Source organism: Phocoena phocoena, chromosome 2, assembly GCF_963924675.1.
Source record: "Phocoena phocoena chromosome 2, mPhoPho1.1, whole genome shotgun sequence".
Lineage (NCBI taxonomy): Eukaryota > Metazoa > Chordata > Mammalia > Artiodactyla > Phocoenidae > Phocoena > Phocoena phocoena.
The window spans coordinates 172591087-172735265 of NC_089220.1; the positions used below are offsets into that span (position 1 = coordinate 172591087).

Consider the following 144179-nt stretch of genomic DNA (forward strand, 5'->3'; position numbering starts at 1 on the left):
CATCCATTTGGCCCATAACCGCTTCCAGTATATCCCGGGAGACAGGTGCAGACAGGTAAGGAACCTGTTTAGAAATACAAATGGACGCGTAAATACAGGTCCCCTCCATTCTGACCCAGTAACAAAGCTCAGGCTCTGTCGTCTAAAGAAGGAGTCGTCAAAGTCTACACATCCCCAGGGGCAGACAAGGCGAGGTGTGAAGAGAAAATATGAGAATCTTTTTTTTCCTAGTTTTTATCTTAAGAATAAGAAAGACACGACACATTTTCAAGATTTATTTGCAGGTTGACACTGGTGCTGTCAGCCTGTATGTCATGGTCCTGAGTTGTGTACCAATGGGAGGCACGCCAAGGAAAAGGGGAGTTTCTTACCATGGCAGGCTTGACAGCAGGAAAGAGCATTCCTCTGAGGACAGTATCTGTTGCAAGCACTGTACACATACTGACTAACTTAATCCTCTCAAGAGCCCTATAAATAGGTACTATTATAATTTCCATTTACAGATGAAGACAAAGCACAGAGAGGTTAAGTGCCTTTCATCAGGGACACACAGCTAGAACATGGTGGAGCCACGGGAAAAGTAAAATCCAGTCTTCTTCTAGAATTCATGCTCCTAACCACTTCAGTGGGCTGTTAGTCATTTAATAAACACTTAAAGAGTTATACACATATATACATGCATATATACACACATATATTCTTTCATATATGTGGTATGACAAGTTAGCAAAAGTAAAAGTGGTATTTTGAAATAACGAGAGATATGATACGTTATCAATAAATGGAGTGGGGGTCACCTATTTGGACAAAAATATCAAATTAGACCTCTATTTGACACTATAGATAAAAACAAATCTTCAAAAGATCAAAGATTTTAATATTAAAAATAAATGAGAGTACATGTACTTGACTATTTTTAAAGAGTTTGGTAGGGAAGACCAAATTCTCAGAGGAAAGACCCCAAAAGAAAACATCTACCTTTTTGACTACATAAAAATTTTAAACTTCTAAATAGAAAATACAACCAAAAAATTAAAATAAAAACAACATCCAGGAAAAGTACATGTAAAACATAAGATAGATAATGAGATAATATCCTCATAGTACCTAATGAAATTTTACAAATCAGTAAGAAAGCAGATGAACAAAGGACATGAAAGAAAAGTTTTAAAGGGCCAGTAAATATCTAAAAAGTATTCATTATGAATTATTAGTAATCAGAAAGTTTTTTGATTTAATCAAAATTAAAATAACGAGAAGGCAATTTTTGCCTATAAAATGGACCAAAACGAAAACTAGCAATAGTACCCATTATTGTCAAGGGTGGGGTAAATGTATATTTTCACACACTGTTAATGAGTGTATAAACTGATACATTTTCTGGGAGAAAATTTAGTAATATGTATGTATTTTTTTAAATTGTAGGAGGTGAAGCTTCTTTTATGCAGCACAGGAGACCCTGTTGGTTTTCACCCTAGATCCATTTGCCCCTCCTTAGTAGTGAACTCCTTATTTTAACTGGGGGCATGGGCACCTGAAATAAAGATCACATTTCCCAGCTTCCCTTGCAGCCAGGCTCAGTGGAGCCAAAGGCCCAGAAAGGGGAGTCCTTAAAGAGAGCTGACAGGTCCTCCTTCCTCCTTTTCTCCTTCCTGCTGGAATACAGTCATGCATGTATCAGCTGGCTTAATTATCTTGGGAAATAATTGCAAAAATTAGAGCAGATAATAAAAGAGCATAGCCTATTGCATTTTTAAAAATCCAAATGTGTAGTTTTAGAACATGGATTAATTTTTGGTTTGAAGACCAAAGTAAGAATTTTGAAAACAGAGGATTTTGATTTTAAAATGTTGATTTGCTTTAGAAGGTCATATTAAAATACCCCAAACCAGAGGGAGAGATGAGTCATTACCCAGAACCAAGGAGCATGACGCGAGTGGGTGGCAGCCTCCGTTATTGACCGAGCAGAGGTCTATGAGGGTGCAGACTCTTCCGTCGCCCTGGTACCCTGATCACAGCAAGAGCAGGGGCATGAAAAGCAACGTCAGGAATATGCAAGAAGAATCCCAATCTGAGAATCAAATATCACAGGAACCAGACCAACCACAGATCTTCCACCATCAAAACAGATGTAAATGTAATATGTCATAAATAAAATTCCATAGTTAAGAAAATGGACAGGGACTTCCCTGGTGGCGCAATGGATAAGACTCCAGACTACCAATACAAGGGGCCTGGGTTCAATCCTTGGTCAGGGAACTAGATGCCACATACATGTCTCAACTAAGAGTTCGCATGCCATGACTAAGAAGCTGGAGAGCCGCAACTGAGGAGCCCACCTGCCACAAATAAGGAGCTCACGTGCCGCAACTCAGGAGGCCTGAAGCCACAACTAAGGAGCCCACGAGCCACAACTAAGACCCAGTGCAACCAAATAAATAAATAAAATAATAAATAAATATTAAAAAAATAAAATGGACAACAAGAATTAGGAACCTGATTTCAGAAACAACATTCAGGGTTGTTTCTAATGACACAAATAAAACTAAAAAGACAAATGAAACTACTGGGAGACTTAGAAAGTGCTGACACTAAGGAAGTTGACATTTTTTAATTACAGTGACTTTGAAGATCTTGGAGCTGAATTATTCTATAAGTCCAAAGTACTGTTATTTCATGTTAATAAAACATACAGGGTTTCAGTTTACCCCTTAGAACTCCCTGAACTTCTTGGATAGTAACTCAGTTTAGATTAGAGAATAGGAGTCATGACTTCTTTCCAGAAGAGAAGGGAAATTCACATGTATGATATGCCTACTATTATGTCTGTTATTAAGTAAACTTTATATGGAAAACATCTCATGAGTTCATTATATTAATAAATTATTTGTGGTAACAATACGTCTGTGATCCATAGAGAAAATCTGTCAAGTTCCGCATTATCTCAAGAGGCTATTTCACAGTTTGTAAAGGCTTATTGTTTTCCATTGATATTCAAAATATGTTTTATTTCTTTCTTATAACATAGCTGAACTAATGTGCCCTGGATCCATAAGTTAAGTAAAACTTTTTGCACTATTCAGTTTGTCTCCTTAGACATAAGTCATATTTACAACGGAACACAAGAGACTGTTTCCAAATGCATGTTTTGCCTGTAAGGGTATCAGGAAATTTGGTGTAGCACCTGGTGGACAGGGATGACAGTGGTAAGATCCAGGTGTGTTTATACACTCAACAGGTGGAGCCACAGAACAACCGCCATTGCTTATCTCACATTCATTGATATCTTCACAAATGTATCCATTTCCTTGCCAGCCTAGAAAAACAGGTTTGAAAAGTTAGCTCTTCAATAGTTAAAAACACACGAAAACCTGCTTAACTGTGTAAGGAACCACTGATTAAAATGAGATATACTCTACCTATCAGACTGGCAAAAATTGTTTTAAATACTTACGATCAAATTCCGGCAAAGAGGTGGGCACATGGGGTAGTCTTACGTGCTGTCAGAAGTTAAATTAATAAATCCTATTGGGAAAGAGATCTAGGAGTATTCATTTAAAATTTTTAAATACGTACCTTTTGACTAACAATTCCACTTCTTAAAACTTATTCTGCAATGATAAAACTATCAGTACATAAAGATGTAGGTAAGCTGGTATCTACTGCAGCATTGTTTAATGGGAAAAAAAACTCTCAATGGTCTATAGGAGCATAGCTGAAAATATTATGACTCATCTATACCACTGGATGCTAAAAGCTATTTTAATAATATGTGCACACACATTGAAAGAATTTTCCCTTATGTATTTTAATTGAAAATACCAAATTTTAGAAATATATGCAGAGCTGTGATCCCAGTTTGGGGAAAGAATTGTTTTTAAACCTACATATAGGTCTGTGTGTTTGTATGAGTGAAGGAAAAGGCAGAAGAGGAGAGAAACAGTTGCTAAGAGTGGTCTCATCAGGAGAAGGGGCTTGAAGAAGGAAGGGATTATTATCATGTTACTTGAGACACAGCTGTTTTATTCAACTGTTGAGTTTTATTACTCAATTGAAATGATTTAAAATTATAAGAATTTTTAAAACATTTTAAATCCTTTAAAATATTTATTTTCTTTGATCTAAGTAGGGACCCCTTCTAAAAATCTACCTAAGAAAATTATCATATTTGTGGGTGAATAATTGAATGCATAGAAAAAAGCTGGAAGGAAACACGTTCAAACATTAGTGGTGGTTCTGAGTGATGACTATTTTTTTTTCTGTTGTTTTTTTTTCGTAATTTTATAGTTTCTTCATATTTTTTAAGAGCATACATTGCTTTGATATTCAGGGAAAACTAAGGTGACTGACAGGAAAACAAAAAGTTTGTGTTTCTCTTTTTCCTCTCCAACAATGAAAAGAAAAATGTAAGAACACCTTTGCCCAGGTTATACTTTAAATGATTTACTTCTCTGATTTCTAGTTTTTAAAGACTGTCATTGGCAAATTACCTTCAAGAATATGATTATTTGCACAGTTTGCTTGCCCCTGAGAACTAAGAAGGAAAAGGTCTTGACGTGTTTTCTTCGGTGTCTTTCTAGTTGTACAAGATCTAAACGTGTAAGATGAAGCAAGTCACTAAACCAGACATTGCTAAGTGAACCAACAGGCATGTGAGATTCCCTGGCAAGGGAGGATAAGGGAGAACCCAGCAGCTCAGCTCTCACCAAGGGCCAAGCAGACCTGGGTTTGGATCCTGACTGAGGCTAAGCTCTTACATCTTGGGCAAGTTATTTACCTTCTCTGAGGTCCAAGTTCTTACATTTCGAAATGGGAATAATACTAATTCCTACCGTTTCTTGTTTCTGTTGTAGCTGCATGAATTAGAAATTGCCTAGCACAGTGCCTTAATGACATTCTCACAAGGAATAGCTGCAGTTATTATATTCTTCTTGGGTTCCGCTTTCTAAGAACACCCAAGGAGTGCAGACGGGCCTTGTAAACTCTCTGGGGTCTGGTCGATCGCTTACCAGTGCACCCAGATCAGTGCTCAGCTCACAGTAGGTGCTCTGCAAGCATGCCTTGAAGGGAGGATGGTGATCTCACAGTAAGAAATGAAGCTTTGACTCAAACCCAGGCAGTCTCTGAGCCCTGAGTCCACATTCTCAGGGACCTCCCCTGGAGCTTCGGTCTCTCTGGGTCTGTGATGGAGCTGGACGACCCTATTTACAGCCAGGCCCCAGGGTCTTCTAACGACACACCCAGTTGAGGACTACTGGACTCCAGTGAACAGTCAGAGTTCAGTTTGCCCAAGTCTACAATCATCTGGTTCATATGAAACGTGGGACCAGAGCACGTGTCTTTTGATCTCAAGTCTAATCAGTTCACAGTCATAGCAACCAAATGTTTGACCTCCCGAACTCTATGGCTAACGCTGGCCCCGAGATCTGACTCCGGCACACTTTGGGACAAACCCCCCATTTCTTCTGTTGAATTGCCGCAGCAGTAAGATGGCCTGGAGCGGGCTTTAGTGCATCAGGACATGAAACTGGATTGGAAGCCGTCCTGAAGACGGCTTTCTTATCCCTCGGCAGTGGAAGGAACTTGGTTCTGGCGTTCTGCCTGGCTGCCAGGCATCTCTGGCCGGGTGGGGACACGTCCACATACCTGCGGGACAGGCGCCACAATAGAAGGAGCCCGGCGTGTTGAAACACTGCACAAGCGCTGAGCAGGGCGGCGGCCAGAGGCTGCACTCGTCTCTGTCCAGCGTGCAGGCCATGCTGTTCGACGGGGCCGTCCACCCGGCATCGCAGAGGCAGCTGTACTTGGGCTGGCAGGACGACAAGGGTGTGAAGAAAAGCGATCAAGATAAATGAGCATGAAAAGCCTTTGAAAATCTCACCGAGCGCACAGCTGATTTTTCCTCTAACGTTCATTTCCATGAGGCCAATCGAGTGGCTTCTCTTTTTCTTCCCATATGATTAAGCATTTAGACCAGACCATGAAAAAAAGAGAAACGGCTTTATTTTAGAATAAGGGAAACCTGTCATTTGCCCCAGAGATGCCTGGGAAAGAGTAACAACAATCAAGAGCTGTAAGTCAATATAATTAAAGTCAATCAACTCAGCCTGCCCTGCTTTTAGAGGGGAAAACACCCATGTAGGCACAGACCTTGGAAAGTCGATTCTGTTTGTTTCCTTTTTGAAGGTTCCACCCACCACCACCCCTCCCACCACGGCTGGAAGGGAACCATTTTCCATCACATGGGCAGAAAAAAATAGAACTAAAAATAAAGACCGGAAGGTCTCCAGCAAGGCCAAGTGGGCCAGGGCTGGGCGACCTTGAAGGCCAGGAGTCAAGGTCGCCAGGACCCAGAGCACAGGGGATGCTCAGGGAAGTGGAGTCTGCAGCAGTTACAGGGGCTCAGGGGCCAGAAAAATCCAGACTCCTTCAAATGGTTGCAAACAAGGGCAGGCCTTTTGCGTTGCCATGTCTTGTCAACGTTAAAACTCACAAGGCCAAGAGAAGGTCATGCCTCACAGGGAGATTCACGGACGAATCATAAAAAAAAAAGCGCTCGGATTTATATAATGAAATCAACCTCTGGGTCCCGTTTTCTGTTTATTTATAGACAACGGTCACAACCTTCCTCATCTGAGGCCGGCTTAAGGGCAGGGCGTGGCTCCCCTCTGCAGCCCCACAGGGTCCAGCTTGTACACAGCTACGCAGAGCGAGGAACTAATACCCAGGCCTCTCCCGAGGGGTCCCACTCTGGAAGACACCCACCTCTCCAGCCTGCACTCGGACCAGATCCTCGCAGATGCCGTGGACACAGCGCACCTGGGAACCCCCCTCACAGTCATCGTATTTGGATGCACACTGGGGGCCGTGGGTCTCAGGCGAGCAGAGACAACTGTTGGTCACACAGAGCACAACGTCAGGACCTGTTTCTTAGCATCAATAAAAAAAATAGCAGTAATTCCGATTGCAGGTCAGTGATCTTCACGTGGAATCATAAACCAGCAAACCAGACTTACTGGCTGGCGTCTTGGGAGAAAATCACCGTGCGCTTCTTTAAGTGGCAGATTGAGTAAACGTGTTATCATCTCAAATATGGGGTGAGAGGGCACGACTACCACTATAAATTCTTCTGCTATTAGGTCATCAAACAGTGCTTTCAAAGGTCAGCCATCTATAAACTAAGGGGGACGGAGTTCATCAGGACGGTAAAGGGAGAGATCATCGCAGCCGTTCACAGGCCATCCAGCTGGGCACGCCAGTAAGCACAGGTGACCTTGACTGAATGGATAAATTCTCGAATATTCTCTAGGCTTGCATAACCTCACGGACAGTGGTATATCCACATCTCAGAGTCTATGATGACGATGATTATGCTACAAGGGCAACACTTGTATCCATAAGACAGGAGTTAACATAGTAACATTTCTTTCATTGTCACATTGTAACTCACAAGATGTAATTATCACATATTACCTAAACTAGCCGTGGCTGTTTTGTCATGAGATTTCAGTTCAGTAAGAATCAAATAAGCAAAGTCGTTTTAAGCTATCGTAATCTTGAAGTTGCTGAGTTAGTTTTATATCTGTCCTGCAGCTTCAGAGGGAATGTGGACGGTGTGAGATGGCTGGGGGAAGTGGGTGGGGGAGGTAGAGGAATCACTGAGCTACACTTCTTTACACACGTCTGAGCACAGCTGATGGAGCGAGAGCCAGGCCCGCAGGGCACTGTTTGCCTGACTTGAGCCATGCTGGCCATTGGGGCCGAGGGCAGAGTCAAGGTACGAGGAGGACCTGTGTGGCCATGGACCGTGAACTAGTTTCTGAGTGTTCTGGAAAAGGGGCCGCTCTACCTGGTAAAGAAGCTCTTTTTTTTTTTTTTTTTTTTTGCGGTACGCGGGCCTCTCACCATTGTGGAGCACAGGCTCCAGACGCACAGGCTCAGTGGCCATGGCTCACGGGCCCAGCCACTCCGCGGCATGTGGCATCTTCCCGGACCAGGGCACGAACCCGCGTTCCCTGCATCGGCAGGCGGACTCTCAACCACTGCGCCACCAGGGAAGCCCTAAAGAAGCTCTTTTAACGATACGTGCTGAGGCACAAAGAGCTCAGCTGATGTCCATGGATAAAAACAAATGTGTGATTGGCAGTGAGGGAAAGGGGAGCTTGGTTGTTGGAGAAGCTCTAGGAGCTACACTCTGGGCACAGAACTCTGGGTAGCCGTGGAGGCCCCAGAAACAATTGCTGTGGTGGCACCTTCGAGTGGGTTCTAAGGAAGAAAGAGACCAACGAATGTGGCCGGAGATGGAAAGTAATAAGAGTATGGTGAATACCATTCAGGCACTCACATGTGGGGTTGCCAGACCTAGCAAATAAAGATACAGGATGCCTGGTTTAAAATTTGAATTTCAGATAAATACTTTTTTGGTATAAGTATGTCCCATGCAATTTGCAACATCAATATACAATTCTGTAAAACCTGTTCCATTAATAAATTACATTTCTGAGCATTCCAAGGTTGCCTTTCTCATTAAGGTCATAGCTTGATAGCAATACATGATTAAACTTCAAAAGAAATTCAATTATTCATTCCTTACCCATAGCTATTTATCTTCTTCTCATCTCTCTTTTTCCACACTCCCCCTCTCATATTCTCTTCCCTTTCCTCTTCACTCTCCCAGCCTTACACAGAATATTCTTTCAGACAATTTAATTAGACTCTTGGAGACGGCAGGACTTTGGACCATCTCTTGCACACATTTGAGGATCTGATCCAGGTGGCTTCCTGGCTAAAAGTTTATCTTACCAGCACCTCCACCCACCAAAAGAAAATTTTTTTAATCTTTAAACCAACTATTACTAGCTTTCTGAGTCTGTGATGTATGAGAAGCCTGAGTATTCAGGAACCCATGGGACAAGACTGCCTAGGTCCTGACCCTTCCTGTTAACTCTTCAACTTAGACCATGTAATAATAACTCCGTCTCCCTCTGTTTCTTGTAAAATATAAGTGCCAATCTATGAACACTATTTTCACCTTGGGGTCTAAAGGCATTTTCCTGTAGGAAGTGCTCAGGAAACTGTGCATTTATCTTATCACTAAGTGCTTTACTATTGGAAAAGGACTTGAAATTTGAGAAAAGATGCAGTTAAATCCTCTCTCTTCCTTCTCCCTTGCTACTGTCATTTGGAGAAGAGTATATTTTCATCCTACAGCACTTCCCTAATGAGCTACAAAGTACACTTCTTTCATTAAGTTTAGATAACAGGAGGAGAAGAAGAAAGCCTAAGGGGAGGAAGGAAGCCAAATACAAGAGCAATTTCCTTACTATGATCCTCAAAGACAAATATTTTTAATCCCATTTTATTGGCAAGGTTCAAGTTGCCCAAGGCACAGAATTAGCAATTGGCAGAAGATGAATTAAAACGTAGGTCAGTGTTATCCCTGTACTATTGTTTTTCCACATCGCATTCCCATGTTCTGAAAGGGACAGTTAGTTGAAGACTTTCCATTTTTACATGTCTTTCTAACATAACAGTGTTTGCATGTAAAATGTATATTCTCAAGGTGTCTGGATACACCCTTAAGGTAAAAGAGTGGTGAATTATATGCCTCCCTGAAGAAGTCACTTTTGTAATGACGACCTATTGCTGATTTGGTCCCAGCAGAAAAAAAACTAGGCTTTTCCATCTTCAAAAACGCTGCAAGTGCATTTGGCAGGTGAGACGAGGTCACATATATTTTCATGGTCATAGTTTAACTTGTGCTAGATTCCGTGGTTCAATATTAATATAACTGACTAACTAAAAGAGGTAATACGTTTAATACTTAACTATAATCTGAGCTAAAACCAGATGATCCTCCATCATAAGCTCTGCCTGTTTTAAAATCTACCAGTGTTAAGAATGGAAATAAGTAAAATAAAATATGATAAATACCATTGTGTTCTTGGAGAAAAAACAAAAAACTCAACTTTTTTTTTTTTTTTTTCGCCCTAGAAAGCCTTCTAGATCTGAGCCTGAAGTATATAACATGCACCATCCAGGCATGGCAAATGTGGATCCCACGGACTGTCTTAAACCCATAGTCAGCAGGGAACAACAGGAATCACTTCTTCAGAATAAAGAGGCAATAACAGTATTGAGAACTGGCAAAATATTACCTGTTAGCTGTCTGAGCGCTTGGGACAAGACCACGAGCCACAGGAGTCGGGGAAACAGATGATGGTTTTTCCTGCTCTACTTTCATTACTCCAAGAAAGAATTTTTACCAGAAATTTTTCTGTGAAATGGGGCTTCCAATGAATTAGTATTTGCATAGTGCTTTGTCTTTCAAAGGTCTTTATAATTAAAAGTTATTAATCCCCGTAAATAAAGACTCCTTTGTCTCCCTCAAGTGAGTGGGCTCTAAGAGTCAGAGACTGGAGAAGCCTGCAAATCCAGAGCAAACCCTGCTCACCACAGACACATGTCTGCACACCCAGATTATCCAACAGGGTCTCAAGCTTGCCTTCATCCACTGCCCACAGAAGTTTCCAGAAGGGGCTTCTAGTCTCAGGGAAGCTACTGATTAACAAGGATTTCACCTCACGTAATCAGTAGAACTCGAGAAAATATCTAAAGGATCTTTGTTTCATTCCACATAGATTCCACAGAGCAAGCGTTTAATCTTATGCTCATGTGTATTTCTCGATATATGCTCTTTTATTCCTTCAGAAAGACTTCATCATATGCCTGAATGAGAGTATTTAGGTCACAGATAATCAACTGGAAATTATGAGGCTTCATAAAGCATCCCCACAGCAAGAAGAAACCAGATGGAAGTGCTGTGCTCCCTAGCGTACTCCAGCAACGCTATGAAGGGCAGAAACTAGAAACCAAAACCATTCCCAGGGTCAGCACAATCAGGCCCTGGGCTTTCTTTGATAGGGCGGTGCAAGAGAAAATAATTCAGTGCTGTCCTATCAAGCTGGATCTGCCAGTTAGGCAGCTCTCAACAAATACAATGGCCCGCCCTCCCTCCCTCCCTCTCTCTCTCTCTCTCTCTCTCTCTCTCTCTCTCTCTCTCTCCTCTCTCTGTCTCTCTCCCCCTCCCTCCCTCCCTCCCTCCTTCTCGTTTGTATCTGGAAAAATTAACCTCTGACATGCAGCAAATATTTGTGTTAAAATTTTTCTTTTCTTTTCCATTTTGCAGGGGTAGAAATACAAGTTTGTCCTGGGGGGGGAAACGATTTTGGCTTCGTCTACGGGGCTCCCCTCCCTGCTGCACGCACTTGTTACTGTGTTGACTTGCAAGACTCCAGGAGACAGTGATGATAACACAAGACCAAGAGTGAGAACTAAGCTCCAGGACATTCCTCAATAACCGGAAGGCGGGACGATCCGATCCGTGCTAGGAGTCATTTGCCACTGATATCTGCAAGCAGCAATTCTCCTTGATAAATGCCCATAAACAGAAATGAGGAGATAATGCTTTCAAGGCAATGAAAGATTAGACCTGCATTCTGGATCTGGCCCAAGCTTGAATGTTTATAAAAGCAGGGATCAGGGGGTTCCTTTAAATGAGAAACAAAATCCAGAGAGCAAAAGGCTCTTTAATGATGTCATAGTTCATTTACATCACAGGCGGTACAATGTGCGTGACATTTAAACGCACAGACACATCCACCAGGAGCCTGAATGAGTTAAGTCTGTAACTTGCAATGAGCAAAAATTTTTAACATCAGGTCAAAAGAACAAAAGGATCAACTAAATGAAAAAGAGGAAGATTGTGGTTGCTCTTTGAGAAAATCGTGTGTTTACAGATGACAAGGCCAAAACCAAAATTACTGTGCTCATTTTTGCTGGAAAGGTCAGAATGGATTGTTACAAGGGAATTGAAGAACAAGACATCAGGGACACTAGCGAGAGAGTAAATAATTGCTCTTTACTCCAGTGAGGTCACACCCAGAGATTCTGTCATAACAGAACCAGTTTCTTTATCTTTCAATAATCACAGAATATAGGAGATCCACCAAACTATAGGGAAAGATAATGTCTAGAGGTTTGAGGTTTTTTTAAAGTGATTTTTAAGAAACTACAGAAACCGTGTGGCATTGATCTGCCGTACATGTTTGGACTTGATTATTTAACAAGACCCTGCATCAGCCAGTGTAGCTTTAAAGACCAATATTCCTAGAGTTTGATGGGAACACGGACGCATCGGCATGCCTAAGTCGGCTTCGTAAGGGAAGGGAAGTTTTCCTGCAGAGGGCGGTGCCCGAGTGGAGCACAATGCTGCAGACGAGCCATGTGACAGAGGCGATCAGAAGAGGAGATGGGGGAGGCCTGACGATTGTGCTGAGGGCCTGATGGCCAACTGAAGAAAGACAGTGAGCGCTAACCGTGTGAAGAAAACCTCGGTTCAATCTCTGCTCTGGTTACGGCTAACACTGCACTTAGCGCTTGAATGGAGATGTCCTGATGTGATCTGTCAGCTCTCCGCTCTGTGGAATGAGGGCAGCATGGGCTCGCTGGTATGCGGGGGCTTGGGGGGGGGGGGTCCCTCCCTCCCTCTTCTACGTAAGGCTCCTCAGTGGCTGCCGCTTTGATGCTGTGACTCCTACTAACCCTTCAGCCTCATCTTGCCCCGGGCCATCCTCACTCTACCCCAGCCATGGTGGCCTCCTTCCCGTTCCTCAGAGATTCCAGAGAAAGAATTTCTCCATGGGGTGAGAGCTGAGGTCACACAAGCTTTCTTCCATCTAAGTAAATAGCTATGTGTATGTTCAATGAGCACCACATGACTTCCCCAGGGAGCACCTAATTTTGCTGGTAATACAGATACTTAATCTTGGACACTTTTAACCAGGGGATGTCTTAGTCCTTAAAAAACACACCCTAATATTTTTTTTAAAAAACAGAAAAACAGGCAAAAGTGACAGTTTTGAGCTAAAGCTTTAAGAGACTCTACATATTTCTGTTTAACTCTCTGGGGGCTTTTGACCTTGGCCATGAGAAGGACATTTCTCAGGCAGCTGGGACACCTCCAGCCCACACCTAAGAATGAGACCTGCAGACCAAACCGAAATGAGGTAGAGCCACCGTGGCTGATATGCAGACCTGTGAGTATGAAAAATAAATACTTATTTGTTTTAAAAAAAAAAAAAAAAAGGAAAGAAAAAAAGGTACCTGTAACTTCCTGCTGTATTTATACACGTGGCTCCATTCTGGCAGCCCAAGGGTGTTCCTGAGTAAATCTCACATTCGTTAACGTCAACGGAGCACAGAGGACCCTGCGTTCAGACAAAGAACAAAGTCAGGTGTCGCAGGTCACAGAGGCATCCGGGGCCAGTCTTCACAGGACACGATGAAGGATTTAAACACGGACAGGAAAGAAATCCTCGGTCGAGCCAAATACATTAAAATTGAGCCTGATCTCCAGTCATCCTTCCCCTGGAACTCAGGTATGGCCCACCAGAGACAAAGAGCCCTTCGCGGATCACACCAGTCACACGAGAAGCATCCTTATACAGGCTAACCCTCATTTCACTATGGAGCTCTGCCTGGGAATAGTCAACGCACATGTCAGGAACATTTTCATCATTAATAGAAAAGGGCAGGAAAATGTACAGGCTATATCAAGATTTGTTCGGTACTTTCAAGGCTGAACAATTTCAATTCATGCTAGCCAGAATAACATGTAGTATCCAACCCAGTGAACCCTCCTTGAGATGGCTTAGTATTCAGTGGGTGACAGAATCACGCCCGCCGCTGTTTGGATGTTGGCGTACATGGTGTCATTCATTCTGATTCAGGAGACCACAGAATCCTAGAAACCTTGGATGGAGAATTAAACATGTCTGAAGGACTCCAAGGAAACAACTGATGCTGACTCACCATCATTTTTAACCAAAGACCGAGTGACTCACCTTCCACTGTGAGGGGCAGATACAGAAAAAGGAATCCTGGAGATTGAGACAGGTTCCGCCGTGCTGGCACGGATTGCTGCTGCAGACCTTTCTGTCGTGTGTCTGAAACAAAGACAGGGTGGTCAGCGAGACAATCGTGCTTTCCGTGTTTCAGAGCGGGTATGTATATAAAACGACACTTTACTCCTGATCAGTGGAGGGTCTTCCTCCAGACTTTCAATCCATTCCTTAAATTCTTCTTCATATCAACTCTCTTATGAAAAACCAAAGCATTTGATATCATCAGTCCTATTCACATTCCTTCACTATTAACATGCATTTAACCAGGGATGGGATGAGGCATGAGTGGCAGGCGAGGGTTCTCACTCTACTCCTTGGAAAAGCATTGTTCACCTGACAAACGTATGTTGGTGGACACGGGTCCAGATTTCAGCCGTGGGAGTCACATGGACGTTTCTCTTGTTCCGGTTCTGTTGCTGTTGTTCTTATCTCTGGTGCCTCCAGATAAGCATTTGAAATACGATCATCTTTTGCTGCCGCCCCTCCTCCCCTGGGTTAAGATAACTGAACTCTTTTCACTCCAGGACCCTTTATTGGAAATGTGGCCTGTGGTTTAGATACACCCTCCAGTCTCGTGCTCACATGACTGCTTTCAGACCAGAGTCACAGACAGACCTGCCTTTGTCTATAGAACCTGGGGAATCTTAGCCTATGTCAGCTACCAGTTCCAGTCTTGTAAGATTTGTAATGCCTTTGGGGGCAGAGGAAACTTCTTTAGAGAGGACAAGTGATTATGCAAGGAAAGCTATCCTGTTAATTTCACCTAATCTTTGTCTAATTCTGTTTTAAAAATTAAAATAGGGGCAAATTATTCTTCACATTAAAAAAAAATATTTGGTGACTCAGAGAAAATGAAGTCTGTTCCCTCCGTTTGCAGATGAAACTCAGAGCAGAGGATGGCAGGCTGACTCAGTACCATTTAGTGCAAAGCCCATTCTCTGTCCACCTTTGTAATAAGTCAGGTGCCCATACATTTGGGGGTCTCTTTCTGGGCTCTGTTTTCTTCCATTATTCTGTCTATCTTTGTGCCAGTACCACAATTAGCTCTGTTCATCACAGGATACTATTAAAAATTAACCACAAACTCACTTAGAGTTTTTTTTCTGGCATACAAGACAACGCTGAGGATTAAAAACTCAAAAGCCCACGGGGGCCCAGCAGGAAGTGGAATCCGCAAGCAGTCAGGAGGAAGACAATAGGGAACTCGGGGGACTGTGGTGCCCAGAGCGCACTTGCCCCATCCAAAGGCATGCAGGCACTTCCATTCCTAAATCATTAAAAGCTCTTCCCGGGGGGATGGGCAGAGGGAGGACAGTCTGAGCTAATTGGACCATGGCCTCCAGTTCTTGACCTTTGGTGGGAATGAAGAAGCACTCTAGGAGACTGAAAACTCTCGTGCTGTGCCGTGCTCATTTCTAATTCCTCAGCTACTCCATAAAAAGATAAAGGCTGAAAGGGCAATTTATTACCAAAGCCAGCAAAAAGAATACATGAACTTGTTCACCAAATGTAAAACACCAAAATAGAGGACAACATTTGAAGCATAATCAAAAACAGACCAACAATATTAGAGCAGGGATTCTTAACCTGGAATTCCCTTGCTTCTTTTCAAAATTTAAAATATGGAGACCTTCTATGCATTTCTCTGTGTGGAAGCTTACAGCTCCCATGAAAGTCTCAAAAATGTCAGCTCCCTACAAAAGGGATAAGAAGTCTAAAATCACAAGGACTAGTTTACAAGCATGTAGTAAAGTTATGGAAGGTTTATTCTAATCAATTGTTCAGATTTAATTACCAGCAAATATACTTTGAAGAAGATTTGGAATATTTTGAGATACATCCTAGACTTCTAAGTTTAACGTTAGAGAAAATGTAAGGCCTTGGAAAACCGAGGCCTGGATGCCTGAATCGGCAAGTTGGGTGGTCGCTAGCTGACCAGCTTCAGCCTAAAGTTGCACGGTTAAAAAGCACCCGCAGAAGAGGCAGAGCACATGGACGGCTAAACTTGGAGTCAGAGGACTTCACATGCCCAGCGACCTTCATCTCTCTGAGGCTCACTTTGCTTCATCTGTGTCCTGGGAAGCATGACTTGTGATGAGAATTAAATGAACTGATTTACAAAACAGAGAGTCACAGATGTAGAAAACAATCTTACGGATACCAGGAGGAAAAGGTGGGGGGAGAGATAAATTGGGAGATTGGGATTGGCATAGACACACTACTATATAGAAGACAGATAACTAATAAGGACCTACCGTAGAGCACAAGGAACTCTACTCAATACTCTGTAATGACCTATATGGGAAAAGAATCTGAAAAAGAGTGGATATATGTAGATGCATAACTGAGTCACGTTGCTGTACAGCAGAGACTAACAGAGCATTGTACATCAACTACACTCCCAAACAAATTTTTTAAATTGTGATGAGAATTAAATCATGGGAAAAGCAAAGTCCTTGATATTGATTCTCCATCCACCTTAAGAATACCAGCTCCATCAATGATTCTAGTGTATTTTCAATGAAAGATGTTGGCTATCTAGTAGTTACGGGACTTACCTGCTGTAACCTTTGAAATTTTCTCTCAAGATCCACGAGCTAGCAGTGGGGAGGAGAAAACATCCGTTAGCTGGTTCAAAGGCACGTCACATATAATGTTAGCCTGTGACATATTTTCCTAATACCTTCTGCTGCGGACTTACTTTATCTGTTTGTTCCTTTTCTTATTGCCTTTTCCCTACTCTTTTCTCTCCCCTCCAGGCTTCCCTTCCTTCCTACTCTCTTCCATGGCATGCATTTTTTTTTTTTTTTTTTTTAAGAAGTACAACCCAATGATAAGTTGTTTCGTTGATTTTCTGTGCATGGTGACTCTGGGAATTTTCCTAAGTGACAGTGATCCATCCACCTTGTGCTATCAGCACGTGAGCAAAGCCGACTTATACCACAAGCTCTGGTCACAGAATTTCCAACCGCGGTCTATCACCACCTCTACACCCTCTACTAGAGCTGCGTCATTTAACCAAAAAGCCCACGATCACAACACTACATTTCTAAAGAGGATACACATTTGGTATATCTTCTGAAAAAGAATTATTTACAAAGTTGAATTAAGGAGAACCCATTTGCTCTGAGGGTGGGGAGGTCAGACTCACCTTGGAATCGAGCTGGTGGATTTGACTGGAAATATTCTGAGGCAGACCAACTGCACCTCTTTTTAAGTTCGTAATATCATCTTTGTTTTCCTGGATCTAATTTTAAAAAGGAGGAGAAGTAAAAGGAGGAGGAAGAGAACGCTAGTGAAAGAATCATGTATATAAGAATAACATTTTTAAAATTTGAGTAGTATATTCTATTTTAAGCCCCGAGGTCTTGCCCATTATTAGAAAAACCAGAACAATGCCACGTATAATAAACATTGGACTAAAATGGCCGTGGCGTAATTCCATTTACCCTTTCAGTGACAATATATCAAGGAATTTTCCATCTGCATATTTTCCCTTTAGAATGCATGTAAAGAGGCCTGGCTTGGAATGAGACTGTTCAGGTTTTAAATCTTGGCTCAGCCATTTAATGTATGTCCTTGGACGTGTGGCCGCAGAGTTCCTCTACCTCCCTTACTGAAGGGGTAATCGTAACGCCAACCTCACGGGGCAGCTGTGAGGGTTAGATGAGACAACGCACATAAAGTGCCGAGCACAGTGGATAACCCATAATAAGCTCTAAATACCAACTTCTAACATTATGACGGATAGGCCTGCGTGATGTAGAAAATAATGAGCACTGAAAGCATTCAATAAGACAGGAGGATAACTGGCCAATTCTGTTGTGTGGCAAAAGTAAACTGGTCACATCTACCACTTTCTATGGTCCCCCTCCATCCTCGGTCCCCTTGTAAAGAGGCCCCACTAACACCCTCTGCACCTTCTGTGGACTACAGTAAATAAGCCTACACAGTGAGCCATTTCCTGCTACAAGTACTACCTGTACCCCTCATTAACCCTAGGGCATTGTTCTTTCCAAGGACTTGTTTCACCTCCGATTATGTTCCCTGTGCTAAAGATTCAAAGTACAGATTCACATAGGCCTCTTTCTCACACCAGTTAGAATGGGCATCATCAGAAAATCTACAAACAATTAATGCTGGAGAGGGTGTGGAGAAAAGGGAACCCTCTTGCACTGTTGGTGGGAATGTAAATTGATACAGCTCTATGGAGAACAGTATGGAGGTTCCTCAAAAAACTAAAAATAGAATTACCATATCACCCAGCAATCCCACTACTGGGCATATACCCTGAGAAAACCATAATTCAAAAAGACACATGCACCCCAGTGTTCATTGCAGCACTATTTACAATAGCCAGGTCATGGAAGCAACCTAGATGCCCATTGACAGACGAATGGATAAAGAAGATGTGGTACATATCTACAATGGAATATTACTCAGCCATAAGAAGGAACGAAATTGGGTCATTTGTAGAGACGTGGATGGAGCTAGAGACTGTCATACAGAGTGAAGTATGTCAGAAAGAGAAAAACAAATATATATTAACGCATGTATGTGGAACCTAGAAAAATGGTACAGATGAACTGGTTTGCAAGGCAGATATAGAGACACAGATGTAGAGAACAAACGTATGGACACCAAGGGGGGAAAGTGGCAGGGGGTGGTGGTGGTGGTGGTGTGATGAATTGGGAGATTGGGATTGACATGTACACACTGATGTGTATAAAATAGATAACTAATAAGAACCTGCTGCATAAAAAATAGTAATAAAATAAATTTTAAAAAATCCCATAGGCCTGTTCAATCAAGTAACCATATACAAATATACAAAACTACTTCAATGCATTTCCAGTGTATTACCTGACGTAAACATTCGCCAAGGTCTTCATCATTTAATTTAATTTTTCCCAGGGATCCAGTTCTAAATTCAATGTTTTGAGCTGATCCAGTAAGAAACACTAAATTTCCTCTCTCTGCAGTCATTCGAGGTCTGCATAATCCAAGCCAGAGAAAGTATCGGTAATTATGGCATATAGTTTTTAAGTCTAAAGAACAAAGTTTCTCAGCGACTAACTACAGACTGCATACACCTTTGCTTTGTGGTCAACTCAACCAAATTCTCCCAGCCCATCTGCCATTTCTTTCTCAAAATGATAAATGGAAAGTTTGTGTATAAAAAGATACTTCCATACATCCATACAACTGTTTTCCCCTACCTGTTTTTAACATCATTGTTTTCCTCAAGAAAAATTACACCTTTGCTTACCTGGTTATTTGTGAAAACTGATGAGGAACCACCCTAGTCCATCAGCAGAAATAATCCATGTGTCTACTTACTGTTGGAGGTCAGTATTTCTTTTTTGTCTCTGCGGCACAAGTCCTCCAGCTTCACCATATGATTCAGCAAATGTCAATAAAATAACCAAACTCCAAAGAAAAAGTGAGGACATCTTCCTCACCAACCTCCAAGGTTGTCAGGTAGGAGGGAGGCCGCTCTACCCAACTGAGTGTGGCAGTTTGGAAAAAGCAAACCAGGCAGACGTACTTTGACCAGTGGGATGTCCTGCAGTTTTCATATCTTCCTTCTTTGCCCTAGAAGGCTACATTATTTCTTCTTCCTGAGGGATGTAAATGATCTTAGATCTTCAGGACTCTTCAACTCGTGAGAGGTCAAAATCTACTTCTAAGCGATGCACAACTTAATCATTATCTGTTTGACCTTTGAAATGGTAAGAAATTGCTTTGGAAACATCCACTAAAACAATTCTTGCTTAAGAAGTAGCCACCTTTCAGCAAATGCTTCTGGGAAAATTGGATATCCACATGCAAAAGGATAAATTTGGACCCTGACTTTATATTATATAGAAAAATTAACTCAAAATGAACCAAATACCTAAATATAGGAGATAAAACCATAACATTCTTAGGATAAAACACAGGGGGAAGCTTCATCACACTGGATTCTGCAATGATTCCTTTGATGTGACTCCAAGAGCACAGCAACAAAAGAGAAAAAGAATAGATAAATTGGACTGCTTCAAAAGGAAAAACTTTTGTCTATTAAAGGACACTATCCACAGAGTGAAGAGGCAACTCAAAGAATGGGAAAAAATTTGCAAATCATATATATGAGAAGAGGTTAAATATGCAGAATATGTAAAGAACTCCTACAACTCAACAGCAAAAAAACAAACAAAGCAAATAAGAAATGGGCAAAGAAAATCGACATTTCTTCAGAGGAGATATTCAAATAGCCAAACAACACACGAAAAGATACTCAACGTCACTAATCACCAGGGAAATACAAATCAGAACCACAATGAGACACCACTTCACACTCATAGGATGGCTACTATCAAACAAAAGCAGAACATAGTAAGTACTGGGTGAGGATGTGAAAAAATCGGAACCCTTGTACACTGTTGGTGAGCATGTAAAATGGTACAGTTACTGTAAAACAGTGGCAGTTGCTCAAAAAAATTCAACATAGAATTGCCATATGATCCAGGAATTCTACTTCTGGGTATATACACGAAAGAATGGAAAACAGGAACTCAAAGAGATATTTGTACAACTATGTTCATAGCAGGATTACGTGGAAGCAAGCCAAGTGTTCACTGACCGAGATGAATGGAAAAACAAAATATGTTGCATGCATATCATGGAATGTTATTCAGCCTTAAGAAGGAAGGAAACTCTGACATATGCTACAACGTGGAGGAACCTTGAAGACATTACGCTAAGTGAAATAAGCCAATCACAAAAGGGCATATACTGCATGATTCCACTCATATGAAGACCCTAAAGACAGAAAGTAGAATGGTGGTCTCCAGAGATGCAGGGTAGGGAGAATGGTAAGTTATTGTTTAATGGGTACAGAGTTTCACTTTGGAAAGATGAAAGAAAGTTCTAGAGATAGATAGTGGTGATGGCTGCACAACAATGTGAGGGTATGTAATACCGCTGAACTTAAAAATTACTCCCTTAAACAGGCTCTGCAACTTGATATTATGGAGAGATGTAACCCTGTTTTACACCTGTTCTATTCAACCACAAGAACAAAACTAGCAAAACTAGCGGGCAAGCTGCTATTTTCTTGAGGTGATACTGAAGTCAACTGATGAGTTTTTTGTTATTCTGTTGTTCGTTTTAAGAAACAGGTGTCATACCACAACACATTTCAAGTTGAATACATTTTTTTAAAGTTTCATTAGTTCAAGCTTTGTTTAAAAGCTTAACAGTTTGGTACGGGGGGGCGGGGTGGAGGGAGATCTTGTCTTCGTGAAATATTTGTCAACTTTAAGAATACGATAAAATAGGATGGGTTAGAATCCTCCAACACAAAGGACAATTCTAACTCTGAGCTTTGAACATAACTATTTTCATGATTCTATTTTCTTAAAGGTTACTTGCACTCAGCAAATTTGTTAAGTGCAATAACGGATGTCTCCAGCATGATTTCAGTAAGAACTTACTTTTTTTTAAACAGAATTTTCCTGTGTTACTAATGTGTTTATTATTAAACAAAGTAAAGATAATTTCTCTGCTCCCAATCTAGCCATCCAATTCCTAATTGTCCCTCATGCTAGAAGGAAAAGAAAGAAATATGCTTTCAAGGTCTGACTGACTTTGGAATGACGAGTTAGGGAATTTTACATCCAGCCCACCTGCTCAACTCTAGCTGAGATCAATAGACAAGTCAGACAGTCTGCATGTGATTCGGTGGAAGCAATATAAAAACCAGTCGCTGTTTCCACACCATTATCACTCATCCTGTTTCGGAATTTCTTCAGCAAAGACAAATTAAGATAGTTTTAGAATCCGTGACCTCAGACTTAGAAGGTGAATATTCTCCTCTCTCCTTTTCCCAGAGTAAATGTTCTATTAACCTGAAACCCTGTCTTTCATTGGCTGGCAAATCTCCCATTTCCTCCCTAATTCAGAATGCATTCCACAAAGATTCTTCATGTGCCCTTTACATATGAGCCATTCTACAAAATGGTAGGAATACGAAGTGAAATACGTTGCAGATTTTCCCCTCCAAAGTCAGGTCTAGGGAAGATCATTCATGTGGGTTCAAAATCCAGCTCCATCACTTTCTGACCATGTGGCCCTGTTTCTTCATCAGCAGAAAGATAATAATAACAGCACTGAAAGTATACAAAATGTTTAACACATCCGGTCTTTGGCATTTGATAAGTGTCCACTAAATGTAAACTGTGGTTATCATGTAAATAAGTATAACCCTCCTTCTTCTTCTACACTTGAACTTGGGTTTCTTAAAGTAAGAAATGATAGAAGAATCCACAGTTGACTTAAAAACCATGGGCACCAGGAATATCAGGGGTGTCTAATCTCCCCTTTTATGGAAGAGGATTCCAGAACAGAGACATGCATTGAGGACTTTGAGTGAGCAAGGGGACATCTGACCTGCAGCTGGGGATGCGAGGCAAAAGTAAACTGATGTCTGAGAACCAGGCAAGGTGGTGCCAGGAAGCAGGAAGAACTCCCCACGGATGGGTGGAAAGCAAGATTAGATTTAAATCCTAGAGTCTCCAAGAGCAGGCAAGCCAAAAGGAACAAACTCTTCCTCGAGATAGAGCTGAGAAAACAGAGAAAGGGAGGGTTTGCTCTAGGAGCTGCTCCATGGGAGGGGACCGAGTGTGACAGTACACCTAAGAAAGCCGTAATATGTGGGTTTTTTTGCATTCATTAAAATAAAGTTATTAATTCAGAACACTAATAATATCCATGATATTTACACACCTTAAGTTTGTCAAGAGGTCTGTTGCACTCTTGGTTTCCAGTCTTTGGCATCTACAACAGGGTGCATGCCAATGTGCTTTGCTTTGTTGCAGATGTTACACGTGGTACGTGGAGTTGGGGTTTTTTCTGCTTCTCCGTCTGCATGGGCAGTGTGTTACTAATCAATAATGCACGGCCTGCTGACCTGCGCTCCCAACCCTGCCCCCTGGTGTCACCTTCCTCCCTCCTCTTCCTCCCAGTTTCTTAGCTCTGCTTACAGAAGTATCAGCTCCCTTCTCTTCCTCCTTCCCTCCTTCCAGAAAAGAATCAGAATTATCTTCTCCTTTCTTCTTCCTTTAACTTTTCTGAGACACCTTTGTACACCCCTTGCTTCTTCTGTACCATTCACTTCACCTCCTTTCTCCACTTGAATCCTCAGCCCCCACCATTTCTAATAATCCCCAACACGGTGCACAAATGAAATTCATGAGTGGCTCAGTTCGCAAAGGAAAATTTTGTGGTCATCAAAAGTACATAAGAAAGTAAATTCCAGTATACTAGAGTTCACAGGAGGGGAGCTGCTGGGTAAGAAGGCACCACTGTAATCAGAACGTTGATAAGGACCAAAACAAAAACACAACAACGAAAGCCATAGAGAACAGAAGTACCTCTGCCTGGGAAGGGCAATGCAGGCTTCCCAAGAGCCAGCTGAGTCTTACAGAATGTATAGGAGTTCTCCAGGCAAAGTAGGGGAATTGGGAGTCTCAGACAGAGAAAATGGTACATCCAAAGCTTTCCAATTACAAAAGAGCTAAACGTGGCCGCAACAGTGTGTGTCTGTGGGAGATGAAATTTTTTAAAGGGAAAGGAAGTCAGGTCCAGAAGGACCAGGAAATGTTATTTTAATGAGTTTAGATCTTATTTTATTTTTAAATAATGGAGAATTATGAGGGTATTTTACATAGGAGGTCATGTTTGCATTTTACAAGCATCCCTGCAGAGCCAAGTCTCAGACCCAGAGGTAGTGAGGAAGTTGTGGTACAGCTAAGGTGTGACCTGGGGAGGCCTTGTTTGAAGGCAGTGGCAGAGAGAGCAGGAGACAGTGAGAGAGGTATTTAGGAAACAGGATCTACAGAAAAATAGATTGGGGCAGTTAAGAGAGAGGAGGGAAGTGATGCACAGGTTCCCTGCTTGAGAAATTGGAAGGATAGAGGTGTCAATAATTGAATAAGACATAATAATTAAGGGAAGGAGGTTCTGGAGAAAAGGTAAGAGTTCAGATTTGGGTGCACAGAGATCTGAGGAATATTCACCTCCTCCCCGCCCCACCCCGCCCCTGTCCTGCCCCGCTGCCTCAAGGCCCCACTCTGCAAATGGTTTAGATATCAGTGGTGGGTGTAGGGAAGATCCAGAGATGGCCTAGACCACAGCCTTGCTACTCAAAGTGTGGTCCATGGACCCAGCACAGACTTTACCCAGGAGCTTGTCAGAAATGCAAAAATCTCAGGTTCAACCTCAGACCTACAGAATCCACATCTACATTTTACGAAGACCCTCTCTTTCTGACCCACGGGGTGAAGGCACCTTCACTCCAGAAGAGTCACATGATCTCCACAAGTGCATCTGTATTTCTATTTTTTCTTAGATTGGTCTTCTAATTTTCCATAACTTCCTTTTCTATTTCCTATTTCTTTATCTTCTTTTGTTCTACTGAGAAATCTTTGTTATTTATCTTTTAAAATGTATACTGATTTTTTAAATTTTTGGCATATTTTTAATTTCAAAAACTCATTCTTATTTTGCATTGTAACATCTCCTCCTATTACTCTAAAAATATTATAGCTGCTTTTTGAAGTTTACTGCATGGTCTCTGATTTCTCTAAGTTCTTCTTCTTCTGTTTGCTTGTTTAGATCTTTCTATTTCATATCAGGGGCTCTCCTCAGATACCTATTTAACCTTATGTGTTCATTTAAATTTAAGAATAAAACACTAAAGAGTGGATGATAAGCTCTGTGTGATAGACGGTGATGGACGGTGTTCGTAACTAGCAAACTTTATCATGGGTGGTTGAATGGCAAGCTGACAGTTCCATTGGGGGAACACCAACTGTCAATTCTTGAAGATATTTTTCCCCTGGGGACATATAATTTCTTCAGAAAAAAAAATACACCAGTTTTCTACCTGGATAAGGAAAGTTTGCTGGAAATTTTAATGCTAGGTGTGTAGACTTTATTTAGCCCCTTGTTTTCCATCTATTTTTCCAAATTCTTGGAGAGTACCTCAATTCTGTATTCATATAATCCCTATAACTTATTTCATATACCAAGGTTTACTTTTCATTCCTACTAGTTTCATCTAAATCCCATGGTTTTACAGTCTTAATAAGCATTTACTGCAGACATATGACATCCTCAACAATGAGGGAAACGCAAAGAAGTAAACGTCATGACTTTCTCTGGCTTGCAATAAAAGGCATATGTACAAATCTAGAGCACTGTGATAAGGAAACATTATAAAGATGGGTAAGACACAGGAGACAAAGTGCATACTAACACGCTTTTAGGAAAACAGCACGAACCAAACTGAAAAAGAGGTCCTAAACCCAGTCTGGGCATACTGTAGTGGTTCTGCAAATCCAGGAGGGTCATTTTGGAGAGAGGTGGTTGGGGAAAGGTGGCAGCATCGATGAAGGGCCTTAAGTGGCCGGTTGAAGAATTCTGATTTAATTTTTTTATTTAATGGGGAGCTGCTCTTGTATTTTGAGTTCAATAATCCTTACGTGAAATTTCCAGAAGGCCAGCTGAACTTATCTGGAGGGCTGGATCAGTGGAGGAGTCATGAGAATAGGGAGAGAGGGTTGACATGAAGAGGTGCCTTGGAGGAAGAATGGCAAGGTTCTCACACCCCATATTCTAGCTCCCCTCTCATTTTATAGCTTCAATGTGGCTCTGGTGCTTTCTTTGGTCCCTTTTCATTTTCACATCAGTTTAAAACAGAAGACTGTAGAATTAATCTGTGTTTTAGTCATTAACGGAAACATCTGTAAATATAATGATCTCTCTCAACCTTTATGACACTTAACTCATCCTCTTTTTCAGGGAACTCACATTGCTTGAAAGGTACATTTACATACGCCAATTTTTGTGATTTTCTACAAAATGTCTGAACAATACAATATCGTTCCAATTGTCTATTCATTTTCCATGAAGGATCACATAAAATAATTATGGAAATTGATGTAAGTTTAAAACTATTCACTTGCTCATTTCATGGAAAATGCATTACCTCCTAGTAAATTACCAAATCCACTACTGCGATAAACTGACCTTTTTGAATGCAGTGTGGTCTTGACTCAGGGAACACAATCCAGACGTTTGTTCTCCATGCTCATTACTACAATGATTGCAATTATCCTTGAGCAGAATGAAAAAGCATTATGGGTTAATCATTACCATTTGAATAATTCAGGTTTGGCAGAGACTTTCCTGAGGAGGTAGATCTTGTTATTCATTATTGAGAGTCTGGAGGACTTTTTTGCTTTTCTTTTTCAGATTTTTTTTAAGTACAATAATCCTTACATAAACAAAGAGGATATAATCAGAAAATTCATATCCAGAGGGAGGAATGTAATAGAGGAACAAAGCTTCACATAAGGAACAGAGGTTGCTAATGGCATATATACAAACACACACACAGCGTCTGTGTACTGGGGAGTCTTGTGTCATTGTGAGACAGGGACTGGTTAAGGACAGAGCACACAGCAGAGGGCATACATTGCTAGAATTCATGGCTCCAAAAGCCAGGGGGGACACAATACAGCTTTCCCCACCTCCCACAGCTCAAGACCCCAGGACTCCAGCACTTCTGCTGGATGAATTCAAGCTTGATTTCCATGAAGGTGTGAAGCCATAAAGCGGAGGTTATCTTTGATGAGGACCACGGGTAAACGCACCTGACATCCCTTTCCAAGGTAACCTAAAAAGAATAAAATAAGTTTTCTACTCTGTGACTCCTAAAATTCCCTGAACAAGGCAATGAAGTGAAAGATTTAGACACCTTTCATACTATAATCAAAGAAAATGCCAGGTTGTATTAACACAATCATGAAAGTGATTGTAGCCATGTAGGGGCAAATAGTTGCTACTCTAACCTTTTGAAAAGGGGGAAATGCATTTTTGTAACAGTATTTTGTATTTGATGAGACGAAGAGAGCAACTGAAAATTCACCACTGCGGGGATGCAGGGGAGGGAAGGAAGACGAGTTTAGGGATAACCTGAGAAAACCATAATTCAAAAAGGGACATGCACCCCAATGTTCACTGCAGCTCTATTCACAACAGCCAGGACACGGAACCAACCCAAGTGTCCATCAACAGACGAATGGCTAAAGAAGATGGGGCACATATATACAATGGAATATTATTCAGCCATACAAAGAAACAAAACTGAGTTATTTGCAGTGAGGTGGATGGACCCAGAGACTGTCATACAGAGTGAAGTAAGTCAGAAAAACAAATACTGTATGCTAACACATATATATGGAATCTAAAAAAAAAAAAATGGTACTGATGAAGCTAGTTGCAGGGCAGGAATAGAGACGCAGACATAGAGAATGGACTTGAGGATACTGGGAGGGGGAAGGGTAAGCTGGGACGAAGTGAGAGAGTAGCATGGACATATATACACTACCAAATGTAAAATAGATAGCTAGTGGGAAGCAGCCGCATAGCACAGGGAGATCAGCTCGGTGCTTTGTGACCACCTAGAGGGGTGTGATAGGGAGGGTGGGAGGGAGGCTCAAGAGGGAAGGGATACGGGGATATATGTATGCATATGGCTGATTCACTTTGGTATACAACAGAAACCAACACGGTACTGTAAAGCAATTACACTCCAATAAAGATCTATTAAAAAAAATAAAGAGAATGGTAAAATGAGGGGAAACAAAAGAGTCTAGGGATACTTGGCAGCTACAGAACTGCCTCTTGTGGTGAACTTCTAATTGGAGAGATACAAACAGAAGCAGTTCACAGAGGCATCTTTATCTGGTGATGGGAGGCTTTGCTTCACTGATGTGATTGATGACAGGAGGAGTGTTTTAACAAGGCTGATGCCTTACAAAGGGCCATCATTCCCAGGGGATGCATTAATTGAAGTGCCACGCAGATCTGTGGGAACATATAAGGTGTTGTCATCAAGGGCGGGAAGAAGGCTGAAATGACCCCACTTCTCACTCTTACTCAGTGCCATTACTCTAAGATCTGTAAAGACCAAAGCCTTTGTCCCTTTGTATTTTTCTTTTTTAAAATAGCGGCTTGGGCTATATTTATTATAGAAGTACTACTAAATCAGGCTTTGCCAACAATTCCTAAACTGCGTTTAGAGAAGGCATAAACAATCCCCTAGGAGTTACACACAATTGTGGTATTAAATACTTTTCTTATAACATCTAATGTGCTATTCTTGTTTAGGTTGACAGATAGAAATATTCCAGCAATTCCCCAAGTCATGAAAGACATAATGATTCTGCGACAATACTCAGCATATTCATATTCGAGTCAGATTAATTGGACAATTATTTATTAGGTACCCCCTGATTGTCAGCATCTGAGAGAGGCACTGAGGAGACAGAACTGGGTAAGATACAGCCTTTGTCCTGGAGGAAAAAAGTCTGGGGAGGAGACGGTATTATATGCCATCGGGATGCAAATGAAGTAGTGACTTGAAAGCTAGATTACCTATGGTAGAGGTGGAATAGAGTACTGGTTTTGATAGAAAGAATAATTATAAAAGTAATATAACTATATTACATTGAATGGAATATTCAAAGACTGGCTTCTTTCACTTAGCGTAATGTTTTCAAGGTTCATCTATGTTGTAGCATGTATCAGTACTGCATCCTTTTTTATGACTGAATCTATTGTACGGACATACACATTTTGTTTATTCATACATCAACTGATGAACACAATAGTCATTTCCCTTTTTCGCTATTATGAATAACGTTGCTGTGAACACTCACGTACAAGTTTGTGTGTGGACATGTTTTCAGTTCTCTCTGGAATATGCCTACGAGCACTCTTGTTGGGTCACACAGTAACACAATGTTTTGAGGAACTACCAAACTGTTTGTCAAAGGAGCTGCTCGTTGCATGTTTTATTGATTGGTTTCACAATCTTGTATTTCAGCATTGTCTTATTGTAACACATTTAATCGGCTTCCAGTTTCACTATGTTTAATATCTTCATTCCTATAAACTGCCGTCCTTTCGAATTATATTATTAAGGCAGATTCCCACGGTGGGTCTTGTTTTTACCATCGTTTACTTTCAACCTACTTAAATCATTTCATTTGAAGCACGTTGTTTCTTATCAAAGTATATAATTAAATGATGTTTTTCAACCCACTCTACCAATCTCTGTATTTTAAATACTGTATTTTGACCAACTATATTTAAGACATTTATCGATCTGGTAGAGCTTGTGTGCCATTTAATCATTTTTGTTTGTTTCGTCTGCTTCACATTCCTCTCTCTTTTCTTGCCTTCCTGTGGGTTACTTAAATATTTCTTAGGATTCCATCCTGATTTATCTGTAGTGGTTTTGAGTGCATTTCTTTGCACAGTTTCTGCAGTGGCTGCTGCTCTGGGCATAACAAGATACTGTACGGACATGACATCACAGTTGATTGCTAGCAGCAATTCACCACTTTAAGTGAAATGAAATCTCAGTTCCATTTAGGTCCCTTGAATTTCTCCACTTGTAAATATTGTCTTGAGCATTAGATGGTATTATAATTTTTGTTTCAATCATCAAATGTGATTTATAAAATTCATGAGGAGAAGCAGAGTCTATTGTAAGTATCCATACTTCTGCTCCTTCCATTACTCTTTCTTCCTTCCTGATGCTCCAAGATGTCTTTTTTTTATCATTTCATTTCTGTTTGAAGAACGTCCAATAGCCATTGTTTATGGGTAGGTTTCCTAGCAACAAACACTTTTAGTTTTGCTTCGTTTGAGAACATCATTGTCTCCCCTTCATTCCTGTGGGACAGTCTGGACACAGAACCTTCACAGAAAGTTAACAGTTTCTTTCTTTCAGCACTGCTGTGCCACCTCTTTCTAGCCCCCGTGGTTTCTGATGAGAAACATTCAAGCTGTGTTCTGCTGTAGTAATATGTCCCTTCTCGCTGGCTGCTTTAATTTTTTTCTTTGTTTTTAGTTTTCACATGTTTAATTGTGAAGTGTCTTCGCATGGATTTCTTTCAGCCTATCCTGTTTGGGGTACACTCAGCTTCCTGAACCTGCGTATTTATTCTTTGCTAAATTTGAGATGTTTTCATCCATTATTTCTTTGCACATTCATCCAGCTCTATTCTTTTTTCTCCTCTACTTCTTGGACTCCAAATATATGAATGTTGGCTCTTTATTACTGTCTCAGAGGTCACTGAGTCTCATTTTTCCCGTCTTCTCTTTGTTATTCAGATTTATTAATTCTATTGCTTATTTTCAAGTTCACTGATTCTATCACCTGTCATTTTCATTCTATTATAGAACCCATCTAATGAGTTTTCCATTTTGGCTATTGTATTTTTCAGTTATATAATTGCCTTTATTTCTCTTTTAAAAAAAACTGGGACAAAAATGCACATCATAGTGGTTTTTTTGTCAACGTTAAAAAAAAAAATCTTTGTTAACTATTTCCTTGGGGAGCCTTTCTATTTTTTGCTTCAAAAGAATTTGTAACTACTTGTTAAGGCATTTTTATGATGGCTGCTTTAAAATCTTTGTCAGATAAATCCAACACCTGGTTCATCCTGGAGGTGCCATCAGTTGGCTGTCTTTTCTTATTTGTTGTGATTTGCTTGGTTCTTGGTATGACAGGTGATTTTAGATTATATCCTGGATATTTCGTCTATTATGTTAGAAGACTCTGGGTTCTATTTTAATCTTTTATTTTAGCAGGCAGTCACTATGTTTATGTTTAGCATGCAGGCCCTGGCCTACCTTTTGGTCTATGATTCCAGTGGCAGTTTAAATTTCAGAGCCTTTGCAGTGTTAACTTGGTCTATCCGGTGCTGCTGGAGCTCAAAGTGGTCCTTGATGGTGTTACTTTAAGGGAAAGAAGTTTTCCCCAAGACGAGTCACCTGGTACCTCTAGGTTGGGGGAAGACAGCCCCCTGCCCATGGTGATGAAAACTTCTAGGTCAGACACTCCTGTGGCAGGATGCCCCTTGTCAGGGCTCCATGGTTGCTCAGTGTCTCTCAAAACAAGTGAGAGGAGCCTGGACCTGCCAGGGGAGTAATGCTTCCCCTGGACACTTGCCAGTGGGGATCCCTATAAAATGCCCTTGAGGGTTGTATCAGACTCACCTGGTGTTGTCAGCAGGACCCCTGTTCCATCCTGGGCTCCATTATGTTGCTAGCTTGGTGGTCAGGAAACACCAAGCCTGGGCTACCTTCTTCTGTTGGGTGGGAGGTGATAAGACATCCTGTAACTATGGCCCCACTCCAGTTGTGGGAGTACTTAGCTGGTTTGCTTTCTTCCTTACACCTTTCAGAGTTTTCTTTCTGATGTCTCTTGCATTATTTTATAATCATACTTATCCAGAATTGGTAATTGTACTTATCAGGAAGGAGCAGGAAAAATGAGTCTTCCCTCTTGTCTGGACAAGTCAGAATACAGCATTTTAAAAAATTTATATCTGCACAGCTTCCCCCAAAGCCAAAACCCCAAGTTCTATCCTAGAATTCTTTTTTAAATCATATATTCCAAACTTGAGTAAATTTGGCTATTCCTCTGTTAATAGAGGAAGTAGCAATAACACCAATTAAAGTGACTAAAGACACTTTAAATTCCACAGTAGGACAGCCTTTGGAATTTTCTATATCGATCCAGTATGGTGACTATATTCACTCATTTAACAAATATTTATTGAGTGCTCACTGTGCACCAGGTACTGTTGCAGTCACTAGGAAGGTAGCAGTAAAAAAAAAAAAAAAAAAAATTAAATCCCTGCCCTCCTGGAAGTTTACATTCTCTAAACCATGGAATATTTTTCATTTTAAACCAATTCAAAGTATAGCAACTATCAAGCTTATTGTCTATTCATCCATAGGATGAGTTCTCAAATAGCAAACTCAACCTGTATCTACTATACAAGGAGTATCACATTCCAGTAGGTATTTTCAATCTTTTTTTGTGTGTAAAATTTAACTGTACTTGTGTAAGGAACTAGCTAAGTTCCTAAGTAGCTAAGTAAGCAAAATAACAACTATTTGAGTCAAAATTATATTTTCTGGGTGCCGTGGGCAAAAAAGTAGTTACAGAAAAGGGTGAGATCTCTGAGAAAAATGGCTTGGACAGTGAAGGATAGAGAGATCTGAGGACTGCATCTTCAGGAACGGATAAAGTTCAGCTCCAAACCACTCTCTGTTCTCTCTTTAGACTCTTCTTTAGGTGATCTCATCTGATTATAGAGCCAGCTTGGCTAAATAAACATGTTCCATATTTACACTCATAATTTAAATCTGCCCTGATATGAATAAAGATACAAACAAAATAAAATGCAGAGCAAATACTTGAAGTAAACAGTGAAACCATAGTATGTATAAGAAAATAAATGAGAACATCCTAGGGCTATAAAGAAGAGTTCTATCAGAAAAGTAACTTCCTATCTTCTAGTTTTTGTGAAAATTTCTATCTAAATTCAGATTTGTAGAAAAAACAAGATTTTGGAAGCTTTAGGAATCAAGTATGGTGTACTTGAGGGAGAGTTATAAGTGTTGGATGTAATTGAAAATAACACTCAGAACCTACGGTAAATATATAACAAATTTATTTGAGAACTTGGGGAATAAGAAGCCAAAAAAGTTCCTTGCACATGCTCGTATTTGTTGAACAAATACATTTTAAAAGGAATAAACTCAAAAATCAAGACAAAAATAGTAATGTAGTTTGGGGTCGTGGTTGTGTAAGATTTTGAAGAGCATGAGTATTTTAGTGTAAAATATTCTTAGAAGTCAAGGAGAGAGGTCAGGAAAATGGATTTAAAGAAAAAAAACAACGAAGTTTAAAATTTTAGCAGCAAAGTGAACGAATGACAGGAGAGGAAAAATGGTAAAGAAAGACTGACCAGTATGATCTGAAGTTGAAGAACATATGTGGGATTCTTACTGCTCTTTAATAAAATAGGCAAAGGAACTTTGCCAAGTGAAGTATTATAGGCATAACTAGACATCCTGGTGAGTATGATGAATGGAGAAAGAATAGGTTGGATTGGAGGTGGGTCAAAAAAGATGCATGTTAAGAAGGTGATATGACAGCTGTACGTAGCACATTTTGACAGTAGAACCTGAGAAGAAAAGAATTCCAGTACAGGGAAGTTCCAAGGCTGTCTTGAAAAATTATATAACCAGGTCAATCACAGTCTACAAGAAACTGCTGAAACCTACAACACTCACTCAATTTCAAAGCCCAAAGCTATTAGCAAGTCAGTTTACAACTGGTGGCCTCAAACAGTCATAGTTCCAAGCCAAAAACCAAATTATGAAAAGTTAACCTTTTCAACAACATAACCAACTCAGAAAAACATCCTTTAACTACTTTACCTATATGGGCTTATTGTGTTATCTTGGCTTATTTGGGAAGTTGTTGATTCTAACTTTTGATTTTAAATCATAAAGTTATCAAAACAAAACGAGCAGGGCTTCCCTGGTGGCGCAGTGGTTGAGAGTCCGCCTGCCGATGCAGGGGACACGGGTTTGTGCTCCAGTCCGGGAGGATCCCACATGCCGCGGAGCGGCTGGGCCCGGGAGCCATGGCCGCTGAGCCTGAGTGTCCGGAGCCTGTGCTCCGCAACCGGAGAGGCCACAACAGTGAGAGGCCCGCGTACCGCAAAAAAAAAAAAAAAAGCAAAACAACGAGCAACCAGAGCCACTTTAGTTTGGGTGCAGACACGGCAGCTGGCCCACAGAACGCATCCTTCAGTACGTGCTTGAGGCTGGCTCATACGGCGGATGCTTCTTTATTGTGTACTGCTAGAGCTAGAATCAAACCAGTTTCACTTGTGCTTAGCTTCACTCATCTACCCTCAAAAGCCTCCTACAATTTAATAACTTCTGACCCAAATTAGGTTGAGGTTAGAACAAAAGACAAACTGTGATTTTTGTTAAAGAATCTTGCCCAATACCTCAAAAAAATAATTTTAGTGCTAGGTGGCCCATCAACTTTCACAATCTCAACTACTGGTTTTGTCTCCTTAAAAGGCTCTGTCTTGTGAGGGGGAGCAAGTTGGCTGATAGTCAGTGGTATTTTCTCACTTTTCCAGGCACAGGGCAGTGCCTACTGTGCAGGTCTGATTTACTAGCCAGAACACAATGTTCAGGGGACTCTGAGCTTGCAGAGGGTCAGCTGATCCCTCAGCAACAGGGCGACTCACCGCCCTCATCATTTGGCTCTACTGCCTGCCACTAAGGGTTAAGATGATCGAGCACTGGCTCTTTCTCCTATGACTACATAACTCCTCTTCAAAATCATTTTCCAATATGATTCATTTGGTTTAAATTGATTTCTCTCATGCATTATATTTCGGTATGGAAAACTTACTAAAAATATGAAGCAGGGTAATAAATCATTTATGATTATTTGGCAAACCATTTAAAAGAGCACAAGTGGGAGCTTCCCTGGTGGCGCAGGGGTTAAGAATCCACCTGCCAATGCAGGGGACACGGGTTCGAGCCCTGGTCCGGGAGGATCCCACATGCTGTGGAGCAACAAGCCTGTGCGCCACAACTACTGAGCCTGCGCTCTAGACCCCGCGAGCCACAACTACTGAGCCCGCGTGCCACAACTACTGAAGCCCGCGCGCCTAGAGCCCACGCTCCGCAACAAGAGAAGCCACGGCAGTGAGAAGCCCGCGCACCGCAACGAAGAGCAGCCCCTGCTCGATGCAACTAGACAAAGCCCAAGTGCAAAATAAATAAATACATTTTTAAAAAAAAATTTAAAAAAGAAATAAAAGAGCACAAGCGATGCAAAGGGGAGAACAAAAAATCAGTTTCCTGTTAGAAATGGCAAAGATTTAATTATCGTTTTTTTAAAAGGAGAGCCTATATTTTCCAAAATGTTGAATAAGCGTACAGTAAGTCCAAATATCAGAATTTCCAAGATGTGTATATATGCGAATTAAGTGATACTCTGGTAAATATATCTTCATTAATGTATGAATTTTGTGCTTGCTATTATATATAATTAATTAAGGGCAAGAATCACAATCCGCCCATGGATGTACTTCAATAATTTAAAATTTTTCACAAAGCTATATTTTAGCTCCTAGCTGGTATGCACGTGGCGCCACAGAGCCTTCATATGTTTCTGCCTGGTGCGCTGTAACTCAACACATGTTGCTGTAGCATTGCACAGCGGGGCACAGGACACTATAATTACAGCATAATCATAGTAAAACTCTGAACCTTCTTATTGGTAAGAATCTCTTCATCAGTGAGGAAAACAGAGAAAGTGTGCCAAAGTGATTTCAGATAGCTGTATACTATCATTTACGAGACTTGTACTAAGGTTCATCTTTAAACACATACACAAAATGTAGACAGTGATAGTGGATACATATATGCATTGGTCTACAGCTTCCCTATTCCCATATTTATCTATGAGTTCTTCTGAAAAAATGGTGGTGGGGAATGTTTGTTTTTTTTAATTGTGATAAAATGCACATAACATAAAATGTGCCATTTAAGCAGTTTTCAAGCATGCAATTCAGTGCCATTAACTACGCTCACAGTGTTGTGTAACCATCACCATTACCCACCTCCAGAACTCTGGCACCTCCCCCAGACACTCTACACCCATTAAACGTGAACTCCCATTTCCCTGGTCTCCTGAGCCCTGGTAACCAGTAGTCTACTTTCTATCTCTATGAATTTGACTCTTGTACATACCTCATATAAATGGAATTATTATACAGACTTTGTCCTTTTGTGTCTGGTTTATTTCACTGAATATAATGTCTTCAAGGTTCATCCATGTTGTAACGTGTCAGAATTTCCTTCCTTTTTACGGCTGAATATCGTCAATAACGCTGCAATGAACATTGGTATACAAATATCTTAGTCCCTCTTTTCAATTCTTTTGGGTATATACCTAGAAGTGGAATTGCTTTATCACATGGTAATTCTGTGTTTAATTTTTTTAAAGGGATTATCATCTATCTTCTACAGAGGCTGCACTATTTTACATTCCCATCAGTAATGCATAGGGTTCCAATTTTTCCATATCAGGATGATTGTTTTTTAAGAATAAAAATATGAATTAAAATTTTGTGACAAAATTTCTCATCTTATTTCTTTTCATTTCTCTTCTATTTGTCACTTGGTTTTATCACCAAAATCAAAACCACAGGATTTATGATGCAAGATTTAGTCTGATTAGAGTCCTAATTCCAAGAAGTCTATGGAGAGGGAGAGTCAGAGAAAGTTAAAGTTATAAAAGTTAATTCACAGAATAGGTATGTGGAATGGGGTCAGAGGGCAGAGTTCCCTCCCTAAAATCTTAATGCTGTGCTACATTCCTTAGATCATGATGGCAAATTCAACTTACAACAAGAAGCTGAAAAGGAAGACAAAAGCAAGCTCTGAAGATAGCAAACTACAGGTAGGTATGTACAAATGAAAAAGGGACAGTGAGTTTTGTCTTTCAGAAGGAAGTAGAATTAAAGATAATTAAATAATGTGCACCTACACTTTCTATGGCATACCGATGGAGAGGTAATCAAGAATTAGGATTACTATTTCTGAGATTTTCTTCGGACTGTTGTAGAAGGTAAATGATGATAATTTGGTCTAAAATATTATACACATTTGTTTAGATAAAATAAAGGAATGTTTAAAAAATTGAAATTAAGTAAAACATTCAATATTTTAAACAGGGCAGAATTAGAATCATCATTTTAGAAATAGGAAGAATTATTTTAAAAAAGTAAAATGATAGATTCATAAAGCAACTTCTTTAATTAACATACACAACATACAGTTTCTCAAGTTCATATAGTACACCTGTTATGACACTTTACAAAATATTCATGTAGACATTAAAATTCTAATGTTCCTAAATTTGTCTATACCATAATATTATAAAGGGGATATTTTACATATATATTTAACAATTTCATATAAAAAGATATTCCCCTAAAGGATAACAATAATTTTCACCTTACAAAACACAGTAATATAAACTTAAGGAAACAAAACGGCATTTTCCTGATAAATCCAAATTCTTATTAACGAGAGAATAAGATAATTTAGTTGAATTTTGTCAAAATTAATTCAAAAAAGAATTTCAGAATTATTATTTGGATATAATGGAACACTGCCACCATCTTTCAGAGTTACTTAAAAATTATTCACATAGGATTTTGATTAGTTGAGCTACTACATGCACATTGAGACTATTTCCAAGTAGACGATAACGCTGTTTGACTGTTGTCTTCTCAGGAAATCCTAGAAAAAGAAAGGTAACAATTTATAATACAGTCACTTGCAATATTAACTTCCAGAGATAAAAGGATGTATTCTTTAGTAAAAGCAGCGTGGTTATTTACATAAATAAGTCCCTAAGGTCTCCATGAAGTTCAATTAACAAGTGAGAATTTGGAGCCAAAAATATTATATAACATTTCATTGCTTACACAATGTGATATTATCATATCACTTATCATATTTGCTCAGTACACACATGTACACACATAACATCCACAGAACTAATAGAAATCTGAGCACTAGTACATTTTAGGAAAAGCAGTGGCTACCATTATTTCAGTTATTTAATAACAGCCTTCAGGAGACAGAATTCACATACTATAAAATGCAGTTTTTCTTTTAAAGGGAGACTTATTTATTTATTTATCCATTCATTCATTTATGACTATGCCGCATGGCTTGTGGGATCTTAGTTCCCCAATCAGGGATTGAACCTGGGCCCTCGGCAATGAGACGAGGAGTCCTAACTGCTGGACCACTGGGGAATTCCCTAAAATGCACCTTTTTAAAGGGTACAATTCAGTGGTTTTTAGTATAGTTGCAGAGTTTTGCATACATCCCCACTATTTAATGTTAGAACAGCTTCATCACCTCAGAAAGAAAGCTGGCCCACAGCTAACATCATACTCAATAATGAAAGCTAAAAATTTTCCTCAAGATCAGGAACGAGAAAAAGATACCCACTCTTGTCACTTTTATTCAGCATGGTATTAGAGGTCCTAGCCAGAACAATTAGGCAAAAAAAGGAATCTAAATTGGAAAGGAAGAAGTAGAACTATCACCATCTGCAAATTACATGATATTATGCATAGAAAACTCTAAAGACTTCATCAAAACATGGTTAGAATGAATGAATGAAATTGCAGTATACAAAATCAATATATAGAAATCTGCTGATTTCTGTACATTAACAACAAACTATCAGAAGGAGAAAATAAGACAACAATCCCATTTACAGTCACATCAAAAAGAATAAAATACTGAGGAATAAATTTAACCACTGATGAAAAAAATTGAAGACACAAATAAAGGTACTCCATGCTCATGAACTGGAAGAATTAATATTGTTAAAATGTCTATATTATCCAAAGCAACCTACAGATTTAATGCAATCCCTATCAAAATTCCAATGGCATTTATCACAGAAATAGAAACCACATCCTAAAATTCCTATGGCATCACAAAAGATCCCAAGTAGCCAAAGCAACCTTGAGGGAGAACCAATCACGATGCTCCCTGACTTCAGACTACATTACAAAGCTAAAGTAATCAAAACAGTATGACATTAGCATAAAAAGACACAGAAATCAAAGGAACAGAATAGACAGCCTAGAAATAAACCCACACATATGTGGTTAATTAATTTATGACAGGGAGCTGAGAATATACAATGGGGAAAGGAAAGTCTCTTAAATAAATGGTGTTGGGAAAATTGGACAGATACGGGCAAAAGAATGAAACTGTACCACTATTTTACACCATACACAAAAATTAACTCCAAATGAATTAAACACCTGAATGTAAGACCTCAAACCATAAAACTCCTAGAAGAAAACGTAGGTGGTAAATTCCTTGACATCAGTCTTGTCCATGGTTTTTTGGATCTGACTGTAAAAGCAAAGGCAACAAAAGCAAAAATAAACAACTGAGACTACATCAAACTAAAAAACTTCTGCACAGCAAAGGAAATAATGAGCAAAATGAAAAGGCAATCTACTGAACAGGAGAAAATATTTGCAAATCATATATCTGATAAGGGTTTAGTACCCAAATTATATAATGAAGTCATAAAATTCAACAGCAAAACGATAAATAATCAGATTAAAAAATGGGCAGAGGACTTGAATAAAAATTTTTCCAAAGAAGACATACAGATGGCCAATAGGCACATGAAAAGATATTCAACATCACTAATCATCAGGGAAATGCAAATCAAAACCACAATGAGATATTACTTCACATCTGTTATAATGGCTATTATCCAAAAGACAAGAAATAACAAGAGCTGGAAGGAACATGGAGAAAAGGGAACTCTTATGCACTGATGGTGAGAATTTAAATTGGTGCAGCCACTATGGAAAACAGTATGGAGGTTCCTTAAAAAATTAAAAATAGAACAATCATATAATCCACCAATTCCACCCTGGGTATTTAGCCAATGAAAACAAAAATACTAATTAGAAAAGAGACGTGCACCCCCATGTTCATTGCAGCATCATTTACAACAGACAAGATACGGGAACAACCTACGTGTCCATCGATGGGTAAATGAAAAAAGAAAATGCACACACACATACACACACCATGGAATACTACCCAGCCATAAAAAAGAATGAAATGGACCTTGAGGGCATTATACCAAGCGAAGTCAGAGAGACAAATACTGTATGATCTCACTTATATGTGGAATCTAAAAACCAAAGCAAGCAAACAAACAAATTTAAAAAACCAAGGTCATAGATACAGAAAACAGATTGGTGGTTGCACAGGTGGGGGAAAAATGGGTGAAAGGGGTCAAAAGGTACAAACTACCAGTTATAAAAATAAATAAGTCCTGGGGATATATAATGTAGAGCATGGTGACTATAGTTAGCAATACTGTATTGCATATGTGAAAATTGCTAGGAGAGATCTTAACAGTCCTCATCACAAGAAAAAAGAATTTTGTAACGATGTATGGTAATGGATATTAACTAGATTTATTATGGTGGGTGATCATTTTGCAATGTATACAAATGTTGAATCATTATGTTGTAATGTTGTACATCTGAAACTAATACAATGTTATATGCTAATTATATACTTCAATACAAATTTTTTTTAAAAAGAATGCTGGCACCCATTAGCAGTCACTCTCCATGTCCCCTCCCTGCCCCTCAACTACTGATCTACTTTCTGTTCCAGAGATTGCCTATTCTGAACACTTCATACAAACGGAACCATACAATATGCTGTCTTTTGTCTCCGGCTGCTTTCGCGTAGTGCTTTCAAGGTTCATTCATGTTGACTCTGGAATATTTTTTAAAAGCCAAGTATTCTATGTTTAATATCTTAGTCCTTATAATAACATTATGTATTCACAATATTATGTATGTTGTATAATACGACTATAAAATATAGTGTAACTCAAACATCAAGCACATCAGTAAAAATTATCTGATCCGAGGGAAAAAATGGCTCATTCATGTTATAACAGGTACCAATAGTTCATTCTTCTCTCTGTCTGAATAATATTCTATCTTATAGATATACCACATTTTATTTATTCATTCATTCATTAATAGACATCTGGGCTTTTTCCCTACTTCTTGATTATTATAAACATTGATGTTATGAACATGTACGTATGTATGTATGTGTTAAGCTTTTTTCAGTTCTCTTGGATATACACCTAGGGGTGAAATTGTGGGGTCATACAGTAACTCTGTGTCTAACATTTGAGGAACTGCCAGAATGCTTTCTAAGGCAGCGGCACCATTTTATTCCCACCAACAGTGTACAAGGGACCTGATTTCTCCACAATTCGTTAACACTGTTATTGTCTGTCTTTTTGTGAAGTGGTATCTTACTGTGGTTTTGATTTACCTTTCCCTAATATCTAATAATGTTTAACATCTTTTCATGTGCTTATTGGTCATTTATCTATTTTCTTTGGAGAAGTGTCTATTGAAATCCTTTGCCCACTTTTAAATTGGATTATTTTTCTTTTTATTGTTGAGTCATAAGAGTTCTTTATGTATTCTGGATACAAGTCCCTCAGAGTTGCTTTTTTACATTCTGCTTCCAGAAACTGACATTCTCATACTGAAGTTCAATTTGCTTCATTCTTTTGCAAAACAAAATGGCCCACAGATACTACATTTGCTGGAACAAAACCTTGCACATACCACCGTAAAAGACTGTCCATGCGTAAGAGTGGATGCCAGAATCTTAATTACAATTCCAGAATTTCACATTCAGAATCATTTGGCATAGCAATTAAATATAGGAAAAGCAAATCAGGTAATAAAGGAAATAATTGAAGAGCATTAAAAATAGCAAAATTTCAAAACCTGATAAAGTTGCTTCATCAACACTAGACATTATACTTACTGCAATAAAATAACAGTGATTACCATAATAAAATGATATTTGCAATTGAGCATGATCATAAAATTGCTATTATAAAGATAATATGTCTTAGGCAAGCACATTAGTCATCTCAAATTATTTACTTCAAAGTAGCCAGAGGCAGAAATACCTACAAACTTTTAGACTACCCCTAGGACGATGCCTTGAGATACCAAGATTATATCAGAGGGGAAGAGATGTCTGAAAACAAGTCAGATTTGTAAAAATTATATATATATACACATACATATATACACATATATACATATGCATGTGTGTATTTTATACATAGATATTAAAATCTAAACTCACTTGTGCAAAGAATTACATAATTTTGTAAAGTTAAAAGGTGACTTTTTAAAAACTTAGGTACATTAAAAATAATAATCCTCAAAAGCAAAGAAACCTAGAATTAACAAGGTCAAGAGAACAGCTTTTATTCAGTAAGTGTCGGTTAGTGTCTGTCTCTTCCAAAGCCTGCTGTCTCATGAATGCGTGCCACTGGCCACAGAGAGAACCAGGGCAAAATGTGTGGGAGAATCAATGCAAATCCATCATGGCCGGTGGACAAGCAACGCAAAGAATGCCCATTTTGGACCCAGGGTCCGTGACGTCAGAGGCACACGTGCAGGACAGTTATGTCACAGGGCTGCTCAGTGGTGACAGGAGGGCACTGACTATACACATATGTCACATATTAAAATACGGTAAAGCAATGAAAAAGGCTTTCTCGCATGTATTATATATATGTTTTCAGAGAACTTCGAAAAATCCTATTTTACCCCTTAGATATTTTTAAATACTGAGAAAAAATATTTATAAAGTAAAGGCTAAAACACCTATCATTTAAAATATAAAAGCACGAATTTTATATTATGTGTCAGATAGGTTGCAAGCATGTGACATACGTTAACTCACTTAACTGTTACAACAGCCCTATAAAGTCGGTGCTATAATTATCCCCATTTTACAGATGCATAAACTACGGCAGAGAGCGGCTTCAGTAGGGCTAGGGTTCACACTCGGTCAGTCTGACTCTGGGGTATGTGCTAAATTTCACTATTACCAAAGTGATTGCTACTGCTTGAAAAAATAAGCACTCAAATAAAACTTAGAAATTAGTTGCTGTTCGACAGTAAATCTCTTTTCTCTCTGTAGTAGTACAGAAAATACCTTCGATTGCTCATCCTAAAATATGAAAAAAAAAAAAAAAGTAACCACGACAGTAGACTGGGAATTAAATTCCTGAGTCCAATTCTCAGTTCTTTGTTTTACTGATGTTCTCACTCACTTTGTGACATAAACTAAGACACGGAAAGTCTGTGTTTTCTTAAAAAACACTCCCCGGGATGTTTCAAACTGAATGAGATCACCAAAAAAAGTCAGAGTACAAAATAAACCTGTTTGCTTTGACTATGCTTGGAGAATCAATTACCAAGAGGGTAGTCAAATCCTGTTGGCAGTTTGTTCCCAGTGTACAAAAAGATGCTTTCCAAACCTCAACTGTAAATCCATTATTTAGATTTTAAAACATGGTCTATTTAACCCATGATGTTCTTCAAGAATAGGACTGTATTAATATTACAACATTAGATTTAGCAAAGTTTGGCTTTTCTGCATTCAAGCTCCCAATCAGTTATCAAAAGCACGTTTCCTCCTTGTGCAGCCCTGGAAGCATGTGAGGGAGGTCTGTGTCTCTCCCTTCCCAGGAGCCAGGTACTAGGAACACACCCACCGCAGCCCAGGAAACCGATGGCATCCACACAGCAAGAGCAGCAGCGCCAAGGAAGGGGGACCAGGGAGGGGCGGGGTGCTCTAAGAGGCAAAGGCGCTGTGTCCAGTCTCTTAATAGCAACAATCCCTGGCTTTCCTCACTACTTGTCTTTCTCCCTTGGCAGCGGTATCTTCATTTTCCTTCCTGAGAGTCCGTCTTCAGATTCCCTAACTTCGTGTCAGTTCTGGCATCTGTGCTCCTGAGTCACCCTTACTTTCCATTAGGAAAGTTCCTTTCTAGACCACCTCTCCGCTTTTTCTTTTCTCCACTGAAACCTTGTAGGGAAGGAATCAATTCTATCAATTATATAATTGATAAGAGTGCTATCTCCAAGGAGTAGGAGTACAAATGCATACCACCCCACCACACAAAAATAAACTCCTCAATTGCCTGTTAATTTCTTCATTAAAACAAAGACAATTCTACGCATTCTTTCATAAGATCTAGTGTGAGGTTATTCGAATAGTACTCCTAGAAGCAAAAAAATAAATTCGAGAAAGAGATGCTATGGACAACCATCTGTGGGGAGAAGTGAGGAATTGCTGATTTGGCCCTTCTGTTCCTGCAAAGCACCTGGAACCACTACTGGAGTGAAGGAGAAGGGGAACTGAGTCTGAAGGGAATGGACTAGGGCAGGTTATGAAGAAAGCAGACACAGGAGGGAAGGAAGATGTCAAAGATGGCACAATCAGGAAAGGAAGCGCTCTCACATCCGTCTGGGCAAGGGTTTATTCATAAACTATGCACGAGTCCCTAATGAATTTTGAGACCTTTAATCAGTGAAAGCTGGGGTCTGCATGTATCCCACATACCGAACTCTGGAGGAAATCCAAGGAGATTTGCTATTTCTTTAGGAGTGAAAAATCGAAGTTGAAGCATTAACAATCTTGTTATCTTTTCTTCTTGTGACAAATTGGTAAGGGATCTGTAGATATTCTCAACCTGTAGGAAAACATCCAAAATAACTAATAGAGTGCAATTAGACTTGTTAAGATAATATCGTCTATTGTGAGACAGTTTCAAAACGACGGACGCATAGTCTTCTGTAACACATGGCACCACCGGGTAAAAACATCTCTGTGCAATGAACTGTGTAACTGGCTCATCAGGGGCCAGGTAAACTCAGAAAACAAACGAAACCTTAATGCCGAATAGATCAGGATACTCTCAGGGTATCTGTCATTTTTGGCCCCTCAAAAATAAACAACAACAAAAAAAGAATAGAAATAATAAATGACAATATAACATAAAAGAAATGTAGTGAAAGATACAAAAAAGAAACTTGGTCAACCAATAAGTCGATTTTACAAAGCAAATAAGCAGCCATTAAAATGTTTACTGTTTATGACCAATTTTATCAAATTAAGGTATTTTCTTAAAATGATAAAATATATTTAATAAATATGACTTCTCAAATCCAGACATCCGTTTGTCTCTGATAGGGTTTTTAGCAAGGGTCAATTTTATTAACAGTAAGAGTTTAAATCAGCATAAAAGAAGACAATGTGATTTCACTTCAAAATTATTCAGAAGTATATAAAACTTGCAATATATCAAGCTTGTATTCAACCATGATACCGTAAAGAATTAGCAATAGAAGTATTAATAAAAAGCCTTCCTAAAATATAGATTTTTTTCCCTAACAGGCATTTTTATAGTATGTGCTCCAAAGGAAGGCTCCGATACTAAGATATTTGCGCATAATTTTAGAGAACATTAGGTGCCGTCCTCTGCACTTCAAATTACTCTTTATGGAACAGAAAGAAAAACAAAAGGTAAGAAGAAAAACAAGAAAGTAAAAACATAAAACACTTTTTGTACATATACTCATATCTAGCAACAAGAAGATTTATTCTATAGTAAATAATTATTATATACACATATTCATTCCAGTTGAACATGTAAACTTATTTTAACATTCTCAAATTTTAAGTATTAAAGATAATTTCATTTAAAATAATTTTCAAATATTTTAGTTCTGCAGCATGCGTACTACCTGCACATCCTCTGTAGTCTGCAACACAGATCCTGTCCCTTCGAGGTAGCGTCCGTAACTAAAAAATTAACACAAATAGTTTGTAGCATCTAATATATTTGCTAATGCTAAATTTCTTAAATCTTTCTTGAATGAATCAATCTTACATAGTTGTTAATACATCCTTCTGAAATATTCTAAATAGTATCACATAAATATGCTTTGTAATTAAAAAACTTACCAGGTGAAAGACATAAGATCAGTCTGTTGAAAATTCTCAGACACTAAACTTGGCATAGTGTTTGTTGCATAAAGACTAGTCTGCATGTACATTATTGTCATTTTTTAAATGTTCATCACATTTAAATGCACAGGAAGTATGCATCTGTTAGGACTTTATATCTAACTGCTATTCAATACTGACATCCCTGCCACATTAGACCAAACGTTATGTAGGTGAATATAAATTGCTGCTCTTTTCTTAGAATGCCTGAACCGTCATTTCTTCTCATGAACCCAAAACCGTACTCTCCAGTCTCATGACAAACTCAGGCCCACCACACGTGCCTCTGCCTCTGACTGTAACACTGTATGTTTTTACTCTTTATCACAAAACAGACTATTGTTAAAAATGTATTAAAAATACCACACACTACAGACATGCAAGGTATTAGTAATATTTCTTTCCCTAAGATCATTGCCAAGCTGGCTGTTTGACATTTTTGTCCTAATAGATGAATTTAAAATAGAAATTAGAGAAAGTCACCATCAAAGAAAAGCTGTTTTCTTATATATCACGTGTGTGTGTGTGTGTGTTTATATTATCTACACTAAAATAGACTTCTACAATAAGGCTTCTTTTATACCATTTTTATAATTATAAAAGAATTTCAAAGTTGTTTTTTATTACAAAATTGATAACTCCTGTTTTATGAGAGTCCTAAACAGAACCTAGCAGACTTGGAAATATACAACAGCTGAGTGAAGTCTTTTAAGGTAATGGAAAGCAATAAACCCATTGCCCTGAAAGTACAAGGGCAGGGTATGATAAAGTCAGGGTGAGCCTGGTACGATTATGTCGGGGGCATAGTGTCTTGTACAAGACAACTAGCTAGTAGGTAAAGAGAGAAGGCTTGAATTCTTTTTAAAGAAGATGTTGGGGGTAGGAGTTTATTAATTAATTTATTTTTGCTGTGTTGGGTCTTCGTTTCTGTGCGAGGGCTTTCTCTAGTTGTGGCAAGCAGGGCCCACTCTTCATCGCGGTGCACGGGCCTCTCACTATCGCGGCCTCTCTTGCTGCGGAGCACAAGCTCCAGACGCGCAGGCTTAGTAGTTGTGGCTCACGGGCCTAGTTGCTCCGCGGCATATGGGATCCTCCCAGACCAGGGCTCGAACTCGTGTCCCCTGCATTAGCAGGCAGATTCTCAACCACTGAGCCACCAGGGAAGCCCGAAGGCTTGAATTTTTAAATCACACAACTACCTATCAAAAGAGCCTCCGTGAAATTAACAAACAGGGGTAGGGATGGATCTTTTACAAATTTTTCTTGAAGGGTCTAATTTCCACCCTTCTTCCTAGGTTTAAAAAAAAAAAGTTGAAAAACACTATTTCTTGAGAAATAATCCAAAGGATGTCCCCTAAATGCCCATCAACAGGTAACCAGTAAGAGAAATTATGATATTCCTATACTATGAACATACGAAAGTTCTTTAAGCACCCATAGGTAATAGTATCCAAATTATACTGCTCAATGAAAAAAAGTACACATAATAATGAATATGGTATGCTACCATTTACTCACAGGAGGGGGTAAAAATATACATGTATATTTAAACACACCTCACATGCAATACCTCTGGAAGACTAGAGAGTAACCTGAAATCATCGGTTGCACGTAGGGAGGGAAACTGGATGAACAAGAGGCAGAATTGGAAGGAAATCTTACAATCTTAGTTCCTTTTGGATTTTGAACTATAAGAATATACTATTAATTCAAAAAACTAAATAAAAGTTAAACATGCTATAATGTGCTCCAGGATATTCAATGTTATTTCTTGATATTAAAATTTAATTTCTTCTTGTACATTGATCATGAAAGTAGACAGAAATTTTTGAGGTACCATAAAAAGAAAGGTGCTAAAAAATTAGCAATTCACCATCTATAGAAACCATGTCTCCACTGTGGGTAATTAAGCTCCTACGAAGGTCACCAAACGATGGCATTGTCTTCTATGAGCACTTTTGTGGGTTCTGCCAGAAGGAATCTTCACTTGTGCATTCTACTGGAACACGCAAGCAGGCGATTAAGGGTGAAAAAAGTCATTCTAGCAGAAACATTTTATAAAATGCTCCTTGTTTTGAGAAGAACTAAGAGAAACAATAGTTACGAAAACCTGGTTATTTTGGATATGCCACGAACAGAGACTCTTTAAAACCTACCCTTTCGTAAAGCACGTGGACCTTCTGGATGTGGGCTTAACAATGTCTAACAGAAGAGCATATCGCAGCAATGACTTTGGCGGTAAAAAGTATGAATTCATGTCAATGTCATCTTCAAGAAAATCTCTTAGCATTGGCACAGAGAGATCACTGTCCTGTTGACGTTTCCTGTCAATTTCTCCTGCAGTTTCAAGCTTAAAAAGAATGGCTTCTTTTCCAGAACATTGTGTGCTGCTATCAGAGCAAATATTTGGCTCAATTTTCTTTTCTTCAATTTTCTTTTCTGAATCTATCGCATGTTTTTGTGGATGTTCAGATTCAGTTTGGGGGAACTCCATCAGTACCTGGCATTAAGTAAAAATACACAAACTCTCAAAAGCTTTCTTAAAAATAAAAGACATATTAATAACATCCACTCAACATTATGTAAAAAAATTCTTTAGCTTTTACTGAGTTGCCATTAAAAAGATAGAAATTGAGGTTTACTAGTATTTATACAAGTCATTACAAGTTTTTCATCATACAGTGACAGGTATCAGGCTATAGATGATTTATTTCCTGAAATTACTGCTTTCTGAATTAATAACACCATTCAACAAAGTAATAGGAAGTATGCTGAATACAGAGACAGCATTATATTTGGAAAAGAAGTTGAAAAAGCAACAGGAACATTTCCAGAAAATGTGTTTTTGATCAAAGTTTGCCATTCCCCTTCAATTAAAAAAAAAAAAACTAGGACATACCTATGATCTAAAGGAAAATTAGTAATTAAAAATGAAAAGCACTCTTCACCCTGAAAGGTTATTTCTATCCCTGAGTCCCACAGGAAAAACTGGTTCCTGAAAAACAGGTAACCATTTATCAAGTCCTATTTTGGGAAAGAAAAAACAGTTCCAGGAATTTTTAATGATGAAGTCTTTGTTCACATACTTTACATACCGTTTTTGGAACTGCCCACTATTAAAGGGAGATATATTGCTATTTTATTATATAACATAGTATTGTATAATACTGGTATTGTATTACGGGGATTTCAAATGATACTACTGAAGCCCTGTTAGTAGGACACAACTTTTGAGTTCTTACCTGTGAGGGTTATAGAGAGCTTCACTGGACCACTGAAACTCTGTTATCCACACCAATTTTCAGCAGAAGCATATAAAATTGCTAGCATGATGAGAGATCCTATAGATAGCAATTGAGCATTCTATTCTAGCTTGTGCTAATCATTACCATTTTTTAATCAATTAAGGCTAAATAGCATAGATTTCAAATAAAATGCAACTGATGTGTGAAAATACTCAAGCCATTTTTAAGGGAGTATACTATTTTATCAAAAGTAGTCAATGGCTTCTATGGAGGGAGAAAAATAAAAGATGCAAAAGAGTCAATGGTCAGAAGAGAAATTATAGGGGGAAAAGAAGGATAACAACACTAATGGTAATTTTTTTTTACTTTTAACTTATTTTCTTTTCTAATGATGAAAGAAAAGTTTCTGGTTTTGTTTCAAGCAATTAAAGTGGCATCAGGAGGGTGAAAAGGCCTACAAGACAGACCTCAGGCACAGTCTATATTACAGGCACGAGAGGACACACATAAACCTCTGTAAACATACTCCAATAAAGATGTTAAAAAAAAAAAAAAAAACCTCCGCAAAGTAGTTCCTGAAAATAAATTAGCAGACTGAGATATATTTACAACAGATAAATAATAATGATGATGATGATAACAACAATACCTGACCAGGGGCTTGAAAAGGGAACGGCACTGACTGAAGCTTTGCAATAAGGAAATACCGTAGCCTTGAATTTGGAATGCCAAGCTGCAAGCACAACAGGGCAGTTAGCTGCTATAGGATATTAAAGAGATCTGTGTCAACTTTTAGCACCTAGTAAAAAAACTCATACAGTTATACATTAGTTTCTGCCAGACAAAATTCTATTAGCGATTTGTGGAAGACTTTTCTGTGGCAAATTCTTAAACCTTTTAAACTGTCACTCTGTACCTTGATTTGAATGAAATAAAGATGGAATCAGATGAATCATATGTCTATGAGTCACTTTCATTTTATATTTCCCAGGTAAAAAGTCAAACAGACATTCTTACATTCATTATGAATAGTATAGTAATCATAAAAAAACAAAATTCACATATAGCTATAAAATTCAGATAGAGAAAGTAATAACCATGTCAGAACTAACTGCAAGATTTACCTATAATATTATCCAAAATGGAGCCATTCTTTTTACTGAATCAAATTCCCTTTGGGAAAATTTATATAAGAATTTACAATTGCAGTACTTACAGAGGTTGGAGACAACAGAAATTCTTGGTACTGAAAGCCACAATTTCCTATTGTTTGTATTAACAGGTCTCTGAAAGGCAAAGGAAAAGAAAAAAGTTCTCACTCTATAGTTCAAAATAGGGTTCTTATATAAAATATTATACATAAAACGTCATTTTACATGAAAACTGTACCTCCACTTAACTTGTTTAGAAAAAGGATAATCCTAGGTCTTTTTTAAGTCCAGTACTTGAGAAATTACATTTCTCAAAAAAGAGATAATCCCTATTATAAATAAATAAAGCTACCAGATAATTTATAAAACTGGTGAGTTAGAATCACCAATCCACTCATGATAAGCTTACTATAGGAATGGAACTATATCTGTAGCCAATCAGATGAGGGAACACTGTCATAGACAGCAGGTCAGTCAAGGACTTGGATGCATTCTCTCCAGCTGGGCTACTGTCTGAAAGGGGCCTGACACAGGGCTTGCTTCTTCAACCCAACTGTAGGACAGAAAACGCCTGTCAATAGGACAAATTCTTACCGAAAACATTCCTACTTCTAAAGAAACAGGCACCAATGTAAGCAGCTAAAATTGAGAAATCATTCCGGAAAAATTCAAACATATCAAAATGGGAAAGAATCAGTTGAACCTAACTTTGTGATACTTCACGTTACTAACTATTCAAAATCAATATTAATGAGTAAACTTCATAACATATATAGAATGTCGGAATATACACATTTATTTTTAAGATCTTCATTTCATAACAGCGCCTATTATAAAATATACCAAGTCTAAGATGAACACAGGACAAATACATTTTTTTACCTTGTAGAAGATACTTCAAAACCTTTAACATTTTCTAAAAGAATATACTTTGGTAATTTTTGTAACCTAGAACAAAACAAAAACAAATAGAATTCTAAATATCTCATTACTAAGAAGAAGTAAAGAAAATCCTTACTTGTGGGAAATATGAGGTAAGTAATTGTCCAAACTCTTTTCATAAAAGAATTTTATAAGGGATGGAGGCAACTCATATTTTTTTCCTTTCCCCCATAAACAAGGCACACCTGATAAAGTTAACATTTGAAATGTTCATTTCCATTGAAGTTTAATGAAAACATGGGTTTGCACAGCTCAAAGGGCTGACATTTCCACAGAATGGAGGCTTCTAGGGTTAGCAGCACAAGTTTCCGGGCCATGGGCGACAGCATTCACTAACATCAGCATCATTTGCACAAATACTGTGAGCAGACGCAACAGAATTCAGCTATTAGGCTGTAACGCCCTGGCACTCACTTTTAGCGGCAACTGTGGAACCGACAAACATTTGCAGTTACTCTATCAGTCAGGACAGAAGATAAATGACTCGCACAGAATCTGTATAAGATGCTAATCTCTATAAAATGACAAACACCACGTTCTTCCAGAGGTAAAGTTTTACCTTTAAGGTAAGCCTGTACAGGAATTTAAGTCTTTACCTTGGGAGAATGTCTAGAATATGTAAGAAGCTATTTGTCCTTGGATCAGTCACATCACCTTGCAGGCCGATTCTAAAAGGGTAAGGAAAGTAAATAAGTTCAGCAAGAATCTTACATAAAGATATCAAATCACTTTTAAAAAGTCAAAACAGAGAACTAAAATTAGTTGGTCCTCACAAAAAATATGATCATCTCTGTTGCTATAGAGAACAAAAATATATTTTTTCATTTAATTTAAAAAAGCTTTGCATGTCTAATAAGTACACTTATTATCAATACAAGATAATATGTTCAAATGACCCGCATGAGGCAAAGAAGAACAAGAAGTCCACAAAGAATAAAATCAATTACCCTCTTAAAATCACTGTGTTCAGGAAAGACACACACACCCACACACACAATCAGCTGATGTCTCACCTGCCCCAGGTGAGACAACAAAAGTTCAGATGAATGAGCTGGTTGGGCAGGGTGGCAGTGCAGAGTTGATGGCATTGGTAACTAATCACCAGCTAAGCAGATGAAGGACGCAGGTAAAACTAGAACTATCTTGCCCAATGTAAACAGGAGAGACTGAAGCTGAAGGCTTGATTCTACACGAAGGAGTTGCAACTTGGCTAGACTAAGTAAGTCAAAACAGGTCACGTGAACAGACAGAATTTGGACTAGCAGTTCAATCTTGCAAGTAACATTCGATATGATCAAGAAGCAAGCAGAAAAGAAGACTTATATTGGGCCTGAGTTGTAGCAACAGAGGACTAGGGTTTAAGGCCTTGCTACTTACTAGCTTGGTGGTCTAAAATAAGTTACTTGACATCAGTTATCAGTTTCCTCACACCTGACAGCAGGACCAAAATCATCAGTGGATCTGAGGCTCAGATGGGAGATTAGAGTGGACTTGAATAGACTCCTCAGAAATCTTGGTTTCCTCTCATTTTGTGCCTTTCCTCTCAGGGTTCCAAAGATGATCATACTACAGGATCAGACACTGCAGCCGTCAGCAGCTGGAGCTGGGCTAATACAGAGTGGGAGCAGCAGTAGGGAAGACACAGGGGCCCCACTGCAGTGATATCTGAGGCGTCACAGCACTGCGGCTGCATTCTGTCCTGAACCTCCCACTTACTGTGGTTAAAAAGGCCATGATACACTTGCATAGGCTCGGAGCCATCTTTACGCGGAAGGTCCGCCTTCACTGATAAATTCCCAACCTGCTTTCAGACACAATACAGATATCACCTCTAAAAGAATTCATCCCTCCTGGTATATGCAGCAACATAACACCTCTCTCCTCCATGCTCTCATGGCAGTTTCAACATTCATTTATTATATACCTTAAATCACATTATAAGATAATTATTTGTCATTCATTCCCCATGGACTGTAAGTTCTATAAGGATGGGAACTACAGCATCAAAAGCAATACCTCACGTGTAGGTGCACAATAAATCCCTGGGGAATTAATTTCCTAGAAAGCTTGAAATAAATCAAAACTTGGATGGAAATTCAGCATGAGAATATTTATTTAAATTAGAATTTTTACTACATGTTATATCCCATTTAAAATCACATTATGTGTTTAAATGGGACTATATATTAATAGTCCTATATATTAATAGGACTATAAAAAAATCAAAAAGTCCTGGCTCTGACATTTTCTAATTGTATGGCCTTGGGAAAGTTACATAACCTTTCTATGCCTCAGTTACTCACCTGTAAAATATTAATGTGCATCCCATAAGCTTGTTATATTAAATGACATACTCCAGTAAGACACTCAGAGGGTTATCGCTATTATCATTATTACTTAAAATAATTGAAATATTATTATTTAAAGTATCTAAATGAAGAGGGATTAGTCAAGATTTTCTCTAAAATACAATTCCCTGAAATACATAGCCAAATAAACACCATATAATAAAAAGCTGTCTTGGAACACAGCTTTAAAAAGTCATTTTATTAATTGTATGTATTATTAAATGTACCTATCAATTTTGAGAAATTTAAAATTCACAAATGCATTCTTTTTTTTTTTATTTTTTACAAATGCATTCTTGACTAGCCTTAAAATTTTACAGGTAAGTAATTTAGGATTTGAATATTAACTATGGAAATTTACTTCGATTAATCAGTGTTCGGAAGATATTCCTGAATGCTCATTAGTTTAAATAATTTAAGGTAATTTGGGTCAGAAATAAATACTGTTTCTTTGGTAGGTATTAAGGAGGTACCATATAGTCTCTGCATACCTACTACTGACCAAATTACTGTGTTCACCTGGCAGTAACTGCTATTTTCTTTATGATTAATGCTGAATTATAAATGTGTGTAGAGAAAAGGAATTATTGATGAAAAATTTCAAGACTAGGGAAATGCAGCTGATGGACTTCAAAGTGTCTGTGCTTGAAATTACAGTGTGATTTGATTGAACGAGTCCTTCAAAAGTACTCTTCCTAACAGAGAAATATTTATTATACATACCTTGTGAATGGCTGACAGGGAGGGCTCATTAAAATCATATTGAAAGATAATCTGTCAAACTCTTCTAGTGTAATACCCTAAGGAACGAACATGTGGGGGGAAAGAAAAAATATAAAAACATGCGTAGAAGGGGGCAGAGGAAAAATGCTAAGTAATTACCAGTAAATACATCAGAAATTGTGACACTTAACTTTATTTATAACACTTAAAAGTTTATAAAACACCTACTACTTTTTAAATAAACTTTAGTTAAACTAACTTTCCAAAGCAATTTTGTGAAGAAAGTCGAGCAGTAAGCTGAAGCTATGAAAAATTAAGTGACTTCCCCCAAACTCGAGAGCCAGCCAAAGCAGAGCTGGAAAGCTAGTTTCCTAGATGCTAAGTAAGTATTTTGTGCCTCTATGACACCTCAAGTCTAAGACTGCTGTGATTTCTGGAATCAAACATGGAAAACTTTATTTTATAATTAATGATTTGCAGCAAAGGATCTAGGGAATTTTTTAATACGTCTCTATTAATATTATTTATTTAGAAAACGTGATGTATTGACCAGTCACCATCCCTTTCATGTGTGTCTCTGTCAATATATCACCAAATGGAAAAAGGTCCCATTTTCAGGTATCCACAATTACTATACTGTTTTACAGTTGTGGGTAGTCAAAGGACCTCAAAAGATTGTAGATAAGATTAATCAAAATAATCCCTATTGGGCTAAATCGTTTTTTTTTTGGGGGGGGGCTAAATAGTTTTAAAATGTACTGTTTTGCTCCTATTTTATATACACTATCAGAAGACAAACATAGAGAAATACAACTCATGGGTTTGCCAATTCTCATTAAGCTCTCTTAGTGTACACTCTTACCCAGGAATTAAAAGCCATAAGCCCAGAATCACAACATTCCTAATTACAACACATTTCTAAGAAGTTTGAGTTCATGAATAAAGCAGGAAAAGCTTTATTCTGAGTTCTGAAAAGAGTGACTTAATCTGGGGAACACATCAGTTTTCTCTACTGTATTAAAAGTTTGAATGTACATGTCTATCGTTTTTAAATCACAGGGTTTTAAGTAGTTTAAGACATATATGTAAAAAGAAATAAAAATTAAATACTGAAAAGTTCCTAAAGCGCCTCTGGATCCCAGAGTTCTAAAGAAAACAATCTGAAAATCATACACTCAACAGTCTGTCAGGAAACCTGGGGCAGGGCAGTAAGATTAGCACACATACTCAAGTTACACAGCTGGTCCGCACAGGACTATTAGGAAAAGCAACTTATTTATCTCACAACTGATTGTGAACAGATTAAAGCTGAATTCCTAAAATGAAAATAAATATCAAACAACAATCTTTTACATAAGGAGAATCCTTAAGTCTAGAATCTAAAGGAAGTAAACAGAGTTAATGCCTCCAATACTGTTAGACATAAAAAAATGTACAATTTTAAAGGATTCTTGGAAAGAGTGATTTTTTTTTTTACAGTACAACCCAAATGACAGAACAGTTATGCAAAACATAATCGCTCAATTAAACCATTCACAACTGTCTTTAACCTAGCATTCTACGTCAATGAATGTGTTGGGATTCAAGAAAGTAGTTACAGAGATGCATGGATTAACGTTAATCATTTGATATTTTAACACTAATGGAAATCAAATTCTTTTTCCATAAACAGGCCATTCAAGCTAATAAAAACATCCTTGCTTTCAGAGAACATTAGATCCACTCGATGTGGTAACACTGTTTATCGCATGTTGATGAGCAACTTTGTTTGTCCCCCTACTTGTTTTATTACTTCTTTTCTCAAAAAGCTTCCTGGTTATTCTTATACTTAATTTTCATTTAAACTTTAGGAAGACCTTGGTAGATTAGAAAACAACAACTTTGGACTATTTTAGTGAATTTATTATTAATCTAAACAGAAATAAAACTTTGTGGCACAAGGTAAGTCTTCAATAAAAATTTACTGAGTGATATTTCCTACCATTTCCTGCCCTATGAACTCTGATGTTATTTTGTTCATGAATACTCATGACAATTAGATCTTTCTTGATCACTGTACGAATCATTATAAAGTAATTTTATATGACTCGTAAGTGCTTTTTGCTTTCAGACAGATCTTACCTAATACATATCAGTTCTGAAACCCCTGTTATCCTTTGTTATGATTTGCCTGACATTTTTTCATTTTTTAGGCACAATGTGTTATTCATTAAACAAGGTTCATAATTAATCCACCAATATTTCAGAGCATCTACGACACACCAGGCATTGTGCTAGTCTGGGAATACAACAATGAACAAACCAGACAAGGTTTCTGCTCACATATTTATATTGTAGTGTCTAGTAATTTTCCATTTTCTTCAGAGATAAATTACAGATTTTAGTTTTATTACTATTTATCTTTGTAACTGGTGAATCCTGCTCCTGGTTAAAAACCTACATGAGGGACTTCCCTGGAGGTCCAGTGGTTAAGACTTTGCCTTCCAATGTAGGGGATGTGGGTTCAATCCCTGATCAGGGAGCTAAGATCCCATATGCCTTGGGGCCAAAAAACCAAAACAAAACAGAAGAAATATTGTAACAAATTCAACAAAGACAATTTTCAGGCCTGACTATAGGCAACGAGGAGGGCTTCACCCAGCGGGTATCAGGGGAAAGCCACCCTCGCGGCTCCAGACTTGGTGCAAGGCCAGCACCTTGCAGTCTCTGAGGGCAGGGCGGGTGCGAGCTCTCAGGCCCCAGTAGCTCATGCTCTTCGTATATTTGCATTCCTGGGTCTCTTTATCTGAGGCCTTGCACAAAGCCCTCTTCAGGCGCCATCTATTTCTGCCAAGGCCTGCGTCTAGGAGGAAGAGGGGAACCCTTGAAGATACTTCTCCCGCTATGACTAACGCTTGGCCCTTCTCACTCCCAGCCTTCTCACCACTGCCCGCACTCTCTCCCCCAATGCCAGGGGCTCCTCAACAGTGAGCTGACCCCCACGTCTGTGCTGATCACCCCACCTTCCAGCAGGATGCTGTCCCCTGGGGAAACGCAACAGGGGGCGTTGGCGTTTTCTCTGTTTTTTAGAGACTTGCTTTTCCCACCACAGCAAGTAATTAAGGCTTCACTCTTTCATTTTTGCCCTGTTGCTTTAATCAGCTACTCTGATCCCTGACAGCTCAGCTGAGCTCCTGGCAACAACATTAAATAATGTCCTAAAAATCTATAGCTTCATTTATCTTTCAAAGAACAGACATATTTTTTGAGTCTCACTTTTCCTTCCTACTCCAATTATATTATTATTCTTACACTGCAAAGATTTATAACATTCTCACCCTGCTTCCCGACCATTATTTCTTTCCTAACATGGCAGCTTTATTCCTGGGTTCTCCACTTTGATTCATCTCTTGCTTAGTTAGATTAAGTGACTGAGTCATTTTTTCAGTAAGGGTTCATGGGTACTACAGTTCATGAGTTGTTGGAGGTTTTATTTTAGGAATTTTTTTCATCTACTTCTGTTAATATTTTTGTCCTGTTTGTTTTATTTTCTGTTTGCTATTCTGACATGACTTTCATTTCTATAATGGTTTTATTTTTCTCATCTGTTTTTTTTTTCCCAGACCACTGATACTTTTCAAATCTATTGTCTTATTATTGTTTTTTGATCTCATGTATACATTTATTTGAGTTCTTGTTTTAAAGATATTGAGTTTTATTTAAGGTTTCAAGCACATGGAGACATGTTTTTGTAATTTTCTTCTGCTTCTTGATATGATTTTTCTGTGTATATTCTGCCTTTTTGTTTATGTTACTTCCTTTTAAAAGTACTATACTAGGAGAGTCTCAAACTGGCTCCTTTCTAATTATTATTAATTTTTTAATGGAGATCACTTGAATCTAGAAGTTTGCTAAAAAGGTGAAAGAAAGAGCAGTAGCTCTATTCAGGTATTTGTCACCACACTTTCTGGGAAGAACCTACAAAGGCCTTTAACTTAAGACCATGCCTCGGTCCCTAATCCATGTTCTCGCATTTAGGATGAGCAGGAAGTCTGCAGAGGTTGTAATGATGCTTTCAGCCCAGTGAGCTGGAATTTTTTAATGTCTCTTCTTGACTTTGAACAAGCAATTGCTGGGTCTGTTTTGCCTGCTCCCTTGTCCTTCTTTCCTTCTCAATTCTGCACAGGACACAGAGAGGTCTGTATGAAATTCTACCACCCTCATTCACTTGTGTCTCATCACCACTGCATTTGACACTACTCTTCCCAGTTTTCTTTTCTGCTTTGGTTTATGGCTAAATCCTATTTTCATTCATAATGGTTTCCCATCCCCTCTTTTCTTTTCTTTTCTTTTCTTATTTCCATTAGGAAAAGAAACAGAGTTTTAGAAAAGAAATATCTTTTTCATGCCACAATCAGAGGTCCCAAAGAAAACTGTTTACAAGTCCAACTTATGCACTAAATAGTAAGTTCCTGAAGGTAAAGACTATCTCTCAGTCATATCTGTGCTCCCTCTAAGGGCTCAATAACTTGCATGAAGTAAATGTTCAAATGATCAGAATATGTTGCTTCATGAAACTTAAAATCCCTGAAGTCTCTCATTACTCCTAAGTTCTCCATTAACCTTCCACCCCCTTTTTAAACATGACCCCCAAGGTAGTTCTGATATATTTGACCTGGACATGGTACACTCTCTCCACGTCAGAACAGGGTTGAAGAGAACATCCTAGAAGAGACTAAAAGCCGTGGGAAGGTAGACTGTCTTTTGTCTTATAGACACCATTTTAATGAACTGATTCTCTCCTTTCAAATGACCTGGAGGTACCTCCATTCTTCCCTCTCCCTAGTGTTCTTATATCATATGCAGATAATACAATTTACTATCACCTATTAAAACTAGTACTGAAATAGAATTACCACTAGAAAAATGGACACAGATGTATTATTCTAAATGCCCCCAAATTTCTATTGGCATGTAGCTGGGAATGCCAATCAGTCCCCAAATATGTCAAGTATTTCACAGTTTCTCTTAGAAGGTAAAACAGAAAGGAAGGTTAAGTTGGTGAACATAATGGGTGCTTTACTGAGATTTTGTTGTTTTTTTATACTTTGTTTAGTGGGAGAAAACTCTTGCTGAATTGGACATTTGGCTGCATCAACTTTTAAATATTTACACTAAATTTAAATTTAGATTAATTTTTTCTAATAAAATAACTTTTGCTATCATACTCTGTGTCAGAGAAATTCTGGAACCTAAATGCATATCATCTGCCTGTTAGAGTCAATTCAAAGTTACTTTTTTGTAGGTATCTTTCTTCTGACCCCGAATTTATTTTTGCCCTACGTCCATGATGAGACAGGTAGACTGTACGTTGCCATGAAGTTTATGAAATGCATTTGCTACCAGTGACTGGAAAGATGATGATGTCCCCATAGTCCTCCCCTCTATGATGCCCAGGGGGAAAGATATTCTGTTCTCAATACGAAGGATAGATGTTCTTCAATACATAAGTAGATTATTTCTACCTTTTGGATACCCAATCATAGAGCTAGGAAATGTTCTCATTTCATACTGGCTGAAAGAAAACTTAAAACAAATCTGTTGGGTAAACAAAATGTGGTATACCTATATAATGGAATATTACTCAGCCAGTAAAAGAAATGAAGCACTGATTCATGCTACAACATGGATGTATGGAAACATTATGCTAATTGTAAGAATCCAGACCAAAAAAAGCCACATATTATATGATCCCATTTATATGAAATGTCTAGAATAGTCAAATCCATAGAGACAGAAAGTATATTAGTGGTTGCCAGGGGTTGCGGGGAAGGAGAAATGGGGAGTGACTGCTAATGGCTACAGGATTACCTTTTGGGGGATAAAGACATTCTAGAATTAGAAAGTGGTAATGGTTACACAACTTTGTAAGTAAATGAAAACAACAAGAAAACATTGAATTGTAGACTTTAAAACAGTGAACTTCACGGGATATGAATTGTATCTCACTGAAAAAAGCATTTGTGAGACTTTTGCTTCTGCCTGTGAGTTGTGTAAATAAACTAGAAAATTGGGAGAAATGTAATAACTGTTTCCAGATATTGGAATTGGACCACAGACAGAGCAGGACTGCCATTCCTTAGAAAAGGAAAAAAAAAACCTTGAAGATAATTCAACTTTCTGCAGTGAAGGGAAAGGAAATCCAAACGGTACCTGGTAATGTAGATGAGTAGAAGACAGAGGTTGGAGCTCAAGATCAAAGTGACTGGAATTTGCAGAGCAGAGTGCCAGACAAAAAGAAGCTGCACAGGGAAAGAGATGCAGAAATCTGCATAACATTCCCCTTGAGTGTCTTGCTGAGTATCAACCCGTGCATGCATCAGGCAAAATGCCTTGAGGGAGAGCAAAGAAAAACTGCTGGAAAAGGAACAATTACTGGGAAGTTGTAAGCCAAAAAAATTCCCAGATCTCTGGGCAAGCAATCATTTGAGTTAACATCCAGAGTAGCAAGACCTAGTTGAGTACACGGGGCATTTAATAGCAATCTAAGAAAGGCCATATATTAACAGTAAGATTAGACTAGCCTTACAGTAAAAGCTACTCCAGATCCAGTTTGAAATACTTAACAATAAGCCTCAAAAGAATCAAGATGATCTGAAATTAACTGCCTCTGAGGACAATATCCAACAGTCCTTAAAAGATTACAGTAAACTCCAACACTCAAAAATGTAAAACCTACAATGTTAGGCTCCTCATAAAAAATTACTACAATCTAAGAAACATGATAATGTCTTATAGCAATTAAATAAATTAAATTCATAATTAAGAACCTTCCCACAAAGAAAACTCCAGGCCCAGGTGGCTCCACTGATGAAATTCTATCATTTATAGAAGAACTGATACTTGTTCTTCACAAACTGTTACAGAAAATATAAGGCTATGTATAAATATAAAAACCATACAAATACGTTATGAGGAAACTACAAAAGTCACCTACAAAGATAAATGCAAAAATAATTAACAATATTTTAACAAGTGGGATGTAGCATAACATAAAACTGATGGTATATCATGACAAGTAGGATTTATCCCAGGAATGCAATACTGACTTAACATTCAAAAAAGGAATTGATATGATCACCATATTATCAGAATACAAAGGAAATGATATAATCATGTCAAAAGATGCAAAAAAAAAAAAAAGCATTTGACAAAACTCAAAACCTGTTTATAATACAAATTCTCAGAAAACGAAATAAAAGGAAATTTCCTCAACTTGATAAAAGGCATCTATGAAAAATATACGACTAACATCTACAAAATGGTAAATGACTGAATGTTCTCCCCTGAGATCTGGAAGAAGGCAAGGATGTCCACTGTCACACGTTTTATTCAACATTGTAAAGAACGTCCTAGACAATGCAATAAGGCAAGAAAAAAAGTCACACTGGTTGGAAGGGAAAAGTAAAACTCTTTTTTTCTCAGGTAATATAACTGTACATGTTAAAAAATCCTAAAAAATCAATATTAAAGTTACCAGAACTAATAAGTAAATACAGCAAAGTCACAGGATACTAGCTTAATAAGAAAAAATAAGTGTAAGACTAGTATACTAAATATTACAAAATATAGCTGATAAAAATTAAAGAAGACCTAAATAAGTGAAGAGAGATACCATGTTCATGGATTGGAAGACTCTCTTTTATGAAGATATCAGTTCTTCCAAAACCAATGAGTGAAATTCCAATCTACATATCTTTTTTTTTTTGTAGAAATTGGCAAGCTGATTCTGAAATTTACATAGAAGTGTAAATGAGAGTGTAGCCAAAATAATCTTGAAAAAGAAAATCAGAAGTTTGAGAACTTACGTTGCCTGAATTCAATACATATTATAAAGCTATAATAACCAGTTTTATATGCACTTAGGAAAAAAAAGGACCTCTACCTCAGACTACACACAAAAAGTAACTTTAACTGGGTCATAAACCTAAATGTAAAAGCTCAAATTATAAAACTTCTAGAAGAAAACAGGGGAAAAAATGGGGTAAACAAAGATTTCTTAGGACACAAAAAAAAGTGTCCCATAAAAAAAATAAAAAGATAAGTAACTTCTGCACTTTGATGAACACAGTTAAGGAAATGAAAAGACAAGTTACAGATTTGGACAAAATATTTGTCATACATATTTCTGACAAACAACTTGAATCCAGAAAACTTAAACAACTCTTAAAACTAAATGATAATAGCACAAACACACCAAATAAAAACTGGGAAAGAAATTTCATCACGAAAAACATAGAATGGATAATAAGCACATGAAGAAAATACTCAACATTATTAGTCACCAGGGAAATGCAAATTAAAATCACAATACCACTGTATGCGCGCAAAAGCGGCTAATATCTAAAATACTGACAACCGCAATTGTTGGTAGGGATGTGAAACAACTGAAACACTTAAACATTGATTGTGTGACTGTAAAATGGTATGAACATTATGGAAAACAGTTGGCATTTTCTCATAAAGTTAAAGAAATTTGCCATATGATACAGCAATTCTACTCCCAGGTATATATCCACAAGAAGTAAAAACAAAGTCCACACAAAAACTTGTACATGAATATTCATAGCAACTTTTTTATAACAGTCAAAAACTGGAAACAATCTAAATGTCAAACATCGTGTGAATGGATATACATTTTGTAGTATGAAATATTCCACTGTACAGAATATCACTGAACAATAATGAAGAGCCAACTACTTATAGATAACAACAATGTGGGTAAATGCAAAAAAACATTACACTAAACAAGAGAAGTCATACTCAAAAAAATTACACTCAAGATTCTATTTAGGATATGACTAGAACTGGAAAATTTAATCTGTAATGACTGAAAGCAGATCAACGGTTGCCTGGGGTTGGGGTCAGAGACTGAGTAAAACGAGGCATTAAGGAACATTTTAGGGTGTTCCTTAATGGATAGATGTTTTAAGTCTCGATTGTGGTTACACAGTATATATTGGTCAAAACTCAAACTACACACTTACAATGAGGGCAGTTTATTGTATGTAAATTATGGCTTCATGAGAAATTTGTGTGTAAAATTTTTTACGACATGAAATTGGGAGAAAAACACAATTTCATATTATTTTAAAAATAACAAAATTGTTAAACACTTCTGCTGAGTTCATCACAGGTAAAACGGTATCTTTAACTTTGATGGGCTTCAACAAGAAGCATTCAACAAGTAATATCCAATCACTTTTTTTACTCTCTTTTTTTCACTCCTGCTATATATATATTACACATGAGTAATGCTTAAAAATAAAGAATTAAGTAAAGTTTAATATCATTACAGAACAAAGAATTTAGAAGTCAAGCATATTCTTACATTTCAATTCTTTCTCTCAGAGACCAAAATATTGATCGTCTTTTTCTAAAGCTAGAAATTTTTAAAAAGGCAAAAAATAACATGCTATCTTCTGACAGAATAAAAAATGTTAATTTAATTCCCTTCTCCTAAACTTTTTCATTTATATATGACTTATCTTCAAATGAAGACACCAGAAACCAGTATCTTACAGTATTCAATTATATTTTCCTTGCTATATATAGACGTATTAAAATAATATTGTTACTCACTTCAATTGTCTTGGCCAGTAACTGTGTGTGAGGAAAATTATACTTGTATACTTCATTAGCGACAGTGTTTATATCAATGGCAGCCACCACTTGTGCAGGTATACAGCTTTCTGTAATGATAAGTGGAATAACTTAAAAGGTAAAGTCCTTAACAACAATTTGTTCATCATAGAGAGAAGTCAAAAAAACAGAATTTTGTAGTACATTTCCTCACTTCCTCAATTATCTGGTCAGATCTCAGGTTGTCAGTGGACAACAAAGCCAGGAGGAGCTAGGCGCGAAGTAGAATATTTATGTGCCTCTGGTTCATCTCTCTCAACAGCATTCTCATGCTAAAAATAAGATTTAAATATTTTAGTCATTATCTCATATTTTCTTTCCTTCCTCCATTAAGATACACATTTATGAGTCGAATGGAAAGTTTTCCTAAATTAAAACAAACCAAAAACAGAAAAGTGAAGGACAGTAAGTTCCCTACATACCAACGAGTTCCATTCTGAGAGCACTTTCATAAGTCCAATTTGTTCGTAAGTCCAGCAAAGTTAGCCTAAGTACCCAACTAGCACAATCGGCTGTATAGTACTGTACTGTGATAGGTACTGTACTATAATACTTTTCACACAAATAATACATAACAAACAAACAAGTGCAAAAACTAAAGAAAACATTTTTAATCTTACAGTACAGTTTCCATTGTTGTTGCTTGGTGCCTCTTGGCAGTACCAGCTACATCACTGCTGCTTTTACACTTGCTTCAGGACATCCTCAGCTTGAAATAAAGATACTGTACTACTGCACTCTATACAGTACTGTACAGTAAAGTACACATAAGCAGAACCACTTGTAGAGGATGCACGCATGTGGCAGTGTACGCCAGACACGTGAACTAACTTATGGGATTCGACATGAGAACACACGTTCACATCTTTGAAAGTTCGCACCTTGAAGGTTCGTATGTAGGGGACTTACAATATATTCTTAAAAGCCACAACACTGGGCTTCCCTGGTGGCGCAGTGGTTGAGAGTCCGCCTGCCGATGCAGGGGACACGGGCTCATGCCCCGGTTTGGGAAGATCCCACGTGCCGCGGAGCGGCTGGGCCCATGAGCCATGGCTGCTGAGCCTGTGCGTCCGGAGCCTGGGCTCCTCAACAGGAGAGGCCACAACAGTGAGAGGTCCGCGTACCGCCAAAAAAAAAAAAAAAAAAAAAAAAAAGCCCCATCACTTGGAAATTTATAAATAAATTAACTAACATTTGTTCTTCAACTTCTAACGTGAACACAATGCTGCTTCCCAATACCACTGAAAATGCTTTTAGGTAAGTTTTGGTAAGTTTCAGGTAAGGTTGTTTTGTTTTGTTTTCAAATAGCTTTATTGACATGCAACTCACATATCACAAAATTCACCTGTTGTAAGTTTAGGTAAGTTTTTAAAGGAGATGAAAAATTAATTGGTGTCCAAACGTAAAAAGCTCACAGACTAAAAATTAAATATTTTGACAGAGAGAAGGTGAGAAGAGCAAGAGAAATAATTACAAGGGCATGTCTTCCTTCACTGCCCATCTGTCTTGCTGCTAAAGAAACGTATTTTTTCATAACGCTTTCAGATTCAGAAAATTTTGTCATAGTCTTTAAATGGCAGTCAAAATTTCAACCATGTAAACGTAGCTGCTGTTATATTTTGCAATTATCACCCTCTTTGCACTTCTTCCCCAAACACATACAAACCCAATTATGTGTAAACCCTGTCCCAAATCAGTAGAAAATGTGAAGAGTTTTTAAAATAAAAGTATTTGAGACATCTTAGGAAAATCATCAGAGAAAATGTTACAAAATTACATAGTAACTCCAAATAGCTATTTCTTTAATAACCATTTCTGTTCATAGTTAAATTAGGCAGCCCAAATATCAAAAAATGAAAAAGAAAAATATTAGGATGTGAGGAGCTAGGCTTCATGCAGCAGGCACCTGGAAATAAAACCCAGATCTCAGAAGATGGGGCAAGGAGGGAAGCTCACACACATTCAGGAAACAATCACAACCCTACACTGAGGCCTACAAAAGATAATGCCAGAGAGAAAACAGGGGACGAATGTGTCTAAGTAAATATTTACTTCATGTATACTACTAGCTAGGCTCGAGACCCTGGGCTAGGATCAGTTATCTTCTGGGTACCCTGCTGCCTTGTATGTAGGTCACTGGAACTTCAAGGTCCAGTTAGTAATATCATAGGCAGCTGCCCCTAAGTGAGTTTAAATTCAATAACTAGTTTACTTGCCTTTGTATAAAGTCAATTTAAGTTCTAAATTATATCTCTGTCAAAGGCATCAGAGGGAGCTTGAAACATAAATCAAGGTTTTTAAACAAACTACAAAAAATTAGTATATAAGGATCAATTTGCAAAATCACACACCTTATAATCCAGGTCAAGAACTATACAACTACTAATCATTGTAAGAGAGCTCAGAATTAAATAACTTCACTGAGCCATGCTACTGTTCTGCTAAGTAAGACATGCTGCAATTAGCATGGTGCTTGTCTTTCTGTTATATATACAGCAAGCTGGGATTGCCTGGAGTTGGCTGATGTGATTTTTCTCCTTTTTCGGGATGACTGAAAATCCACAGGGATGTGCCAGATCTCTACTATAGTCAATAATTAATTTTATGTTCTCGTATTAAGTGCCTGGAAGACATAAAAACTGATAAAACTCAACTGCCAAATGAGTGTTTTATGTGGTGATGAAAGAACTGATGAACCGAAAATTCTTTCTCAGGAAACAATAGATTTTTTTTTTTTTTTTTTTTTTTTTTTTTTTTTTTTATGCGTTACGCGGGCCTCTCACTGTTGTGGCCTCTCCCGTTGCGGAGGACAGGCTCCGGACGCGCAGGCTCAGCGGCCATGGCTCACGGGCCCAGCCGCTCCGCGGCATGTGGGATCTTCCCAGACCGGGGCACGAACCCGTGTCCCCTGCATCGGCAGGCGGACTCTCAACCACTGCGCCACCAGGGAAGCCCAACAATAGATTTTTAAAGTCAATAAACAAGTGCACTGTTTGCACATATTTTAGACTGTTATAAAATAGGATCTACCGCATGACCTAATAAGTTATTTCCATGACGAAAAATAAACATACTAAGCCCTTACTGACACTAATTCAACCTGCCTTTTCAAAACAGATTGTTTTGGGGTATGAGTGTGTAACCAAGGAAAAAGTTGAACTTATAAATAACACTCTTAAAATCAAGCCTTTCAATGCTATCAAAATCTTAAATTGAGCTCCAAAGACAAGTTGCTTTGATATTTCTTACTGTACACTTTAAATCTATAGCCTCCAAAAATCTTTGTTAAGCTGTACACACAGATTTTGAAAATGTTTAACTAAAAATAACCAAAAAAATATAATTCAACAGATTTTTGCCTAAGTGAGCTCTGTCACTTAACTGATCCAGGAGTGGTAATTCTCAAAGGGGAGAGAGAATTGGGGAAATGGGATCCATAGGATCTTCTGGGGAAGTAGAAGGAGAGGATGGGTTTTCAACACTTTGATCTATTGCTTTACCTGGATTTTATTCATGGTATTTCAGTTATTATTCTGGACTGCATATTTATCAACAAGAAGCATAGATACTAAGACATTCCAGTTAGAGAAATGCAACACTGGGGGCTTCCCTGGCGGTGCAGTGGTTGAGAATCTGCCTACCAATGCAGGGGGCACGGGTTCGAGCCCTGGTCTGGGAAGATCCCACAGGCTGAGGAGCAACTAGGCCCGTGAGCCACAACTACTGAGCCTGCACGTCTGAAGCCTGTGCTCCGCAACAGGAGAGGCCGCGATAGTGAAAGGCCCACACACCGCAATGAAGAGTGGCCCCCGCTTGCCTCAACTAGAGAAAGCCCTCACACAGAAACGAAGACCCAACACAGCCATAAATAAATAAATAAATAAATAAAAATTTTAAAAAATAGAAAAAAGAAATGCAACATAAATGATTTTAAAGGATTGTCAGATCAGATCTACAAGGAAAGTTTAAAGGGTATCATACTCCCATTTATATGAGATCTAAACTAAAATTTAGCAGATTTAATTATGTCAAGAGAGACTTCTAGGTGAAATGCTAGAAATGTCACGGAAAATGGAGATTGGTTCAAGATGGCGTAGTAGAAGAATGTGCGCTCACCCCCTCTTGCAAGAGCACTGGAATCACAACTAACAGCTGAGCAATCATTGACAGGAAGACACTGGAATCACCAGAAAAGATACCCCACATCCACAGACAAAGGAGAAGCCACAATGAGACGGTAGGAGGGGCGCAACCACAATAAAATGAAATCGCATAACCACTGGGTGGACGACTTACAAACTGCAGAACAATTACACCACAGAAGTCCACCCACTGGAATGAAGGTTCTGAGCCCCACATCAGGCTTCCCAACCTGGGGGTCTGGCAACGGGAGGAGCAATTCCCAGAGAATCAGACTTTGAAGGCTAGCGGGATTTGACTGCAGGACTTCAACAGGACTGGGGGAAACAGAGACTCCACTCTTGGAGGGCACACACAAAGTAATGTGTGCACCAGGACACAGGGGGAAGAAGTAGTGACCCCATAGGAAACTAAACCAGACCTACCTGCTAGTGTTAGAGGGTCTCCTGCAGAGGCAGGGGTGCCTGTGGCTCACCGTGGGGACAAGTACTACTCTGGGAAGTACTCCTTGGTGTGAGCCCCCCCAGAGTCCACCATTTGCCCCACGAAAGAGCCAGGTAGGCTCCAGTGCTGGGCCGCCTCAGGCCAAACCACCAACAGGTAGGGAACCCAGCCCCACCCAGCCCCACCCATCAACAGACAAGCATATTAAAGTTTTACTGAGCTCTGCCCACCAGAGCAACACCCAGCTCTACCCACCACCAGTCCCTCCCATCAGGAAGCTTTCACAAGCCTCTTAGATAGCCTCATCCACCAGAAGGCAGAGAGCAGAAGCAAGAAGAACTACAATTCTTCAGCCTGTGGAATGAAAACCACAGTCACAGAAAGATAGACAAAATGAAAAGGCACAGGGCTATGTACCAGATGAATGACCAAGATAAAACCCCAGAAAAACAACAAAATGAAGTGGAGATAGGCAGCCTTCCAGAAAAAGAATTGAGAATAATGATAGTGACGATGATCCAGGACCTCAGAAAAAGAATAGAGGCAAAGATTGAGAAGATGCAAGAAATGTTTAACAAAGACCTAGAAGAATTAAAGAACAAACAAACAGAGATGAACAATACAGTAACTGAAATGAAAACTACACTAGAAGGGATCAATAGCAGAATAATTGAGGCAGGGACCTCCCTGGTGGCACAGTGGTTAAGAATCCACCTGCCAATGCAGGGGACACAGGTTCAAGTCCTGGTCCGGGAAGATCCCACATGCCACAGAGCAACGAAGCTCATGCGCCACAACTACTGAGCCTGTGCTCTAGAGCCTGCGAGCCACAACTACTGAGCCCATGTGCCATGACTACTGAAGCCCGTGCACTTAGAGCCAATACTCCACAACAAGAGAAGCCACCTCAATGAGAAGCCTGCGCACCGCAATGAAGAGTAGGTAGCCCCCGTTCGCCGCAACTAGAGAAAGCCCACGTGCAGCAACAAAGACCCAACATACCCAAAAATAAATAAATAAATGTTAAAAATTTTAAAAAAAGAATAACTGAGGCAGAAGAATGGATAAGTGACCTGGAAGACAGAATGGTGGAATTCACTGCTACAGAACAGAATAAAGAAAAAAGAATGAAAAGAATTGAAGACAGCCTAAGAGACCTCTGGGACAACATTAAGCTCACCAACATTTGCATTATAGGGGTCCCAGAAGAAGAGAGAGAAAAAGGACCCGAGAAAATATTTGAAGAGATTATAGTCAAAAACTTCCCTAACATGGGAAAGGAAATAGCCACCCAAGTCCAGGAAGTGCAGAGAGTCCCAGGCAGGATAAACCCGAAGAGAAACACCGAGACACGTAGCAATCAAATTGACAAAAATTAAAGACAAAGAAAAATTACTGAAAGCAACAAAGGAAAAATGACAAATAACATACAGGGGAACTCCCATAAGGTTAACAGCTGATTTCTCAGCAGAAACTCTACAAGCCAGAAGAGAGTGGCATGATAGATTTAAAGTGATGGAAGGGAAGAACCTACAACCAAGATTACTCTACCTGGCAAGGATCTCATTCAGATTCCATGGAGAAATCAAAAGCTTTACAGACAAGCAAAAGCTAACAGAATTCAGCACCACCAAACCAGCTTTACAGCAAACGCTAAAGGAACTTCTGTAAGTGGGGAAACACAAGGGAAGAAAACGACCTACAAAAACAAACCCAAAACAATTAATAAAATGGTAATAGGAACATATATATTGATAATTACCTGAAATGTGAATGGATTCAATATTCCAACCAAAAGACACAGGTTCGCTGAGTGGATACAAAAACAAAACCCGTATATATGTTGTCTACAAGGACCCACTTCAGACCTAGGGACACATGCAGACTGAAAGTGAGGGGATGGAAAAAGATATTCCATGCAAATGGAAATTAAAAGAAAGCTGGAGTAGCAATCCTCATCAGATAAAATAGACTTTAAAATAAAGAATGTTACAAGAGACAACGAAGGACACTACATAATGATCAAGAGATCAATCCAAGAAGAAGATATAACAATTATAAATATATATGCACCCAACATAGAAGCGCCTCAATACATAAGGCAAATGCTAATAGCCATAAAAGAGGAAATCAACAGTAACACAATAATAGTGGAGGACTTTAACACCTCACTTACACCAATGGACAGATCATCCAGACAAAAAATTAATAAGGAAACACAAGCTTTAAATGATACAATAGACCAAACAGATTTAATTGATATTTATAGGACATTCCATCTAAAAACAGCAATATTACACTTTCTTCTCAAGTGCACACGGAACATTCTCCAGGATAGATCACATCTTGGGTCACAAATCAAGCCTTGGTAAATTTAAGAAAATTGAAATCATATCATGCATCTTTTCCAACAACAGTGCTATGAGATTAGAAATAAATTACAGGTGAAAAACATAAAAAACATGAACACATGGAGGCTAAACAATATGTTACTAAATAACCAAGAGATCACGGAAGAAATCAAAGAGGAAATCAAAAAATACCTAGAGACAAATGACAATGAAAACATGACAATCCAAAACCTATGGGATGCAACAAAAGCAGTTCTATGAGGGAAGTTTATAGCAATACAATCCTACCTCAGCAAACAAGAAAAATCTCAAATAAAAAATCTAACCTTACACCTAAAGGAACTAGAGAAAGAAGAACAAACAAAACCCAAAGTTAGTAGAAGGAAAGAAATCATAAAGATCAGAGCAGAAATAAATGAAATAGAAACAAAGAAAACAATAGCAAAGATCAATAAAACTAAAAGCTGTTTATTTGAGAAGGTAAACAAAATTGATAAACCTTTAGCCAGACTGATCAAGAAAAAGAGGGAGAGGACTCAAATCAATAAAATTAGAAATGAAAAAGGAGAAATTACAACAGACACCACAGAAATACAAAGCATCATAAGAGACTACTACAAGTGACTCTATGCCAATAAAATGGACAACCTGGAAGAAATGAACACATTCTTAGAAAGGTATAACCTTCCAACACTGAACCAGGAAGAAACAGAAAACATGAACAGGCCAATCACAAGTAATGACATTGAAAGTGTGATTAAAAATCTTCCAACAAACAAAAGTCCAGGAACAGATGGCTTCACAGGTGAATTCTATCAAACATTTAGAGAAGAGCTAACACCCATCCTTCTCAAACTCTTCCAAAAAGCTGCAGAGGAAGGAACACTCCCAAACTCATTCTATGAGGCTGCCATCACCCTGATACCAAAACCAGACAAAGGTACTACAAAAAAAAGAAAATTAGAGACCAATATCACTGATGAATATAGATGCAAAAATTCTCAACAAAATACTAGCAAACAGAATCCAACAACACATTAAAAGGATCATACCTCATGATCAAGTGGGATTTATCCCAGGGATGCAAGGATTCTTCCATATATGCAAGTCAATTGATGTGATACACCATATTAACAAATTGAAGAATAAAAGCCATATGATCATCTCAATAGATGCAGAAAAAGCTTTTGACAAAATTCAACACCCATTTATGACAAAAACACTCCAGAAAGTTGGCATAGAGGGAACCTACCTCAACATAATAAAGGCCATATATGACAAACCCACAGCAAACATCATTCTCAATGGTGAAAAACTGAAAGCATTTCCTCTAAGATCGGGAACAAGACAAGGACGTCCACTCTCGCCACTATTATTCAACATAGTTTTGGAAGTCCCAGCCATGGCAATCAGAGAAGAAAAAGAAATAAAAGGAATCTAAATTGGAAATGAAGAAGTAAAACTGTCACTGTTTGCAGATGACATGATACTATACATAGAGAATCCTAAAGATACTACCAGAAAACTACTAAAGCTAATCAATGAATTTAGTAAAGTTGCAGTATACAAAATTAATGCACAGAAATCTCTTGCATTCCTATACACTAACAAAGAAAGATGAGAAAGAGAAATGAAGGAAACAATCCCATTCACCACTGCTGCAACAAAAAGAATAAATTACCTAGGAATAAACTTACCTAAGGAGGTAAAAGACCTGTACTCAGAATACTGTAAGACACTGATGAAAGAAATCAACAATGATATAAACAGATGGAGAGACATACCATGTTCTTCGACTGGAAAAATCAATAATGTGCAAATGACTATCCTACCCAAAGCAATCTACAGATTCAATGCAATCCCTATCAAATTACCAATAGCATTTTTTTACAGAACTGGAACAAAAAAAATCTTAAAATTTGTATGGAGACACAAAAGACCCTGAATAGCCAAAGCAATCTTAAGGAAAAAAAAACAGAGCTGGAGGAATCAGACTCCCTGACTTCAGACTATACTACAAAGCTACAGTAATCAAGACAGTATAGTACTGGCACAAAAACAGAAATATAGATCAACAGAACAGGATAGAAAGCCCAGAGATAACTCACGCACCTATCGTCATCCAATCTATGAGAAAGGAGGCAAGGATATACAATGGAGAAAAGACAGTCTCTTCATTAAGCGGTGCTGTGAAAACTGGACAACTACATGTCAAAGAATGAAATTAGAACACTCCCTAACACTATACACAAAAATAAACTCAAAATGGATTAAAGACCTAAATGTAAGACCAGACACTATAAACCTCTTAGAGGAAAATATAGTAAGAACACTCTTTGACATAAATCACAGCAAGATCTTTTTTGACCCACCTCCTAGAGCAATGGAAGTTAAAAACAAAAATAAACAAATGGGACCTAATGAAACTTAAAAGCTTTTGCACAGCAAAAGAAACTATAAACAAGACAAAAAGACAACCTCAGAATGGGAAAAAAATATTTGCAAACGAATCAATGGACAAAGGATTAACCTCCAAAATATATAAACAGTTCATGCAGCTCAATATTAAAAAAAAAAACAACCCAATCAAAAAATGGGCAGAAGACCTAAATAGACATTTCTTCAAAGAAGACATACAGAGGGCCAAGAGGCACATGAAAAGCTGCTCAACATCACTAATTATTAGAGAAATGAAAATCAAAACTACAATGAGGTATCAGCTCACACCAGTTAGAATGGGCATCATCAGAAAATCTACAAACAACAAATGCTGGAGAGGGTGTGGAGAAAAGGGAACCCTCTTGCACTGTTGGTGTGAATGTAAATTGATACAGTCAGTATGGAGGTTCCTTAAAAAACTAAAAATAGAATTACCATATGACCCAGCAATCCCACTACTGGGCATATACCCAGAGAAAACCATAATTCAAAAAGACACATGCACCCCAATGTTCACTGCAGCTCTATTTACAATAGCCAGGTCATAGAAGCAACCTAAATGCCCATCAACAGACAAATGGATAAAGAAGCTGTCATACATATATACAATGGAATATTACTCAGCCATATAAAGGAATGAAATTGGATCATTTGTAGAGATGTGGATGGACCTAGAGACTGTCATACAGAGTGAAGTCAGAAAGAGAAAAACAAATATCATATATTAACACATATATGTGGAATCTAGAAAAATGGTACAGATGAACGGGTTTGCAAGGCAGAAACAGAGACAGATTTAGAGAACAAACATATGGACACCAAGCGGGAAAAGTTGGGGGGGGGGTATACTACAAAGCAACAGTAATCAAGACAGTATGGTACTGGCACAAAAACAGAAAGATAGATCAGTGGAACAGGATAGAAAGCCCAGAGATAAACCCACGCACATATGGACACCTTATCTTTGATAAAGGAGGCAGGAATGTACAGTGGAGAAAGGACAGCCTCTTCAATAAATGGTGCTAGGAAAACTGGACAGGTACATGTAAAAGTATGAGATTAGATCACTCCCTAACACCATACACAAAAATAAGCTCAAAATGGATTAAAGACCTAAATGTAAGGCCAGAAACTATCAAACTCTTAGAGGAAAACATAGGAAGAACACTCTATGACATAAATCACAGCAAGATCCTTTCTGACCCACCTCCTAGAGTAATGGAAATAAAAACAAAAATAAACAAATGGGACCTAATGAAACTTCAAAGCTTTTGCACAGCAAAGGAAACCATAATCAAGACCAAAAGACAACCCTCAGAATGCGAGAAAACATTTGCAAATGAAGCAACTGACAAAGGATTAATCTTCAAAATTTACAAGCAGCTCATGCAGCTCAATAACAAAAAAACAAACAACCCCATCCAAAAATGGGCAGAAGACCTAAACAGACATTTCTCAAAAGAAGATATACAGAATGACAACAAACACATGAAAGAATGCTCAACATCATTAATCATTAGAGAAATGCAAATCAAAACTACAATGAGATATCATCTCACACCAGTCAGCATGGCCATCATCAAAAAATCTAGAAACAATTAATGCTGGAGAGGGTGTGGAGAAAAGGGGACACTCTTGCACTGCTGGTGGGAATGTGAATTGGTTCAGCCACTATGGAGAACAGTATGGAGGTTCCTTAAAAAACTACAAATAGAATTACCATATGACCCAGCAATCCCACTACTGGGCATATACCCTGAGAAAACCAAAATTCTAAAAGAGTCATGTACCAAAATGTTCATTGCAGCTCTATTTACAATAGCCCGGAGATGGAAACAACCTAAGCGCCCATCATCGGATGAATGGATAAAGAAGATGTGGCACATATACACAATGGAATATTACTCAGCCTTAAAAAGAAATGAAATTGAGCTATTTGTAATGAGATGGATAGACCTAGAGTCTGTCATACAGAGTGAAGTAAGTCAGAAAGAAAAAGACAAATACCGTATGCTAACATATATATATGGAATTTAAGGGAAAAAAATGTCATGAAGAACCTAGGGGTAAGACAGGAATAAAGACGCAGACCTACTGGAGAACGGACTTGAGGATATGGGGAGGGGGAAGGGTGAGTTTTGACAGGGTGAGAGAGAGTCATGGACATATACACACTAACAAACGTAGTAAGGTAGATAGCTAGGGGGAAGCAGCCGCAAGGCACAGGGATATTAGCTCGGGGCTTTGTGACAGCCTGGAGGGGTGGGATGGGGAGAGTGGGAGGGAGGGAGACGCAAGAGGGAAGACATATGGGAACATATGTATATGTATAGCTGATTCACTTTGTTATAAAGCAGAAACTAACACACTATTGTAAAGCAATTATACCCCAATAAAGATGTTAAAAAAAAAATATATCGTATTCTCAGTGGGGAGAAAGACTATAAACAAACAATAAACAAAATAGCATGTGGCAGATGGTAAAGGATGCTACGGAGAAAAACAAAGCAGGGAAGAGGGGTAGTGGCATTGCGTGTATGTGTGTGTGTGTGTGTGTGTGTGTGTGTGTGTGTATTTTTCCCCCCTACTGTTTCACACGTATGACTCTCCCTTCCTCTCCACTTAGAGTCATGGTATCCAACCCCTCCAGACAGCTGCTGGAGCACCTAGATCCCAGGTCCACAGCCTGGTGCTTCATCGGAGTGCAGACACTGCCGAGAAACAGCAACCTGAGGATGAGAGCCAAGCCCCGACCCCCCGGCAGTGTTGCCGGAGGAAGCAAGAGCGGGAGATTCGGGGGCGACACGGAACACGCAGCTCAGGGCCCAGGAGACTGATGAAACAGGACAGAGATGGGGCGGTACAGGCGAAGACGGAGAGGAAGGACGGAATTATAAATACGGCTTGAACGTAGAGCCTATGGAATTTGCTGATGTGAGTGAAAGAGAAGACACAGAGATGACTCCAAGACCTAGGGCTGGGCCCCTGGAAGAAGGGGGATGCCTGTCACTGGGATGAGGAAGGCCGCAAGGGCGGCACGTTTGGGAGGAGTAAGGAGAACAGGAGCTCAGTTTCGCACATCTTTAGAACAAAACGGGGATAACGGGAACACTAATACATCCCGCCACGTAGAAAAACTACAGAGAGGCTTACTTTAGACTTGGTCAAAGCTGTCGATATAATCAGACAGCCCTAGCCCTTCTCATTCACCGGCATCTCCCCGCATCGGGGCCCTCTTGTTGCCCATCAGGCATTTCCCAAGACAGCTGAGGAACGCCATTACACAGGGTGCTAACGGTGCTCCCCTTTTTCGCTAAAAAAAAAAAAAGCACACCCCGCTCATATGTGTGAGGAAGTGCTGTTTTAAGCCAAACAGCGTCTTTTTTGCAGGGCTTCTCAACATCTGGGATACATTAATGCGTCCTGAGAATGATTCAAGGGCCAAAGTCATGAGAAGTTTTCTGAACTTACTTAACCATCAAGGCACACCGATTAATTCCTCAGAAGACTGGTGCATAGGATATCAGCCAGGAAGTGGCAACTAATCCAAGAACTCATTTTAATCCTTATTTCGCTTGGCTGGTATTATCCGATCAGTCCTTAGATCCCCTCCTCTCTCTATTTTCATGGCACAATGTTCTCTTGGTTCTACTTCTTGCTCTCTAGTTTTCCTGCTCAGTTTCTCTCCTTGACTATTACAGTAAGTCCCCTACATACAAATCCTCAAGTTGCGAACCTTCAAACACGTGAATGTGCGTTCCCATGTCCGATCACATAAGTTAGTTCACATGTCCGGCGTACACTGTCACGCGCGTGCGTCCTCTACAAGTGGCTGTGCTTTTGTGTACTTTACAGTACTGTATAGAGTACAGTAGTACAGTATCTTTATTTCAAGCCCAGGATGTCCGGAAGCAAGCGTAAAAGTAGAGGTGATGTAGCTGATACTGCTAGGAAGCGCCAAGCGATAACAATGGAAACTGTACTGTAAGATTAAAAATGTTTTCTTTATCTTTTGCGTTTGTTCTTTATGTATTATTAGTGTGAAAAGTATTATAAACCTATTATAGTACTATATAGCCGATTGTGTTAGTTCGGTACTTAGGCTACCTTTGTTGGACTTAACGAACATGCTCTAGGAACCGAACTCGTTCGTATGTAGGGAACTTCCTGTATTTATCTGCCAAGCCACAAAAAAACAGCACCCTCGGTGTTCCATCTTGTTGGTCCTCTTCTCTGTACACTCGCATATACAAAGAAATAAATCCCCGTCTCCAGTCCTCTCTCCCTCAGCCCAAAATGCACAATTTCCATGAGTCCCAAGGAAAACTCAAACTATGTAACTCTGAAATGGAACCTATTATTTCTCCCCAACCTTGACTGTACCATCTGTTAAATCATCCAAGTCAGAAATCTGGGTACCTAACATCCCAATAACTACCAGGTTTTGCTGCCTTTCAGATATTGTATATCTTGTGAGTAAAAGTCTTCTCCATTTATTGGCTCTGCCTACACTCATCATCTCTCAACAATCACCTCCTAACTGACCACCTTGCCTCTAATCACCTCACCCCTCCTGTGGTCATAGGGCAAAATTTCTAGAACATAACCCCAACAGGTTCATTAACCTTCCTTCACTAATCAGACTTAGAAGATAAAAATCCAAGCACCTTATCAGGTTATACATGGCATTTCATGATTTGGTAACTTGTAAACACCTTCTACTGTCTTGGAGCATTTATATTGCAATAATATCTTAATACTTGTATGCATCCACATAGACCATGCTATTTCATGCCTGTGTGTCTGTACAGAATTCTCCTTTTGTCTGGTACATATTTTCCCTTTTTTATTCTCTGGAAAACTCCCAATCATCTTTCAAAATCCTGCTTGGTAAAAATATCATAACAAAATTGAACCACAAACGCCAATTATAAAAAAGAATATACCAATGGAAACATACACAAGCCACAAAATTAATACAAATAACAAGCATATGAAAATGTTCAACTTCCTAAGTAACATCATCAGTACTATTTATATATTATGTACCAGGAACCATACTAGCTCTATGCATACATTGTTTCATTAAATCCTAACAAGCCTATAAAGTTAGTATTGTTATCCCAACTTTATCAATAAGGGAATCCAACACAACTACGAGAAAAAAGCTAGTTACAATTAATGTGGGAATAAGAAAAGGAACTAAGATTTACTGAGTACCCACGTTATTTTTCATTCATCAACTGTTTCATTTTACATTCATAATACCCTGTGAGGAGGTATTATATCCATCTCACATACAGGGTACCTGGGCCCAGAAAGTTGAATAATTTTCCAATATTTAGACCGCTAGTATGTGGCAGACCTGTCTTATTCCTAAATAATGGCATTAATTTTATCGCTCAAAGAAACACACAGAGTATTTCAGAAAACACTGGGACAGGTGCCACGAAAACGAACATGAAGTGGATCCAGGCTAGGAAATCTGTTCTCTAGTAGAGAAGGTAAGCTTCCTAGGGAGTCAACAGGGCAAAACGGAATATTCCACTCTCTTCAATGCCCTTCTCTTTTACTCTTCATTTTCATTCCGTATCATCTATAGTAGCTGTAAATGATTCTTTCCTTCACCGACTTATGCCTGTATAATTCAAATCTAGTCTGAAAGCTCTCTGACAACTTCAAACATTTCATAATCAGCTTCTTCTAAAGGCCATTTTTAACAACATGTAATAACTTTCTATAACGTTATGACTTCTGAGAATAGTGGCCCACATTGACTGAGCACTTCCTGTGTTCCAAGCTCTATTTACTGCTTTATTTTTATTCATTCATAATCCCCTTCGAGGTAGGTGTTATTATTATCCTCTTATAGAAGAGGACACTGAGGCACCGAAAGCTTCATTCTTCCCCAAGGCCACACAGCTAGGAAGCCCTTCTGACAACAGAACTGCGCTCCTAATGAGAGGCCTCTCCTTGAGCCGCTCCTCCTTGAGGCCGCTCCTACATAAACACTGTCCACTGTTACTCTCCCATGGAGACAAATAACAATGACTTAAGACCAAGCTGCTGTAAAAACAAGCTATCCAATTTCAAATGATTGGACACTACCAAATGACTGCCAGAAAGGGTTTATGTACCAAATATTAAAAAGAATGATTTGCAAAATTTTAAAAAACTATAATGCCTGAAGGATTCCTGAAAGCAGTCGGCAAAGTTAATGTAAAATGGGAGGCATTTACTGCTGTGTCCTCCAAGTTAGTGGTTTCTATTCACTCTAAACTCCTCCCCTATCCTATCCTTTTGCTCTCTTCAGTGGACTTCTCAGTTGACTTCTCTAACTGGCTAATTTGGGAAGAATAAACTGGCCAGGGCTGCTCAGAACCCCCCTCCTCTTGGGAATGCACTACCCACAGGGAACACACATTCTGCTTACTTCTCCAGCCGTGCCCGGAAGGTAAGCTGCCGATTTCTCTGGTTGAACATGAGCTGACCCACTTGGCCTCTTCTCACTAAGCTACATGCTCCAACTCAGCCTTTATTCGTAATAAAAATCATATAGATTTTGACTTCCTATTTGCCTTATTCTTCTGTTTTGTTTCTGTTTTTGTTCAGAATTAAGAAGAGGGGTACTATTTATTGAGCTCCCTAAAAAACCCAATAGATACGTCCTAACACAGAGTAAACTGGTCATCTATTCATTAACATGGGAGAAGTAATTTGGTGTGTGGAATATAGTACCGTAAGTCCGCTACATACGAACGAGTTCCATTCCGAGAGCACATTTGTAAGTCTAATTTGTTAATAAGTCCAGCAAAGTTAGCCTACGTACCCACCTAACACAATCGGCCATATGGTACCATACTGTAATAGGTTTATAATACTTTTCACACAAATAATACATAACAAACAAACACAAAAAATAAAGAAAACATTTTTAATCTTACAGTACAGTTTCCATTGTTATTGCTCGGCGCTTCTTAGCAGTACCAGCTACAACGCCGCTGCTTTTACGCTTGCTTCCACACTTGCTTCCAGACATCCTGGGCCCGAAATAAAGATACTGTACTACTGTACTCTATACAGTCCTGTACAGTAAAGCGCACAAACGCACAGCCACTTGTAGAGGATGCACGCACGTGACAGTGTACGCCAGAGACGTGAACTAACTTACCTGATTGGACATGTGAATGCAAGCTTGCACCTTTGAAGGTTTGCAGGTTGGGGACTTACTGTAATAAATACTCTGCAGTGAAGTATGCATTCATTTTTCATCACATAAAAGAAAGGTAATTCTGTCATCCAATGGAAAGTTGGGATGCTCCTCTTTGAATACAAAAAAATTCATTCTACATATTTCTTCCTTGTATTTCAAGTTCAGAGAAAAAACAATCTAGTAACTCCCACAGATACCAAACAACAAATGATACACATTTTTAAACGGGACACATTTTTGCCGTGCTTTACTTTAAATCTGACAGTAAGTCATACAGGAATAACTGTGGGAAAACAGGCATAAAGAGGACATTTTTACAACCTCAAAGGATAAATATAAAAGAAAAGAAATTAAGCAGTTCAAATTTCAGCCCCTTACAACTGGTGTTTCAAAACTACCCCTGGTGACATTCAGCTCTACATTTCATCATAATGTACTTATCCCATTCAGTTATAAGCACACCAAATCACAAAGTAGTTTGGTAGAATCCCAAGCTGGAATATAAGTCATTGAGAAATAAAGACAAAAGAGATTCAGAAAATGAATAAGTATGACAGGCCTATCCTTTTAACAGAAAATATTAAGGCTGGGTAACTCTTACTAAATATGAATAAGTGTTATGTGGCTAAAACTCAAAACCAACACCTTGAAAGACCTTTCAAAATTATTTGGGAGGGCAAGACGTTTTGCTTTTAAGGCTGTCCCAATAGTTGACTAGATATACAATAGTAATCAGCTAGAGCTTTCCTTTATTCACCACCTTAAACCACATTTTACTCTTTCTCTGACATTATATTTTATGAGAAAAGCAGATTCTTATTTGCTAACCATTCATATCTGCAGGTGTCCTTGCAGGTTCCACTGCTATTTAACTCATGAAACTACTACTTCCACTACTTTCTGAAAAATGTTTTCACTTGGAAGATTCTCTAGCCAAAACTCTACAGGCTATGCAGGCATAAATAATATCAAAGTGGTAATAAGTGGTCCCTGTACAGGGGCAAATATGTATTAAAGAATGCAATGACATTTACTATGCTTGTGGCCATCTAGAATCTTTGCCTACGTTTCCTGTTGTTCAAAATTTTGCCACTTTACGAGTCCCTTCTTCCCAAAACTGAAGTCAGAACTCACTCTCCCAGCTTTCTTAGTCTGGCAATGGGATCAATGGCCACCAACCAACTGCATTCTCACATAACTCCAATTCAGAAATAGCAATGTAAGAAAGCAAATGAGAAAACTCATCTTTTTTGGTAAGACAGGTGGTAAAGATGCCCCTTTCAGGGCAAAAGTGTGACAGTACTTCTCACCTCCAGTCCCCAGCATTACTGGAGGAAGCTGTGATGTCAGTGTGAGGACTCGTGGGGCCGGTGCCCGGAATGTGGTTCGAGTGGTGCCCCCATTCTCTTAACCTGTTTGTTGGGTGTCCTGTAAATTCTGTGGGCTTCCAAATGCCCTTTAAAAATTTTTTTTCTGCTGATGTTAGCTAGAGAGTGGATTCTGTGGTTTGCAACTACGAATTTTGTATCATACAAAAATTTGGACTAAGCAAACTATGCTTTTACCAACGTGACGGTAGAGTGAATACCAATTCAACAATAAACTCAATAGTCTGCTACAGAGAAACCTGTCCCAAGTGTGCTTCTGTGCTAGAGGTGGTGCAGGAACAAAGAAAAATTCCACAGAACGAGGACTAAGTCAACACATGGACATGCAGATATCAAATAAAGTTAAAAGAAACTTAGAAGATACAGAAGCATCTATGTAGTTACTGCAACAATACAGTAGCATACTGCATATACAGCTAAGGATGAAAAATGTTTACTGATGTATTAAAAGGTCCATTGGGTTTGAAGCAAATCTGTCATGCTGCCAAAGAAATTAAATATACCTTTGATAACTACTAGAATTCAGTTATGTGAGAGGAAATATTTATAAATCATATACCTCATAAAAGATCAACATCCAGACTATATACAGAACTCACACAACAGAACAACAAAAAAGACCCAATTCCAAGATGAGCAGAGGACTTAGACATTTCTCCAAAGAAGATACACAAATGGCGAATGAGCACATGAAAACATGTTCAACTTCCTTAGTTATTAGGGAAAATGGAAATCAAAGCACAATGGGAAATAGAATTACCATATGACCCAGCAATCCCACTACTTGGCATATACCCTGAGAAAACCAAAATTCAAAAAGAGTCATGTACCAAAATGTTCATTGCAGCTCTATTTACAATAGCCAGGACATGGAAACAACCTAAGCACCCATCATCGGATGAATGGATAAAGAAGATGTGGCACATATACACAATGGAATATTACTCAGCCTTAAAAAGAAATGAAATTGAGCTATTTGTAATGAGATGGATAGACCTAGAATCTGTCATACAGAGTGAAGTAAGTCAGAAAGAAAAAGACAAATACCGTATGCTAACACATATATATGGAATTTAAGGGAAAAAAATGTTATGAAGAACCTAGGGGTAAGATAGGAATAAAGACGCAGACCTACTGGAGAACGGACTTAAGGATATGGGGAGGGGGAAGGGTGAGTTTTGACAGGGCGAGAGAGAGTCATGGACATATACACACTAACAAACGTAGTAAGGTAGATAGCTGGGGGGAAGCAGCCGCAAGGCACAGGGATATTAGCTCGGTGCTTTGTGACAGCCTGGAAGGGTGGGATGGGGAGAGTGGGAGGGAGGGAGACGCAAGAGGGAAGACATATGGGAACATATGTATATGTATAGCTGATTCACTTTGCTGTAAAGCAGAAACTAACACACCATTGTAAAGCAATTATACCCCAATAAAGATGTTTAAAAAAAAAAAAAAAAAAAAAGCACAATGGGATATTTTTTCACACCCATTAGGATGACTATTATCAAAAAAAATAGAAAAAGGGAATAACAAGTCAAGAATGTAGAAATAAAGAAATTGGAAACTTCATGCATTGCCCTTGGGAATATAAAATTGTGCGGCCACTAAAGAAGACAATTTAGTGGTTCTTCAAAAAGTTAAACACAGAGCTACCATATGATCCAGCAATTCTACTCCTCGGTATATATTCAAAAGAACTAAAAACAGGGACTCAGATACACACATATAAACCAATGTTCACAGCAGTATTATTCACAATAGCCAACGGGTGGAAACAACCCATGGGTCCATCAACAGATGAATGGGTAAGCAAAATATGGTATATGCATATAATGGAAAATTATTCAACCATAAAAAGGAATGAAGTACTGATACATACTACAACATGGATGAACCTTGAAAACATCACACTAAGTGAAATAAGCCAGACACAAAAGGACAAATATTGTATATTGCAGTTATATAAGGTACCCAGTAAAGACAAATTGGTAGAGACAAAGCAGAATAGTGGTTACCGGGGGCTGGGGGAGAGGAGATGGGGAGTTGTTATTTAGAGAATAGAGTTCCTGTTTTGGGGATGATGAAAAAGTTCTGGAAACAGACAATAGTGATGATTGTACAACACTGTGAATGTAGTACTTAGGCTACCAAATACACTTAAAAATGGTTAAAATGGCACATTTTGTTATGCATATTTTACTGCAGAAAAAATTCAGTCATAAACCTTATCTGGGAATTTGCCAAAGTTTAAATTCAGTATTATTCCTGTTGGCTGCTTCTTATTATTTAAGATATAGATTCAATTAGTGGATCTAACTAGAAAAATGGCAACGTAGATAGCATGGTTAAGAGGTCGGATTAAGAGACCTAGGTTACAGGGACTTCCCTGGTGGTCCAGTGGTTAAGACTCTGGCTTCAACTAAGATCCCACATGCCACGTGGGCAAAAAATTTAAAAACTTTTTTTAATTAAAAAAAAAAAGAGAGACCTAAGTTATAATACTGCCTCTACCATTAACTAGCTTATTACATACTTAAAACAGGGCCTGACATAATTGTTGCAGTTAATCGGCATCGTTATTAGTTTGTATTATTATATAAAAAACCCCATGGAAAACAGCAATGCATTTTATTACAGAAAAATTTTAAACTTTGGCACATCAAATAAATGAACATTGGGGCTTCCCTGGTGGCGCAGTGGTTGAGAGTCCGCCTGCCGATGCAGGGGACGCGGGTTCGTGCCCCGGTCCGGGAGGATCCCACATGCCGCGGAGCGGCTGGGCACGTGAGACACGGCCGCTGGGCCTGCGCGTCCGGAGCCTGTGCTCCGCGACGGGAGAGGCCACAACAGTGAGAGGCCCGCGTAACCCAAAAATAATAATAATAAAATAAATGAACATTGGAAGAGAAGCGTGCAGGGTGATTAAGACGCAATATCCCTAATACGTACGTCGACCTCAAACCAAAAGATGAGAGAGAGCCCAGGTAGAGAGGCAGCAGGAAGGCTACTCTGGATCACAGGGTCAGTCAAGGCAGGCTCCTCTGAACGAAGCCATGGAAGATGGAATGCAGCTGCAGTGGAAAAGTCTACAGTTAAAGCACTCTGGGGGGAGACAACAGCAAAAGCAAAGGCCAGAACGTAACAGGAACTTTGAGAGTTTGAGAAACACAGAGAAAGGAGACCTGCAAGCCTGGAAAAGAGAAGCAGGGGAGAGATAAGGTTGAAGAGGTGGACAGAAGCCAGATCTCACAGGCCTACTAAGAAGAGGGGGCTGTGATTCTAACCTCAGAGGGAAACCACTGAAGCAGAGTGACACGATCCAGTTTACTGGGTAAGAGATCACTTTGTTGCTATGTGGAGAAAGGATGGAGTAGGAAAGCAGAGTGGAAGCAGTTGGGAAGGAAGCAGGGAAGCAGCTGGGAAACTAGTTTTAGTAATTTAAGTGAAAGATGATATAGCTTAGATTCGAGATGGTAGCAGTAGTAATAGAAATATGTGTACAAATTCAGGTTGCATTGGCTAGTACGAGGGAAAATATCTAACTAATTAACCCCCCAAAAGATGCAGATTAAAATTATACAATTTCCCCTATCAAATTCACAAAGGTTAAAAATGGATAATACAAACCCTGAGGAATATGTAGTTTGAGGAGACACTCAGAAACCTCTGAGAAGCAATTTGCTACGTTATCAAAAGTCTTTAAAAATTCTCATAATTTTTGACTTAGTACCTAGCACACAGTCTTTTATTAATTAATTTGACTTCTAGAAAACACACTAAAGAGAAAAATCAAGGTTTATGCTGAATAATTAATTGCAGCACATTTATACTTGCAAAAAAATGGGGGGAAATATCAAACATTCAACACTTAAGGAGTAGCTGAATTATAGCTTGTGATAAAGCACTACATAACCATTAAAATCATGTTCATTAAGGGGTTTCAAGATATGGAGAAAATGCTGACATTATACAATCCTAGAAAATTAACTAAGAGAGCAAATAAAGTTTTGTTTTGTTTTCCTACTGGGAAATTTTGGTATGTGAACTGAACATAGAGAGCCATCAAATAATTGGTAGGCAAGAAAAATTTAATAATCACTAACCACTTCTAGGATCAAAATTCAATAATATATGCTCAGAAAATGTATGTGCTCAACTCATTACATACTGTCCGTGTCTTACGGTATTGGTCTCTTGTTATCTTTGGTACTAAAAAAAAGGAAGCAGGTAAGTTTCAGTTTTGCGGTTGTCATAGTAATTTAAGAATAAACATGTGTGTTCCAAATCTATTTGTCACTCTATACCTCCAGTGCCTAGCACAGTACCTGGAACATAAGAGGAGCTCAATAAATATTTTTGAGTGAATGTCACTGAAAATAAACCTTGCAGTTCCAACTTAGGACCAAAGAAATTTTAAAACCTCAACATGGAAAAGATACATAAAATCCTGACAATATTTTATAATATTGTGAGTGGCTACAAGGTACCAGGCAATATTAAAGGTTTTACCCACTTTTTCTTTAATCCTCATAATTCTCCATCTCTGAATTACTTTTCACGTTGTGAAACCAGGAAACAGGCTCAAAAATGTTAAGGTCACACTGCAACTAAGTTAGAACTCAGGGCTTCTGGCGCCTAAATGTACCCAGACATGAAGTAACAAGACAAGATGTTTCTTTTCAATGATCAGAACTGACCGGGATTTTCCTCCAGGCTTCCCCTACAGTTCTGCTGAGTGTTCACTAACTTCTATGTGGCACTGTCGTTATCCCGTTGAAGATTCGTCCCTCACCTGCAGAACCCAGCCCAGTGACCTCCCCTCCCCCGCTGTGACCTCCTCGAGGGTGGAGGACCTAGTTTCCACGCCGCTGGTGACAGCCATACCGAATTGGGGATTGGCACAGGGCAGGGGGCTCACCCCTCCCCCTTTGGCGGTACCGTTTTGGTTTGACTTTACATCCAAGCCTTGCGGATCTGGACTCACAAACTGGGTCCTGGCAGGTGCCCCGCCCGCCCTTCGGACCAGGCTCGTGGCTGGAGGGAGGGAGTCTCCGCCCTGCGGCTGGGGCGCCGAGCCGACGGTTTCTATGACAACCGAGCAACTCCCCCGCGCGCGCGCACACACACACACACACACACACACACACACACACACACACACAGAGTTTCCCCTGCAGTCTCCGCCCCTAGTGTCTCGCCGCTCCGCCCCTCCCAGGAGCCCGAGCTCTGACCGCCAACAACGCGCGAGGGAGGAGGCGCCCTGTGCCCTCTTACCTCTCAGCGCCTGGTGCATACCCCCAATGCCGCTGTACAGCTCCAGGACCCGCAGGGGCTCCATCCCACCCCGCCGCCGCCGCCGCCGCCTCGGAACTAGGCCTGCCGGTCCCGTGGCTCCTCCTTCCCCCCGGCAGCGCCGCTTCCTCGCCTTTGGTTCCGCCGCTTTTCAGTACCACCCCCCCACCCCCACCCCCGCGCCGCGCCCTCCTCTTAAAAGCTCAGGCTCACGGCTTCACAGGACAGCGCGGGGCCCGGGGCTGGCAGAGATTAGCAGGTGGACAAAGGGCAGAAAGCACCAAGGCCTTCCAAGTGAATGGCAGCCACTCCTTGGCCTGATTTACGCTCCATCTTCCTTTTAAGGTGTATTCAGGAGCCTTGGGAGGGATAAAGAAAATCTGGGGCTCAGTAGAGGGGCGAAATCTGCCTTTGCCTCAAAGTGAATTAACACGGGTTAGAATCCAGAAAAACTTATTTTTCAGGCATGCTGCTTTTCTGTCCCTTGGAAGCCTAAAGCGTCCAAACCTTTCTTCCATTAGCCTTGAGCACGTACCGCGTGCCTGGTGTTGGGCCTTAGCTTGAGTGATGGAGATACATCAGCCTCTCGCCCAGAGAACGTGCCAGAGTTACAAGTGCAGAAGTCAGCACACGTGCCCCAGAGATCTGGTGTGAACTAACACAGAGGACGCCTGCTTAATTGTTAGCGAGGTTCATTCTGTTTTAGCTTGGAAAATACCCCCAAGATTGGATATGCTGTTCATAAAACTATTTAAGTTACCAAATGCAAGTACATGTGCCTGACGCACAGTGAGGCCAAATGATACTGAAACGTCTGAGTTGGGAGCAGAGAAAGGTTTATTGCAGGGTGAATCAAGAATAGGTAGCTCGTGCTCAAAAACCCAGGACTCTCCAGAGGATTGTAGCAAAGCCTTTGTAAGGGCCAGGTGAGGGAGGGGTGTCCCAGGGTATGTGGTCAGCTCGTGCACAGTTCTCTGATTGGTTGATGGTGATCAATCCTTAGGTGCCAGAAGGTCTGGAGCTAATGCTCTTGATCATCAAGTAGTTAATTTCTTCCATTTGGTAGTGGTTTTAGCATCTGAAAGACTCAGGAAATATGCATCAGACACAAATTATCTGGGTACTTCAGAGAGGAACTAAAGCAGAAGCTATGGGGGAGGGGGTCTGTCCCAGGAAGGCCCCATAGTGTCCTGCTCGGTTACAATTATGGCCCTCCAAGTGCTAGGGCCTTGCTTCTCCAAGATGATCCACTGACCAAATTGTTAGAAGCTGGATTGCAAACTAAGAAAACGTGGTCATACCCAGGAGAAGAAATGGTCTCATTGTGAACTGTTTTTCTATTGTTCCAGTTACCACCACACGTTCACATTTTTTTTTTGGCCTCTTGGCATGTGGGACCTTAGTTCCCCAACCAGGATTCAAACCCAGGCCCCCTGCACTGGAAGCACAGAGTCTTAACCACTGGACCACCGGGGAAGTCCCACACACGTTCACTTTTGTTAGGAGAAATTGTGGAGTACCACTTGTAATAATAACTGATAGAAACATTCACATGTGCTAATGTAATGCTGTTAACAAATAAAAGTATGCCTACTGTGTCTCCATCATGGAACTGACTGATCCATTTTGATGTGTCCTGTGAAATTTTTTAACAGTAAATGTGTATTGGCCTTTGAATGTTTTTTTTTGTTTTTTGTTTTGGGGGGTTTCTTTTGGCTGCATTGGGTCTTTGTTGCTGCGCACGGCTTTTTCTAGTTGTGGTGAGCGGGGGCTACTCTTTGTTGCGGTGCATGGGCTTCAGCAGTTGTGGCATGTGGGCTCAGCAATTGTGGGGCACAGACTTAGTCGCTCCGGGCATGTGGGATCTTCCCAGACCAGGGCTCGAACCCATGTCTCCTGCATAGACAGGCGGATTCTTAACCACTGTGCCACTGGGGAAGTCCCTGAATGTTTTTTTATTGGTCACTTATTTCAGATAAGAGGGGTGGTGTGTAGAAAGATACCAGAGAAGGGAGTCTTAACCCTGGCGTTGCCAGTAACCAGTTGTGTGCCTTGGCGGTGAGCCTGGTTTCCTCATCTGTAAAAGAAAGCACGAGAAAGAAGGGGAAATGATTGCTGAGGGCCCTGTGGCTCTAAGATTCTGAGGCTGAATTAGTATTTGAAAACATGAGTCCTGATTGGGCTACATGTTAATTACCAGCTCAAATTGAAATGATCTTGAAAGAAGACATTTTAAAAATCTGCTTTAAGCAAATATGCTTTTAAACCAATTAAGCCTATAGAAATCATACACACGCTAACATCATGTATATAATGCATGAAACAAAAATTTTTTAATATTTATTGCATAATATTAGTACCATAAATATATATCAGGACATACAACTCTGAATTATTTAAGGGCTCATTGTATAAGTTGAAATCTAATGATGTTTTATTCTTCCTCTCCTGCCTGTCACTGATCATTAATATTTAACAAAATTAAACATAGCCTGCCAAATGCTTAAAATACTTATTGCAACCATCTTTGAGTTTCCATGATGGCCATCCTTTTTTTTTTTTTAACTTATTTATTTATTTTTGGTTGCGTTGGGTCCTCGGTGCTGTGCATGGGCTTTCTCTAGTAGTGGCGAGCGGGAGCTACTCTTTGTTGAGGTGCGCGGGCTTCTCATTGCTGTGGCTTCTCTTGTTGCAGAGCCCAGACTCAAGAAGTGCAGGCTTCAGTAGCTGTGGCACGTGGGCTCAGTAGTTGTGGCTCACGGGCCTAGTTGCTCTGCAGCATGTGGGATCCTCCCAGACCAGGGCTCGAACCCATGCCCCCTGCATTAGCAGGCAGATTCTCAACCACTGCGCTACCAGGGAAGCCCCATGATAGATTTTTTTTTGCTGAAAAGCATAGAAACCACGCAGTGTGCCTTATAGCTTTGCCATTTCCAAGGACTCAGTCATAGATTTTGACCTGGATTTTTCTCTTTGAGGCTCTTTCTGAAATTTCAAATCAAACAATGTTTTGCAGCAAATTTTAAAGATTACATTTTAATTAAATTAAAAACAGTGAGATTCTCTATCTTTAAAACTGCTTTCGTATGCTCATGGAAAGTTAGAGCAGGAAGGAACCTTAAGGACTATTTGGTCCAGTGTTTTTTCCAACTAGTTTTAGATGCAGAATATTTTGTTCAAACAAAATCTCATTTAGAATCAGGGCAGGGACTTCCCTGGCAGTCAAGTGGTTAAGACTCTGCGCTTCCACTGAAGGGAGTTCGGGGTTCGATCTCTGGTCAGGGAAGTAAGATCCCACATGCCACGTGGCACGGGCAAAAAATTTAAAAAAGAAAAATAAAAGTATAGAATCAGGGCAGAGAGGGAGACGTAGAGTGAGGGTGCGTGCGCACACACACACACACACACACACACACACACACACACACACAGCTGTCCTCTTGTCGAAGCATAGATGGTACGCAGCCCAGAAGCACCTCTCCTACTACCATTGGTCTCCGTAGCTGCGTCTAAGTGACCTGGTGGGACATGGATTGTAAACGACTGATTTCATCCAACCTCAGTTTGAGAGATGAAGACACAGAGATCCAGAGAGATTAGGTAACTTGCCCAGGCCCACAGGTAGGTGGAGAACAGGGAATTCCAACTCACTGGAAAGTCCATAACTTAGTACAAAAGATACTTCATCGGCTCTGCTGTCCCATGCCTGCTAGGCCCCTAACCCCAGATGAAAAGCAGCCCTAGTCACCAGAATATGGTGCTTCCTGAGAACAGGTTGGCCTGAGGAATAAAGGCAACTTTGGAGAATTGTGAAGCCCCATACAGCAATGCATGTTATAAAGGTCAGGCAAAAAGGTTAATTTTGCTTCACCAAAGAGGATCAATCTCAAAGACTAATTACTAACATTTATAATAGATTCCCTGCCCAGTCACTCCTGCAAAGGCAGCCTGATACAGGGTAAGGAACACGGTCCTTAAAATAAATTGGTTAAAACTGGAAACAAACCGAATGTGCCTCAAGTAACAAATGAATAAACAAATGGTATAACTATACAAAGGAATACTACTCAGCCATAAAAAGGAATACTGATATACTTGAAGCATAGATGATTCTTAAATGAATAATGCAAGAGAAAGAAGCCAGACACACAGAACTACATGCTATATGACAAAGACAAAACTAATGTCATGGAAAGATCAGGAGTTTCCTGAGACCAGCGCAAAGGAGAGACTGAGTGCAAAGGGTCATAGGAGGATTTTTTGGGGTGATACAAAGAGCTTTATTTTTTTTTTTCCGATGTGGACCATTTTTAAAAGTCTTTATTGAATTTGTTACAATATTGCTTCTGTTATATGTTTTGGTTTTTTGGCCGCGAGGCATGTGGGATCTTAGCTCCCCAACGAGAGATCAAACCACACCCACTACAATGGAAGGTGAAGTTGTAACCACTGAACCACCAGAGAGGTCCCCAAGCTTTATGTTTTGATTGTGATAATGCTTACTTAGCCGTATACACTTGTCAAAATTATACAGTAGAATTGATTAATTTTACTACACAATTATACATAAATAAATCTTATTCTTTTTATTGATTTTTATTTTTGGCTGTGTTGGGTCTTCATTGCTGCACGGCTTTCTCTAGTTGCGGCGAGTGGTGGCTACTCTTCGTTGCGGTGTGCGGGCTTCTCATCGCGGTGGCTTCTCTTGTTGTGGAGCATGGGCTCTAGGCGTGAGGGCTTCAGTAGCTGTGGCACTCGGGCTCAGTAGTTGTGGCACACGGGCTTAGTTGCTCCGCGGCATGTGGGATCTTCCCGGACAGGGCTCGAACCCGTGTCCCCTGCATTGACAGGTGGATTCTTAACCACTGAGTCACCAGGGAGGTCCCAAAGCTTATTTTAGAAAAATAAATAAATTGGTTAATATGAATCCTGACTCTAATACTCACTTTATCTATGAAAGAAGGGTAATATTTGCTAGCAAGGTAGTCGTCTGTATCAATCGATTATTAATTTGTACATATATACATATCTGTATATGTGAGTGTATATATATATGTATATATATAAAGAGAGAGAGAGAAAAACTCAGTAATATGCCTAGAACAATAGACACTGATTTCCTTCCACTTTGTTCTGTTTGAGCTTTGTTCAGTTAACAGCTGAACTACAAATTATAATGTAAGGTATAAGCCATTCTTTTCTAACAATTACACAGAGAGAATTATTTTCCTAGTGTGTGTTCAAAAAAGTTATATTACCGGGAGACTAGTTTGCCTATTATCCAACAAGATGTCTTCATTGTTTTCTATTACAGCCTTCAATGAATAGAGGAGCTGAAAATGTAATGCCTTTGAGAGCTGTTATTACTTTGCTCCTTTTCCCTAGTAATTTACCTGAATATCTAGAACTGTCTGAGGCACAACCAAATCACACAAACCAGAAGTATCAGGAAGAGGAAAAGGGGAAAGACATACACAGGCACACCTGCATGCACACACACACTCCATAAAAGCCCTTATTATTCTTCATAGTCTTTTTTTCAAAAGTTGCTACAATTATCAGTACTGACAAAGTAAAAGCCAGAGAAGAATCATATACAAGGATTTTTCATTTTACCCTTGCTAGTTAGGTAGTGGTTTAGATGCATGACAGAACTTAGAATCATTCTCATATGATCCAATAGTGATAAAAATAAATGAAACGTAACAGTCCCATAATACTGCACCTACTACATTTATTCACTGTATAAGGAAAAAAATCAACTTCGTATTTATTTAAAATTGTTAAAATTGACTTTACTAGCTTTCAAAGTCACTTCCATAAATATTACACAACACAAGCCCAACTTATCCCCCAAACTTTCTATTCACACTTGGGATGCACCAGAGGCCATTAACCCTTGCATTCTAGAGTTAAACTGATTCCTGCAGATCAAGACTATTAGTGTTTCATTTCCATTTAAGGTAATTACTGCTAAGTTAAAATACAGTACAAGTCCCAAAGGGATCTGTTCTATGTTTAGTCATTCAGAGAATAGGAATGACTGAAATAGACTATATTTCAGTAGATGGCAAAAGTATGTTTTAATAATAGGATAACATCAATAATACATGATAATATAGGCTTATAAGTTTCAAAGAACTTTATGAATGTTTAAAATGCTTACTAATCTATTTTAGACCTATCAGATTTTCTTTTTTTTTTTTTTTTTTTTGCGGTTCGTGGGCCTCCCACTGCTGTGGCCTCTCCCGTTGCAAAGCACAGGCTCCGGACGCGCAGGCTCAGCGGCCATGGCTCACGGGCCCAGCCGCTCCGCGGCATGTGGGATCTTCCCGGACTGGGGCACGAACCCATGTCACCTGCATCGGCAGGCGGACTCCCAACCACTGCGCCACCAGGGAAGCCCCAGATTTTCTTTTTTAATATTCTGCTTTATTACAAAGAATAAAAAGGAGAAAACTTCACATGACTTGCTCAGTGTCACATAAAACAATATTCTCTGGGTTAACAGATTAATTTACAAATCACAGAAGCAAATTTTTAAAGGAAGAGAAATTAGAAGATAGTAAGAGTATTTAAAAAAAAAGTCTGGAAGGCATCAAGTAATAAATAAGAGTTGGCATATTCTGAGGAAAAATTCACATTAGCAGTTAAAAATCATTCTAGTTAGGAAAGAATGTCTGGAATCTACATGTCATATATTGTTTTTACCCCGTTCATTTTAGGTTTAAATCCTAGAATAGGGTGGGAAAAGAATGCAACAAAGAGCAGTCTTTATATATCCTTGTAGAGTTTACAGTTTTAAAATCCAAAAGCTTCAAATTGCAGTTTCATCAAAATACTAGTTCCCTAGAGATGAGACATTATTATTTGGAAAATAAATTTTTGTTTATCACCAAAAGTGAAAGAGACCTGATAAACATACATTAGAAATACCCAGAGAGGGACTTCCCTGGTGGCACAGAGGTTAAGAATCCGCCTGCCAATGCAGGGGACACGGGTTTGAGCCCCGGTCCGGGAAGATCCCACATGCCGCGGAGCAACTAAGCCCGTGCGGCACAACTGCTGAGCCTGCGCTCTAGAGCCCGCGAGCCCAACTACTGAGCCCATGTGCCACAACTACTGAAGCCCACACGCCTAGAGTGCGTGCTCCACAGCAAGAGAAGCCACTGCAATGAGAAGCACGGGCACCACAACGAAGAGTAGCCCCTTCTCACCCCAACTAGAGAGAGGCCGCATGCAGCAACGAAGACCCAACGCAGCCAAAAATAAATAAATAAATAAAATAAAATATTTAAAGCATAACTGGGAAAATAGGCAAATATACATAAAAAGAAGGAAAGGACTATGGCTGATGTTTTGATGTTTATCCTGCCAGTCTTTGCACAAATTATATTTTACCAAAATCATAATTTTATTGCATATGTATTTTTTCAATTTTATTTATTTATTTTGGCTGCATTAGGTCTTCACTGCTGCACACGGGCTTTCTCTAGTTGAGGCGAGCAGGGGCTACTCTTTGTTGCGGTGCGAGGGCTTCTCATTGTGGTGGCTTCTCGTGTTGCAGAGCATGGGCTGTAGGTGCACAGGCTTCAGTAATTGTAGCACGCGGGCTCAGTAGTTGTGGCGCACGGGCTTAGTTGCTCCGCGGCATGTGGGATCTTCCCAGACCAGGACTTGAACCCGTGTGCCCTGCATTGGCAGGCAGATTCTTAACCACTGCACCACCAGGGAAGCCCCTCGCATATGTATTTTATACCCTGATTTTTTTTCACCTAACGTTTTATCATTACCAATTCTACACTTCATTATATATATAAAAAGCTATACATTTTTTATGAATTTTAGAAATTTTAGGAATAATACACACTAATTTTGAGAGGTAAAACAAATTACAAAAGTATAAAAAGGAAAACAGATACATCCTTCTATAAAACTTGATTCCATCCTTACCCCTAAAACACAACCAGTTTTAACACTTTACTGAATATCTTTCCTGCCTTAACAATACATAAGTACATAAACAATAATTTATTTTTCTGTTCTCTCAGTATTGAACACTTAAGAGGTTTTAGTTTTTCACATCAATAGTGAGTGTAATGTATATTCTTGCATATTAATATTCAAATATTCTCTTATTATGTTTACCAGATCGAGTCTAATATGGGGTTACTGGGTAAAAAGTTTATAATTATGACCTAAGTCCTTTATGCAGATGGTCAAAAGTCATCTCCAAAAAAGACTGCAGAGCCCATATTCCCATCAGCAGTGGCTGGAATGCTCTCCTGCTGTATCCTTACGAAGTGTTGCCATTTGTAACCTTTGTCAATCTCGTAGGTCACAAATGAGTAGGGCCTTTTTATTTTCCCTTTTTTTGATTAACATAAAAACCTAAATTTTTATACGTTTATGGTTAAGTATATGTTCATTATCATCTGTAATTTTTTCTTTTGTCAATTATTTGTGACATTTGTCCTTTTTCTACTGGGTTAATATGCGTTTCTTACTGAATTATCACAAATGTTATTTTTGTTGTTAGTTCTAAAGCTATCAGCCACCTGTATTACAAAAACACTTCCCAGTTCCACATTTTCCATTTAATTTGGTTTATAATATCTTATGGCACAAAAGTACTTAATTTTCTGCAGCCAGATACACATATTTTTCCTTTGTGACTCACCCTGTATCTTTTTAGGCTTAGAGAGTCCTTTACTTAGAAAAAAATAAGCTAAATTCATCTCCATGTTCTTCTTTCCCTTATGTTTCAGCTTTAAAATGTATTTTGATATAGTATGCAAGGTGAGGTTTTTAACCCAACTTTCCTCTAAAAATCTAGTTTCCCCTTTCACATTGGTTTTTAATACTTCCGGTTCTACACACTGTGTTCTAATTTAGTGTGATCTGCATTGGGGCGGGGTATCCCTTCTTGGAAAAGTCTGCTGGGGAACCATACTTTTAATGACTCAAGCTTCATAATACATTCTCACATCTGGTAGGAAGCATCACAATTCCTCTTCTTTGGCAAACATTTCTTAGCTATGCCTTCCCGTTCTTAGCTCCTTTCAATATTTTCCCAAGATCTGGTACCAGCTTTCCTCTGAGTTCCTTTCCGTGAGAAGAGCAGAAGAGATCAAAACCCAGCGCCTAGAGGACATGTTAGATTTTCCCACATACCTTGTGGCTGTAGGTAGTGTGATACCAGGGACCGTTTCTACTCTTTCAGCTTTAGAGGGGGGCTTTTTAAAGTCATAAGTTCATTTTGATGCTTCCAATTCAATAACACCCTTTTAAACCTTGCTTCATCTAATGTAGCACTTATTACACACTTCCCCCATTTTCAGACCTACCGGTACACCGTCTTTTCACCAACCTTGGTGCACCATGCAGTGTGTTTAAATGCTAAATCCTATTTACATGGATGTTAATGGGTGCTGCACAAAATTTAGAAGAATCCATCTCCCTCTCCCTCTCCCTCTCTCTCTCTCTCTCTCTCTTTTCCTTTTGGACTCTTGCCCCCATATCCTCAAGTTGGCTCAGAGTTGACTGGTCCACAGAATCTTTCCAGGTATTTTCATCTCTTTGGAGCACATCACCCGCTATCAGGAAAGAAAAGGAAAGGAGAAGCGTGGAGGGGAGGGACGACAAAATGAGAGGAGAGAAAAGAAAAAAAAAATCACTAAGGTGTAAGGCCCCTGGCCTCACTAATATTGCCCCCATATACTTATAATAAAAATGTAGGGGCTTCCCTGGTGGCACAGTGGTTGGGAGTCCGCCTGCCGATGCAGGGGATACGGGTTCGTGCCCCGGTCCGGGAAGATCCCACATGCCGCGGAGCGGCTGGGCCCGTGAGCCACGGCCGCTGAGCCTGCGCGTCCGGAGCCTGTGCTCCGCAACGGGAGAGGCCACAACGGTGAGAGGCCCGCGTACCGCAAAAAAAAAAAAAAAAAAAAGTAATAAAACAGAAAAAATTTCAAGACAAAATCTTTCTCTCCTTTTTCCTAATTAGGAACCAAAATACAGACTTTGCTTTATTTTTCAATTCAAATTAATGCCACGGTTTTTATTATTGTTATTATTTATTTTTAATTAAGGGCAATTTTAGTACTAACTTCTAATATTTCAGGAGTCCCCTGGGTGGATGGATGCATAGATAGGTATTTTATTATCTCACGATTTGACTACCCTAAATCTGCCATGCCAATCAAGCATAGTTTAAAAAACAACCAAATTGACATCAAGAATTATTAGAGAAATGTATAATATATCAAGTTTTCAAATTCTCAGCAAGTTTTGATAGGTCTGTACAATTTTCACAATAGTATCTAGGATCTACAAAAACAAGCACAGGAGGCTTCCATGGCGTTCCAATGACAAGCCCATATTCATATCATACTCAGATACCCACCTCCAAAACTATCACAAGGCAGTCACACACATTTTTGGCATGAGATCAGAGTTGTATATATCTGTACACATTTATTTATGTGTGTTTGCACATTTTAAAAAGTTATACCTGAAATGCAAAAAAAAAAACATTTAAACACAATACATAATATATTTTGTTTAATTTGTCTTGAGACAAGTTTCACACACATGGTAGTCTAGGATCCTACAACCGATGAAAGTTAACCATTTTTTGATTTCATGGGAACACTATTTTTAAACACATTTTATCTCCCAAAGTAATAACATAAATCAGTCCCAAGTGCTATGTCAGTTGCTTTAACAAAAAAACAACAACCACAACCAAAACAACTGCCTATGAGGAAAAACCACTACTCACATTTACATCTTTACTTTGTGATCAGGGTGGGCATTCATGAGGCTCCCAATAACAACACCTGCATGCGTAAACCATCTTTTCCTCTGCAGCACCACCAACTTTGGGGTGATGGTCTGTGAAATCAAAGCATCCCCAAAGCGGTCCTCTCCCCCTTTTACCTTGAATTAAAGTGCAAGTTTTGACTCAAGTACTGAACACTAGACACCACATTCCAAAGTGAAATACAACGGTATAAAGCAACATTTTCAAAGGAAGCATGCCAGGAAGGTTACGTAACTCTTATAACCATTCATCCATGTCAGAGGCAAAAAGAGTTGGAGATTTTTGAAGATGAAGGTTTCTGGAGCAAGTTGCCAGCATGCTGTGTGAATCCGACCAGAAGATCTATGGGGTTGTTTGCTTACCGCAAGTGTAAGGCAAAGAGCTTCAAAGGGCTACCCAGGGATTGAAAATAGTATCCTCATTACCCTCTGAGCTTTTGAAGGTAAAGTATTTCCCTTGGACCAGATCTGAGCCATGCAAGATAGCGCTAGCTGTCTTAGATCCTGTTCAGGATCATCCGCTGGAAAGTAGGTACCATAGCAAAAAGCAGCAAGGGGTGTACTTCAGAATGACTCCTTGAGACTGTGGATGACCAAATACAAATGCACTTCTGCAGGTCAAGGGAGCTCTGGAGAACAAAGAAGCACCTGCTAGCAGAAGGGCCAGTTTTAAACATAGACCAAATGGAGAGGGCCAGTTTTAAGTACTGGATCATCAACAGTCCTTGTCAAGTAAGAACTTTCTTATCTCCCCAACCTTTGCTCTGCTATGAGCTCTAACCCTAGAGCAGCAAGAAACTTCAGTTATCAAGATAGAGAAGAAGTAGGAGCACTTCAGAGAGAGAGAGAGAGAGGGAGAAGGAGAGGGAAAGGGAAGGAGGGAGAGGGAGAGGGGGAGAGAGAGAGAGAGAGGCGAGGACTCCCATTTCCTACAGCTCTTTGCCTTCTGCGTGTTCATGCTGGGAAAGGGAAGACATGTAACTTTCAAGCAAGATTGCAATTTTGATTGTTACAGGAAGGTGGACATTACAAATGACTATGGTTCATTTTCTCATTGGAAGCAACAGGGAAGTCTCTGATTTTCAGAAGTCGTGGGAATTGCTTGGATTGTCATTTGCAGGACAATCAGACCATTTTCAAAGCTGTCCCCCTTGTCTTTTTATTCCCTCCTGCCCTTGACTTTCACACACAACCTTTTTTCCTCTTCTTCACGCTACAGTTTAAAGATGATAATCACAACAGCAGCCCACCTTACTGAACGCTTACTCTGTGCCAGGCACTCTGCTATGTATTCTATACATACATTTCCCATTTCATCTTCATACGAATCTGTATTATTACCACCCCTAGTTTACATATGAGGAAACTGAGGTTTATCCACGGTTGCAAGTAGGTAGAGGATTGGGAATTTACCCAGGTAGCCTGACTCGAAAACAATGAATAATATGTAGCCTCTCAGTTCAAAGGATAAAAAATACGAGGCTTGCTTTCTTTAATAAAACATATGTGGATCTCCCCCCACTTCATGAGAAAATGGGAACATTCCACTGAAGGAGAATTAGTAGAAAAGTAAACATAGCTATTTTTTGTAATCATAAAATCCGCTGATGTACACACTTATTCCAAACTCCTGGATGATATCATTATGTCAACAATCACAAAGCCTTCTCAATCTGGACATGAAATAACCACAATCAAAACGACAATACGTAAAATTTGTAATGTTTGAGCTTTAGAACTGCCTTTTCATATTTTAATCTAATTCTCTTCTCACAACAATCCTGTGAGCAGGTATCATGAATGCTATGTTTTCCATGAGGAAATGAAGATTAAAGCGTTTAAAAACTGTGATTTGTTTAACACCAAAAATGAATACATGAGAGTCAAGACTAAAGGGAGCACAGAACAGGGGCCTCCCTGGTGGTCCCGTGGGGAAGACTCGAGCTCACAATGCAGGGGGCCTGGGTTCGATCCCTGATCGGGGAACTAGATCCCGCACACCGCAACTAAGACCTGGTGCAACCAAAATAAATAAATTAATTAAAAGGGGGAGCACGTATCAAAGGGAAGTTGACATATCAACTCATAGTTGCATCAAGATTTATATTAATCACTCTTGATCCTTATGGTTTGCATTTTTCAGTAATCAAGATGCCTCACAAATCCTCTTCCATATAATGAATCCCTCACTTCATTCCAATGAGATAATTCATGGCAACTAACGAAGCATATGGTTTTCAGATGTAGAAAGTAGGGCCTCAAGAAGTAAATGAGCTGGCCAAGTCACTGGGATACAAGAATCTTATAGGATTCTACAAAGCGGAGTTGAATTTACGTCCTAATATGGAAAGGCATGCCTTTTCTCACTAGAGAGATTCTTCTAGAACTTCAAAACCATGCCACTATATTTCACAGTAACCTCGTCATCTGGATCGCTGTTCTCTGAGAGAGCAAAGTTTCATGCAAGCAATTAGTCCTGCTAATTAAATTCCAGGCTTCCTTTTTCTTTTTTGAATTCCAAAAGTTAAAGCATTCTTTTCTCTCTCTGATTCATCTCCTCACAAACAGAGACTCATAAACATGCCCACCTTCCAACCACTATATTTTTCACACTTTCAATAGCCACAAATAATAACAATTCACTAACACAGTGGTTCTCGGACTTGAGCGTTGCTCAGAACCATCTAGATGTCTTGTTAAAACACAGACTTCCTTCCCCAGAGTCTCTGATTCAATCACATCTGGAGTGGTGCTTGATAGTGGGCACTTCTAACAGATTTCCAGGGGATGCTGCCACTGCTGGTCTGGGTACCACACTTTGGGAGAACCCCCGGATACGTATTTCTCCCAAACGTTCCCTTAAAGGGTCCCCACTGAAAACCGCTCAGCTGCTAAGGCTTCTATTTGGAGGAAAAGGAAACAGTTGTCATGACTCATGGCCTTTTTCAAGTTTTTCCAGGCACAAAATTAAAAACAGAAAACGACTAGATTGAAAGCAAAATGAAAACAGCTAAACTGTCTAAATTTTGACTTACGGCATGGTTTCTGGGGCTAAGAAAAAAACCATAATAACGACTCACGTGATCCTGAGGCTGACCACACTGAAAGCTGTCACCACTGAGGCTACCAGAAAAACCTGGAGACCAAGCCAGGCTGCTCCTGTCCTAACCCAGAATCATCTCAGACACTTGGCTTCCAATTTGGTTTTGTTTTGTTTTTCTCTGTCAATAGTAAGTTCTTGCATACAATTCTCCAAACACATCATCAACCTATAACACTTTTCATTACTCATTTTTTTCTACACCATCTCTACTATTCTTTTAACAGAAAAAAAAATGTTAACTGTCCACAAACAGATGCTGTTGGAACATCCGTCAGGTAGATCAAAAATCTGAAGAGAGAAGCTGGCAAAGGAGGTTTCTTCAGCTCCCTTCATTTTTGCGATCATCATCTCTAGACAGCTCTCGGAGATTTTCATTCCATTTTGCATCTCTTTGGGGAAAATGAAGGCATTTTATGTTATGGTATAAAATACTTCAGTATTTTAGTTTATTTTTCAAAAGTGTGGCTGGTATTTTAAACAGCACTGTTCCATAAATAAAAACTGACAAGAAACGTTGTTATTACAAGATACAACATTTCTGCTTAGAAAAGAAGCTGTTAGTTCTACCTTTAATATAGGAATATACTGCAGGAACTACTGCCCTTTCACTCTGATCACCATGAGTCCATTAAATTTCAAACTACGGGCCAGCCAGTGAAGGATAACACTAATAAGTGATGAACCAAAGCCAGCCAAATGTAGTCTTTATGTCCCAGTGCTAAGAGAAGGAAAAACATAAGGATGACGGTAAGGTCACTGAATACACAGATTTGGAAAGAAATTATCCTGTCTGAGCATGAGTCACCAAAACTACTTCCTTAGTGATAAAAGCTGCCTAAGTAACCTAGATGCCTGATTCTGCTAAGAAGTACATGGGCAGTGGGCTGGGTTTCAAACCCACTAATCATTTCCTTTACTTAATTGCTAACTGCTCTTCCCGGCTGCCGTTTGGGGCCTGAGTTTTCTGTAGTAACCCAGCAACTAGTTATTATGCTCTATTTTATCAAGGAGAACAAAACAGCAAACTCAACGTTTCCATGGATTTCAGAGGAAGAGTCGCTCTTATTTCACTCTGACTTGAGGGGGACATCGTGAAACTACTGAACTGGATCTCAGTGTGACAGTATGATTATACAAGACTCAGAGATGAAAGGATTTAACAGAGAAGAGATGAGTCCGTTAGGGGCCCTCTGAGGGCCAGGAAGGTGCTTTATTCAATTCTGGGTCCTCAGAGCCCAGAAGAGAGCCTGGCCCCCAGGAGGACTCCAAATGCATTGACTGAACAGGGTCACTGCTTCTCTTAAGAATATGCCAATCTATTAAGGAATAGCAGCGCTGCTGAGTTGGGATTTCATCAGGCTGTTATGTCTTCATGCACCCTTCTCCCCATCTATCTACAACGGGGCTGTGATATTGGCTGCCCTTGCCCTTGTACTCATACGAAGCACTTTACCAACGCTCTTTTTTAACGGAGAGCTGGGACAAGGGAGCATTTCTTGGAAAAACCTGAGATGAAACGGCAATGAGATTAGTATTGGGCAAGAAATGTTTAAAACTGGGTAGTAAGGTCATATGTGTTATCAGTAACATTGCTTGAGTTTGGCCTCAAGAATCTTGGTGGTCGGATAGCTCACTAAACCTCTCATTTCTAAACCACACTCACTCACTCACACACTCACTAAACCATACATCTCTCGTTATTCTTGGACTATGTAATATTAGTATTCCAGATGTTAACAAATCTCTCTAAAATTCAAACTCACAGAGAGTAAGTACGGGGAGAAGTTGCTCTTACTTATAGAGGCAATGTGTTCCAAAAATGTGGTCAGTTTCTTTCTTTTCCACTAGCAAGTGTGGGTAAAGGATTGTTATTCATTTAATTGCATGCAGGGATGATATGTCATAACCATCAAATCATTCTGATGGGCTGAGTCAGAATTAAGAAATGAGATCTCCACAGAAAAGCCCCAAAATGCCCATCAATGTCTTGATGATTCATTAAGGGCACCATATTCTCTGAATCATAAGGGGTCTTATGTGGCTGTATCAGAACAGGGGGGAAAAAAAGTCCAAAGAGATAGACAAGACACCATGGTTAGAATTCCAGAGAGCTGGGGATGTCACCAGCAGCAGTACAAAAAAATACCACAGCACGGCAAATACCGCACTACAGTGGAGTTTGGAGTGTGGGACCTGCAGCCAGAAGTCCTGGGTTCAAATCCCAGGTCTGCCACTTCCTGGCTGTGTGAACCTGAGCAAGTTACTTAACTGTTCTGTGCCTCAGTTTCTTCATATGTCTAGTAGGGTTGTTGTGAGGATTAAATAAGTTAACACATGGCAAACAGCAGGCACTCAATATACATAGGCTATCATCATGATTGCCATTAGCTTTCCTATCTGGGCCACACTCTAATTTAAGGAACAACATCAAAGTTATGCCTGGTTATCATTATCATCGTTTAGAGTTCACTAATCAAGGACTGTGAAAACCAACCCAAAGTCAGCACAAGGAAAACCCTGATTAGACGTGCAAATAGCACTGCTCTATATTCTGTGCACACATGTCCAACCCCCGAAGCTCTCGAGATGACCGATAAACAATCTTGTTTAGAACAGTTTCTCATAATTTATGATATGAAAAGTATATTTAATCTATATTAAGCTCAAACCCCATATTTTTGCAGTTATTCCATATAGCCATATGAGTCCCATTAGAAGGCATGTTTCTAGTACTTAGCTAATTAGAATCACAAAGCCTTACTCAATATTTTGGGAACCATTGCAGCAGAATTACGGAGAGGGCTGCCAATCCCTTTATTCTGCTACAGTTAACTCAGAATGGTCTTTCTTAACTTACTTCTCATTCCAATGAAATTTCTTAATCCTGTTGCCTTGCTTAGTTTTATCCTCATGCCATTTTATAGGTCCTTTCATTTGCCACATGGCTCCATTTAGGGTTACTCTGATTTATAAGTTCACTTTTTTTCCTAACACTTTGTCTTTTTTTTTGGAATTAGGAGAACACAGTTTCACATCTTTTATATTGGACTTTTTTTCCCTCAGCATGTTTTTGATTTCCATCTCTAACCCCTACAAATCACCTTGATCTTTGTCAGCATATACACAAAGACCAAAGTTTGATGGGGTATATTTTCAACTCTGAGTTTATCAAATACAGTCAAAATTAAATTTAATATTCAAGATTCTGAAGCACATCATTTCACTGGCTAAATGAATGTGATACAGCAGAGCTAAAGCGTCTCCAGACTTCTGGAAAGATTGGTCAACTCATTAGTCAGTTTTGAGGTAAGTGGGATGGAGTTCCTTTATTTTTCCCAAATATAAAGAAAAGAAGTCATGGACATATACACACTAACAAACGTAGTAAGGTAGATAGCTAGGGGGAAGCAGCCGCAAGGCACAGGGATATTAGCTCGGTGCTTTGTGACAGCCTGGAGGGGTGGGATGGGGAGAGTGGGAGGGAGGGAGACGCAAGAGGGAAGACATATGGGAACATATGTATATGTATAGCTGATTCACTTTGTTATAAAGCAGAAACTAACACACCATTGTAAAGCAATTATACCCCAATAAAGATGTTTTTAAAAAAAAAAAAAGAAAAAAAGAAAAGAGATTATGGCTATAAGATAATCAATATCCCTTTCCCAACTTCACAGGTTACCATAAAGAAACCAAATATTATTTTTAAAAAATTCTTCAGTTCTTTCAAAGAAAAGTATGCTATTAAACAAAGTTATTATAATTAGACCCATTACCAAAATATCTTCTGGAAAAAAAAAAAAGTCTGCCCCTTGGGAACTTGATGACCTCCTCAAAATAAGCTGAATAAATTCCCAGGATGCCAAAGCACTTGGCAAATTTTCTGGCACTGGCATGACTTTCTTCTCTATCCTGAAAATGGTAAAAACAACATTATAGGACACAGGGCAAAACCTGCTTGTTTTCTTAAGGTCTCACTAGGCTAGTAACTGAACTGTGACGGTATCACTTAGCTCTCTTTCAAATAAGGTCTGGTTTTTATAACTGGACTGCCTTTGTCTTGCTTTTTGGATCTAGTGAACCAGTAATGACAATGTAGCTTCACGTCTTTGTCTAACATGGACTCGAACTGGTTTATTTTTTGCACTAGGTTTTTCCCTCAGTATATTAATTAATATTCCCTGTTCCTCCTACATCTTCACCACCTTCTCTTTCTTTAGTCAGAGACAGTACCTTAGACTTTGATGAAAAGATAAATTATATATATGCTAATCTAAAGTTCTAGAGATGACAGATGAATACATTACAATATTGTTTCAGAACAAATTTTCATAATTTGTGATATGAAAAAAGTATATTTAATCTATATTAAGCTCAAATTCCATAATATTGTTGAAGCAGATGTACTTTTATGGGAAACTATCAACTGCTTTCCCCACAAAAGTATCAAAGAAAATTCTAGAAGTTTGTCTTTAAGCTTCTTTTTCTCTGAATTTTTTTTTTTGAGACACAAAAATGATGGGCATGTAAGTGTTCCGTGTCTCTGAACTTTTCAAAACTGTTTTAGAGGATACTGAAAAAGCCCCTGATTTTGCACCAACTGGGGAAAACCAGACCAACACCTGCAAATCGCATATGGAACAATCTAAAGCAATCCATATTAATTTATGTGAACAGACTAGAATGCTGTAGGGAGTAAAACTGCATGACCCCTTGGGTTTATACCCCACCTTCTTCATGAGGTTTTGCTCTATATAGACTAGAGGAGGGAAGATACTTCCAGGTAAATGGATCTGAGTGAATTCTCTTTCATCTCAGATTAATTTTCCACCTAGAAACAACTGTTTTCCATCTGTGAGGATTCCATTCTCTTAGTCTGTCCGGGAAGCTCAGAGCCCTCGACTTGTTCCTCCCCTCTCCAACTTCAGGCAGGTATAATCCATGTGCTCTTGGGACGTAGAGCTGAGTCCATGTGTACGTATGTGTGGTACAGAGAGACAATACTTAAGTACAGGCTTACGCCCACCAGTGTGTCTGACTTTGAATCAAAACCTCTTTTTCTTAGTAACTGCATGCTTTAGACTCCCGAAAGATCAGGCTTTTACCATGCACATGATCTACTGCAAACAGCTCTCAGATGGGTCTCCCCAATTCATCCTCCACAACAGGCCAGAACAATCTTCATGAAACATGGCCACAAGCATGTCTTTCTCCTAGTCAAAAATCATGGTGAATTCCCACTGCCCACCACATTAATTATAAACTCCTCTCCTTGGCATTTAGTCCTCCAACGCATGATCCCATATTAGCTTTCCATTCCCCTTCTCCCCTGCAACTGTTCCATAATCAGCCACACTGGGATTCTTACTATTACCTACATGTCCTTAGAAGTCGGACACAGACGCAATTTTTGCTTATACTGTTTCATCAACTTTGAGCATCGTTTCTCTAGGATAAGCTGTAGAAATCATACTCTGCTCAAATACCACCTTCTCTGCATACATTTTCTGATCTCCCCCAAATGGACATGATCACTTCTCCATCTAAACCCTTCAGCGCACTCACTCACCAGACTCTGCTATGTATCACAGCTCTTTTATGTGGTTCCTAATTTTTTCAAGGCTGTGAGCTCCCCAGAGGCATGAAAAGTTTCTTAACTTACCTGAGTATACTAAGAAGTGTTGCAGGCAGTGCAGAAAACGAGTTCCCCTGCCTGATGAACAGAATGTGAGGAAAGACGTGAGGGTGGGGGAAATGTGGTGTATTCATGGACTAGAAAAGGACTTAGGGCCCCACTGAAATTGCTGTCTTGGTGGGAGCAGTGGGAACTCAGGATGGATGGGAACATCCTTAGCCTAGCTTTCACAGGCCACCGTCAAACTGTGAGCCTCAACTTCCGCTGAAGCAAAATTTCTAATTGTAATTGTACTAACTGTAATTCTTTGGTTTGTTCCTGTACTTAAGTATTGTCTCTCTGTACCACACATACGTACACATGGACTCAGCTCTACGTCCCAAGAGCACATGGATTATACCTGCCTTGTTCACGTTCCCTGCTGTCTAGCAGGATGCCTGGAAGATGGTAAATATTCAATACATGTGTTTTGAGTCAGTTAGTAAAAGCTGTGGATCATAATACCCTTTAAAGATTAGAGGACGTCATGTTTAAAATGACTGGCACACTGCTTGAACATCATAGACACCAGTAAATAGTAGTCTCCTCTTTCTTCCCTCCCTCCCTTTATGAACTGCAAATGCACTAATTCATACATTCGACAAATGCGGCAGGCTTCTCTGTAGGCACTGGAGATAGGCCAGTGAACAAAAGAGAGAAAAGTCTCTACCCTCCTGGAACTTAACCTTCTCACAAGGGAATGAGTGATTCACTTTGGATCTTTAGGGAGTCTCAAGCATGCAGTTGTTAAGAAAAAGAGGTTTTGGTTCAAAGTCAGACACACTGGTGGGGGTAAGCAGAGCCTGGAAGAAGGGAAGCCAATTGCAGTACTGCTGGGATGAGGTAAAAAAATGGCTTGGATGTGAGTCACAGCAACATAACAGAGGAGTGTGTGCAGAAAGCAACGGACAGGACACACATGGGATCTGAGCCATCGAAGGGTAAGGAGGTGGCAAGGATGATGAAAGTTTCCAATCTTGTTAGTTTGCTATGTTGCCTTAAATAGACAGGGGAGTTCTGAAGGGGAAGCTCCTGTGGTTGGTGGGGTTTAGGGTGTGAGATGAGCTAAGTCCAACCTTGGATAGAACGCCTTTCGAGAGACAGAAAGGAGTCCAGGTGAAAATATTTCACTCTCGAAGTAAGAATTTAGAGTCAGGTAAAAACCAAACTCCCTTCTTACCTATTATGAATCACACTGTTCCATCATTTGAATAACATAAAACATGATGTCCTACCCCCAAATTCCTTTAGGAATCTGCTCCTTCATGGCACCATCGGGCAGTTATCCTCCCTCTGCAGCTCCTGAAACACAGTATGCCCCTAAATGATATTTGTGAATTAAACTGATTAATGGCAAGCAAAATTTTATCATGACAAAGAGAACAGAAACGTGCATTTGGAATCAGAAAGGGCTCCATTCGAATGCTTCCACCCTTCCTGCCTCCACTGCTACTTATATGACCATGGGCAGATTTTTGGCCTGCTTCTTAGTTGCCTAGTGTTTAAAATGGATGATCTCATCTATCCATATCTCCTAATGCTAGGAGAGCATTAGGTTAAACTAAACACATACAAGTTTCCTGTCCTCCAGCAGACACAGAAGTTAAAGCACTTCTATTATTGATTATTATTATTACCTTTAATACTATGCCCTTTAGATTTTGCCATGATTTTCACCCTCTCACTTTATCCACCTGCTCATTGCTGACATTCCGTCCAGGCGATCCAGCTAGAAGCTGTCCTCCTGCCAACCAGCTCTCCTAAAGCCTCCACAGGCCACTAAGCTCCTCTCCGCATGGCTGGCTGGTCCGTCAGTTCAAATCGCCTGATTCAACTGACATCACCACAGCTTGCAAATTCCAAAATCACTGTTAGTACTTTAGATTTGGTAACGTTTACGCCTGGCCTACACACTGTACCACTGTGTCCTTATTTATATACAACTTGCAGCAGGCAGTGCTTGAAGATGCTTCGGGGTCCAGCGTTCAAAAACACTCTGGAAATAGGTTTTCACATCAATCAAAAAAATATGAAAACCGAGAAAGCTATGTCTACGTACTGTTTACTTCCAAAAGGTAGCTAAGAACCTGGGGGCACAGATAGAGAAGGATTAGTTATCATGCTCAAGGATGTTAGTTCAGACATATTGATTTCCTTCATCGATGACTAGCCCTCCTTGGTTGAGGCACTGTCCTGGTTGGTGTATAATTTACCTCAGATTGAAATGAATTCTTTCCAAAATCTCATGCATTCTATATGAATGGGTAATAGTGTTTTTGTAACCTTCGCTTTTCTACACTCTACAGTCCACCCCAAGCTATGGCAATTTCTAATAGGAAGGACACATCGGATACTGTGTGTGTGCGTGTGTGTGTGTGTGTGTGTGTGCACGTGGTGTATAGCAAGTATTACGGATTGAATGTTTGTGACCCCTAAAATTTATATGTTGTAGCCCTAATCTGCGGCTGTTCAGAGGTGGGGTCTTAGGAAGGTAATTAGATTTAGATGAGGTCATGAAGGTGGGGCCCCTAAGATGGGATTAGTGTCCTTATAAGAAAAGGAAGAGACCAGAACATGCACTCCTTCTGCCACGTGCGGACACAGCAAGAAGGTGGCCATCTGCAAACCAGCAAGCAGACCCTCATCGGACACCAAATCGGCTGGCACCTTGCTCTTGGACTTCCTGCCTCAAGAGCTGGGAGAAATAAACATTTGTTGCTTAAGCCCTCCAGTCTATGGTATTTTGTTATAGCAGCCTAGGCTGACTAGGAAGGACAGCAAGTGAACATATCACAGTCCTGAGAATACAGATCGGGGACAGGTTAGAAAGGAGGAGGGATACCCCCAGATGATGGTGAGGGCCAGCATCCATCCCAGAGGAAGTCGCCACAGGCCTGAGGAATTTGCTGTGGTCACCAACAGGGCACCCTGCCACACCGCACCAGAGCCTTGCCCTCATTTTCCGTAGTGAGTCAGTCAGCAAGAGTCCTCTGACAGCATCAGCTTGTTGCCCTGGGATCAGCATTTTAGGTGGGCGTAAGGTCCACCCTCCCTTCCCCCCAGAGGGAGATGGCTTTTTCTCCTCCTAAGGGTTCCGGGCAAATTCACAATGGTGACATTTGTTGAGCAGTGGCTTGAATAAAGGGCGCTCTGAAAGCAAGACGGTAACATGGAGCAGAAGCTGGTCTGCCAGGGCACCACGCCCCAGGAATGCTCGGGAGGGACCCGCAGCCTCCCAGGGAAGGAGAGAATTAAGAAAGTCCACAGCAGGGGAGCTGTACCGCAAGGGGTCCTGCAGTTTTCGACCTTGGCAGCCCCATTTGCCAGAACTAACTGAAATGCAGTAAACAAAATATTGCCTAAAAGAGGCTTGTACACAGAAGCTGGAATAAACCCTTCATTTGGTTCTAAACTACTTTTCTTAAATGCCAGGTAACTTCCAGCACCCCCCTTCCAAAACACAAAACAAAAACAGAAGAATTTTTACTTCCCCCTTACCCTCCCACCCCCATTCACTATAGAATCAAGATGCTTTTATTTTTACAGTGGTTTTGGGGCTAATCCTCTCAATACTCCTTCAGTCTTGTAAATACGAAAGAAAACACAAACCTCTGATTTTTACATGGCTACAGATATCACTAAAAGACTGGCTTGGATTGGCTCTCTTCATCTCCCTTTGGGGGTAACCACTCTGCTCTGCCTGTTACTAATATCGCAACAGAAAACCCTGCTGAGTGAGTTACCTGGAAGGTTTTGGTGTGAGAATCTGAACACTCCCTCGGTGCCCTAGACCAAAAGTTCTTTGCTCTGTAGACAAGTTTTATCTCCCTCACTCCGAGACCAATTGCAAGAATTCTTCTGGAAAATAGGCCAAGGGACCAGTGACATTTCCCAGACAAGTCACCAGAATCCTGCAGTGAGCACCATCGCTGAGTCAAAACGAACACATAAATCTACTTCCCTCAAACATTCTATCATCTGAGGTATAAAATTGCCTTTCATTCGTCGGATTCAGCATTTAAAGTAATACCTAATTAATTCTAGAACTGATGCAGGTTATACCTTTAATGACTTCCGCTACAGCAGAAAAACCATTGAACAATTTGATTTTGCCACTACGGACGCTGAGTTTCCTCTTTCACCCCAAACTTCCACATCACGTTAAAAGCCGGGTGTGGTTTTATGGGGGCAGGGGTAGGCCGAGAGGAGACCGGAGGGAAGGGTGGGAGGGAACTTTGCAAGAACCTCCTTCCCGGAGTGCGTCTGTGATGCCGCAGACCCGCGTTTGGCGGTTATAGAGGCCGGGCCGAAGTTTCTTACTAAAGAGAAGTCTGCACATTGGAGCAAAATCAACAGACTTTGGCGAGTTCTTAAGAATTTACGGGCGCCCTAGTCTCCACGCAGGCGAACTGCACACAAGAAAGCGCAGGCCCAGCTCGAAGTTGCGTAAAACTTCCAACAAATGCGCGCGCGCGCGCGCCCGGGGAGACTTGGGTCAATCTCGTCTAACGGTTTCCCTGAACCGCTAGCAGCCCTCGACCTCGGCGGGACGGCCCGGCGCAATGACTCGCCGCCAGTGACTCAGCGACCCCACCCATCTCCCCCGGGCTTTCCTCGCAGTTCCCGCCGCCCAAAGCCGGACCCAGCCCGTCAGGTCCCCGGAGAGGACTCTCCAAGACTAGAGGGCGAAGAGAGATGGGGCCCGACCGACGCCCCTTCCGCAGCAGGCGGTGCGCAAGGCTGCGCGGGGGGCTCGAGCCCTGCGTCCCGGGCTGTGCGCGCTCCCACCTCGCGCTCCAATCCCAGACCCTCTTTGTTTCTTTGTCCACGCCTTCCGAGCTGCTGGAACCCGCACTCCCCCTCTTCCCGCGGGTCTCCCCACCCACCCGCTCCCTGCGGACCGCAGCCCCGTTGCTGCGCGCCCCTCCCGCGCTCGGTGCCCGGGACCCCTCCGGTCCAGTCCCGGGCGGGTCCCCCCACCACTGAGCAACCCCGCCTTTTTCAGCACCCAGAGGTGAGCAGAGCCCGGGCCACCATCAGGAAAGCCCCGAAATCCCCAGCCCAGCCAAGAAGTAACCGAGACTGTACCCAGTCCCCAGGGCGGAGGACGGGGGAGGAGGAAGGCTTCAGGGCGCCCCCGCCCTAACCCCCCGCCCAGCCTTCCCCATTGGTTGGCGCACTCTGCCTCCGGGATGGCAGTGGGAGGGGACCCTGCTTCCTAACCGGCTTATAAAATCTGCGCCCTCGGCGGGGTCCCGTCCTCTGCCACTCTCGCTCCGGGCTCCCCGCACCAGAGACTCAGCAGCGCTCCCTTTGCCCACACCCACCGCGCCCTCGCGCGCCTCTCCTCCCGGAGCTAGCCCGCGCCACCGCAGCCGCCCAGCCCACCGCCGCCCTCTGCAGTCATGTCCAGCAGGTCCGTGTCCTCGTCCTCCTACCGCAGGATGTTCGGCGGCCCCGGCACCGCGAGCCGGCCGAGCTCCAGCCGGAGCTACGTGACCACGGCCACCCGCACCTACAGCCTGGGCAGCGCGCTGCGCCCCGGCACCAGCCGCAGCCTCTACGCCTCGTCCCCGGGCGGCGTGTACGCCACGCGCTCCACGGCCATGCGCCTGCGGAGCAGCGTGCCCGGCGTGCGCCTGCTGCAGGACTCGGTGGACTTCTCGCTGGCCGACGCCATCAACACCGAGTTCAAGAACACCCGCACCAACGAGAAGGTGGAGCTGCAGGAGCTGAACGACCGCTTCGCCAACTACATCGACAAGGTGCGCTTCCTGGAGCAGCAGAACAAGATCCTGCTGGCCGAGCTCGAGCAGCTCAAGGGCCAGGGCAAGTCGCGCCTGGGGGACCTCTACGAGGAGGAGATGCGAGAGCTGCGCCGGCAGGTGGACCAGCTCACCAACGACAAAGCCCGCGTCGAGGTGGAGCGCGACAACCTGTCCGAGGACATCATGCGTCTCCGGGAGAAGTAAGGAGGCGCCCACGCGGGGCCGCGGGAGGGAAGGAGAGGGGAAGCGGAGCCGCCACGCCCTTGGGGATGTGGCCCGGGCGGCGGCTGCCCGGGGGACAGCGGGGGAGCAGGGCTGTGACTGCTGCGGCGCGGCCCCGCCCTGAACCCAGATCTTGCAAGTTAGCGTTTCCCCTCTAGCCCCACTCATTTTGCCCAAGAACGCCTGTCTCAGAAAGTTTCAGATTTCTTAGAACTACCGCTCCGTCTGTCCTCGAAGCCCCTTGCAAACGATGCGTGCGACTTCCCCAAACTTTGAGAAAGTTTCCGGTCCCCCCCTTTCCACCCCTCCCACGGCGGGCTTGCCAGCCACGGGGCCGTGCAGGGAGCGAGACAAAGGGACTGCAGAGTCTCCTCCGGGGTGGGGTGGTGGCGGTCGTCTCGCAGGTCGTGGTGGCGACCGTGATTGCCTTTCCACGCGGTGGCCAAGGCCCCGCTCAAACTAGCCGAGGGCAGCAGCCCTAAAAGCCGCGGTCGCTGGCTGCCCGCGGAGGGTGGCGCAGCAGCGCTGGTCGGGCGGCCACGGCGGGGTGTTTGGGTGTGGTCGCCCCGCCCCTGGCGGTTTCCCCGTGCCCCTGTGGTTAACGCGCGCCTGTTTCAGGTTGCAGGAGGAGATGCTTCAGAGGGAGGAAGCCGAGAGCACCCTGCAGTCTTTCAGACAGGTTTGTAGATTCTGTTCCCACTCGCAGCCACCGGACGCCACCCACCCACGCGCCCCACGGGCAGTTCTAAAAGTTGCTTTAACCCAAGTAAAAATCGTGCCAAACTTCACGTCTGCGCTCCAAGCCCCCTAGTGGCAGAGAGACCGCAGTTCGGAGCTGCTCCGGACAAAAACCCTTGAATGATCAAACCGTTCTCTAGGACATAAAGGGAAGTCTTTAACTTCTTACTTTGTTTCAAGACTTTTTTCCAAACAAATCATTTTCTCCGTTTCATTTTTGCAACACGTTGATATTCTGATCTCGAACAGTTACAATTTGATTTAGATGGCGGTTTGCCAAAGTCAAGTTGGCTACCTTTTACAAGGCCCCCAAAAGTGCAGTTCTGCCCTGTAGTTTCAAATGTAAAAATGTATTGGAGGATAAGAAACTTAGTTTAACTGGACTCAAGCCAGCAAGTTTCTTTTCTTCGCTTCGCTGCAAGTTCTACTGTGGCCCTAAGGTTAGATAGCAGTATCCCTATGCGCAACTATTTGTGACTTCATAAGGGTGAAAAGGAGCCATCTGTCCCCTTGGCTGAAAAGTATTAATGGTTTCTACAGGTTTCACTGTGGAATGTAGATACAGACATCCTGGCAAGTGGGGCCGTTCTGGCCGGAAAGAATAGGAGTCTTTGTGTTCCCAGAGACGCTTTGCAACAGGCTGCATTCTTACTGACTATGTAATGATGCAAGCACCGTTCTAATTGGACACAAGTATTTGCTAACATCCGTTATCTAATATCTGGCCCAGACTCCAAGTATGTGATGTGAAGACTTCTTAAAGCTACAGTCATACCTCACATGTGGAAAGGCCTTTCTTCTTTGAACCTTTGTATTCTTTAGCATGTCCTCTCCATAAAGCATAAACCTGAAAATGAAGAATGGGGTTTTAAGTAAAAGGTTTTCTTGCTCCAAAGACAGATGGCCTTAAATGACTTTTAACTTAAAATTGGAATCCCAAAGCAGGAAGAGTCGCCAGCGTAGTTGCATTCTCCTGAACACTTACTGGGACGGCTATGAAAGCTCCTTCAGATGAACAGCCTAGAATAACATTTTGAGGCAGAAATACATTTACCAAATTAAACACAGCAATGAGTAGTTTATTTTAATCGTGGGGCATTTCTGCTCATCATGTCCGTAGTGTTTTCTACCCCCAGTAGGAACCTCATGTAAAACAATATTAGTATAAATTGTCCCTATGTAGGGATGAGGTAAAACCCCTCATATTCTCTTCGAAGAAGTAGAATGTGACCCACTGAACTTTTTTATAGGGTAAATCATCTTGTATATCTTTTGTAGGGTTTAACAGCAAGCAAAAATGAAATTTTTTCTCCAAGGCTGATCTTTTTTTTATCACTTACTCCTCACTCATTCTTCCATGAAGGTGATAGAAGCATGTCAATATTTTAAGACTGTAAGGCTATAAACTATACTCCAAATATAATTGCTTACAAGGTAAGAGGATAAAAATCCTCATGACATTCCCTTAAGGGGAAATTAAATCTTTGGGATGTAGCAGTTTACAGATGGTGGAAACAGAGAAGGAGACCAGAGCAGCAAAAATTGTACAAACAGTTGACACCGTATGCATTTTGATCAGTCATTCTGAAACAAGCTGAGGAACCAAACTGACACAGAGCTAAGATGTGGCCACACCCTCGTGGGATGAGATAGTAGGGGAGTTCCAGGAGAAAAAAATCTACCAGAGGAAGCAAAGCAAATACAGTTCAGGGTTACACTTCTTGTTCCTTATTTGCCTGAACTACGTTTGTGCCAGGGCACATCCTGAATTGGAGTATAAATCTAGCCTTGTAACTTGAATGCCGGATGACTTGCTTGGGATCCCAAGGATAAATTTCAAAAGGTTTGAGTAGAGGGCAGGATAAAAGAGCTTATGTACTATCTGCTGACACTTCTGGAGCACTAATTTCTGTTCTGCACGTTCTCATGTACACACGAAGTTGTGAAACCTGACCAGGTCCCATCATACTACTATTCCATGATGTGAACCCCCCCAAAGTGCTGTGGCATTGATTCCCTAGATTTAAAAAAGTAATAGAAACTTCACTGATACAATATGGATTCAATAATAATTGACTGACCGCAGCCTACCATGTTGGCATACACTTATTTATTTATTTTAAAATTGTCTACTGGTCACCTTGAGTACAACTCAGCGGACCACAATTCAAATTTGTTACTGAAGAAAAAAAAAACAGTATGCTGTAGCATGGGGGTGATTTACAAACTTCTTCGAAGGTTATAAAATTTGTCAGTGCCCTTCTTTATAATAAAGAGACATGGGTTCATATAGTTCATTTGAAATGAATACATGGGATAGGCCACAGACGTTATCATCCTCCTTCATGCCCTGTCTTTTCTCTTTTGGAAACAGGATGTTGACAATGCTTCATTGGCACGTCTGGACCTGGAGCGTAAAGTGGAATCCTTGCAGGAAGAGATTGCCTTCTTGAAGAAACTACATGATGAGGTAAGAGGAATCACAGTGTGTGAACCATTGTGGGTGAAGCTGCCCCCCACCCCCCGTACTTGGCACGGCTGACCTTCTCTCTTTTCTTTCCTCAGGAAATCCAGGAGCTGCAGGCCCAGATTCAAGAACAGCACGTCCAGATCGATATGGACGTTTCCAAGCCCGACCTCACGGCTGCCCTGCGTGACGTCCGCCAGCAGTACGAGAGCGTGGCCGCCAAGAACCTCCAGGAGGCTGAGGAATGGTACAAGTCCAAGGTGCGAAACGAGCGAGTGTGGCCAGATCGGAAGAAAAGCATTCTTTTCTGAAAACGCTGTACCTGTCTGTGATTCCTAAGCACCTTTTCGCTGCCAAGTTTAGCTGGCTTTTCCTCCTGCGCGAGTTTTATCTCTTGCTGCATCCTCCCCGCAACTCACACCCCCTCCGTTAGAATAGCAGACGCCCTTGCCACTGCCCCGCTGTCACCGTACTTCCAGGTTACCCTCTTGCCCTTGACCTCCACCCTTTGAAAACGAGGGAAACAGAGGGAATTTCTACTTGGAAGTCTCAACATTGGCCTTCCACCTCATTTCCTTTGGTTTTCAAAACAAATTAGGCGTGTCCTGGAACACGTTGCAATTTGAGCTTTTGAGTGTAAAAGTTGGTTGGTATCATGCCTTTTTGACGTATTTTTGTCTGTCTGCCATCTTTAAGCCGTCTCCGTTATCCGGGCCAGGTAGAACCTCAGAGGACTTGTGGACGAGGCACGTGGGTGACCCAGGTTTCTGCTTCCTCCCTGACAGTTCGCTGACCTCTCCGAGGCTGCTAACCGCAACAACGATGCCCTGCGCCAGGCCAAGCAGGAGTCGAACGAGTACCGTCGGCAGGTGCAGTCCCTCACCTGCGAGGTGGATGCCCTCAAAGGCACCGTGAGTATCACAGCGCAAGAGAGGGCCGATCACCAGCTTGGACCCATTTCAGGTGGCCAAGCTCAGGGTGCTATCGGAAGAAAACTTTGCTCAAAGGGAGAAAAATTTACATTTTAGTCCAAAGGCTAAAATGAGTTGTCAAGACATTTTCAAAAAGAACTTGGAGATCCCAAGGTTTTAGTTTACCTATATCATCGCTTCCACTAGGAAGGGGACTCGGTACTTGTATTTTCCACTGAAAACGGGAGCGTCCCCCATTTGCTGCCAGGGGAGGTGATTGCAAATGGTCTGGAAATGGTTGGGGGGATAGCTCTGTTTGTTCGTTTGTTTCTGGGAAAATAACACCAGCGGTCTTTCTCATCTCTCCTGCAGAACGAGTCTCTGGAACGCCAGATGCGTGAAATGGAAGAGAACTTTGCCGTGGAAGCTGCTAACTACCAAGACACTATTGGCCGCCTGCAGGACGAGATTCAGAACATGAAGGAAGAGATGGCTCGTCACCTGCGTGAATACCAAGATCTGTTGAATGTTAAGATGGCTCTCGACATCGAGATTGCCACCTACAGGAAGCTGCTGGAAGGAGAGGAGAGCAGGTGGGGAACGGGGGGCTCGTGGGAGTGAATGCCAAGCTGCCCTGTGTGAGGTATTATGCCCCTTGCTTCCCATGCATCGTCTCATTTCATCTTCAGAGCCTTGCTTCAAGGTAGCTATTTACCACTTTTTACAGATGAGGAACCTTCAGTTCAGATCTGGAGATCTGAGTTCTTTTGTCCTAGTCAGTTAATCAATATCTGAGTTGGGATTTCAACCTACGATTGATTCTGTGAAAATCGAGAGTCACTCTGTCACACCTCCAGCCCCTTGGAGAAAATGCTTGGAGTAAAATATTTAAATGTACTAATGACACCGATCATAGGTAGATGCTTCTGAAGCAAATCCCTCACCTGTGGATTGTAAATCTTCTTATTTGATGAAAATACGAAGTGTATAAATGTATTCCTTGTTGCTTTCCAAGAAGGTTACTGGTTTTCTTCATCTCTTTCTAGGATTGCGCTGCCTCTTCCCAACTTTTCTTCCCTGAACCTGAGGGGTAAGCATTTGATTCTCCTTTATGAAATATTTTATTTTTTTCGCTGCACTGCGTGGCCTGTGGGATCTTAGTTCCCCCACCAGGGATCAGACCCGGGCCCCCTGAAGTGGAAGTACGGAGTCCTAACCACTGGACCGCCAGGGAAGTCCCTATGAAAAACGTTAGCAGCTTGTAACCATTCTGTTTATAAAACACTCATTTTTAAAATGATACTTAAAAAATGCCATACAAGAGAAGATTCTCTAAGCTAGGCATAATTTTCAAACAAGTACTGTCTTACATTTTCTACGTCCAGTTAAAGTGAAATTCCATTTTTTCCCCCTCCTGTTGGAGTATACACTAAAGTAGTCCGTCCCATCCTGACGCTACAGTGTTGTTAGCCTCTGGGTTTTAAAACAGGTGATAGTCTTTAGAATTATTTTGGGAATAGTGCTTTAAACAATCATGAACAAAAACTCATAATTCTTGGGACAAAATCGTCTCTTGCCTTTTAAACAATTTCATTTTTACTCATTTTGGACCCGTTTTCTTTATTCAGAAACCAATCTGGATTCACTCCCTCTGGTTGACACCCATTCAAAAAGGACACTTCTGATTAAGACGGTTGAAACCAGAGATGGACAGGTTGGTATCTTTAAATCAAAATGGGAGTAATTTCAGACAGGCATTGATAAACTTTTAGATCACTAAGTCTATCTCAGATACAGCTAGCTAATTTGGGAGGTTTCAGTTTCACTCGTGCCTCCTAAAAAGAGAATAGGTTGACCTCTTCCAGCACTACACACAGCCATCTAATTATTTGCCTCCCAGATGTGAAGGTGGGATAGTAGTCTGCCTTTGTCTAAAATTAGTGATTTCCTTTGGTGCTTGATTTGAAACAGGAGTACCGCTTCCGTCAGTTACTTCCTAAACTAGTTTCATTAGACTGCCTCGAGCAGGAATGTTTTGATCCTGGACATAATGGCCTTCCCTGGACACTCCTAGACCCTGTCATGATGTAATACAAGGACATGCCATATGATCAAGTAGTTTCTCATTACCTCTCTATGCCAGGAAAGAAATGGTCAAAATGTATCGCAATCTTCGTGTAATCTTCCCTTGCACATAAAATGTACTTGCTGTACATTTTAATATGTTTCAATTGCTTTTAAACTTTGCTGCCTATGATTATTACAGCATTCTTCTTCATAAACACAGTATTTTTCAAGTTTATTTTTTTAAGTCATAACATTCTATCAGATACATATTTCGCCTACAGGTGAAGCACGTCTTACATATGTATCTGTCCCTGCTCGCTGTGACCCCTGGTCACGCAGAACCAACGTGATCGTCCAACTTTCACAATAAATTATATGCCTTTGCTAGGATTTTTCTTTGACATGCTTTATGGGGTAATTTAACCATTAGTATATAGTATTATATTTGATTTGAGTTCTGTTTTTCTTAACAGGTTATCAACGAAACTTCCCAGCATCACGATGACCTGGAATAAAGACTGCACGTACTCCATGCGGCAAAATACTACCAGTGAGAATAAAAAAGAAATCCGTATCTTAAAGAAACAGCTTTCAAGTGCCTTTCTGCAGTTTTTTCAGGAGTGCAAGATAGATTTGAAATAGGAATAAGCTCTAGTCCTTGAGAACCAACACTCGTAAAAGATTTAGAAAAAAGTTTACAACATAATCTAGTTTACCGAAGACGCCTTGTGCTAGAATACTTTTTAAAAAGTATTTTTGAATACCATTAAAACTGCTTTTTTCCATCACGTATCTGACCAACTTGTTTCTGCTTCAATAAATCTTTGGAAAACTCTTTTGGTGTCTTGCTTATTTGATATCTAAACAATTCTCTAAATTTTATAACAATATATGTTTGGGTTAAATATATTTTGGTCTTATTGGTCAAATTCCCACAGAATCAAGGTTAGGTTAGCTTGAGAAATTCAACTTTATGCTTGAAGCGTAGCTCTTAATTTGGTCATTTTAGATAGACCTCGCTTCAATTAAGTTATTTTTAAAATTCATAAATAGATGTTATATAATAAAATAATTTGCAGACAAAATGATGACAGGTCTTTTCATAAAATGAATCCAGCTGGGTCCATGTCCATGTGTGATTTCAGTTCTAACAAATAGACCTCCTAAAATTAAAAAAACTTTGACTAAAATGAAAACTGCATTTTGGTACGTGCAGCATATACGTGGCACAAACTCCACTACGGGGGTTAAGGTTAGGGCAACATCCAGGGTGTAACGGCTGCATCTTCCATTAGCAAGATGCAGAGAAATGGGACAAGGTCATTTAGTTCCAACATGGGAAACTACCCTGCTTTTCTGTGTGTATATCTATACCTATCTGTGATATCTGAATCTATATATCCACCTACAGATATTTTTAAAGAATTGTGCTTTGGGGGAGTGATGTTAGACACAAAATAAAGGAAAATCCTTACCTGTTCATTAGGAGGTGAAATTAACATGTGAGTCATGTGGTAAAATGATGCTAGTCTCTGATCAGCTTTCAAAACCTGGAGCAAGGAGAATGAAGTGCTGTGGTCATGAAAACCTTCCTATAGGTCACACAATGTGAGCAGAGTTTAGGAAGAGAGATAAAGTCAAATAAATGAAAGAGGGAGGGTATTGCCTGGAAGCAATAGAGTTGTAATGGCCCAGTGTATGTTCTGGAGGGAAATTTCCTTTGAGTAAGAAGTTCCTAGACTTAAGTCCCAATTTCCTGTATTACTAGGATTCCCTCTCCTCCAGGAATGATGTGGTAGGCATTCCTTGTTTTTTTGTGTTTTTTTGCCGGGGGAGCCATGCAGCACCCGGGATCTTAGTTCCCCGACCGGGGATCGAACCTGAGCCCCCTGCAGTGGAAGCATGGCGTCTTAACCACTGGACCGCCAGGGAAGTCCCTCCTTGTAATTTGTAAGTGTTTGCATCTACCTCTTGGTAGAGTTGCTCGGGGGAAAGTAAGATGGTTTACACTTAGTTTAAATGCCAGACACTGTGCTAAGTAATATTAGTTGTGATTTTCATCATTTTTGATACTGTGGGTACCACATGAGTAAAGAAAGAATTGGCCCAGGGAAGTGACCCCTAGTCAGGGTGATTTACATCCTAGTTTGCGTAGGATGGTCTTGGTTTAGGCTTACTTATTAATAATGCCCCCTTTCAGACTCACAAGTGTACTAATTTGAACAACAGCTTCTATCTGGTCATCCTACCCTTGGCATAATCTTTTTTTTTTAATTAATTGGAGTCTAGTTGCTTTACAACGTTGTGTTAGTTTCTGCTGTACAGCAAAGTGAATCAGCTCTATGTATCCATATATCCCCTCTTTTTTGGATTTCCTTCCCATTTAGTTCACCACAGAGAGTACCTACCCTTAGCATAATCTTATAGGGAAGGATATTCCCGCTGAGACTCCTTGAGTGGTCCTGTACCCCACCCTCACTCCACCCCCATATTTGAACACTGATGTGTTAAGTTACATAATCAGCATTGCCAGAGCAAACACCCATCCCGGGGCTTGGGCCCTGAAGAAACTTCTTCTATTTGATTTTTGGGTTTGCTTTTTGTTCTTTGGCCATTTTCACCACATTCCTCTCAGCCTCCCAGTCCTGTGACTCCTGTCTCTTCACCTCTACCCTACCTTTGGCTTAGGAGGATCAAGACACTGGCCCCATATTAGTTTTATTCAAGCATATAACCCTTCATTATTTATTTATTTATTTTTTTGCGGTACGCGGGCCTCTCACTGTTGCGGGCTCTCCCGTTGCGGAGCACAGGCTCCAGACGCGCAGGCTCAGCGGCCATGGCTCACGGGCCCAGCCGCTCCGCGGCATGTGGGATCTTCCCGGACCGGGGCACGAACCCGTGTCCCCTGCATCGGCAGGCGGACTCTCAACCACTGTGCCACCAGGGAAGCCCAAATGCTTGGTTCTTTTATGTACAACATTAATCCCAGATTAAAAGAGATTAAAAAAAAAAGTAGGGGATGGGGAGAAGAAAACAATGGCATAGAGTGTGAAGTCTCAGAAAAGTTACCAAGGGGACGGTGCAGTCTGTGGAAATAATGTGAAATTAAGTCCTGCTAAGGTCTCTCACCGTCGTGATATATGGACTAGGTGGCTGGTGACAGAGACAAACGTCTGACTGAGTTACAGTGTGTCTATCGTGAGGTCCGCCTTCCCATGACCAGCCTCTTCTGACAAAGGCGCTGGGAAAGGAACTCTCCTTTCCAAGGCTGTGGGACTAAAGGAGGAACTGTGTGTGGTGATGGGGGACGGATGGGAGGACACCAGCTTCTCCTGGTCTTTTCCTGAAGAAAACAAGGTTGAAGCAGACCCTATGCCCCAAAGAAGGCTCTCTCCCCAACCTACCAGGCTTCAGCTAAACAAAGGGTCTCTATAAATCCGCTGGGGCTGCCACAACAAAATACCACAGACTGGGTGGTTTAAGTAGCAGAAGTTAATTTTCTCATAGCTCTGGAGGCTGGAAGTCCAAAATCAAGATGCTGACAGGGTTGGTTTCTCCTGAGGCTTCTCCCCTTAGGTAATCTCTTCTTGTAAGGAAACCAGTCATATTGGATTAGGTCAAATGACCTCATTGTACCTTAATCACCTCTTTAAAGACCCCATGTATTTCCAAATACAGTCACATTCTGAGTTAAGACTTAACACAGGGGTGTGGGAAGGGGGTATGGGGGACATGGGGGCAAGGGACACAAATTCAGCCCACAACAGTAGTCATAGTTAAACATTTGGAGAACATTCTCCTTGTCTGTACTTGAACTAGGTCTGTGATGGAGATTTTCAAAAGGCCTTAAGTTTGCAAAGTCACTGAAGGTTAATATGCTGCTTAAAGGTTTGTGGCCATTCGTGACTGGTCAACTTCTCCGTTTTCTTAAATCCCCTCTCAAGGTAGAGAACAGTTTTGAGACAAATGCTCTGGAGGCTTCCTCTACACAGCTACCCTGTAAGGCAAGTATTTCTTTTAGGGCACGGTAGGAGGTGAGCAGACAGCCATGGAAGGTTCTGGGAGGGTCACAGGCTGCTCTCAGATGAAGATTTTCCACAGTCCAAGAAGACCAGTCTAAACATTCAAGTTCCCTGTATGTATCAGGCACTGTGCTGGGTGTTGGCTGGACAACCACAGTCTTGCTCCTTTACTGAGTTCATAGTCTACCAGTCTCGTTGGGGAAGAACAGTGCTATGGACTGAACGTTTGTGTCCCCCTCCAATTCATATGTTGAAACCCTAACCCCCAGTGTGATGGCATTAGGAGGTGCAGCCCTCATGAATGGGATTAGTGCCCTTTAAAAAGACATAGAGAACTTGCTTTCCCTCTGCTCTGCTCTCTGCCTGGGGAGAATACCATGAGAAGTCTACAAAGAAAAGCAGGCTCTCAGCGGACACCGGATCTGCTGGCGCCTTGATCTTGGACTTCCAGCCTCCAGAACTGTGAGAAGTAAATTTCTGTTGTGAAAGCCCCCCAGTCCACGGTATTCTGTTACAGCAGCCTGAACTAAGGCAAACAGGGGATGTTGTGTACGAGGTGTTGGAGGCATCTTACTTCCCAAATGTTGCAAAGAGGCTATACAGGTCACTTCAGGTCAATTCAGCTCTACTCAGGCTGACCTAAGGTGGAGAAAGATCCTGTTCTGTCCTTGGCATTCAGACCGTGGCTTCTAGTCCTGATGATGATCAGAATTCAATAATGGGCCTCTGTCTCTCCAGAATATGAAATTCTCTCTATATTTTCCTGTATTTTATCACATTAATTGTAATTACTTCTTTTTAAAAAAATATTTATTTTTAATTTTTTAAAATTAATTATTATTTTTTTGGCTGTGTCGGTTCTTAGTTGAGGTACACGGGATCTTTGTTGCAGCATGCAAGATCTTTCGTTGCAGCGCGCAGGCTTCTCTCTAGTTGTGGCACGTGGGTTTCTCTCTAGTTGCGGCATGTGGGATTCTCTCTAGCTGTGGTGTGCGGGTTTTTCTCTCTCTAGTTGTGGTGCGTGGGCTCCAGAGCGCATGGGCTCTGTAGTCTGCGGCACACAGGCTTTCATTTGAGGCATGCGGGCTCAGTAGTTGTGGTGCGCGGGCTTAGTTGCCTGGTGGCATGTGGGATTTTAGTTCCCAGGCCCAGGATCAAACCCAAGTCCCCTGCGTTGGAAGATGGATTCTTTACTGCTGGACCACCAGGGAAGTCCCTATTATTTCTTAATGTTTGTTTAAAGGTCTTTGTCTGCTCACGTCAATATGTGAATCACATGTGAATTTGTTTATAGTGTCTGTTTTCTCTTTTGTTTTTTGATTATTTGGTCCCTTTTCTTTTTAGCACACCTCATAGCTTTTTACTGCATGCTGAACATTTTAAATGAATGCTTGTTTAGGCTCTGGGCAATGTCTTCATTCTCTAAAAAGGAAGAATGGTTTTCTTTTTACAGGCAAATAGAGTACCAGTGGGTCACCTTGATCCTGGTAAGGGTTAGTTACAGTTTTTGTTAGGTCTTGTCTATTTTAACTCCATTATCTTAGTACTGGTCTTCACCTTTCAAATGTGTTCCTTAGCCCCAGGATAGGACATTTCTGGATCTCAGCTACGGCCTGGGTGCATTTATCAAAGCCCTTCCACTTCGGCAGACACTCTAGCCGGCTCAGCTTTTAGTCTGCTTGCTACTATTTGCTGCTGGGTTTCCTGGAGTCTCACACTGAACATATACAGCATAGGAGATGGCCAACAATTTGAATGCTTCTCTGTCAACTTAGCCTAGTAAGAACACCATTTTATGTTGAGCTCTCTCCCCCATTTAGAAACTGCCCTCGTGGGAAAAACCAAGCGAATGTGGATTTCACCTTGGAGTCTTTGCTTCTCTGAAGGAATATGGCCCTTAATCTCCATTCTTGACTGTACTGGTTGCTCTCAAAATAATTACACAGTTGTGTGCATGTTTGTGTCTGCTCGCATGTGTATGTGTGTATGTGTGTGCCCCAGCTACTATAGTTATTTTCCTGGAGTACACAGGTATTCAGTTATCAATTATCACCATGAACCATACAATTATAAAACTCAGCGGCTTAGAACAACAATTTATGATTCTGTGGGTTGACCAGACTCAGCTGGGGAGCCTTTATTGGGATCATTCATGCAATTGCTGTCAGGCGGTAGGTAGCTCAGGCTGGGGTCATCTGAAGCCTTCACTGGACTTGACAAAGAAGATGACTTCTTCATTCTTAAGTCTCTTGCCTCAATGTTTTTTACCTTCTTTCACTTTCCAGATATTGTCTCATAATCCACGGCTTAGGTTTCTCGCAGCGTGGTCTGAGGATAGCTATACTTCTTACAGTGTGACCCACGGCTAAGAGGCAGGAAGCAGAAATATCCAGGTTTGATAAGGGCTATGTCTGTAAATAACACAGCATAACTTCCACTGCATTCCATCTGTCAAACCAGCCACAGAGACCACCCAAATTCAAGGGTGGAGAATTAGACTCTACCTCTCCACATGGAAGTGGCAAGGTCACGTTACAGAAGAGCATGTGGGAATGAGAGCGAACGTTGTGGCCATCTTTGGAAAATACAGATAGCCACAGAGGTTGAAATCAAAAGTCCCAATAAAAACTGACTTAAGACTATAAAAAAAACCAGAATAGTCTTTCTTAAAAGAAAGTATCAAGAACAGGGGACTCCCCCGGCAGTCCAGTGGTTAAGACTTTGCCTTCCAATACAGGGGGTGCGGGCTCGATCCCTGGTCAGGGAGCTAAGATGCCACATGCCTCGCAGCCAAAAAAACCAAAACATAAAACAGAAGGAATATTGTAACAAATTCAGTAAAGACTTGAAAAATGGTCCACGTCGGATAGACCTAGAGTCCGTCATACAGAGTGAAGTAAGTCAGAAAGAAAAAGACAAATACCGTATGCTAACACATATATATGGAATTTAAGAAAAAAAAAATGTCATGAAGAACCTAGGGGTAAGACAGGAATAAAGACACAGACCTACTGGAGAACGGACTTGAGGATATGGGGAGCGTGAAGGGTGAGCTGTGACAGGGCGAGAGAGAGTCATGGACGTATATACACTACCAAACGTAAGGTAGATAGCTAGTGGGAAGCAGCCGCATGGCACAGGGAGATCGGCTCAGTGCTTTGTGACCGCCTGGAGGGGTGGGATAGGGAGGGTGGGAGGGAGGGAGACGCAAGAGGGAAGACATATGGGAACATATGTATATGTGTAACTGATTCACTTTGTTATAAAGCAGAAACTAACACACCATCGTAAAGCAATTATACCCCAATAAAGATGTTAAAAAAAAAAAAAGGTCCACGTCAAAAAAAAAAGCAAAGAAAATATCAAGAACAGATATCCCAACAGTTGAATTCCACCAAACATGTAATGTACACATTCCAAGTCATCACAAACATTTTCAAATCATAAAAATGAGAGAACCTTTTCTAACTCATTATATGAAGAAAGCATAACCTTACTCCCCAAACGAGACAAGGACCCAGCAGGAGATGAACACGGCAGGTCAGCGTTCTTCACGGATAGAGATGCAAATACCCTCACAAAACATCAGCACACCAACTTGCGTGGCTGAGGTTCTCTGAACAGCAAAAGATGGAGTTAGATGCACAAGAGATTTCTTTTGATGTATGAATGGGAAGACATAGGAAGAGACAGGTGAGCCTTAGGCTGCAATATAGGTCTGACACCAGTGAAAGGAGAGAGGGAAGGATGGAATCGTAGGAGTACCCTCAGACTGCAGTGTTGATTTAAGAAAGTTTCAGCAAAGCCTATGGAAGTTCCTCATGTCAGTGGCTGGTTAGAAGAGTCCCATGTCCCACAGGAATGGGTCAGTACTATAATCTTTACCGCGTTCAGTCACTGGTTTGGGAGCATCCCAGGGGAAGTGTGTCCTTGACCCAAATGTGGTGGTGAATCCAGAGGGATGACAGTAGGGCCATGAGTCAATTATGTTTCCTGAAACAGGAGATGTAAGTGATGTATCTTCCTTATCACTACACAAATCAAGCAGTATATTTAAAAACAATACTTATGTATTCCAAACATATAAGAATAATAAATGTTGCATATAGCTCAGGGATACAAGAGTATTTTAATATTAAAACTGATTAACATAATTTAACATTTTGACATATGAAAGGAGAAAACCATATGATTCACTTAATAGACACAGAAGAAAGTTTCATAAAAGTCAACACCTAATTAATATAAAAACTTTTAGAAGAATCAGAATATAGAGGGACTTCCCTGGTGGCACCGTGGTGAAGAATCTGCCTGCCAATGCAGGGGACATGGGTTCAATCCCTGGTCTGGGAAGATCCCACATGCCACGGAGCAACCACTGAGCCTGTGCTCTAGAGCCCGCGAGCCACAACTACTGAAGCCTGCACACCTAGAGCCTGTGTTCCACAATAAGAGAAGCCACCGCAATGAGAAGCCTGTGCACCACAACCAAGAGTAGTCCCCGCTCGCCGCAACTAGAGAAAGCCCGCGCCCAGCAATGAAGACCCAATACAGCCAAAAATAAATAAATAAAATAAATAAATTTAAGAATATAGAGAATATTTCTTAACTCAATATGAGGTAGCTATAAGAAAGCAAAAGTAAACATAAAAAACGATGGCGAAATAATATAATTATTCCCTTTAAGATCAAGAAAAACAGGGATACCCACTATCCCTGCTCCTATTCAATACTGTACTACAGGGAAAAAGAATTTAAAACACAGCAATAGAAAGAAAAGATAAAACTGTCATTAATTGCAAATAATATAATTGCTTATTTGGAAAACCCAAAACTGTCTACAGATAAATTATGTGCAAAGAAAAGCAAAGGGTTGAGAAGAAATAATATACTCTTTTAGATAAAATAAACACCACGTTAGAAAGACATGTCTTACCAGATAGGGCTATAGTAAAATACAATAGTGTAGTATTGGTGTAGAGATAGACATCAAGAGAATACACAGTAAGTACCCTACATACGAACGAGTTCTGTTCCGAGAATGCATTCTTAAGTCCAATTTGTTTGTAAGTCCAACAAGGTCAGTCTAGGTACCCAACTAACACAATTGGCTACATAGTACTGTACTGTAATAGGTTTATAATACTTTTCACACAAATAATACATAAAGAACAAACACAAAAAATAAAGAAAACATTTTTAATCTTACAGTCCAGTCCCTTGAAAGGTACAATAGTCCAGTACAAGAGCTGGCATCCAGGGGCTGGCATCGAGTGAACAGGCAGACACGTGAACTAACTTACATGACCGGACATGTGAACACAGCACATTCGCAACTGAAAGTTCGCAACTTGAAGGTTAGTATGTAGGGGACTTATTGTTATATAGAGTACCCCGAAATAAACCCATGGATCTTAGTTTGGGCTGCTATAACAAAATATCATAGACTGAGTGTCTTAAACAACAAACGTTTACGTCTCACAGTTTGGGAGGCTGAGAAGTCCAAGATCAAGGTGCTGGTGTCTGGTAAGATTTGGTGTCTGGTAAGAGCCCACTTCCTGGTTTGCAGATGGCCATCTTCTTCCTTTGTCCTCATATGGCAGAGAGAGAGAGAGAGATTGAAAGCTAGCTCCCTGGTTGCTTCTTATAAGGGCACTAGTCCCACTGTGAGGACCCCATCCTTATCACCTCATCTAACCCTAATTACTTCCAAAGGCCCCTCCAAATACCTTCACATTGGGGTTTAGGGCTTTCAACCTATGAATTTTGAGGGGACACAAACGTTCAGTTCATAACACCAAGTATATGGAAATTTGCTTTTGTTCTAACATACATTAATTGGAAAATCATCTTGAGAAGGATGATTGAGAAGGACCCTTGAAGGGGAGATGCACCATTGTATATCCAAAACTTTTTCTGAAGCCTTTCTATAATAGAGACCCAATCTTCTCTTTCAGCTATTGCCTTCCTGAACTTGAAGCAATGAATATCTCCTTGAGGAAAAGAGATGACAACTGGATGGTTTTAATGTCCCTTTATGAGTTGTCAAAGATTTCTTTGACACTTCACAAATTCCATACCTAATAGTTCACTGTCTATGAACAAAATTAATTTTTTAAATTTAATTTTTATTTTATATTGGACTATAGTTGATTTACAATGTTGTGTTAGTTTCAGGTGTACAGCAAAGTGGTTCAGTTATACATATACATATATCCATCCTTTTTCAGATTCTTTTCCCATTTAGATTATTACAGAATATTGAATAGAGTTCCCTGGGCTATACAGTAGGTCCTTGTTTTCAGATTTTTTTAGATTCCACATATAAGTGATATCATATGGTATTCGTCTTTCTCTGTCTGACTTACTTCACTAAGCATGATCACCTCTATGTCCATCCATGTTGCTGCAGAGGGCATTATTTCATTTTTTATGGCTGAGTAATATTCCATTGTATATACAGACCACATCTTCTTTCTCCATTCATCTGTCCATGGACACTTAGGTTGCTTCCATGTCTTGGCTATCGTAAATAATGCTGCTATGAACACAGGGATGCATGTATCTTTTTGAATTATAGTTTTGTCTGGATATATGTCCAGGAGTGGGATTGCTTGATCATATGGAAACTCTATTTTTAGTTTTTTAAGGCACCTCCATACTGTCCTCCATAGTAGCTGCACCGAGAAGCATGCATTTTAAGGGCAGAGGACCCACAAAGCTATAACATGGCCCGGATGTACTAACAAGAATCAGCAGTAGCTAGACTACCTTTGGTAAATGGGTGTCCACACCACTGGTCACGTGTGTAGCCTCTGAGTCTGCCACTGTGGCCACCCCATTTATGTGACTATCGTTCCAGTTCTAAGACAGAGGTTAACGATGGCTGGCTAATGTCAGTTGCAGAGTCATTCTGTCTACTTGGGTGTTTGGTGTCTCTTCTGTACTGGGATGTGTTCTGGTCGGTGTTAATTGATACAAAAAACTTCACACCGTGCATCTCCCATATTCCTGTCCATATGCTTCTACCCCGGCCCTCCTCGTGTCTAACAGTCCAGTCCTTTCCTTTCCAGGAACTTGGCCAGCCTGCCGTGCTGTGGGTCTCAGCCCAGGAATCTCTACATAGTCTCATCTCGGGCTGCTTCACCTTCTATGCCAGGTGCATCACTTGCATCCCTGCTCGTTAGGAAGAGTTTTGCCCTCCCCACTAGCTTTCAAGGCCACCCCTGAACGTGGCTGCGGTAGAGTGCCAAGTAGTTCAGCCCCTACCCACACACTGAGCCAACCCATCTGCACACCAAGTGCAAGTTTTTGCTGGTTGTATGGCACCTCGCCCCCAAATGGCCACAGGTGAGCAGGGGAAGGCCTACGAATACAAGCACAGACGGTGACGTGCGTGTGTGGGCTGCCAGCTCCTGCAGCCTCCCTGTTCCTGCTCAGGCTCGACTCTGGATGTACCATTTCCAGCTCTTCTAGGGTCCATAATGAGAAGACATAATTCTCCACTGCAGATGCAATGGCCTTCCTTTAGAACACAGGGGTCTGTGTAGTAGTTCTCCCACCAGGGCTCTCCATAAACTACAGCCTCCTCCAACACGAGAGAGTCGGCTGGATTTCATGGCCAAAGCATCAAGGCTCTTGTACCACGGTCTGGTGGTACCTGCTGCAGAGTCTCTTCCTACTATGGGCTCCACAAAGCCGGCAGCCTTGTGTGTTACCTGGTGTTTGGACCACAGCAGCATTCCCATGTGGAATATGTCTCAATGATCCAAGGAAATCTAACAGGTAATGCACCCTCTTCTTCCGGAAAAAAGATGCAAGATGCAGTAACAGCTTTTCACTTTGGAGGGGATATCCAGGCTTGTCCCTGACCACTGGAGCCCACTGCTTTACTGAAACGGCAGGTCCCTGACTCTCACAGGGTTTACCGCCCGCCCTCCGGAGCACACATTTCTTACCAACGTCTCCAGTGTACCAGCCACGTCTTCCTTTCCTGGCCCGATCAGCATGACGGCACTGATGTAGTGGATCCATGTGATGGTCCTAGGGATCTCCAGATCTCTTTGGATTACATCATGACGGAGGGTGGGAGACTGCATAGAAGCCTGGAGCAAAACTGTAAATGACTGCTCCTGTCCATTCCATATGAATGCAAATTGTTTCTGATAAGAATAGAAAATAGCCCCACCACGCTTGGGTCAAATCAAAGGCTGCATGCCATTTCCCTGAGGCATTTATTAACCTGCTCTAGCAATGATGCAGCATCCAGTACAGTAGAAACTGGGGATGCTACTTAGCTGAGCAAGCTGTAGTCTTTAGTCATCTTCCCGGATCCAGCGAGTTTCTGCAGGGCTCCTACTGGTAAATTAAACGGAGATATGATAGAAACCACCACCATTGTATTCTTTTGGTTTTAAATGGTTGCATTTATGTTTGCCAGCCCCCTGGGATATGACATCGTTTGTGATTTAATATCTTGACTGGGAGGGCGGAGAGGGGTAGTTTCCATCTGGCCTTTCCTAACCGTGACAGCTGTCACCTCGTACACCACAGTCCCAATGTGACTACTCCGTCATGTATGTCCATTTGCATTACACACTCAGGGGCTGGGAGAATGACCAGTGGGTGATTCTTGTAGACACGGTGGACCCACTGTGAGCTGGACTTTATCCAGGACTTTATGCATCTCCTGGACCCCATAATCCTCCATTCCAGCAAGGAGGCCATGGAATTGTCAATGCACGCCCTGTGTCCAAAAGCCCGCAAAAAGTCTGGTTATTCCTCTTCCCCCGGAGTACAGTCACTCAAGTAAATGACTGCAGGTCCTTTTAGAGGAAGGACTTGCGGACAATTGCACGAATTACTGCTGAAGCATCTCAGGGTTCTTTGTCTAGGGGTCCGGCCACCTCTAGAGTCAAAGTGTTCTAGATCTGAACATTGGCTCCGTCCTTACGTCTGTTAACAAACCCAGCTCTGTGTCTGTCTCACAGAGCCCTGGCTGGCAGATTCATCTTACCACCTGTTTTCTCTGACCACTCCTGGTCCCGACTGTGTCTGTTCAGGTCTTCTAAGAAGTTGAAGCCAAAAAGGAATCGCTATACAAAAGATTTGTTGGATGAGGGACTTCCCTGGTGTTCCAGTGGTTAAGACTCGGCACTTCCATCGCAGGGGGCGTGAGTTCAATCCCTGGTCGGGAAACTAAGATCCCACATGCCACATGGCGTGGAACACAACGTTATTAAATAAATAAATAAATAAATAAATAAAATAAGACATTGTAAAAAAAAAGATTTGTTGGACGAAATACCTATGAAGGACAAAGGGAGCTATAGAAGTGGGGAGGGAGAAGCTTCAGACCACAGGGCAGGTCTGACATCTGTGAAAGGAGGGAGGGAAGGAAGAATTGGATAAGAAGAGGCTCAGACTACAGTTCTGCTCTAAGAAAATTCTTGGCCAGACCAATGGGGAGTCTTGAGCAAAAGGCACCCTTTCGAGAAATCTTGCATCCAACAAATGGTCCTATTCTAGCACACACGCTATGCTCAGTTGTTGGCTGGGAATGGTCTCATGGCAGCACTGATTGAGAATGAATGGAGAGGTAGACCCCAAAAAGTGCCAGTTGGAGACAGTCAACGAGCTACCTTCCACAGTGGCTTCTCTCGACGGGAGTTTTGAACCATTGCGGTCACCCCACCCAGGACCACACAGCAATTCTTGTTAAAGGCTATTTCCTTAGATGCAACATAACCTGCAAAGATTCCTCTCACCCTCCAATGAGGAGAAACGATTACATTATTAGACAGAGCAGTGTCTGCCCCTCTTTCATTCTCTTGTTTTTCAGACGGTGTCCTGGCTCTGTCTGCATTTGAGAAAAGAAACCCATCACTTACTCATCCATCTCCTGATGGCCTCTCTCTAGCTACATGAAGGCCCTGCTCAAGTTTTTAAATGATTATTCTCCTTTAAGATCACCTCTCAAAGAGACTTAACTTTCTTTCCTTGACTTCACTTTCCATTCCTTTACCATATTTTTCTCCACAACACTTATTATTGTCTATAATGTTATTCTGTATTTGTTGTTCAGTTTTCTGTGTCCTCTGTTTGAATGTAAACTCCATGACAGATGGGACCCCCTTTGTCTTGCTCCCTGTCATATCTTTAGTACTCAGCACACACACGCCTGACACACAGTACATGCTTAATATACGATGATTAAATGAGTACGTCAAATCTTAGGCAGACCAACCTCCCCGGACACATCTAAAACTAGTCCCTGGAGTAGGGGATGGGGACAGAGAAAAGATGTTTTTTTCTAGTTGTATTATGGAGATCTCACAATAATGTCATAATAAATCAAGGATTATCATACCCGTTTTGCAGATGAGTAAACTGAGGTTATACAGAAGTTAAGTAATACAAAGTCATCCAGCCAGTAAATTACGAAGGTGGGATCTGAATCCAAATCCAAAGTGTACACTCTCAGCCGCTATAGAATACTAAGAAAAACAACAAAAGCCCAAAACCTAGCTTGTAAATAGGTGAGTTCTGAGAAACACTAGACTAGCTCCACTTCCAAACTTCTTGAACAGAATGAATCTCACCATCAATTTGATACATAATAGCTAAATCACAAAAGAGGAGTCATGAAATAACCCTAAAGCACTTCGGAATTTGCCAACGAACAGCTGATTACGTCCTCTTTTGCAAAGTGAACTGAAACTGTTTACTTATCAGGACTCAGAAGGGCTTAAATGTTCCACACAGAATATCGAAAATCCAGAGAGTCACTGAGTCATTACCTGGTGCCAGCCTGAATGCTACAGTGTATTTTCCCGGTATTCTAACCTGTCTAGCACCTAATGACTCAGTTACTCTTACTTAATTTCTCTCAGGATTTTTTCCTCACCAAGAAGCTACAAATAACCTCCATCGTCAGTGAAGTTAGTCTCTTCAGATACCTGTCAAATGATTTTTTTGTGGTTAATCTAAAGCAAAGGTTTAAAAAAAGGATCCATCTCATTCTGGAAAGCAAACAAGAAAAAGCCCTCAGCTGGGAAGAGTCTAATTGCTCTTCGCACACCCCCTGCTGGCAGGCCCATGAGAAAGCCACACAAATCAAACACTAGCTTCTAAAATCAAATGCGCGTCGACTTAAATTTTCAGCCTTCTGTTAACCTGATAAATTACTCAGCCTTCTTACACATTTAATAGAGCTCTGAAAACAGGTCCCAGAAAACATTTGCAAATAAAATATAATTTGAGAAATAAATAAAGCCTTGGTAGGAGGCTATGCTCTTACCCGAGGTGACTCTGATGGAAGTACACAAAGTGAGCCAACTGTCCTGCTGATTTCTGAGTTGTTTTCTTCAAAGGGCAGTTCTTTTTGGCTTGGCAGTGAACATGGCGGTAGTTGCTTAATTCCTGGAGAGTGGGGTGTGTTTGATTCACAAGCCAGAGGCTTGATGAAATCTGGCTTTGGTATCCTCAAACGTCTTTTCCCAACTTCTTCACAGAAAGATCTCCTTGGGAGAAAATCCTTTATTTGAATCTTTTTCCATAAAAAAGGTGTGTGGGGGGGCGGGGGTGGGGGGGTGGGGAGAGAGAGAGAGAGAGAGAGAGGGAGAGAGAGAGAGAGAGGAATAGAGAAAATTGCTTCTGGGTCCTTAACGCCTTTGAAGACACTAGGCTAAGAAGACTGCTCCAACTACGTGAAAATGTAAAAACAAGCTAGCAAACAAGCAACAACAACAACAAAACCCATCTATTCTTCAAGACAATTGCTGACAGAGAACATCAGGGCAAATACCTAAATGGCCATTGTGGTGCCCAAAGACATACTGACATCTACTGGTAGGTCTAGAAATCACAGGGCTTTTCCAAGGGCCACACTGAGCTGTATGGAATTGGACGGATTAATATCTACTGCACACAACTCAGAACTCAGAACTCAGGTCATAATAAATTCAACTAAGTCAAAGATGAATTTATTATGACCATCAAGACTATTTCTGAATTTTTCTATTATTTATTAAAGTCCTTTTATCTACCAGCTAGATAGAAACCCCTATACTTGAAACATTAAGCTAAAGAGAAGCACAGTCAAGAGTCAAATGAACCAAACCCCTTTCTATCTTTTTATGATCCCAAAACATACCTCTTCAAAAACAGTGCTTCTAAAAGCAGCAAGAACAGCGGGAATATTGCTCAGTTGGAAGATACACCTGCGTTCAAATCCAGGCACCTCCATTTGGCTTTGTCATTTCTACCAGTTTACTTAATCTCTCCGAATCTCAATCTTCCCAGATGAAAAAGAGGATTAAGAACACCTACCTGGAATGACAACTAGAGGCAATTAACACGAAGTGCCTCGCTCGCATTAAATACTCAATGATGGAGATGTTATATTTTAAGAACAGGAAACGTTCTGGGGCCATTTGGTTCCTGACGGACCAAGCTGTAATTTGGGAAAGCGCTTCTCCTACTTTAACTTCCACACGAATCGTCAGGAAATCTTGTTGAAATGAAGGTTCTGATTCAATCCGTCAGGAGCAGGGCCTGAGATACCGAATTTCTAGCGCGCTCCCAGGTGATGGTGCCGCTGGTCCAGGACTCTACAGAGTAGCAAGGATCTATGGGGTCTACCGCCCTCTGGTGGTCAGGAGTTTTGAGACCGCCTCTATTGATTGCCTTCTTCTCTGAAGGGAAGGAATTTCTTTTTTTTTAATTGAAGCATCGTTGATTTGCAATATTGTGTTAGTTTTAGGTGTACAGCAAAGTGGTTCAGTATTTTTGCGGATTATACTCCATTACATGTAATTACAAAATAATGGGTATAATTCTCTGTGCTATACACTATATCCTTGTTGCTTATCTATTTCATCTGTCCTAGTAGTTCATATCTGTTAATCCCATACCCCTAATTTGTCCCTCTGCCCTTCCCTCTTCCCTTTGGTAAACCTAGGTTTGTCTTCTATGTCTGTGAGCCTGTTTTGCATATACATTCAGTTGTATTATTTTTAGATTTCACATATGTGATATCATATATTTGTCTATCTCTGACTCATTACACTAATGTTCCCTAAGTCCATCCACACTGCTGCAAATGGCATTATTTCATTTTTTATGGTAGAGTAATATTCCATTGTGTAAATATACCACATCTTCTTAATCCACCAATCGTCTGTTGATGGGCACTTGCATTGCTTCCATGTCTTGGCTATTGTAAATGATGCTGCTCTGAACACTGGGGTGCATGTATCTTTTTGAATTAGGGTTTTCATTTTTTCTGGATGTATACTCCAGAGTGAAATTGCTGGGTCTTACGGTAGCTCTGTTTCCAGTTTTTTGAGGAACCTCCATACTGTTCTCCATAGTGGCTGCACCAACTTACATTCCCACCAACAGTATATGAGGGTTCCCTTTTCTCCACACCCTCTCCAGCATTTATCTGTGTTCTTCTTGACGATGGCCATTCTGACCAGTGTGAGGTGATACATCATTGTAGTTTTGATTTGCATTTCTCTAACAATTAGCAATGTTGAGTATCTTTTCACGTGCCTGTTAGCCATCTGTATGTCTTCTTTGGAAAAATGTCTATTCAAGTCTTCTGCCCGTTTTTTTGATTGGGTTGTTTGGTTTTTTTTGATACTGAGTTGTATGAGCTGTTTGTATATTTTGGATATTATCGCCTTGTCAACTGCATCGCTTGCAAATATTTTCTCCCATTTTGTAGGTTGTCTTTTTGTTTTGTTGATGGTTTCCTTTGCTGTGCAAAAGCTCTTTAGTTTAATTAGGTCCCGTTTGTTTATTTTTGCTTTTATTTCTTTTGCCTTAGGAGACTGATCCAAGAAAATATTACTATGATTTATGTCAAAGAGTGTTCTGCCTATATTCTCTTCTAGGAGTTTTATGGTTTCGGGTCTTACATTTAGGTCTTTAAACCATTTTGAGTTTATTTTCATATATGGTGGGAGGGAATTTTTAAGATGGGGGTAAGTATCTCTGAAAACTTCAGTCATTCCAGTACATGGACAGAGTGCATTAAAGTACTCTGGATGGAGATGAATTTGGCTGATGTAGAAAAACTGAAAACTTCATCCTCACGCCTTTCCAGTTTATGGATTTCAGTTCTCGTAAGAGAGACAAGGCATTTGCTTCTGATCAAATTACCCCCATAAGAGAGGTTTGGCAAATTAAAGCCCAGCAGTTAATTTGTTCTGTTGCAATTCTGGGCTTTCTGCAGAATCTGGCCTCAGTGAGTCATTCAGATCATGGGCCTTGGAGTCACAAAGGAGTTTGCATCCTGGCTTTGCCATCTGCAAGGTCTCGGTCAAGTTCCTAAACTTGTCTAAGCTGTAGTTTTCTCACAGTATACTGTGAAAGTTAAACGAGATAATACGGATACGACTTTAGCACATACACCGCTCAATAAATGATAGCGTTACTATTGTTTTCATGACAAAATTGCACAGCTGACATTTCCTCTTGTTCCTTAAATACAGTGCTACCACTGTGGGGAAGTGGATGTTAGAAAAGTCAGTGGGACATCACAGAATGAGGTATTGGAGAAAGCAAGACGCTGGTTTAAATCCCAGTTCCACCACCAGCTGGGATAAGTTCCAGCAACGTAATATAACATCTCTGGGCCTCAGGGTCCAACTGCACAATAGGCAATTATAGTTTACTTGGGTGGTCTGAGAATTAGAGATGTTAGTTGAGTTAGTTTATTATACATAATAAAATGCCCTTAAAACCAACTGTTACTAATATCAACGAGAAAAGCACCGTATTCTGAATCAGAAGACTTGGGTTCTAGAATTCCTCATTTTTCTGACCTTCCTACCTCAATACACAGCATTTTAGTCAAAGCAATGAATATCCCTGGGCTAGTAAACTACAGATGCAGACAGGAATTGTGGCCCTACCTGTTGGTTACGTGTGAGTCAGGTTTTTTAAAATTATTTTTATTTTAACCAGTTAATTAATGTAACCCATTAAATTGTATTTTAAAATATTTTTAGTCCCATGACATTTTTTAAAGTACACAGAATGCCTTCCTTATGTATCATCACAATTATTTTGTACAACAATGTCATAAGGATGGGTATATTTTTGCATTTTCTACAGATAGAAGAACAGCGGTTCAGAAGGATAAAGTAGCTTGTTTTGAGACCGTGGAGTTGGCAAATAAACAAATAAATAAATAAACTCAGGTGTCCTTACTCTCTCCAAAATGACACTAGAGATTTTGGGAAGCAAAAAGTACTATTTAAGTGAGCTCATGAAAATGCTTCATGTTTTCGCCACTAAAATTGCAACCTAACATTGGATGGTTGTGACTTTTGATCACCACGACCAACTGATGAAGGTACTGTTGGTGGCCTCGAAGGACATGGGTTTAAATCCCGGCACTGCTACTTTCTGGGGGTGACGCTGGGCAAGTCACCCTCTCTCAGAGCCTCACGTGAGCTGTAAAAGGGAGACTTTGAGCTGGATAATAGCTGATTCTTTTTTTTTTTTCTTTCTAACTGGTCATAAGGGTGGTAGCCATTGTCAGAGGAAAAGAGATAAGATGGAATGTAAGCATACATTATAGTCTCCATTTTATTTATTTTAATATATTTATTTATTTTTGGCTGCTTTGGGTCTTCGTTGCTGCATGCGGGCTTTCTCTAGTTGTGGCGAGCAGGGTCTACTCTTTGTTGCGGTGCGCGGGCTTCTCACTGCGGTGGCTTCTCTTGTTGCGGAGCACGGGCTCTAGGCGCGCGGGCTTCAGTAGTTGTGGCATGTGGGCTCTAGAGCGCAAGCTCAGTAGTTGTGGTGCACTGGCTTAGTTGTTCCGCGGCATGTGGGATCTTCCCAGACCAGGGCTCGAACCCATGTCCCCTGCACTGGCAGGCGGATTCTTCACCACTGTGCCACCAGGGAAGCCCTATAGTCTCCATTTTAGATCGGCTTGTCCTTGAATGTTGGGGACTCATGCCATCCAAACGGTTGTCCAACATTCACATGACCCTTCTTCTACCACCTGATCCCCTTTTTTCATTTTATTTTTTGGCCGTGCCACTTGGCACGTGGGATCTTAGTTCCCCGACAAGGGATTGAACCCTCGCCCCCTGCAGGGAGAGCGTGGAGTCTTAACCACTGAACCGCCAGGGAAGTCCCTATTCTCCCTTTTAGGAAATCTCCCATAGTATGGAAATCTTTCTCCTGAAGTCTACACGAGCAGGTCTTTCCTCTTTCTACCGCAAAGAACCAAGACTCTCCTTGGCCTTCAGGGTCTCGGTGAGGGTTAGGAAAGCAGAGGGATGGCCGGAGTTCACAGGCACAGCCGCATTACTGATGATGGCGGACGGGACTCCAGTGTGACCTCTTGTATGGTTCCTGCTGTCTAGTTTCCTCACGCTCCTGTGCTGCTCGGCTTTTCCCCCCAAGCTTTGGTCCTCCAGCTCCGCTCTCACCCCAATAAGTTCCCCTGATGTTGAAGAAAAGCCAGAATTAAATTCTGCTACTTGCCACTAACACCCAGACTAACTCCAGGAGAAATTAACATCCATCTACCATTTTCTTCTTTGCTAAAGCTACTGCCAAGATTCTTGTGATGAGCTGAGCAAACACAATTCACACCATCGTTCACAACTGTGCAACAATATACAAGAGGCACAAAGAAGGGCTGGCTAGAGAATTAAAATGTAGCTCCCCTTCCTATAAACATTTTAATCTGAATGCTACGTCACCCGCTGTGAGTCAGGCGTTCATGTCCCTCTCTAAAAATGTACCACCAGGCTGATAAATGAAACTCTGTTCCATGAGGCATATTTATGGACGTGACTTACAATACAGCGCGTGTCGTTGAGAAGTGCTATGTGCTTCGTAAATGTAGAACGGCATTTCCTAAATGTCAAGTGTTTATTACCTGGAAGAAAAGAAAGGGAAAACAACCCTACGTTTGAAACTATAGTGCAGCTTTCTTGACGAGACATTCTAAGGACCATTAGTTGTCTAAACAGAAATTGTATTTCAGAGAGGGGAAGAATACGAAAGATTGTTCTCTAGTTTAAGATTATACCCTGTACCTTGCAATAAAGCCGTAAACTCAAGCAGGCAGGTTGCACCCTGGTTATTTTCCCTTATTCTGCCCCTTCAAGCCTCATTCTTCACCTTAAAAACAAAAGGCGTATGAAAGCATTTAGCACACGGCCATCTCACTGAGGCCTTACTTCATAGATGGGATTCCTCACTGTTCTTCTTTCCCTTAAAGGGAAGGGTAAATTCTGTGACTGCAATCTGAGGGTTAAAAAAGAAAAGTTCATCTCTGAATTTCATGGAAATTTTAGGGACTCTTGAATTTCATGATCTTGATGTGTCATATACTGTGGTTCCTGGAAATGGATTTTGTCAGAAGGGAATGATCATTTTGAAAAGAAATTCTGCTCAAGATTTTCAAAAAGGATAATCAGATAAAAAATGTTGGTTTTCTACCTCTGGTGAACTAGCCAGATTTTCATCTTCATCTGGTTTCTTTTCCATTCCTTCTGCTTTAATAGAGGACTCCAGGGGGTAGAAATATCTAATTGTGTAGAGGTCAGCTTCAGAGCTTTCAGGTCTCGAAGTTCAGCTGGTGTCTCGCAGGACGATTTATGACATGGGTTATTCAAGGAGCCCTCTCCTCAACTGCTTCTTTCATTTTTACTCATCTTTTGCTGTGCAGAGTCTGGGGTGCACCCAGGCTCAGAGCTGATATTTCCTAGAAATTAATGTCAAGACATTAATTCTGCAAGAGGTGCTCCCCCAAGTTAAAAGTATCAAGGACAGTCATCTCTGATGGATGGGTCCTTTGTGAGAAGAACACTCATGAATGAGTCAACAAATGATTCTTGTAGAAGAAAGCTGTTTGAACTGGATTCTCCTGACCTCACTTTCACTGACTGCAGAGTTGATGTCAGAATGATCATTTCCCTCTCAATCTCTAAAACTTTTCTTACGTCTGTGCCTGACACTAGGAGCTGGAAAAATCTTAGATGAATCACCAATCAGCTGACAGTTATTACCCATACTACATGTGAGGAACAACAGAGTAGGTAGGGCAGGGAGTGTACAATGGTGACACACCTTTTTTGAAAAATGCAGAGTTCATCATTGGCAAAGTGTGCATGTATCACAACAATTAAGGTATTAGATGCCTCTAAAGAAAAGAGAATCTAGTGGTAGGAAACAGGGAGTCCCTTTAATGGGACTATATAGCACAAAAGGGCATGGCATGATGGCAGACGCTGGCTGGCTTCCCAGAGACGAAACGGTCCACCCCTGCATTGGGAGAAATGCAGACTCAGAAGGATAGAAATCAGACAACTGGTCAAGAGCCTCAATCTCCAAAAGTAAACCATGGTGCTAGTGGCTTTCTTAGCTTTGTACCTGGTTTGCTAATGTGGTCGTTTCAATACAGCAAATCACGCTGTTATTTTTCGACACCAGACTCATCTCTCAGGTGGCTTGGTGGCTCTCTCCGGACAGCTTTCCTGTGATTTAAAGAATTTAGGATCTTCTGAAGGATCTCTAGGATGAAGACTTCTGGTTCTTGGATTACAACTGAGAGATGAAATAGAACCCTCTTGTACGAGACAGCAGTGCTCCTTTGGATGCAAGGCTACTAGAAAGTTAAAGAAAGATTCAGACCAGCGTCTATAGTGATTAATATCAATGATCGTTGCAGGCATTTTTTAGTGGACATCTTAAAAACTCAACACGGGTCCTGGCTCTGCCATCCATCACCTCTGGCATTGACATGGAGGTCACTGAACCTCAACAAGGGGCGGCTTCCCCTTCTGCAAAATGGAGAAGGGCACACCAGTGGGCTCACTGAGGTGACGATATACAGAAAATCACCAAAATGACAATGTTCCACACCCCATAATATCTTATTATTATTGATGATTAGTAAATCAGAAAGAAAAGACTCTGATTCATGATGCCCTGAAGAGTGAAACCTCACAGAAGGAAATTAATGAGGAAGAGAGACTTAAATAACCAAGGACAGAGAGATTTGCCAGTACAGGCAAACTTTTATGTCCCTTTCAAGTTCCATGTGATTGTGGTATATAACGCATCCCAGAAATGAGATAAAATCCATTTAGCTGAGGTGATGGGGAGGGTCTGCAATTCTTTCCTAGCAAACGCACGTGAGAAAGCTGGGCAGCCTCATTTCCAGTCAGAACCCACTGCTGCTCTATTACTTGGATAATTAAAGGCATTTTATAGCAAAACACTCCTGATATTAAAAAATGAAGCAGGCATGTCTTACTATGATGGTGCAGGGCTTAAGGCAGGAGTAAAAAAGAATCAACAGGATGAATTTTTCTTTCTTCAAGAAGAAGAGTTTCATTTTAACCTAAGAAATAAAAACCATGTTACCATGATATACAATCTATAGTTAGCATATGAAGAACTCCATAAAAATATTCAATATTTTGAGAAAGCCTTAAAGCCTACTGCATAATAAACTACATTGCCAGAAGATTAAATCCAGAGGATAGCATTATTCAGAAAGAATCTGGCTCAGTCAAAATACAGCTATTTCCTGCCTCTCCTCCAGACCCTCTAATTGCTCCCTTAAACTTGAGCTCCATTTGATTTACAAATGAAATGAATCTCAAAGGTTGAATGAGATGATCTTTACAATTCTTTTGAACTCTTTATTTTGCAAATGAAGAAAGCCCAGTATCTTGGGCTTATCTAGGACTCAAATTCCCACTTTATTTTGATACCCCAGAAAGAGTCCAGTTGGGGATGATCAATCAGAAAAACTCCACGTAAAATAACAATGTAACCTTTTATTTAGAAATGTAAGCATTTTACAACTTATTAAAGGAAATGAGAATTTTTACTCTGTTCTTTAAAATTCATCCTATGTTCTCCAATTTAGCATTTAAATCTTAGTAGTCTTAGACGATGCAAATTATTATACATAGAATGGATAAACAACAAAGTCCTATTGTAGAGCACAGGGAACTATATTCAATATCCTGTAATAAACCATCATGGAAAGGAATAAATAAATCCTATTAGCCTTAGTGAAACAGAGCAGGACCCTATGGTGCTTGCCCCCTATGTCCTCTGCCTGCCTTTTGTCTGTGGAAAAACTTTAGCCAAAGAATAAGTTTAATCGGAGAGTGAGAAAATGCAGAAACAAAGGAAAACAGTCAAAGGAGACCAAATAATAAGTTTAGTCATCAAGCATAGTCAAGGCCTTTTAGTTCCTTCTCAAGGGCTATAAATACTAATCTGAGCCATACCCTGTGAGCTGTCGTACAGATACCGAAACCCTCACCAGGTGGAAGAAGTGAACTCTACGATGACCAGACTGTAGCCATGACCTAAGCTGCCACAATTCTGAGAACTGGTTGCAAAGAAATGGAAACAAACCGGCCCTGGAACTGAAGATTAACTGTACCTAGAACGATCAAGATGACGCAGGTCAGACACCAACGACCAATGTCAAGATGATGGCCAGAGCTGACCGTGCTGTTTCTGTGGGTAGCCCCCTCCCTCCGCCTATAGAAGCTCTTGCCCCCTAATTGTCGGGGTGGGGGGATCAGGGTGGGGAGTCGGCTGGCCGGCATCCAGAATAAAGCAACCTCTCCTCTCCACCTTTTGAGGGGGGGCAGCCAGACCCCACTTTCGGTTACATTAGGTTTGGTTACTTTCAAATCTGAGGTCTTGACCACTCATTGGTCTAAACATAAGACAGTCATTCCATATTTATCTCCATCTTTTTGTTGATTCTTGTTCCTTCCAGCTATCTTGAACGGTAAACAGGTTGACGGGTATCTCCGATTTGGAGGTAAACTAGCACTATATATGACTGTGAAAGAATGTCTTTGCTTCCGCGTGCTTGGCCCTGGAACACGTCATTCCTCTTACAGAACCCTAAAACGTCTATTACTTGTAGTAGATCAAAGTTAGGAAGTCCATTAACGTTCTTGCACTTACTTCAAGTCCTTTCAAAAGGACTTTTAAAATGTGAAAGGTGGTGCTATTTCCCTCTAACCAAACAGATGGGATCACAATACTTCTAAAATACTAACCTTGTGATAGATTCCACTTTTATATACTTTTTCCTGTTAAAGAGAAAAAAATGAGGTATAGTGATGATATACCTTGGAAGCCTGAGAAAATTATTTTTTAGGACCTCATCCCCAAGAGTTATACAAATGCCCTCAGATATGTTACTTACTTTCTCTTTACACCAGATTTTTGTGTAAATTAAGGAATATGTTGTATGTTGTAGTTGTTGTTGATTGTTGTTCCCTAAATAAGCAATAACTACCCAAACCCCATGGGCTCTCCTATGAAAATAAACACTGGAAAAGGTATATTAGAATTGATACAAGAAAACGAATAAAAATAAGATGAAACATAAAAAGCGAGCAAATGAAAGCTTCACTGAGACATCAAAAATATAGAGTCCCTTTTGACCCAACTCCTAGAGTAATGGAAATAAAAACAAAACTAAACAAATGGGACCTAATGAAACTTAAAAGCTTTTGCACAGCAAAGGAAAGCATAAACAAGAAAAGACAACCCCAATTTACATTCCCACCAACAGTGCAAGAGG

At 40.5% G+C, this 144179-nt stretch overlaps 3 protein-coding genes across 7 annotated transcripts in view; 1 reads left to right on the plus strand and 2 right to left on the minus strand.

Moving 5' to 3' along the window:
* Positions 1-19417, minus strand: part of CUBN (cubilin) — a 263719-nt gene extending 244302 nt beyond the window's left edge. Inside the window, exons 1-11 of the mRNA XM_065870957.1 lie at positions 19305-19417; positions 18828-18957; positions 17116-17211; positions 16523-16561; positions 13905-14006; positions 13165-13268; positions 6766-6892; positions 5647-5809; positions 3185-3316; positions 1913-2008; positions 1-64 (exon numbers count right to left, since the gene is read on the minus strand). The exon at positions 1-64 is cut by the window's left edge and continues 55 nt beyond it. Coding sequence (XP_065727029.1) covers positions 1-64; positions 1913-2008; positions 3185-3316; positions 5647-5809; positions 6766-6892; positions 13165-13268; positions 13905-14006; positions 16523-16561; positions 17116-17211; positions 18828-18957; positions 19305-19417 — 1166 coding nt within the window. The remainder of the gene's footprint in view (positions 65-1912; positions 2009-3184; positions 3317-5646; positions 5810-6765; positions 6893-13164; positions 13269-13904; positions 14007-16522; positions 16562-17115; positions 17212-18827; positions 18958-19304) is intronic.
* A 17580-nt stretch (positions 19418-36997) lies between these two features.
* On the minus strand, positions 36998-86894 carry TRDMT1 (tRNA aspartic acid methyltransferase 1). 3 transcript variants are annotated; one of them, XM_065870899.1, is made up of 11 exons: positions 86750-86894; positions 63438-63547; positions 53817-53893; positions 51342-51413; positions 50686-50751; positions 49869-49938; positions 49302-49385; positions 47564-47907; positions 45146-45203; positions 43962-44091; positions 36998-37226 (listed from the first exon to the last, which is right to left on the minus strand). In XM_065870899.1, the coding sequence occupies exons 1-11, from the start codon at positions 86811-86813 to the stop codon at positions 37126-37128; spliced, it is 1176 nt and encodes a 391-aa protein (XP_065726971.1). In that variant the 5' UTR covers positions 86814-86894; the 3' UTR covers positions 36998-37125. The 3 variants fall into 3 exon arrangements, with proteins under 3 accessions (XP_065726971.1, XP_065726972.1, XP_065726973.1); XM_065870900.1 differs by having other exon boundaries at positions 37126-37226; positions 47585-47907; positions 86750-86813; XM_065870901.1 differs by lacking the exons at positions 50686-50751; positions 51342-51413 and having other exon boundaries at positions 37126-37226; positions 47585-47907; positions 86750-86813.
* Positions 86895-111544: 24650 nt separating this feature from the next.
* VIM (vimentin) lies at positions 111545-119376 on the plus strand. Of its 3 annotated transcripts, none has more exons than XM_065872560.1 (9): positions 111545-112336; positions 112977-113037; positions 115471-115566; positions 115662-115823; positions 116349-116474; positions 116847-117067; positions 117521-117564; positions 118103-118188; positions 119015-119376. In XM_065872560.1, the coding sequence occupies exons 1-9, from the start codon at positions 111774-111776 to the stop codon at positions 119054-119056; spliced, it is 1401 nt and encodes a 466-aa protein (XP_065728632.1). In that variant the 5' UTR covers positions 111545-111773; the 3' UTR covers positions 119057-119376. The 3 variants fall into 3 exon arrangements, with proteins under 3 accessions (XP_065728632.1, XP_065728634.1, XP_065728633.1); XM_065872561.1 differs by having other exon boundaries at positions 111657-112336; positions 115671-115823; XM_065872562.1 differs by lacking the exon at positions 118103-118188 and having other exon boundaries at positions 111599-112336.
* Positions 119377-144179: the final 24803 nt, after the last annotated feature.

Excerpts from the sequence above, each read along its gene's own strand:
- TRDMT1 (XM_065870899.1), bottom strand. The coding sequence starts at position 86,813 with ATGGAGCCCCTGCGGGTCCTGGAGCTGTACAGCGGCATTGGGGGTATG. Across the intron at positions 63,548-86,749 it reads TATGCACCAGGCGCTGAGAG|AAAGCTGTATACCTGCACAA; the intron begins GTAAGAGGGCAC and ends TTATCATTACAG. Across the intron at positions 37,227-43,961 it reads TGGATTTCCTCCAGAGTTCG|GATTTCCTGAGAAGACAACA; the intron begins GTATGTGGGATA and ends TTCTTTTTCTAG.
- VIM (XM_065872560.1), top strand. The coding sequence starts at position 111,774 with ATGTCCAGCAGGTCCGTGTCCTCGTCCTCCTACCGCAGGATGTTCGGC. Across the intron at positions 113,038-115,470 it reads CCCTGCAGTCTTTCAGACAG|GATGTTGACAATGCTTCATT; the intron begins GTTTGTAGATTC and ends TTTTGGAAACAG. Across the intron at positions 117,068-117,520 it reads CTGGAAGGAGAGGAGAGCAG|GATTGCGCTGCCTCTTCCCA; the intron begins GTGGGGAACGGG and ends ATCTCTTTCTAG.